This window comes from Pleurodeles waltl, chromosome 1_2, assembly GCF_031143425.1.
Source record: "Pleurodeles waltl isolate 20211129_DDA chromosome 1_2, aPleWal1.hap1.20221129, whole genome shotgun sequence".
NCBI lineage: Eukaryota > Metazoa > Chordata > Amphibia > Caudata > Salamandridae > Pleurodeles > Pleurodeles waltl.
In genome coordinates, this window is record NC_090437.1 from 726,846,628 (window position 1) to 726,990,806 (window position 144,179).

The following is a 144,179-nucleotide window of genomic DNA, read 5'->3' on the forward strand; positions in this document are numbered from 1 at the left end:
ATCCCAGTCTTTACCTGTCTCAGAGATAGATTTCTTTAGTAGAGTCTTTAGGGTACGGTTGTACCTCTCCACCAAACCATCGGTTTGTGGATGATAAACCGACGTCCGCAATTGTTTAATCCCTAATAACTGACATATTTGTGTCATCAAGTTGGACATGAATTGGGTACCTTGGTCCGTTAAGATTTCCCGAGGAAACCCGATTCGGGAGAAGAACCCTATCATGGCGTGGGCAACACTCTTGGTGTTAATACTAGAGAGGGGGATAGCCTCAGGGTATCTCGTGGCGTAATCAACTAATACTAATATATAACGATAGCCTCTAGAAGAGGGCAGAAGGGGCCCAACCAGATCCATCCCTATTCTGGAGAAGGGAACATCAATGATGGCAAGGGGTTGTAAAGGGGCCTTTCTCCGCGAGCCTGGATCAATCAATTGGTATTTAGGACACTGTTGACAGAATCTCCTAATCTGGGAAAAAAACCCTGGCCAATAGAATTTCCTCAACAAATACTCTTCTGTTTTCTCCCTTCCATAGTGGCCACCCCCTGGCTGGCTGTGCGCTAAGTGTAGGACTTGTTGCCTATAAGGTTCGGGAACTATCAATTGTTTCTTTTCTTCTTGGTCTTTGTTAGTGACTCGATATAATAGGTCCTTAACTATGGTGAACGAGGGACCCTTATCCTGGATGGTCCGGGGTCGTGCACTCTTCCAGGCATGAACCAAACTGGGGTCTTCTCTTTGGGAGGTCCGGAAAGGGGGAAGGGTGGTGAGGGCAAGAGCCTTTGTAATTACCCTCGCGGGACTTGAGTTCTCTTGTGTGTAGGCTTTCTTAATTTTTCTTTTCTCATTCCGGGAGGGTTTAGGTCGTACCCTCGCAGGTGACAGAGGTATGTTGGAAAAGGGAGCGTCTTTCCACCAGGTATTCGTCTCTTTGACCTGTCGAACACTATCCAAGAGTTTCGAGAATTCCGAAAAGTCAGTTCCTATTATGGCTTCTTCAACTAGCCGTTCTACTAAACCCACCCTTATGGGGGTTTCTTTTCCTTCCCATGTGAGGGTTGTCCAGATTAGGGGATATTCTCTGGTTTCCCCATGGATACAACAGATTGATACCGTAAGTCCTGAAGTGAAGTGAGGTTTATCGAATAAACCAGCCCTGACTACAGATTGACTGCACCCTGAGTCGATGAGGGCCACTGTGGTTTTCCCATTGATAACCAGTCTCTTTTTATAAGGGGTTTCTCTTCTCCCAGTATAAAAGACTCTCCCCCTGGTAACTCCTATTTCCATGGGTTCTGTTTTTTCTGTTTTCAGGGGGCAACCGCGAGCTATGTGCCCTCATTCTCCGCAGCTAAAACACTGAGGTTGTTGTATGTATGGCCGTTCAAGTCCTCGTGTCTTCCCTATGTCCTCATTGATTCTTCGCCCCACTGACGAGGATGCCCCAGAACCCTGACGCAGGGGACTAGGTGCTGATCGAGGAGGTGGGATCTTGAATTCGAGGGAGCGATGAAAGGCACAGGCTAACTCGATGGTGGTATTGGTATCTGGGTTTGGATGTTGTTTGATCCAGTTGCGCGTATTAGGGGGTAGAGCGTCTAGGTATTGTTCCAAGAGCACGATCTCAATGATGTCTTCCCGGTTAGTCCCTATGGGACCTAACCATTTGAGACCCAGATCTTTAATCCGGAAGTATAGGGCCCGGGGATTTTCGGAGGGCCCCCACTTGGCTTTTCTAAACCGGACACTATAATGTTCAGAATCAAAACCCACCCGTTCTAAGATGCTCTTTTTAATATCCCTATACGGGGTTGTTCCGCCTGGGTTTACCGCTTGATAAGCAGATTGGAGAGTTCCCGTTAATAAGGGGGCGATATATTGGCCCCATCGCTCCAGAGGCCAGGTAGCGGAAGTAGCGACCCGTTCAAAATTGGTGAAAAAGGCATCAGGGTCTTCACCTTCTTGATATCGTTGTAAGACCGAACTGGGCACATTCGGGTGTACTCGGGTGGCAGCGATTGTATCCGTGAGATTTTTGATGGCGGTCTCATGAACCAACTGGTTGTTGGCCATGATGGTGGCCTGACTTTTAAGGGCATTTTGTAGGGCCTCTCTTTCCAACTTAGCCTCTTTCTGTTGCTCTTCCCACACTATTTGCAGGTGCCTCTGTCCTGCGGCCAACTGTTGCATCATATCGGACATTGTTGGCTTTTCTTCCATGGTCTAGAAGTCCCTGTCGCCTGTTCCAATATCCCACTTCTGACACCACTGTGACGGGTTCTTTATCCCGAGTTGAAGAGATATTGGAAGAAGGCGACAGACTCGGCTTTTATGGGGTTAGTGAGTTTATTTCTGTTCGTTTGCGCTAGACAACTATATTACTTTTCAAAGTTGACTTGTGGTCAGACTCCAAAGAAATTAATATGAATCCCTTTATTCTTTTTCAGGGTTCGGTGGTGCTCCGGGAATAGCCTGGTCCGGTTTGGAGAGAGGTCTTGTTCTCCCGACTCTCAGTGACACCGGATTTCCCAAAACAAAGAATGAGAAAGGAACAGGTAAGTGGGGGAAAAAGTAATTAAACACAGTTAATTAAGGTTAGTAGGGCGTGGAGGAGGGGGGTTGTGAGAGTGGAGGTAGGTGGGGGCTACTTTTCCTTCGTGGTTTATTCTTTGTGAACTCTTCGTGCTCCCCTTTTATTCTATCCCACTGCTTCCTGTTTGCGGCACTTTGTGCTATTATAGTCAGTTAGTCTCGGTCTTATTTACACCGTCTCCCCTTCTCTGCAGGATCTCAGCCCTTTCCCCTTAACGCCCCGTAATCCAGCTAGCCACCCGGAACCCCAGTCCAACTGTCGGTACGCGCGTACCTTGGTTGGCCACGCCCCTCCAGGGACGCGGCCGGCTTCCAGGTGATCTCCCGACTTCTCTCGAGCAGGGGCGGGAGGCTCCCTGAGCTTTCCGCTCCTCAGCAATGCCTCTTCCTTCGTGGCGGGGTTTCCCTTCCCGGTCGGCGGCCTGCGGCGTTCCTCCTCTCGGCTCCTCGTCGATCCAGCGTCTCTCTCTCTCCTCCTCGCGTCGTCGTCTCCTCGTCCGTTTTTTCTGTCGGGTATTTCTTCCTGACAGATGGCGTTGGACGTCATCACGTCCGGAGTTTCTCGGGTGCCCCCGGGGTATCCCTCGGCGGTTGTCCTATCTGCATATGAACCGGCGTCAGGAGGCGCCCGGTTACACATGGATAGTACTTTACGGTTCCCATTGGAACCATCAGCTCTACTTGCTACCATATCTGACAGTACGCAAGCCCACACTTTTTTATTTACCCCTGTACACGCTATCTCAGACAGGGAGTGGTGTAGTCCTGATATGGACTTTGGTGCTCCACCAATGAAACTGAGAGAGCGTAGTTTTAATATCATATATTATAGACGTGAAATGCTTACATTTGACTAAAACATTCTTAGAATATATTAAATAAAGGTATAAGTTTTGCTCATGTATGAACGTTAATGCTAAAATAATAATAATCTTCAGTTATATGTAGTATTATGAGTTGAACTGCATTCATTAAAATCGTGTGTCTTAAATTAGCATGAGTCGCGAACTAGCTGTGTAACTCTCATTTAAAATCTATTTTCCTGCTTTTCCTGTATGCGGACTCGCAGAAGAACTCTGAACCAGCTATTGTTCTCTTCTGTATTAAATCGTAACATGAACAGAACTTCTCATCCGCATTCTAGTAGCTTTTAGTATAAAGATATGTGCTTTGAAACAGTAATAGACACTCTCAAGGACGATGAGACAAGGGGAGAAGAACTCCTGACCCGAGACGTGTGCCAAGATGGTGAAGTAACCCCAGACTTACCACCTACGAAAATGCTGATTATAAAGACCAATTGGAAGATGAGAAAATATCTTACAATGACAAATGCATTACTTAATGAATAATTTGATTGGTTACCAATGATGGGGTGTAGTTATTAACCAATAGAATTTTGGGGGAATGGGTTAAGAAAAGGGGATAAAAACTCATGACACGGAGGACGAACTTCAGTTAGGAAGGGATGACATCGATTGCATCCAGAAACTCTGTCACTCTATTTGGTGATTTGAGATTTAGACAAAGTATTACAGTCCATAGACTGCCCTATTACACCGTCCTCCATATGAGGAGAGTGACCCATGATTCTCTTTAGATAGATTGGCGGTGAACCAACTGATGTACTGAAGACGAAGACCGATCCTGTATGCTGACTTAGCTTAAGGAGGGTAAATATTATTGCTAACAGAATCTCTATGCCTTTCCTTTCTAGGTACCAACTGCTGTATGTTTAATTAAGTATCTTAGTTAGATGTTTTTCTAAATTGATGTTCTAAATTGTTTTGCATGAAGCCCAACATGCTAATGCTAATTTGAGGTTAGGAGAGGTATCCGATTGACTGACGAAACTGACGTGACTGACATGAAGCTATGCTGAACTGATATTCTGATGTTCATCATGCACTATGGTTTAATCTCTGCTGTTATATCTATCCTATGATTTTGATTATCGCATTCTTGAAAGTTTATTATAATTGCCACTCTGTGATTATGTTTTCTTGGTTTTGAGATTAATACGTTTAATATTAGATTGTAATCAATAGGGAATAAAATCACAAACTCTTCTTTAAGGTGTGATTATTTGAGTCAGAAGCAATTGAATGCGCCGATAATTCATTAATAATTATTGTCAAGGATATTTGATGTTTGATAATCTCGTCTTACGGAGACCTACCACTGGGTCAAAAGATTCATCGACCTAAAACGAGTCCTGATGTGTATAAATTAGCATAGACGGACGCGTTAACAGTTTTCGTAGCAGAGTTCGGGTTTGGCCCTTGGGGGGCCCTAGGACGGAGTTTTTGTGGTTAATTTTTCTTTTTTTTTATAATGATGAAATTTGGCAAAACGATGAGTGGCTAGGTACACCATAGGCTCTCCTGGGATCTCGGAGCCTGCCTAAGATGAGTTGGGAATGTTCTTGGCGCCATGGTATGTGTGGTTAGGGTTTTGCGCTTGCTCAAAAGCTTATGCAACTTGCAGGAGATTGTGAAGATTGTGTGTTTAGGCCAAAGATAAGTGTCGTTTAGCAGGAGTGGGCGTACTCCACAGTATGAGAGTAGGGAAGTCGGCGTACTTCACGTGAATGCAGCGCTTATTGTTCAAAAATTATCCACGAGGTTGGTCAAGGTACGGACCTGTTGAGGTCTAAGACTCCGGAGTAGGATGAAAAATATGGTTTATGTTGTAATCTGCGTGGTTTAATAGGTCAATCGGGCGTGGTTGACGAGTCAAGTTTGAGTCACAGCGTATGTATGAAACCTTCGATGGAGATTTGACAAGCTCTAAAGTGCACTAGAGGGAGTCATTGACAAGTCGAGAGTAGGATTTGCGGGTCGAATTCTACTTGCGTATGTGGGATCTGAGAAGGAGAGAGTAGCGGCCGAGGCTTCAAGTGAAATCTCTGTAAAGTTCTGAAGCGAATGCGTTATCCTTCCTGTAGTAAATCAGCAGATTTGTATTGTCATTTAAGGTGTCTGCAATAAATTGCATTAGTTTGTGTAGGATATGAGAAGTTAGTGAGGTGTGGATAAGCCGCAAGACTTTGTCAGCTGCAGTGTGTATGAGTGTGACGTCAGGGGTGCCACGCTGGGATAGGTCAGATGTTGAGAGGGGTCGCGCACGGATTGGCTGCCGTCCGTGAGAGGCAATAGGGTGAGCAAAGGGCAGGTGAAGAGTGTCCTAGGAACTAAGCCATTCCTGATTAAATTTAAATTTAAAATGAACTTCGTTAAGGCATTCAAAAGCGCTTTGAGGGGAGATGTATACATCGTTGCAACAGATGGGGAACCTACACCGCCCGAAGGTACTCCAGCTTATACTGTTATGGAGGAAAAGGGTGTTGCACCGTGTTTGTGGTTAAAACAATGGCGCAAGTTGACAGAAAAAGAAGGGTGTCTAGCGTTTCCGGAACATGGGACGTCTAATCAAAGTGTTTAAGAAAACTTGAGGTGGATGCTAAGTACACAAAAACCACCCCCGAGACCAGCCCAATATGAGGCACTAGCGATCTGGGATTTAATGGCTCTTAAACACAGGCAGGAAAGGTTTCACAGGAGATTGACAAGAGCAGAAAAATCCTATGCTGAAGCAAGATGGGACAACGAGAATAAGATGTGGAGATGGGGAATCGTAGATGGGTTAAAGCTGTTTCCAGCGATAACACAGGGAGAAGAGACGCAGGGAAAGAAAGCTACTTGCAAAACTAACAGAGATTCAGACAAAGTTAAGGAACAAAAAAGGTCCTGGGAAGAAGAGGACGATTCAGAGGATGAGGAGTTTATGGATAGATTACTACATGACAGACCACCACCTTATGCGGTGAGTGATAATGTTCCGAGCACTAGCTTGGATCCTGGGAACCAGACACAAGAAAAGGGAGTCACTGATACGGTACAGAGTAGTGATACAGCTTCGATACAGAATGGTGACAGTGTACCTACTGCTCCAGATATACCGAAACAGTTGCAACCTCCACCACAGATAAAAATAATTTATCCTGATGTTCCAGTGCTTGAGACTACTACGAACTTAGTGGTGCCGCCAGACCCGATATATACAAAACCAAGATTGGTTCAGATTGAGTCAACCCCACAGTTAGTGTCACAACCGCCACAACTGATACCGGGGTATAACCCAGTAGCGGGTCCTTTAAAGGAACCTGCACCCGGATTATTAGAGCAGACCTATGGTGTTGAAGCTCCCAGAAGCCTGGGATCAGGTCAGACCCCTGCCGCAATATCACTACCTATCACTGTTGGTCCCCCAGTACCATTATATGCCCAAGAGGGAACAAGGACATGTGAACAGGGAGTTATGGCCAATGAAATTATAAGAGGAGGGTCTATTAGAACTCCACAAATAATGGCCCAGGGAGGATATGTTTCTGAGCAATCAAGACCCTTAATGGACCTCATTCCAATAGGGGCACCTCTTGAGGCAATGCGACAAGCAGGGTTGGGAGTTTTTACTCCCCAAACTATGAGTACAAATACCTCATACACTCCAATGATACATACAGGGAATATTTCACTGCAAGGTTTTACAGTGCAGCAGTTAAACGAGTGGTTAGAGAAAACCTGTACATCACAAAAGACTACAGCAACTACGGTAACCGAAGTCAATCCCGAAAAAGTAAAACAAAATGAATACCTGAATCTGGTACGGCTAAGTGCAGAAGCTGCTGAGTTGGTGGAAGGAACCATGGGGGTAAACAGGTTAGAATCTTACACTGAGGCAGAATTGAGATGCTTGTGCCCTAAGATTACTAAAGAAGTGGGAAAAATACACCAGAGATGAACAAATTTGGCAGACAGATACAATATTGATATTGGGAACACGAAACATCTGAAACGAAGTTACAGATTAGACTTTGACACAAAAGATTTCGAACACATGAGATCCGCAGGTATGAAAACACACCTGAAAGAATTGCTGCAGAGTGCGCAAATCTGGGGAGCATTAGAAAAATGGGAAAACAGATGGGCAAAGAAAAAGGATAAAGGGAAGAGAGATAGGCCAGGATCTATTGAAACGGCGACAGCACCCGATCTGGATTCAGTAAAAATCTTGCCCATGAGAGAAACAGCTGGTGGTGTTTTAGTCCATGTGCCATGGTCCAGGGGAGATATTTTGTCCTTTACAAATGATTACCCGAGGTTGAGAGAGAAACCGATCGAATGGTATCAGCAGACAGATAGATTTGTGAAGCTTGCAAAATGTCTCTGGGAGGACTTGAATACTTTGTTTGAGATTATTGTTCCACCAGATTTATGGCTTGAGTGCAAAAGAGGGGTGGATTGGCCCACAAAGGAACCGGCAAGGGACAAGGTGACAGGAGCACCTTATGAAGAGGTGATGAAATATTATCATAAAGTAATTGAGTTTTTGAAACAAAAGGTGTCACCGAAGGTGACCGATTGGCAGAAAATCGACCGGACTTCGCAAGAAGTTAAGGAATCAATACATGCCTATTATGAGAGATTGTTAAAAGCATTTAAACATTACAGTGGTACTGAAACGATCGAGCCGAAAGACATGAATCATCTTGTGTTCAGATTTGTTGAAGGGCTAAGACCAGAGGTCGGTCAGATGATTAAGAATCAATTAATTTGTTGGCAAGCTAAACCGATTGACGAGGTGTTGCAGTATGCGAAATACTGTAGTGATGAAATTGAGTTAAAGCAGGAAAAGGTGATGGTGATGCAGATAAGAGCTGCACAGGCTGGAATTCAGGGAAATGGTGTTCAACAAATTATAAATCAGCACCCGCAAATGAACGGAGGGTTTCAGGTACAGCCGAGAGGTAGAGGTCGAGGTTTTGTGAATCGAAATTCAGACATGAATAATGTTGTCATACAAAATGATGGGCAAGTAATGAAGAGGATGTCACCATGTCACGCGTGCGGGGGCATGGGACATTGGAAGCGGGATTGTCCAAATATGGTGCATGATGGTACAGTTCAGCAGAGCATGAATGTTGGGGCACAACAGAATCAACGAGGTCCAAGAATGAGACAGCAAAATCAGAATTATCAAAATAATTTGGCACAGATGTCAGGGGTACAACCCATACAGCAAATGCAGACGCCACGTTTCCAAACTATGTCAGTACAACCAATACAACAGCAGATTCCTATGGTACCTAGACAGCAAATGCAGATACCTCTAGCCCCGATGGGTCAGCAGCAGGTGATGCTTCCTCAGCAGGTCTCAGGTCAGGTGTCGAGTCAAAACAATATTGTACAGAAGTTCCCATTACGAGGTGAAAATGAGACGAATGACGATTGGTCAGATGACAGTTCAGACAGTGAAGAGTGTAGGCTCGCAGCCTCACTAGAAGTAGATCAGAGAGGCCCATATGTAGAAGGGAAAGTAATGGGTTATAAGGTTTCATTTTTGGTTGACACCGGAGCTACACGCTCTACAGTTCGTAGTGTGGAAGTACCAAGGTTACCTTTATCAGGACGCACAATACGAGTGGTTGGTGTGGCTAATCAGTATCTGACAAATCCAATTACCGATCCAGTACAGGTTGAAATTGGAAATTTCCAAGGCCTGCATAGGTTTGTTGTATGCGACTCAAGTCCAGTATCCCTACTGGGAAGGGACTTACTATGTAAAACTAAATGTTCAATTACCTGTTCCAACGATGGAATAGAAGTTCAGACAAACAGTGATGACGAAGGTGAAGAGGACCAGCTTATAGAAGGAGGGGAGATGAGCGAAGATTACCCTCTAATTACCTTATTCCCAGTGTTCACATTAATCGACTTACCTGCTGACCTACAAGGGTCCGTAACAGAAAAAGTGTGGGATTTGTCTGGAAAGGAGGTTGGATTGATTAAAGGAATTAAACCAGTCAAGGTGCAGATAAAACCAAATGCAGTATTCCCACAAGTACCACAATATCACATGACTCAAGAAGTGCTCATTGAGGTGACACAGATAATTGCAGATTTTCTCAGGCAAGGAGTTCTAAAGGAAGTTTTGAGCAGTCCATGTAACTCACCTATTATGGGTTTGAAAAAGCCCTGTGGGAAGATTTGGATTGTGCAGGATTTGAGAAAAATAAATGAAATTGTGATAAAATGCTGCCCTGTAGTTCCTAATCCAGCGGTAATAATGTTCCAAGTTCCTTGTGATGCTGAATGGTTTACCGTAGTAGACCTATCACAGGCATTTTTCTCAATACCACTGCATGAAGAAAGCCAATTTTTGTTCAGTTTTAAGTTCCTAGATAAGGTGTACAGTTGGTGCAGAATCCCTCAAGGGTTTTCCGAATCTCCATCTATCTTTAATCAGATCTTAAAGAAGGATTTGGAACCTCTTGTACTGCCTTTTAATTCAACTCTTGTGCAGTACATTGATGACTTATTGATTGCATCCAAGACCAGAGACAGTTGCAAATATGATACCATTGCATTGTTGAACCATTTGGGAAAAAACGGGCATAAGGTGTCACCTAAGAAGCTGCAGTACTGTCAGAAAGAAGTAAAATATTTGGGACATTTAATTGAGAAAGGATCCCGAAGAATATAAAAAGAGAGAATAACAGCTGTCATACAAATGAATCCCCCGACAACAAAAAGAGATGTCAGGATGTTTTTGGGAATGGTGGGTTATTGCCGCCAATGGATACCCAATTTTTCAATCATTGCAAAGCCCTTGATAAAATTGACAGGGAAAGATGTCAAAGATGAACCATATACAATCACTTTGACAAAAGAAGAACTTGAGTCATTTGTGGAGCTGAAGGAATGCATGTGCAGGGCCCCAGTATTAGGGATGCCCGATTATGAAAAAACCTTTTTTGTTGTTTTGTCATGAACGTGATGCTTGTTCTTTGTCTGTTTTAACACAGGTCCACGGAGATGCAATTCGCCCTGTAGCATATTTTTCAGCTACTTTGGACCCTGTCGCAGCAGCCCTACCGGGTTGTTTGCGAGCAGTTGCAGCAGTTGGTCAAAGCCTTTCCCAATGTGAGGGCATAGTCATGGGATATCCTCTAACAGTTTTGGTTCCACATTCTGTTGAAATACTGTTGACAAGAACGAAATCACAGCACATGACAAATGCGCGACTTACCAAATATGAGACGATTATTTTGGGGTCACCAAATGTCACATTGAAAAGATGCACAGTACTGAACCCGACAACTCTGCTTCCCAATGAAAATACAGAATTCAAAGAAGGGGAAGAATTTGAGCATGATTGTCTTGAGGTAACTGACCTCTGTACCAAACCTCGCCCAGACATACAGGACACCCAATTAAAAGAAAACAATTGCATTATGTTCGTAGATGAGTCCTGTTTAAGAGATTCAACTGGAACATTAAGAGCTGGCTATGCAGTATGTACAATGGCTGGCATAGTCGAAGCCTCCTGGCTTGAAAAAGTATTTTCAGGACAAGTGGCAGAATTATTTGCTCTTACAAAGGCCTGCCATGCTGCTGTAAATTTGAAAGTTACAATTTATACGGATAGCAGATATGGATTTGGAATTGTACATGATTTTGGTCAGATCTGGTCACAAAGGGGTTTCATGACCTCTTCTGGATCACCTGTGAAAAATGGAGAACAGATAAGAGATTTGTTACATGCGATTCAGTTACCTCTTGAAATTGCCGTGGTAAAATGCAGTGCTCACACCAGATCACAAGACTTTGTGTCAATGGGAAATGATTATGCAGATCAGGTAGCAAGATTTTGTGCATTAAATTGTATCTCATTCAAAGAGCAATGGGAATTGTTACCTCAGCCTGAAAATGACACAACTCTGAATCTAGCATTGCAAGTGGTTGATACTCTAGATGAGTTAAAAACACTACAGAACCGTGCTAACAAGGAAGAAAAACGCTCCTGGCAGAGAATGCAATGTACACAGAGAGCAGATGATATATGGGTCTCAGATGATGGAAAATTAGTCTTACCTAATAGCCTACTGTCACAATTCGCCCGATTATATCATGGGCAAGCACATTTAGGAAGAGACGCCATGATCAGATCTTTTAAAGTTGATTGGTTTAATCCAAAATTCAGACATGCTGCAGAAATTATTTGTCACAGGTGCATCATCTGTCAACAGATGAATGCTGGAAAAGGAACAGTGGTAAATTTGAGCCACATTGGAAGAGCTGGAGGTCCATTTAATAGAATACAAATGGATTTCATTGAGATGCCTGCTTGTGGAGGATTGAAGTACATGTTGGTGATTGTGTGTGTTTTCAGCCATTGGATCGAGGCATACCCTACACGTAGAAATGACAGTCTCACAGTTGCATAACTATTACTGAGGGAATTAATACCACGATTCGGGTTCCCGGTTTCTATAGAATCAGATAGGGGAAGACACTTCGACAATGAGGTGATCAAGCTTCTGTGTGCAGCACTCAACATCGTGCAGAAGTTACACTGTAGCTATCGCCCTGAAGCATCAGGACTAGTTGAATGGTACCTTAAAATCAAGAATAGCGAAAATGTGTGCAGCAACGAACATGAAGTGGCCAGATGCATTACCGCTAGTACTGATGTCCATGAGAAACACACCAGATAAGAAAACAGGATTGTCACCCCATGAAATCCTCATGGGTAGAGCAATGAGGTTACCAGCGGTACCTGCCAATGCACTAGTGAATATTACAGATGATATGGTGTTGGATTACTGCAAGAATTTAGCTGACATGATACACTCTTTCTCTCACCAGGTAGAAGCTAACACGTTACCACCAATCGGCGAACCAGGACACTCTCTGCAAGCTGGAGATTGGGTGGTTGTCAAGAAACACGTAAGAAAATCGTGTCTTGAGCCGCGTTGGAAAGGGCCATATCAAGTGATATTGACAACCACTAATGCTGTGAAATGTGCCGGGTTCCCAACTGGATACATGCCAGTCACACAAAAAGGGTAACGTGTCCTGTTGAAGAGAAACTTGAAAATTCCGGTACAGCAACTTCAAGAGAAGAAGTCTCAGAGTCAGAGATCAGTCAAGAAAAATCTGAGACTACAGGAGAGCCCGCTGAGAACAGCCGCGTCCCTCACACTATCAGAGAGATCGAGAGAGGTGACGGAGTGCCAATCTCAGTGGAGGCAGCAGGAGAACAAAGACAAGGAGAGGTTCTCCCAGAAGCAGACGAATACAATTCAGAACCTGAATACAGTATTGAACCAGAAGGAGAGCGAGACGGAGTAGCGACAAATACAGATCAGAACGAATCAAGCTATTCTGATCGAATTCCAAGCCTTCCGAGAGAAAACACCATATCACAAGAGGAGGGTGCTGTCCAGAGTCCTGAAGGAGATCACCGACACAAGACTCACAAAGGTGATACATGGCCAGAAAGGTCGCCCTTTAGAATAAGAGAATTAACGAACGAGTCAATAATAGAAGAAAGTGATACTTCACAGGTGGATGATCTGAGTGAAAGAGAACAGCAAGGTGAACGAAGATTAAAAAGAAAGAGAATAGCAAATCGAAGGTACACAGGTCCTGAATGGGCATATGCTACAACCTCTGAATGGCAACAAGAATTCTTAGCATTCTGCTTTGATCGAGAAGTGCCAGGCCAATACTACGGTACCTGAAGGAAAACATCAGGGAAACTTTGTGGAAAATATATTAAAAGGAAAGAGACTTTATAAACCTACCGGAAAGAGACAATCAAATCTGGATTTGACATCAAGAAAACCTGATTACGACAAGCTGCTAACCTGAATTGACAAAAAGGGTCCTGGAGTGAGAGAAGACGCTGTAAATACGCATAGAGAGTTTGCCATCTTAAGTCGATTGTTGATCTACTATTCTGATTCTATACAAACATGGCTGATAGTAACAAGGGAAGTAAAGTGTGTGGTTGGTTAGGACTTATGATAGGTGTTGTATGCGCAATAATGATTGTGGGAGTGATTGTGGGAATGCCATGGAGAGAGAGAGAAACTAGTAATGCAACTTCAAAACCTGAGACTACCACTACAACTAATAAATTATCACCGTGGGAGAAATTCGAACAAGATACTAAACATCTACATGAGGGAACTAATACAAAGGGGGAACTTTCTACTAATGTCTTCTATCGCTTATTGAATGAGTATGTGGAGACTATGGATACGAAAGATTGTTATGTGTGTACTAAAATTCCTTCATCTGTGCAGGAGGGGGTCACTTATCATAGTCTCCCTCTTACTCATGGGATTAGTTGTAGTTTGTTACTAACGAGATTCTATAATCAAGAGCATGTACAATACTTTTATTCGAATCTAGATGTTGTGTTCTCTTTTGTGCCTGTAATTGAATTCCTAAATAAGCTAGCTAAAGAGCATGACATCAAATTAGTTAGAGGATTCTTTGAGCCAACACTAACATTTGGAACCGCTTATGCACACCGCAACAATTTAACATGCTTACTGTCTCCTGTAGAGAAAAGCTTTTTAGATCACACAGATGATAGACGCAAAGCATTAAAGGAGAAACTAGAAAAAGGCTTAGAAAAACATACCTATGCAAATGATTACGCCTTCACTGCTATTAAAACACAAGGCAAGTTAGCTATAGATGCACTACACCTAGGTAGGCTATGTATATACAGACCGAAATCTGATAACGACAATTTGTTTGTGGGTACGAGTGAATGCAGGCATGTGTTTTTGTTTCAGAGTAAATGGACCTTCATGTTAAATGGACAAGACCCAGCGATTCCTGGAATCTATTACATCTGTGGGTTAAATGCATAATATCGTCTCCCAAAGGGATGGTATGGGACATGTTATTTGGGAATAGTTTTCCCAAAAATATACCAGATTGATGACTTAAAACAAATACATAAGTCTTCTGAAATACAACATTCAAGACAAAAACGAGAATCAGTGGCTGCTGTCATTGGTGACATATTTGGAGCAATAATCCCATCAGTTGGGGTTATCCTAAATTCTATGAAAATTCAAAAGTTGTCCACTATTGTGGATAACATGCTGACAAACTTTACAGGAGCAATATTATTAATGGATACTGAAGTTGCTGTAGAAAGAGCTACGACTCTTCAAAATCGGCTTGCTTTAGACATTCTTTTAGCCAAAAATGGCGGTGTGTGCAAAATGCTTAATGAGCGTCACTGTTGTTCCTACATAACTGATAATAGTAAGAAAATTAGAAACATGCTTACTAACCTGACTAGAGATAGTACAGATTTGAAGGAACTGAAAGAACCTGGAGTTTGGGAAAAATTTGGAAAAGGAATTGCCCGGGTAGGAATCTGGTTTACCAATATTTGGAATGGTGTTCTTGCAAAAATTATGATGGGCCTACTAATTGTTTTAATTTGTCTACTAGGATTATGGGGAGCATGTAAAATTAACAACAAAATTAGAAGAAATTTATCAAAAAGAGCCAAACAGAATGAAGAAAGTGAAAGAGAGAAAATGTTCAATGAAATATGGGAAAGTTCACATAAAGGGCAAGATGTTGAAATGCGCATAATGCGCAAGGTGAAAAACTGAAAATGAAGAATTGTGTGATGACGTGCGTCATCAGAGGAGGGACTGAGAGAGCGTAGTTTTAATATCATATATTATAGACGTGAAATGCTTACATTTGACTAAAACATTCTTAGAATATATTAAATAAAGGTATAAGTTTTGCTCATGTATGAACGTTAATGCTAAAATATTAATAATCTTCAGTTATATGTAGTATTATGAGTTGAACTGCATTCATTAAAATCGTGTGTCTTAAGTTAGCATGAGTCGCGAACTAGCTGTGTAACTCTCATTTAAAATCTATTTTCCTGCTTTTCCTGTATGCGGACTCGCAAAAGAACTCTGAACCAGCTATTGTTCTCTTCTGTATTAAATCGTAACATATAACATGAACAGAACTTCTCATCCGCATTCTAGTAGCTTTTAGTATAAAGATATGTGCTTCGAAACAGTAATAGACACTCTCAAGGACGATGAGACGAGGGGAGAAGAACTCCTGACCCGAGACGTGTGCCAAGATGGTGAAGTAACCCCGGACGTACCACCTACGAAAATGCTGATTATAAAGACCAATTGGAAGATGAGAAAATATCTTAGAATGACAAATGCATTACTTAATGAATAATTTGATTGGTTACCAATGATGGGGTGTAGTTATTAACCAATAGAATTTTGGGGGAATGGGTTAAGAAAAGGGGACAAAAACTCATGACACGGAGGACGAAGTTCAGTTAGGAAGGGATGACATCGATTGCATCCAGAAACTCTGTCACTCTATTTGGTGATTTGAGATTTAGACAAAGTATTACAGTCCATAGACTGCCCTATTACACTGTCTTCCATATGAGGAGAGTGACCCATGATTCTCTTTAGATAGATTGGCGGTGAACCAACTGATGTCCTGAAGACAGAGACCGATCCTGTATGCTGACTTAGCTTAAGGAGGGTAAATATTATTGCTAACAGAATCTCTATGCCTTTCCTTTCTAGGTACCAACTGCTGTATGTTTAATTAAGTATCTTAGTTAGATGTTTTTCTAAATTGATGTTCTAAATTGTTTCGCATGAAGCCCAACATGCTAATGCTAATTTGAGGTTAGGAGAGGTATCCGATTGACTGACGAAACTGACGTGACTGACATGAAGCTATGCTGAACTGATATTCTGATGTTTATCATGCACTATGGTTTAATCTCTGCTGTTATATCTATCCTATGATTTTGATTATCGCATTCTAGAAAGTTTATTATAATTGCCACTCTGTGATTATGTTTTCATGCTTCTTGGTTTTGAGATTAATACGTTTAATATTAGATTGTAATCAATAGGGAATAAAATCACAAACTCTTCTTTAAGGTGTGATTATTTGAGTCAGAAGCAATTGAATGCGCCGATAATTCATTAATAATTATTGTCAAGGATATTTGATGTTTGATAATCTCGTCTTATGGAGACCTACCACTGGGTCAAAAGATTAATCGACCTAAAACGAGTCCTGATGTGTATAAATTAGCATAGACGGACGCGTTAACAAAACCGTCTCTCTTTAAAGGGAATACTTTAAAAGCCTTGCCATGCAAGCACAATGAACTCCAAGAAGGACACACATCAAGATCTCAAGTTAATGATTTACGTTCAAATTAGCCAAAGTACAAGGCACAGTTGCATATCATTGAGATGGAAATAAAGTCAAAATGCTAAGCCCGCAACAAAGAGTCCTAAAATTTAGGAGATTTCAGAACCGAAACTTACAAAGATTCGCCCTCTAACAATGGGGAAAGGACTCCTCTTTCTCTCCTATAAGCATGTTATTTTATAATATTTTAGACAAAAGCTTGATGCATTTATAGTGTAAGTACATTTCTCATATTTTCTCCTTAGAAATCAATTAATTAGAAACATTTGTGACAGAATATTTTAAATTATTTTCTCACTATTACATTACCTGGGATTCTGCGTTCACACCCTTTACCACATGAGGACAAAATGGTTATATAATATATCATTCAGTCTGTGACAGCTAAATTTACCCTTGGAAGAAGTTCAGTTCGTTCAGAACGTTTAGTAAAGTCTTTAGCTTGCTCAGTAGAGCCCAGTCAATGTTTATTCTAGGAGAGAAAAACATGACAAATCACGTGGTATAATACAACTTCACGTTAAAGATGGAGGACTGCTGTTAGCCTGATTCGCATAAAGCAATATTTCTGCATTTTTCGGAAATATAATTTTACGTTTCGACTTCCTCATGGGTGTAAGAAATAAAAATGCATAAATGGATATGCTAGCATGAAGCAAGGTGTGAAGAGGCTTTATAACAAATAGAACGGATGGATGACTCAAAGGCAGTTATAATACATATGTAAACTGTCTGCAAATTAAAAGGCATTACAGGTGGAGTATGAGGAAAGGGCTATCTACATAAGTAATAATATATAATTCATAGTTGTAATGTAGAATTGTTTTGCACCGTAAAATGGAGACACTGAGTCAGAGGGGCGTAATGAAAAAAACAGATTCTTGTTATGAGAACCTTGTTTAATGTTTTTGTTAGATAAATATCAACAGTGTAAATCTGCTCATGAGATGCGCCAGGAAAAGGATGTCAGCCAGAAATCACATCTGGGAGGGAATTGTTGCCAACATCAATGCTGTAGGAAGCGTAGCCATGCGTGTAATTGCTGTCAGCTTTGCTACACAACAAACAAGGACAAGGGAAAATGATTCACAAACCAGAAAACTGGCCAGTTAGGTATGGGTTGGTCCCCGTGAGCAACATTGAAACGGCATCACAGAGAGAATAAATGCTTCTAGCCATCCTTTGGAGCAGAATGACATAGGCTCAGAAGCGTATTTATTCTTATCTTTTTTACGTACACTGCTATTCCTGAGCAGTTCAGCATCTGGACAATATGCACTGGCATTTCAAGGGAAACAATGCCCCCCCCCCTCAGTGACATCCTTCAAATGTAGTAATACATACACTACTAAAGGGCTCCAAAATATCCTTTCACTAAACATCACACAGTACAGAATGTCTTTTGACGTTGGGTACTTTAAATCTGAGTGTAAGTGGCACGTTTACAAGCCTGTCGGATATAGTTAACTAAATAGGCCCTTTAGAGGAACTTGTGCTATTCAGCTTTTCATTCCTATTGAACATTCAACAGCCCATATCTGGAACAAGAAGGAGATACAGAAGCCTGACATAAAGAAACCGTGTGATGTCTTTATGCTTGTTAGAAAAATATTTTGGCTTGATTCTGAAAAACACGATTTTTCACATAGATCTAAGAATACATAAATGTCATGGACGTCTGTTTACCAAAATGCCGGAGCTAGTAGAAGTAACATAGTGGATCTTTGACCATGACTCTCTCCAGGAAGTGACATCACATGACCATAACCCTGGTACTATCACAATAAATATTATAACAGTTAGACCTGTGTGGTTTAAGTCTGTCAAAGAAAGACTCGGACACATGTTATTTGGATCTCAATGCTTTGCTTAAATGATATTGTTTACAGTGATTTAATGTCGATAACCATTGTAATGCTTATTATCAATAATTATCGTGTTCCAATATGATTACTCATTTAAGTGATACAATGGTGATTTTTAACATGTGAGTATTGTACTTATAATGTGGTGAAAGCTTGACAGAGGCAATAAGCTTGCCTTATATATTGGTGTGGGGATTACCTGACAAAGTCAATAAACCTTCTTTATTTAAAATGACACCCCTTACATTGTGATGTTCTCTCTGGTATAAGAGGGGTCTGTGTTATTGGTGTAATGCCACATTAAGGGTCACGTAACTTTTCCCATCTGACTGATGTATGTGTTTGTAAACTAATGCACGATATTTGGTAATGTGTAAGAAATGTACTTTTCCATGTTCAAAGAAAAGCACTGGCATGACAATCATTTGTTGAGCGTTGTTACAGTGTGCTAGTGAATTTGGATTACTAGTCCACACCACATCCCTTAGTAGGCCTTGGACTGATCTGCTCTGCTACCCTGAAATACTCAGGTACTGCAATGAGGTGCCTGCTGGTTCCAGTGAGGAGACTATTGTGGACCTATTACCCGCACAGGCCTCTCATCCTGCAGAACTAATAACCCACTTTCTTACAGATTTATTAAAGCAGAAGTTCATCTTGTGCAGTTTTTACCCCTTCTCTAAGGGAGCAGGAATTGAGCATGCGCACCATGCAATCCCAGGGCTGACACTCTGCGGACGGCAAAGGGGTGGGTGGTGCAGGCAAAGCACAAGCACTAGAATCAGCCTCAAATAAGTCAGAATACTGAGACTGTTGGAGGGCAGACTAGCCATGAAAAGAGCTTGTGAAGGAGCACGAGGTACAGTGCCAGAGACCACATGAAAGGGAGTACTGGTGCCATCCCTGACAAGAATGTTCATAGATGGTCAGAGTAGGTAAAGACCTCAAAATGTTAACACAGAATGCTAATACATTAGATTTAATACAGCATCAATGCAAGATGATGGGACAGCCAGCAGGTATGCGGGATATGGGCCTAGAACAGAGTGAAGCACTAAGAAGAGAATGTAAAGAGCAGGAGTGATAATAATTTAGAGCACATTAGGGGTGTGGGGTCTGCTGATGAAAGTTTAATGGTTTGGACGGCATTCCCAAGGAGATGCAATATTGTCAAATGAGGGTGACAAGCTAGGAGCTTTCATGATAAAGTGGCCATCCGAGGATAAGTGTTTGTTGAATGAGAAGGGATGCAAAACAGAGTAAAGAGGTACTGGACATTTGTCAAAAGCCCACAAGGAAGGAACTGAACTCCGGGCCATTAAGAGAGAGTGAGGGTCGGATGGCTGGGAAATATGAATCAGCAATGGACATGTGGATCAAAAGGTCTCAGCAGAGAGTGGTCCTGCTGTGAAATTTAGATGACATATTGTGGACGGTTTTGATTTGGTAAGAACGTCTGGTCATCTCTCAGGGAGAGGTAGTTTGGTATAATATAGCAAAGAGGTCTGACACATTGCTCACACAAGTTAGTCTTTTTGTGTCAGGAGACTGAATGGGGAAGGTCTGTGCAACATGATGAATGTACCATGATGGCCTTTGTGGGTTTGGGGCATTGAGGGTTGTACCACAGAACTGTTAACAAATGGTATTGAGTTGAATGTTGTATTTTGATGTAACATTTAAATAGCATTTCATACCTTTGGGGGGATTATAATCCACACTGATTTTCATTGGGTGCCTAGAGGGTCTTTCAGAAGACATTGTTGAAAAAATGTTTGCTGAAATATGGCCGGCACTAAATGGATATTGGGTGAGGTGGATGATATTTTATAAATTTTTTGCACTGAAAATGGAGAGGTGGCTTTGTGATTCCTGGATGAAAATACCTTTTCCTGTCTCTTTTTATCCTTAACCTACCTCCTTCACGTCCAACCTGCCTTTGTTGATCTTCAGTCTGTCTATTCTCATTGTTAGTCTAGCTTCGCTACAGCTATCCTAACCTATATGTCACCAGCCTGACTTCGGGCCTGTGTCCTCTGATGCTTCCTGTATGCTGTGGACCAAATGATGCACAATTTTCCCTGAGGGAAGTGTTGAGTCTTTCTCTGGTAAAAAACCTTACATTATTCTGTATTATCCTGCATTTTTCCCTCAATAGCTATGGGCCCAATTATGAGGCTAGCAGTCCTAGGAACGTCAACCTCGCAGTGATGTTCAGACTGCCACCGCTATAATGGTCTGACTGCTGCGTTACAAGGTTGGCAGGCAGACCCACCAACCGACCGCAGTCTCCTCCAGGATTCAGGATCCCAACCGGGTGATTGTGGTTTTGGTTGTAATCAGCCAGGTCAGCACTGAACTCAGCATGGCCCTGCTGATTACAACCTTGTTCTCTGCCAGGTTTTTCATGGCAGTGTGACTGATAATTGTGTGTACTATCTAATTCACACGTATCTCTTTGCGATTCCTCACATAATACCTACTTGTCCAAAGGGCAAAATTTAGGGTAGGCCCATCTTTGACCAGACCTGATGAATGGCAATACCCTATATGAGTGGGTGGCAGAAATATGTTGACCAATTAGGACTTTTTAGGGGTAGTGTTTTCCTTGCAAGTCTATTATATTTTTAATGTTACCATGGATAGAGACACTAATGAGTAAACTGCTTTTACCCTGTACTCAGATAATTTTAATACTATCATCCCACCCTTTTGAAGTAACTGTCTAAAAGGTCTCCATTTGTAAAGCCCATTTGTTTTAGCACTCCCATCTCAATGTGGAGTATCATCCGATGTTAAAGCAAGCCACCTTGGTGGATGAGGGTCCTTGCATCCTAAAAAGGAGAATTTTATGATTTAGTGCAGATTTATTTCCCAGAAAGTGTTTCTGGTGAAACACCACACCTTTATGTGTATGTCATTTTGTCAGGGAGGATGTGTGATGGACCATGCTAAAGTAAAAGGCCATCCAAGCAATGCCTAACATGATAAATGCAGGAAAGCCAATGGCGTAAAGAAGCTTACAAAAACTTCCTCTCTGTATTCTTTTTCACTTTTTTTTCAAAGGTCCGGTGACATGAGCTCTTGCATCAAGCAGAGAACACTGCCAGCATTTAGACATGAAAAGTTATTCCAATAAAACAGGAAGACACAAAAATACACAATGGAGTACACCACATTAAAAAAAGCATACACATGTGGAAGAGAGAAAACAGTAAAAATAAATATAATGAATAAGAAAAAGAAGTAAAACATGGCAAGCAAATTAATTTATAGTAAAATCATCTAGTTTATGAGGTACATTTGCTTGCAATAATGAATGTTGACAACAACATGTGTCACATTCCTTTGTTATTTGTTATGTACAGCACACCTGAAAATGCATATGCCACTGTAGTGCTCAATGTGCCACTTCTACACAAAAGAAGTCACTGATCATTCAACTTTAGATGTGTACAAATCTGAATTATGAACTAAACAATGTAATGGAGAATGTGATGGCAAGTGGTGGAATGGGGGTGACAAATCAAAAATTTCAAATATGGTACTGGTAAAACATTCAAATAGAGTTAGGAATAAACAATAATACAGGGCACATGTTGATCAGGGCAGATAGCATAGGAACTGGACAATGAAAATAAATGATCCAAATACCAGGGATAAAAACTCATACCTAAATGATCACTCCACACCTTCCAAAGTTCTTGTCTATGCCACATGCACCTCTTTAGGTGTAGACTGGGGTGTTGTAAGGACCCTTTTCGTCCCGCTTTTGGAACCCCTGTCTTAGCTTGGTTTCATGGCTTATGCATTAGTTTACTTTTATACACATTTTTATTCATGAACCTGCTTTTACCATTAGTTTTTACATATTTTATTAGTTGCTTCTTCCAGGAAGGAAAATTCACGCTGCATGTTTAATCTGTTGCGTATCACGTCTAATCTGTACTCCCTGTCCAAGGCTGGTACATACTCTACATGATGTGCTAGCTCGTGTTTCCAGCCAATGAGCTGTCTTCTATCTCTAAGACACAGCATTACATCAGAACTGTTGTCCAAACAATTTATGGGTAGTTATATAACCTACACTTATGCCCAAGATGGGTAGAGGGATTTCCGGTCATGATCATCTTTGGATGCATACTACACAACAGACACCTTGCTGATGCTGGTGCTGACTTCTCAGCCTCCCAAGAGGATTGCCATCCACACAACAGGCAGACCCCTACTATTCGATTCATGTGTGGGGCCGGGGCTAATCCTTAGGTCAGGCAAGACAGAGCTTTATAACTACTAGGCTGTCAGATTTAGACATAAGGGCCCATATTTATACTTTTTTTGCGCCGCATTTGCGTCGTTTTTTGACGCAAAAACGGCGCAAACTTGCAAAATGCCATTGTATTTTGTAGGTTTGCGCCTTTTTGCGCCAAAAAGTGGCGCAAATGCGGCGCTAAAAAAAGTATAAATACGGGCCAAGGTTTTGGTAGGAACATCTAGACTATCTAGAAACACACAACATGGTTGGGTTGTTCATCCTCTTCACTTTGACTATAATGTTGGCTACCTTGCTCTGTTTCATCTGCCTAATTATCGCAGCACATGCTTTTTATAGCAGAATGTGATTGCTGCAATAAAAGCATTGAAATACACTTTGCATCTTGTGTCTCGCCTTAGCATGCATGAGTAGCAGAGTGAAAAGGGTACAGCCGATTTCCACAACTTCCCTCAGGAGTCAGAGCGTCATGTTGAGGTTAACATAATCACCTTTTACCCCAACATTTTTGGAGGTTCGGGTAAGGCAATGTGAGGTAGCCAGGAGTTAGGCAGACAGCTGCCAAGTGGAGTGGGTTGCACCAACTGTCCCCACGCACTGTGGTGCTTCTGTCCTAAGCACGCAGTCCTGTTATCAAAATGGGAACCGCTTAACATGGCACCCAATGTATCAATGTCAGGTACTTATTAACAGATCTCCTGAGTAGCTCTCACGTACGCCAAAGGTGTCCTATTCACCTTTTATATGAAGACGTCCATGGTGTTTGGCAAAATCCTCCTCAGCTGTATAGGTAGCACCTATATTAGTCTGTAGGTTTTCAAGCATGAACCATAAAAGGATCCCCCATTTTGTGTTTCTGTCTCTGAACACTGTTTTACAGAAATGTAACAACCAGTAGTGACTCCATTAAACTGTGGACATGCTGTCACACAATATTTACTTGCTAATGGGCTACCTAATGGGATGGGGATGCTACATTCATGTTTGAGGCACATGATATGTACAGAACAGAAGCATTTTCTTCATGGTTCAGTTTTCCTGCAGTCCATGCTGATACAAATACATTCCACACATACATGGTGGCTAATGCTCCAGACAATAAAGAGCACATCATTACTTAGAAATACCACTAATATATCAGGAACCTCAAAAGTGGTTCGTAGGCACCCTTCCACATGTTGTCGAAAATGTTAGATTGGGTCCCCTCAGTAATGAACTGGCCTCCTGGCCAGTTCTGGCTGCCTACACACCATATCCAAAAGTACAAACTGTATAGGCAACAGACCTGCTCCCATTATATAATAATTTAGTAAGATTATGCAAATGCTTAACACAGGTCATAATGCACACATTAAATATTGCCTCTCACAGATGTCCAACAATTGGCTACACTGGAGATATTCACAGTAACTATTAATTCAATTATGGGCAAATTCCCACCAGATGTGAAGAAATTCTGTTCTGGACTGCACAAAAAACAAATTAACTGGAAGCAGTGTTTCCCCATATGGGACCCCATGATAAATGTAGAATTCTTCCAAAATACTTGCCATTTGGTATGGTACCCTTTGTTTATGATTGTGCTACATGCAGCACAGTTTTTGCTGCATTATATATCATAACACATGGTACACCATCCTTTACGTGCTTCTGGAGGTGTTGAAACAAAGTAAAAATGAGCACTACAACAATGACACACGCAAGTTAATCAAATACACTAGAAATGCGAGCTCTGAAAAAGCGTGGATCAAGTAGGGGGACACACATGTACTCTTTGGATGAGATAATGTAATTTTGCAGCTTTGAATTACAAGTTAAGCAATAGCTTAGGCTCTCAACCAAGGCATGAGCTACTGGGTTTTTGTTCACACCTCTGAATGTGAACCTTTCAGACAGCTTCTTTAGCTGGTCCTGTAGCTGACACAACAACAGGATAGCTTGGCCCATCATACTGTCCTTGCTTACTTCCCATATGAAAACCCCAAAAGGGAGCAGCATCTGTGTCAGGCATTTTCATAGGCCCTATTTGTCGCACCTATGGTCATAGCTTTCTCAATTGCATCCCCTCCTCTTAGAACAACATAGTCATTAATCTGTCTGTAATGCTCAAACAGACCCTGAGTATTCCTGTGCCATTATGAGGTCACTGAGTTGCTGATTTAGGTGCACTGCAATGTTTTCAAGGTTCTCCGTCTACTGCTTTGCCTGATATTTTTTCATATGGATTTTCTGGCCTCCAGTACCATAATTTGAACCAGGCTTACCTCAATGAACACTTGCATAGCAAATGGAGCATATCGCAATGTTTTCCTCTTGTTTGCTAATTGTAAATAAGTCCCACACTGGGGAGAAGTATTTTTTTACTGGGCCACTGCCAATTCCTAAAGAAGAACTGCAAGTAGGTGGGTGTGTCAATTGCCTCTCTGCAGTGTATTTTTCTACTGAGGTACAGGTTGGTGCAGGTCTCTGCTGGGACCTTACAAGTATGAGATCTGGCAGTGCTGCCTCGGCCACATCCTTCAGAGCAGGCTGAATAGTAATGTCGGACTTCTCTGTGCAAGCTTCCACAATGATTAGCTCTTCATCATCAGCCCCTTCCATGATTCTAAGGCTGTCTGGAACATTTATTTTCCCTTACCTTTCCTGGCATCTCTTGGACTCTGCCGGAGTCCAATCCATGTCCCTATCATCGTCAACAGAAGTGGTTCTTGGAGAAGAAGGCGGAGTAGTACACTTTCTTGTTCTTGCTGGAGATCTGGGAGCCATTGATTCTAAAAGAGGAGGTTCTTGCTAGGCAGGAAGTTCGACCTCCTGTTCCACTCCAACTTTGGGAAGATCTACTATTGCTGACTATGGCTGTTGTCCACTTTGCTCTGTTCCCTGGAACGATTAGGTACTACTTTGTGAAAGTGACAAATCCAATTCAACATCACTGCTCATCGGACCTGCAATGATTACAGTGGCTGCCTCCCTGAAAGACATGATCTTGGGCTTAGGTTGAGGTGGTGCTGTTGATGCAGGAGTGTGGTTCCTCCCCGGAGACTGGTGTGACAGGGACACGACCCCCAAAAAAGGTTGCGGTTGCCATGCCACTAGTGGAAAGCTGCCTCTTCTCATGACCACTTTCTTGGGAGCAACATATCACCACACTTATCACCACACACACCACCCCACACATCACCTACAACACCCCATGGCACGGCAAAGACCCCCTAGGTTCTCGGAGGAGGAGCTCAGGGTCCTGGTGGAAGAAATCATCCGGGTAGAGCCAAAGCTATTTGGAGCACAGGTGCAGCACACCTCAATTGCAAGGAAGATGGAGCTATGGAGAAGAATAGTCGACATGGTAAACGCAGTGGGACAACACCCAAGAAATCAGGACGACATCAGGAAGAGGTGGAACGACCTACGGGGGAAGGTGCATTCCGTGGTCTCAAGACACCACCTGGCGGTTCAGCGGACTGGCGGCGGACCCCCAGCTCCTCCTCCACAACTAACAACATGGGAGGAGCAGGTCTTGGCGATTCTGCATCCTGAGGGCCTCGCAGGAGTCTGTGGAGGAATGGACTCTGGTAAGTCAAACCTTTATCATATATCCCCCACCCTTCCTGCATGCCATCACACACTCCTACCCGTAACCTCACCCTCAGCACTCCACCAACTCACATATACCCCACCATCACAAACCACCCATCCCAACACCAAGCCCTGCATGCAACCCCAACGTATGGACACCCATCACTAAAGCATGCCCACTGCACATACCCATACAACCCCCTAAACCATCATCACACAAGTCCCCCCATAGGAATGCAAGCACTGGGGTACACCGGTCACCCACCCATTGCCCACCATGACACACACAGATGCAATAATTAAGCTTTTACACCCCTGCAGTACAACTGCCCAATGTCACCAGACAGAAGGGTCCAGACATCTCCACCCCAACCACAGAAGAGGCTCACAGTGATGACAGCAGCTCTGTCCAACTGGATCCAGATGACCAGCCCGGACCATCGTGGGCCTCGGGACATTCGGTTTCCCTCGCACAGGCACAGGCCACCACAGACATTCCACCCTCTGGTAACACCAGCACAGCACCCACCCAGCGGGCCCATACCTCCGTACACAGGACACGTCAATCAGCAGTTGTCCACCACTACATGGAACCCAGGATAACCCACCACCCCAACAACAACAGGGACCTGGGGGCAGTGGCAGTGGGCACACGGTCCAGGGGACGAAGGCCCAGGAACACAGGGGAACTGGGAGGGCTGCTGTGCGACAGGGGGCGGACAGGCCAAGGGAACCCACTCTCCACGAGGCCCTCTCCTCCATCATGGGAGCATACCACCACTCCCAGGAGATGATGGCAACGGTCCTGGCCAAGTTTCAGGAGACTCAGCACATGCAGGAGGAACAGTATCTGGGGTTCAGGGAGGAACTCAGAACCATCAGCTCCGCCCTGGGCACCATCGTAGGGGTGCTGAAAGAAATACTACACACCAGGAGGGACACTGTGGCACTCCAAGGGGCCCCTGACACTAGCATGGACGATGAACTGCCCACCACATCTGCCGGCGCTAGTGGACAGGAGGCACCGCCACAGGACCACCACACCAGCACCCCACCCCCTGCAGATGGAGAACCACCCCGCAAGCGGTCCCTGAGATCCAGGAACAAGACAGAGCACGATGCCAAGACCCCCGCCAAGAAATGAGACCACCCTGATTGTCAACCCACTGCCCCACTTTGGCACCCTGTCCATACTTAAACTGCCCTTAAACTGGGCAATGCACCTATGAGACAAATAGACTGGACTCTGCCATGGACACTCCTCCGCCATCACCCCTCACCATTTAACTTCCCCCTCCAATATTTTGCTTTTAAATAAACATACCTAAAGCACCAAGATCTGGAGTCTGTCTGTGATTTTGAAATAGTGTATTTGTAATTACAGTGACAACATTTCCAGGAATTAGTAATGTCAACATACCTATGTCACACAGCTCTAGTCCATGAGGAATCTAAGCAGATGACACACGTTGGGACCCACACCTGTGAGGGAAAATGACAACTCAGTGACCATACACTGAGTGAAATCGACAGACAGGATAGAGGTAGAAGTGTAAAAGTATATGTAGTAGGCAGGAATGTATTCTCACCTGTGTTTCACTGGAAATATTGCTGGATGACTGAGTCCCTGTTGTCAATGTCTTCTTCCTCTGCTTCCTCCTCATCACTGTCCACAGGCTCCACAGCTGCCACAACAGCGCCATCTGGACCATCCTCCTGCAGAAAAGGCACCTGTCGTTGCAAAGCCAAATTATGAAGCATACAGTAGGCCACGATGATCTGACACACCTTCTTTGGTGAGTAGAATAGGGATCCACCTGTCATATGGAGGCACCTGAACCTGGCCTTCAGGAGGCCGAAGGTGCGTTCGATCACCCTCCTAGTCCACCCAGGGGCCTCATTGTAGCGTTCCTCTGCCCTGGTCCTGGGATTCCTCACTGGGGTCAGTAGCCATGACAGGTTGGGGTAACCAGAGTCCCCTAATAGCCACACCCGGTGCCTCTGTAGTAGACCCATCACATAAGGGATGCTGCTATTCCACAGGATGTTGGCGTCATGCACTGAGCCAGGGAACATGGCATTCACATGGGAGATGTACTGTTCTGCCAAACATACCATCTGTACATTCATGGAATGATAACTCTTCCGGTTTCTGTACACCTGTTCACTCCTGTGGGGGGGGGGGGCAAAGCCACATGGGTCCCAGCAATGGCACCTATGATGTTGGGGATATGTCCAAGGGCATAAAAGTCACCTTTCACTGTAGGCAAATCCTCCACCTGAGGGAAAACGATGTAGCTACGCATGTGTTTCAGAAGGGCAGACAACACTAGGGACAACACGTTGGTAAACATAGGCTGGGACATCCCTGATGCTATGGCCACTGTTGTTTGAAAAGACCCACTTGCAAGGAAATGGAGCACTGACAGCACCTGCACTTGAGGGGGGATTCCTGTGGGATGGCGGATTGCTGACATCAGGTCTGGCTCCAACTAGGTACACAGTTCCTGGATTGTGGCACGGTCAAACCTGTAGGTGATGATCAAATGTTTTTCCTCCATTGTCGACAGGTCCACCAGCGGTCGGTACACCGGAGGATTCCGCCATCTCCTCACATGTCCCAGCGGACGGTGCCTATGAAGGACAACAGCAACCACAGAGTCAACCAACTCAGAGGTACGTACCCACAGTCTACACAGAACACCAATCATACACAAAATGTGGCCTGTATGTGTGTTGAGACTAGGCCCAGGTATGTGTGAAGCAGTTAGTAATTAGGCCATGTGGGCCCCTGAAATGGCACCTGCCTGACCTCTAAAGCGGGACAGTGGGATGTGAGGTAACTGCGCTGGTGTTGTACACCGTCGCGGTAGGCGGGCGAAGACCGCGGCGCAATGCTGGATTGGTTAACATTGGACCCTATGGGTCCCATGAGCCAATGGCGATGTACGCCGGCGGTGATGGTACGCACCGCCATGGACGTGACCATCGCGGATGTGGCCGCCATTTTCTAACTGTTTAATCACTTGATACCTGATCTTCGACAGGAGAGGACCTACACTGCAAGTGCTGCTGTGACCTCGGTCTGGAAGAAACAATGGCTCGTGCGTCTGTGGAAAGGGCCCCTGCCTTCACTGCAGAGGAGTTGGTGAAGCTCGTCAAGGGGGTCCTCCCCCAGTACACGCTACTCTACGGTCCTCCAGACCAACAGGTAAGTACACAGGGATCATGTTGTATGGGCTATGCCTGTGTAGAGAGGGCTGGTTGTAAGAAGGAAGGGGGCAGAGTTCTGAGTGCATGAAAGACGGTGAATGCATGTGCCACATGGCAAGGGTAGGGATGGGGGCCATGCACTTTGACGGTGCTGTTGCTAATGACTTCTCTTCTTCCCCTGTACATTTCATGTAGGTCAGCGCCCACCAGAAGAACGATATTTGGCGTGCCATCGCCAAGGACGTCCGGACCCTGGGGGTCCACCACAGATGGAGAACCCACTGCTGGAAGAGATGGGAGGACATTCGCCGTTGGAGCAAGAGGACGGTGGAGGCTCAGCTGGGGATGGCCTCCCAACGTAGGAATGGTGCCCGTCGAACCATGACCCCCCTGATGTTCCGGATCCTGGCGGTGGTCTACCCTGAGTTGGATGGACGTTTGAGGGCAAAACAGCAGACACAAGGGGGTGAGTACATTCTAATTCAGCTAACTTTGCGCGCAGTGAAGGTGTCTGGGTGGGGGAGGGGTGCTCTGGGTTCACCTAGGCCAGGGCGAATTCCGTAGGCTAGGCCCATTCATAAGGCCTGGCCCTGTGGCCCCCCACCCCACCTCTGTAGAGTGCCAAGTACTGCTATTCATGCCCCAGGGTCATCTATGTGTGCAGATGTCGTCCATAGCCTTGTAGGCCATTTCCCAGGAATTGCACTGTAGAGGCCAACAGCGCGACATAGTGCAGGGGGCTGCTGTGTCTGTATTGTCCCCCAACGGTAGCGGTAAGCCATGCACTCAACCTGTCTTTCTACTGTTCCCCCCCTTTTTTTGCGGTCTCCCTGTTCTTGTGTGCATTAGCATCATCAGGCGGAGGTACAGTGGCACCGGAGCACGAGGGAGCTGCATCCCACATGGGCACGGAGGCCCACACTACGGACTCAGAATACACCAGTGGGATGGAGGGCCAGGGGAGCACCACGGCGGTCACAGGATCTGCAACCAGCGACACGGACTCATCCTCCGATGGGAGCTCCCTTGTGGTGGCAGCAACATCTGTGCCCTCCCAGCAGCCCCTCAGCGGATGCCCCGTGCCCGCTCACCTAGGAGGTTGGGCATCACCTTTGCCCCAGGCTCCTCAGCCCCTGCCCCTGTCACCTCTGCTGCCCTCAGTGAGGAGGCCATTGACCGCCTCAGGTCCCTCACTGTTGGGCAGTCTACCATTTTAAATGCCATCCAGGGTGTAGAAAGGCAGTTGCAACACACAAATGCATTCCTGGAGGGCATTAATTCTGGTCAGACTGCCCTTCATCGAACCCTTCAAACTCTGGCCTCAGCACTGATGGCAGCTATTGTCCGTGTGTCTAGCCTCCCCCCTCCAACTTCCTCCACCCAGACCCAATCCCCTGTATCTCTGCCTATCCCAAGCACACCATCAGACCAGCATGCACACACCTCACCACACAAGGGAAGCTCAGGCAAACATAAGCACCACACATCACACAGGCACTCACGCAAGCATCACACACATACAGACACACCAACATCCACTGCCTCCACTGTGTCCCCCTCCTGCTCATCTCCCTCCTCCCTCCCAGTCTCGTTCACACACACACCTGCATGCACTACCACTACAGCCACTATGACCCGCACCAGCACACCCACCACCACTCCCCTCTCATGTGCACTCACCACCCCACTACCATTTACACGTCCCCTGTGTCCTCTCCTAGTGTGTCTGTGACGCCCCCTCCAAAGATACACAAACGCAGGCACACACCCACCCAACAGCCATCCACCTCACGATAGTCTCCAGCGCCTGCACCTGCACCCAAATCCACAAAACTTACAGCTCCTACAACCACAACCTCTTCCTCCACTCCCAAACCCCCTCCAGCTACCCGTCCCAGTGTATCCCAAAAACTTTTCCTGTCCCCCATTAACCTATTTCCCTCCACCCCCCCTCCAACTCATAGGTCCCGTACTAGCACCTCAGCCAAAAAATCTCCGGGACCAGTAATGCCTGTTGTTACAGGTATGTGGAGTGCACCGGCCACCAGGCCAGCCAGTGTGGCACGGAGCCACAGCACAGCCAGTCCCCCCCCTGTGAAGCACCAGAAGTTGGACAGTGCCCGGCGGGAGAGGGGGAAGACTCCAGCCAGCCAAGCCGCTCACAGGGGTCCCGAGAGGAGTGTGGACTCAGCTGTGACTCCTCCCAAGGTGGGGAAGGGGCAGAGGAAACCTGCAAAGTCTAGGAGGAGCAGCACAGCGGAGAAGACTGCCATCATCCCCGCCGGCCAGGAGGCCAGCCCCATCGTCACTGCCCAGGAGGAGGCCACTGCCAGCCCCTTCGTCACTACCCAGGAGGAGACCACCGCCAGCCCCATCGTAACTGCCCAGGAGGGCCCCGCAAGCCACAGCCCAGCTGACCCATGAAGGACCGCCAGCCACAGGCCAGCTGAACGGGGCAAGGACCGCTGAACAGGGCAAGGACCGCTGAACAGGGCAAAGACCGCCATGGCAAGCACCGCTGAACAGGGCAAGCACCGCTGAACAGGGCAAAGACCGCCCTGGCAAGCACCGCTGAACAGGGAAAAGACCGCCATGGCAAGCACCGCTGAACAGGGCAAGCACCGCTGAACAGGGCAAAGATCGCCATGGCAAGCACCGCTGAACAGGGCAAGCACCGCTGAACAGAGCAAAGACAGCCATGGAAAACACCGCTAGCCCATTAGCGGCAGGGGCAGTGCCACAACTGGGACCATCACGGGGTAAGTGCTGCACTCTGGGCACCAGTCCCCTTCCAGAACCAGTGGAGACTTGCATCCACTCCGTCTGTCCTGCACAGGATGAAGCACTCTGGGCACCAGTCCCCCTCCAGAACCAGTGGAGACTTGCATCCACTCCGTCTGTCCTGCACAGGATGAAGCACTCTGAGCACCAGTCCCCCTCTAGAACCAGTGGAGACTTGCATCCACTCCGTCTGTCCTGTACAGGATGAAGCACTCTGGGCACCAGTCCCCCTCCAGAACCAGTGGAGACATGCATCCACTTGAGAGACTGTGCACTCCCCAGGATGGTACAGTGGGCAAACCACCTACTGTAGAGACTTGAGAGACTGTGGCTTTGCACTCCCCAGGATAAAGCAGTGGGCAAACCACCGACTGTATAGACTTGAGAGACTGTGGCTTTGCACTCCCCAGGATGGTACAGTAGGCAAACCACCCACTGTAGAGACCTGTGAGACTGTGGCTTTGCACTCCCCAGGATGGTACAGTGGGCAAACCACCCACCGTAGAGACTTGAGAGACTGTGGCTTTGCACTCCCCATGATAAAGCAGCGGGCAAACCACCCACTGTAGAGACTTGAGAGACTGTGGCTTTGCACTCCCCAGGATGGTACAGTGGGCAAACCACCCACTGTAGAGACTTGAGAGACTGTGGCTTTGCACTCCGCAGGATAAAGCAGTGGGCAAACCACCCACTGTAGAGACTTGTGAGACTGTGGCTTTGCACTCACCAGGATGGTACAGTGGGCAAACCACCCACTGTAGAAATTTGAGAGACTGTGGCTTTGCCCTCCCCAAGATAAAGCAGTGGGCAAACCACCCACTGTAGAGACTCGAGAGACTGTGGCTTTGCACTCCCTAGGATAAAGCAGTGGGCAAACCACCCACTGTATAGACTTGTGAGACTGTGGCTTTTCACTCCCCAGGATGGTACAGTGGCCAACCCACCCACTGTAGAGACTTGTGAGACTGTGGCTTTGCACTCCCCAGGATTGATTAATGGGCATGGAGCCCCCTCGTGGATCTGACGTTGTGCACTCATCCGGCTGAGGTGCCCCCCTTCCCTTCCCACTGAGGTGCCTGTTGTATTTCTATCTGATGCCCCAGCAGTGTTCTCTCCGTCATGTTCAGGTATCTTGTGTGGGCCTCGCCCATGCATTTTGGTCCCAGTCGTCCACGGACTATGAATGATTCAAAACCTGCACTAATAATCGTGGTGTATATTTTGTTTATAGTGTATATATATATATATATATATATATATATAAATGGATAATTTTGCTTACTGATTTTTTATATATTACAATAGTTACACTAATTTCCTTTTGTCTTTGCATTCTTCCGGGGGGGTTGGGGGGTGTTACTGTAATGTATAGATAAGCATTGGTGTGTGTTATAGTGGTTGAGGGTCGGGGTGGGGTTTGGGGTGTTGAGTGTGTGTGTCCCTGTTTTTTGCCTCCCCCCTCCCCTATGTCGTGGGTACAGTACTCACTACACTAAATTGCTAAATTTTTACCGCCGGCCTGTTGGCGGTCTTACCACCACTTTAACACCGTCCGCCTGGGTTGTAATGACCCCCATAGTGTGTGTAGCCATCCTAAGTTAGGTGACCCATTAGCTAATACCAGGTACTCCCCCTAACGCCAACTAAATGCAGTATTTAGTAGGCATCCCTAGACCAACAGATAAGATTCAATAGTCATAAGACCAGGAACAAAGATGACCTGATCCACAAGAACAGAAGTCCTGCTACATGAAGAAAACTGTACCAAACCCTCCCTGCTGCTCATGAGACTTGACCACCAACACTGAAATGTCACCTGGAAACCTAAAGGACTCTAATTGTCCCACCTAGAGCCCTTCCAGCCTTCTGAAAATTGCCAAAAGCCTCCCTCAGAGTGAAGTATCACTCTCCTGCAACCTGCAAGCAAGAAACAGTGAAGTCCAGTTCACTGACATGCCGCTGACCAAAGAACTGAAGCCAGCAGTTGGACCAAAATCCACAAGATTGACCCGTAGGACAAAACCTACCAGTGTGACAAGGTTTGGTGGCACTGCGACTTTCATGACCTGAGAGGTCCCATTGCCCACTGGGTACTCGACCCCCAAGGTTGGAGAGCCAGAAGCAAAGTCCCCTTCGAACGCCCAAAAGTCTGGGACCAATCACCAGTTGAGGGACTTCAGGACACCCAAAAACCACCCCCCCAGAGTGGCCTGATGACTTGTAACCTACACTCCAAGTGACCTGCACCTGGCTCCAAGGACTACCTGACACACTACTCTTGGCTGACCTATCTGCACTGCACCCAGCCTCCCTGCCCCCCTGCATTGGAATACCAGCTGTGCTCTACGGGTCCCTAACCCTTTGCAACCTCTACACTCCAAGGTGACTTACCTGTAAGTCCCTCGGTGCAGTGTGTTTTGATGGGAACCCCTTCTCCACTTTGCACTAGCTCCTAGACTTCCAGCCACTGCTCTTGCTTGAACCGGGAACCACCCGAACTTCTCTGGCTGGCCCAGAGGACATCTCAAAAACCTCGACCGAAAAATAGAAGATGAAACTTGTGAGACCATTGGCTTATTTTATATGCAATTTAATGTTATTCCCATTCATTTCTATGTTGGTAATTATGTACAAAAAGCATATATTTTCTAAACTTTGAAAAATCATAACAAAAGAAGTACCTACCATATATTGATAATCACAGTCTTAAAAATGGGGATACTGGCTGGATGGACAACATATCTGCCAGCCACATGGTCAAACAACAACAACAAGGAGCAAGGTGGCACAGGGAAAGAGGAAGAACCCATTTAGGCCTATGGCAAAGAGACACTTTTTGGCTGCACAAAATGGCTGTCAGCCACATGGTAAAACAACAACAAGGAGGCATGGCAAACAAAGAACACATGCAAGCCTATGGCAAAAAGACACTGGCTGGATGGATAAGATGGCCACTAGCCACATGGTCAAACAAGAAAAAAAGCAACAAGGAGGAATGGCGAACAAAGAAGAACCCATGCAAGCCTATGGCAAAGTCTTACTGGCTGTATGCACAAAATGCCTGCCAGCCACATGGTAAAACAACTACAAGGAGCAAGGAGGCATGACACACAAAGAACACAAGCAAGCCTATGGCAAAGGGATACTGGTTGGATGGACAAAGTGGCTACCAACCGCATGGCCAAACAACAGCAAGGAGCAAAGAGAACAAAGAATAACACATGCAAGCCTATAGCAAAGACACATTGGCAGTATGCACAAAATGGCCACCAGCCACATGGTCAAACAGCAATTGCGTCTAGGAGGCATGGAGAACAAAGAACACATGCAGGCCTATGGGCATAGACTAAACAAAATGTCCCCTGCCCACATGGCATGCAGAACAAAGACAAATGGTAGACGATAACACACACACACACACACACACACACTGACCATATGGAGGTATAGTGGTAACACTGAAGAAAACACTAACATTAATTTAGCAATGCAAAACATGAAAATTAACTGAGATATAACAATCTCACAACAACAGTACACACATCTTTCTCTGCCATCAAATATTACCACACAACATATCCACGTTTTGCAAAGAAAATAAAATGCAAACAATAGCCAAAATATTTTATTTCAATCCAATGCCACCCTCCCCTAAATAAAGTTTTAAAAACATATACCACTGAAATATGTATTTTATGCACTGATGACTATTAGTACTGGGCCTACTGGCTAGATGGCCCTTTGGAAATCTAAGCCACATAGTAAAATAGTATTGCAAATATTGTTAACATGTAGAAAAAGACAGATTCTGAGCTGCCCAACAATTCTTCTTGACAAAAGATGAAAAATCAATGAAATGCAAAATAAAGAACTAGGCCCTTACTTAAACTCAAGGCCACCGACCACTATACACTACCACTATACATTTTATAAATAAAAATAAAGTACAAAGAAATTTTGGTGCATGCCCAATCAAAGAAGCAACACCCTTATTCAACAGTTTTTTAATGTACTTGTGTGATTTCACGAAAGCAAAGTCCTTAAATTTAAAGAAATATCCCAGAGACAAAGAGAGCAATCATTCCAACTTGAAACCCAAGTGAAAAGTGACCAGAAGATTGACAGACTACAGGGACGAACATGCTGGATAGGAACAAGAAGTTCCTTCCTGTTTGAAAACAAAAGGCTTCTCAATCTAAAAAAGATTTGAAGGGTCCATTGGAAAAGAAAATCCACTCAAATAACACTTTTTGATTAGATGTAGATGTATCTGTAGAACAAAATCTACTCCACGTGCATTTGTGCTCACGAGTGGGACTGTTTTGGCCGCCATCACCTGTCAGAAGTAATGTGACTTAACGCAAAGTCTTGCGCACTAAGCCAGAAACAGTGTGAGCAAACCCAAAGACTTGCATGCTCTGGTAAGCAGTTCGGGACTATTGTGGCACTCTCAAGAGTGTGCCAAAACCCAACCTCGCATATGTGAATAAATTTCACTCTGCGCTGGATTGTGGAATTCGGGAACTCAGCATGCATAGCGCGAAGTACCCGAATTACGCAAACTCTGCCAGCAAAGCAGAGTTCTACGCCCGGGTCCAGTATGCACCCTTTCCAAGGAGGGACCACAATCCTAGTCAGGGTAAGTCACAACACAACCTAAATTATCCTGTGCTCTCCCTCTGGTAGTTTGGCACAGAGAAGGCAGGCTTAACTTAGAAGACAGTGTGTAAAGTATTTGTGCAATAACTCATACAGTAACACAATGTTAACACCACAAAAATTACTCCACACCAGTTTAGAAAAATAGATTATATTTATCTGAATAAAACAAGAGAGAAACTTCAAAAATGCAATATACACAGGTCAAGATATCACTTTTTAGAGGTTTAAATAAGTCCTAATACATAGGAAGCAATGTATGTATTATTTTTAGCACAAAGCTCCTGGAATGAGTCAAAAATAATGACATTGCCGGCCGCAAAGGAGGTGAGGGTTTAGAATGGCTGGCGATGCTTTGATTTTTCTAGGGTGATGAACGTGATGCGTTGATTTCCAGGCACACAGCCTTGGCTCCTGACTGAGGTGCAGGGTTTGTTGAAAAGTCTGACACCCAGGGACAAATCGTGGAAAATCTAAATGTGCTGTGATTATGAAACAGGCGCTGCATTGATTCTGCAGGGGCTGCGTCAGTTTTTCAGCCGCAAGACAGACACTTCATCCGTTCTGCCGGCGTGGTGTCGATTATTCTGGCGCAGTCAATTTTCTCTCTTAGGTGAAGTCTTTGTTGGCCCTGAGCTTTCTTAACAGGAGGCAAGCTGACAAGTCCTTTGAGGTCACATCTGGGGGGAAAGGCAAAGTCCTTCCAGCAGACTCAGGGAGCAGCAGGCAGTAGGGCAACAAGCAGGAGAGCAGTCCTCCCAGAAAAGCAGTCCAGTTGAGTCCTTTGGGCAACACTGAAGTCCTTCTGACCGAGTCCAGTTGTAGGTCCAGACCCAATATATATACCCTAAAGTTCCTTTGAAGTGCAGGAGACTTCAATCCCAGTTATGTCTGCTAGGAGATCTGTGGGGGTTATCTGTCCTTTTTGTGAGGTCAGCCAACTAGCTTTTGAAGTGTAAATGAGAGCCTCTTCACCCACCCTGCCCAGGAATGGCAGTATGCAGATGACTGCAGATGACTGCAGATGTAGCTGAGTATCCGGTAGAAATGTGTTTGGCATCCACAGAGAAAATACTGACTACAGTTCAGATGGCTCTTCATTAGGAAGCGACCATTGGCCTAGGGTAAGCATAGAATTGTTGTCATCCCTGTTTCAGACTTAGAGGTTGTTACAACAGCCAGCGTTCGAAACTCAAAAGCATTGCATCCATAATGGTTACAGTGGACCACTTCCTTGACTGCCACTGATGTTGATTATATTTTGACCCAAAACTACAAACCCAAGAATTTCTCCAATACGAACTTGAGTACCCCATTCCCAATAAAGTCATACATCTAAATTGTTACAAATACATAACTTACACTGATGGTTCAGCTCAATTTGCTGTAGGTACCAAACACCAATACTGCATTGCTTGCACAGGCATTTAGGGAGTCAAGAGGGATAATGCATTCCACCCTCAACAAACCTACACACAGTCCCTTGGGGACTGTACAACACAACTAACTGAGTCCAAAACATTGATTTTGGCACTAGAATATATTAATTCAAAATTCCCCACACTTATAGTGTATGATTTTTATTATTGTGTCGAGACTTAAAATGAAATGTATACTATTGGTGCCTTAGCAGTTTCAGAGATTTTAAAGAAAACACCATCAAGCATAAAATGCTCTGGGGAAGGTGGCAGAGCTTAAAGACAAACTGCCACAGGATCATGTAATACATACATTGGGCCATTAACGTGTTGGAATACACATTGTAGGGAATGCATTGGCTGATGAAGTATCCAAGTCTGCAGTTAAGGCAACTGTTGCTATGACAACTCATTCCCATGTAAGAGTGGAGGATCACATTTTGGCTCTGTAGACGCTTCAGCAAACATGCTTCTGGTGGCATGGTCTTTACAAACAGATCAAACAGTATGTCCTTACTTCTGATATCTGCCAACAAATAAAAGGTTGCACCATCAAGTGCCCACCACAGACTCTCCTTTTAGTGTCCAACAAGCCTTTGCATTGTGTTTACCTGGACCATTGCAGTCCTTTAAATTCAGCTGGTGAACACAAATACATTCTACTCGCTATAGATTACTGCTGCAGATTCCTTTGGGTGTAACAACAGTGATTGGCTGATGCTTGCACTATTATTATAGAAGTGTAAGTATTCATCAGGACTATGCAGTTGCTGAATTCCATTCGGACCAGTGCCCTACTTTTTCCTTTAGGGCTTACAGGGGTTCAATGGGAACATTGGGTGTAGTAGTGCATTATTCTTCTCCATCCCATTTGACAGTAGAAAATAAAAAAAGAGACTTAAAGCAATCACCTATAAAGGGTCCAAAGAACCCAAAGAAATAATCACCCTAGAATATCTTTGGGAAGCTGTACACCATATGAACGCCTGTTTGGCATCCATTTGTATGTCCCAGATTTTGACAGTCCTGGTGTAGCGGTGGCAGATACACATTTTGACATAAATGAACGTTTCACTCTCCTACATGAATGGCAACAGGTTTGAGTTGAACATTTCACCACATATGCTGCAACGTTGGGAATGTTGGATTCAACAACTTCCACAGGCTAGATTCTGTAAGATTCCTATGAATAAGGAGGTTTGCCTATCTTACAGAGCACTGGTCCTTGTTCCAGAGATAAAGAGCAGCAAAATAATGATTCTGCCACCACTGCTTGTTCTACAGACAAATGTTTTGCCACCATTGATCAGATAAAACTGCATCAGGTGGCTGATCCTGCACAGTGGACCATGAGAATTCCTGGATAGTTCCCTTTCCCCTCGCCCTACCATACAGGAGATACCGCTTCAAGCATTAAACTAACATCAACATTGTTTCCCCGTGGTTGGGGAGGACAGAGAATGGCCTTTTCTTGATTCCAGTTACAGCTACAAGTACAAGAAATATTCAAAATTTTAACCTGCAACTCACTAGTGAGACACAAATCGACAGGGTTGTATATGATGAACCACAGTTGGATATATCTACCTCTCTTTCACCTGCACTGGCTCAAGTTTTTTCAACTCTCACCACCATTTCTGTTCGTGGTATATGGAAGCTCTTCAACTGGCTTAAACACACTTATTTGATTCATCAATTGTATTACCTGTGGATTGTACTGACATTGCTTGCTTTTTCCTAGGGATTATATTTGTTATTGTCTTCTTTTTGCTTATACACGGGTGTTCTCTTCCTGAAGGCTCTGCTGTGCAACTGGTTGATGAGGTTTTAACGTTGTATTTGCCTTCCCACAAATTGTGAAGAGACTTATCCCTAGTGAACATTTCTGCTGATCCAGTTGTTGATGGGATAGTTTGGGATAAAGTTCCATATGATATTTTTGGTCCTATTGAAATTATTCAAATTCTGTATGTTTTCAAAATTTCCATGAATTTCAATATGTTAAAACAGTTGGTTCTATGCTTTCTGAGGTTGAATATTATACTGTGTTTGAAAGTGAAGACATACATGAATTCTGATAATTATGATGAAATGTTCTGTTACCAACATTATGGCCATTATAACCTACACTGGACCAGCACCCTAGGTACAGTTTTAATTACACACAACAGGAACATTGTCCAACTCCACCAGTGGGGAGTACCGAAACATATGTAGATAAATTTGCTTATTTTTCTGGGTATGATGTTATCAATTCTGAGTCGTACAATTTCAAATTACCAACAGATAAAGCAAGAAAAACCCTGCTTACCAACACCAAATTGATTTGTTCTAACGTATTTGTTTCCCAGTTAGCCACACAAGACTATGAATATTTTAAAAAGGCAACTGATTTAAAAAACTGTTTGGGGGACAAAAGATTGGCAAATGCAAGGCATGGATGACTTGTTCAAACCAGATTTAATTCCATTACAAATTATTTTACTAACCAACACTATTCAGCAAACAACTTGCTGTGGCTTAGCAAACGTTAAGGAAATGAATGTGCTTAGCATTCCCTAAATAGCTAAATTTTTGCAAATGGCAAAATGTTATGAATGTTTTGCAGAAGATCATCTCAATGGCATAGTTAAGAACAGTACATTTAATTCAACACTTTCAGGTCGAAATGGGAGGTTATTGTGGTCAGTGGACACAAATGGTTGTCAAGCACATGTTATTATCTCTTCACAGGGTTTTAAAACAAGCAGACCGGACCCTTGCTACACCATGACAAAAACATACAGGTATAGTCACCACATATAGGGTGTGCAAATTATGTCAGCAATGGTTGAAACACTCTACATTGACGGCTGTTAAAGAACATCTCTTTCTCCTCCTGAGGGCATACATTTGCAAGATTTCTTGCTAGGTACTAGAAAACAATGCTCCTAAAGATTTTTGTATCAAATATATACAACTAAATACGCAAGCTTTAACAAATGATAGCTGCTGCTTGTTTAAGGCAAATAGATTAGGAAAACTTAGAGGCAGAATTGACCATTGATGATAATGGTAGGAACACACTGCACTCTCGCATTTACACATTGAGCAACATTGGGCCTAATTTATTAAAAGTTAACGCCACCTTTGCGTAATTTTTTTGATGCAAAAGCGGCATGATATGCCACTTTTGCATCAGAAAATGACGCTTATATTTTGTAAGTTCACGCCGCTTTTGCATCAAAAAATTACACAAAGGAAGCACTAACTTTCCTTAAATCAGGCCCATTGTGGTGCCTGAAATATATATTATTCAAAATGATATGTTATTATTACAACACGGCCAAAGTCAGCTTAGTTCCATTATGCAGTTGAGTTGGACTTTACAGGTTCTTAAAAAAAAATCTGTGCCTTCGAAGTACTTGAACTTGAAAGAGTTATTTGCACCTTTCAGCCTTACGTGTAAACAACAGATAATGTCAAAGAGAGAAGCTAGTTATAAAATTCTTAACATTGAAAAATTGAATTTCACAGTGGCTGAAACACCCTCATCATTGTGGCTAATACATTGGGTAATATCTCTGTCGATATCAACATTTCAGATTTGGACATCCAGGAGATAGCTGTATTCATGAGATATGGCCTTTCGATTACAAGTGTATGAGTGGGGAAAACAAATGTTTCTTTTTAGCAGAAGCAAGTGTAAGATTTCTCTACGCCAGTCAATGATTTTTAAACAGGAGGCATTACACAGATGTGAGTGAGAGATTTTGGTAATTCATGCAATGATTTATAGACAGGTGACATTGCATGGCACATGGAATGCATCAGTGGCTAACACAGTCTGCTATTTGTAAAGTTTTTCTGTCTCTTTGATTCACACAGTGTTTCATTTACGCTCGGATGGGAGTTGATTGATGCTGAGTGATTAAGGCTGTTGTGGGATGAGAGCAAGTGTCCCACATGTACTTTCTGTTTCTCAAATTGTGACCTGTTGTGTAAATGGACTTTTCGCACCCATGCACCAGATTAAAGTAGCAAATTTGCCTCCTCACATTGCTACTTCTAATGTCAATTTCAACAAGCTGAGCAGACTAAAAATACAACAGTTTTAAAAATTTGTGTCACTGATATCTGCCCTTGAAACCTATAACCTATAAGTGGCAAGGTCAACAACTGAAATACAGTCCCTCTTAAATATTATCTTCCGAAGACATTTTGGTGAATTGGTGGGTCACATTTTGACACATCCAACACCACATGGGTTGTGCACTTTTTAAGGTGGTTTTGTTAGCACATTCCAGACCATTTTTGGGGAAATACTATCAGCCATACACTTACTTTGTTTGAGTGTTTTTGGATGTTTCCCACTGGTCTTAGCACTAATTGGCAGTATTCTGTTTTTGATTTGCAATGGCTGCCTCATCTCTAACAAGAAGAGTGATGGAGCTCCCACCAGCCCAACTCTGTTGTGAATGTATGATGCAGTACTTTGGAGTATCACTGTTGGAGGAACTTGATGATGACTGGTCCCTTTCATTTAAACCAGTGTTCTGCTGTGTGTAGCCTGTTTTTCGTTGCTTGTGGTGCACTTTCTAGAACACAGTGGAGGTGTATCTTATCCAGTAACATGTGCTTTCTACTTACATTAATCTGATAATGTTCCCATTTAGGGTTCATTTGCAGAGTTGTCCTGTAATATTGTTGTTACTTTGTGATGCTTCCTATGAGCCATCTTTCCTGTACCAGGTTGCTTTGGCTCCTAGTGCCTCATCATTTGACACAGCTTGGAATGCTTCCCCTTCAGCTGAAGCAGAGACTACGGATCACATGTGCCTCTTTGATCTTTTGGATGAGGGTCTGGTGCTGATATCATCTGCTGAAGTCGGATCCCTCTTGAATTCCATCTCCACTTATGTTTTAGATGACTTCATGCAATATTCAAGTGACTTTTAATTCAGACTTCCTTGTTTCTAAAACAACAAATTATTTTAATTGGCCATTTTTATTTCAACTGCTTGGTGACAGTCCCTGTCTATTCTGCACATTTAGCAATGAATTCTGTCCACTATTGTCTACTCGAACATATAATGGAGTCACTGGACCTATCGTAATAGGTACAGTAATTGCATCTGGATTCATCAGTTTTCCTGCTCATAATGTTTGTCCTGCTCTCATGGTCTGCGTTTGTGGAATCTGTATATGTACAGGTTCTCGTATTTTTGTCCCTTGAAAACCCTGTGACAATACTATATTTGCTGTTGTCCTCACTGTCTGGATTTCTGGCAGCACCTCAGGAATGTTCATTCCAAACTGTTGTCTATTGCTCAACGAGTAATTAAAACTACTCTGCATCTGAAATCTCTTGTGACTCAGGTCACCCCTCACTGATTCCAAAGTCACTGGTACGGCAGGAATTATGTTATTCATACCACTCCCACTTATGTTCGGCTATCTCATATTGGGTGGAAGATATGTCTCTACAACATGGTTAAGCACCTCATCTTCCTCCGTATCATCATTGTTAAACATAACCCTTTTCGGCTCTTATGCGTTCTGTTCTAATGAACCTTACTTCTTTTTCTCTCCATCTTTTGTTTTCATCTCAGCTTCATCTGTTCTTGCTGGAAATAACCTAACCCCATGTAATGTATCTTCTCTCCACCTTTTCTGTTCCTCATTCCACATTGTTTCAGATAGCGTTTTTTCTACCCTTCTCATTCTCTTTCCATATTTTAAAGCTTGATGTTCTTTCGCTACCAGCTCCCATACAGCTAATGCTTCATACTATGCTGGCCTCAGTGGAGGTTTAAGACTGCACATCTTCGTCCTCAGATTATCCAGAATTCTTAAATTGAACGTACCATGTTCTGGAAAAGCTAAGCAACCCACTTTCTTTGTGATTTTAACCCAATGCTTCAACCAAAGACATCCCGCTGCACCTCTCGCCTCACACACAATGTATGCTGGAGTATTTTCTGGTGCACAAATCTCACCTTCAAGTACCGGAATGTACTCATCACCCCTCAATGCACATTTCAAAGCTTTGAATAACTTCATTTTTTAAACTCAATTTATTCAAAACACAATACCCACATAAAAATTTAACTTCAAAACAACTCAACAAACAGGAAATAAGTTTAAAAAAAAGAATAACCAATCATGTGAAGTAACTGCTATCCCACAACTCCCTTTGACCCCTTTACTGTCCAATCGCGTTACTCCATTATCGGACTGATTAATGAATCCGTGCGCGACTCCTTTTTGTCGATCAACCGATCTCAGCGTAGCACCACTACGTTACACTCAGCACATTCACTTACCTCAGCACCTTCGCTAAAACGCTTACAAAGTCTATCGTACTAACCCATTCACAACCCACACTCACACAACAACCAACGCAATATTAATTTGTGAGCTATCTCAAAAATAATAAAGCAAATTTGATCATTTACTACAGATAAGGTAACACAAATGCTTCAGAACCTTCCAAAGAAACCTTCAGCTTCCGCCTAATCCTTTTCCACAGTTCCCACAACCGCGAGTAAACTTCGACCAGCAAATTTTGCTACTCCACTGTTCCTTGGATTATTGTCTAGTGCACTTAGTACTCACCAAGTCTTTAGTATATTTTCAGTCACACCAATTTCTTATAAACTTGATTCACCAATCCCAACTGATCTATCTACTTAAATTAATGAATTACATAATATACCAAGTATCTCTCTACACTTGTCAATATACTCCGGAGTCCCAGACCTCTCTCTCTCTAGGTCTGTCATCAACAACCACGTGGATAGTTTTTCCTAAATCAAGCGCCACACTCAAATGAAGAACGCCGCTTCCCTACTCTCATATCTATAGTCACTAATTTGAGTATCTCCACTCCTCTAAACTCATATTCACCATAATCATCTGCAAATTAGGTAAAGCTGTGCAAGTGCAAACATTTTACTCACCTCATTCAAATACAATCAAACACCGCCAAGAACATACCCATCAAACTAGGGGGTTTCGAAGAACTGAGGAAAGTCACTTAAGGCAACTAGCTATTCATCATGTTTATCTGCTTAATAATTTTGAGGAAAGAAAGAAAGAAAGAAAGAAAGAAAGAAAGAAAGAAAGAAAGGAAGAAAGAAAGAAAGAAAGACTTTGACCTAATCGAACCTCACAGTCCCATTATGACATCATCATAACAATAACGTAACCGTAATCTGCTACCAAAAACTGCGAGCGCGCCACGAGATCCTAACTATTATCAATACTGAATAATAGATCTTGCGCTAGAGGTCGATGAATTGAAGCGACATAGGTTTGAGGGGATGTCACCAATGGGAAATGTGAGGACCAACAAATTAACAACATTCAATATTGTAAGGCTTCATGCAATAACCACACCAGTTAGGTAACAAGAAGTCATAGATTTATTTCCCTATATTAACAATGCTAAGGTCACGAAAATAACTCTCAAACACAGATGATAAGCATATAAGATCAATAGCAGCTGATTAAAATGACGTATATATCTCAATCTGATTAATACATTTAAATAAATTATCTCTAAAAGAATCACACTTATTGATAATACAAAAACTGGCAATAATGGTAGGGTATGCATTTGTTCAGCATTAAATGATTTCAAACTAGACCATGAGCATATAAAAATTAATTAATTCCCTAACTAACCACTGATTAGCATTACAAGTTGGGTTTCATGTGAAAAGAATTTAGTAACACAAATTTAGAAAACTCCTAACTGGATTATGATTTATAAAAAACCTATTAATGTGCAGCAATATAATCATTAGTTACAGTTGGTACCTGAAAAACAAGAGAGACACAATTCACATTTCATAACATACGTTACCACAAAAGTAGTAACAGCAAATGATTAGCTTCCACTTGAGGACATCATCAGCTATCTTATCAGAAGTTTGGGCCTAACAACAGCTAATCTCGAAAACTCGTCTGCTCTCGAAGAACAACAAACTCCTACTCTTCCCACGCACACTCTCCCTCTAATTAGTCTACACAGGTTGCTATACTAAAATCCAATCACTCCTGATTGGTCAGTCTTTGGGGTGGTTTCATTTCAGCCAATCGACAACTAAATTGATGACCTAAACTTGACAAACCTACGCTAACTATAACATTTTCTTTTGGTGGATATGCAATCCTTCCATCTCGTCTGTAACTCCATTGTCTTATCCGCCTCTCACATATCTTGTTCTCAGGAAGAAACTTTCTCTGATACATTCACTTCCATCCTTGAGGAAAGACCATATATTAGTATCATTCTCAAACAATATGACATTTCAGCTTGTGCAGCGCTTGGTTAATATATGACCTTGTAAGACATTACACAGCAACCCACTAGGGGTAGCTGTGGATACATCTACATCTACACAAGTTTGAAAACACTTCTTATGAAAGCTTTGAATCATGGAAAAATAACTGCAGCATCTGAATATAATTTTGCTTAGCCAAAAACAGAAAAACAGACATTTTAAAGGTTTCCCATTTTTACTGTTGGTTCATTACACATTTTTAATATGAAAACCATTAATAGACATATTAGAAAATTCACACTCTCACAGTGTGATGTCTCTGCTGGCCACAGTCTCTGTATGGGCCTAAAAACCATGATGCAGACCATGGCAAGTAACTGGGTCCAGAAAAAGGCAGATAATTGCACTATCTTCTACAGTTCATGAACCTAAGAGGCATATTTAAATATTTAAGAGCCCCTGGCATCATCCTAGCATCATCCTGCGCCATATTTACAAGGTGGCAATAAACCTTTTTTTGTGGCTTAACACCACCTTGTATATATGGCCCCTTCACAGGCAGCACTTTACGTGGAAGGGGCATGCAATGGGTGTTGCTGTGGGTGTGCCACAGCAACATCATTTGCATTTTGATGCTGCCTGAGATTTACTAGTTTTCATAAACCTGAGGCAGCACCGAAATCGAACACCACACCAGGGTGGCCTTAGAGTGGCACAACAAGGATAAATGCCTTCATTTCTCCTCGTTTTTTGCTATTTCTATGTGTGCTGCATTTTGAGCACACATAGAAGGAGCATATCTCCATTTAAGATTGTTTTTGTGCAGGAAGGTCTTCCTTCATGCACAAAAACAATCTCCCCCTCAACACAACCATCTTTGCACTATGGTGAGATGCTGGTTGTATTGGCACACTGCAGAAAATTTAGTGCCAGAGCAGGGGGAAACAAAGGGGTGTTCCGTATTCTAGTAAATACGGTGCATCCCTGTGTTTTGAAAATGACGGTCCACAACACTGCCAAATCTGGTGCAGTACCACTCACCATCATTTTCTATTACATCTGGCCCTAAGTATCCACCAGTGTCCTCAATCCACATCACACTGGGGAGCGAGGAATGGCAACTGTTTCTATTTCCTTTTTTTACAATATGTAGCAAATATCAGTTGTTACTTCGTCCAGTGGCGTAGCGTGGGGGGTGCAGGGGGGGCCGGCCACACCGGGCGCAACATCTGAGGGGGGACTCGAGTGCTAAAATCCACGGGTTAGGGGGCGCAAATTACTTGCCTTGCCCCGGGTGCTGACAACCCACGCTACGCCACTGACTTCGTCAGAAATAATAGTTTGTAATATAATCTACTCAATATGTTGTTTTAAAAAATGATATTCCTGCTGTTTATTTTTAAGATTTTTAAAAAGCTGCCCTGAATGAGATGTGTTTTTTTTAAACATTCTTTACTACATATGATGATTGGTAAATTAGGAGATGGGTGCTGTTAAAATCTGCTTTCCGGAGGCTGATGTGCTTTCATTTACCGGTTAGTTCTACAGAGAACTGATCAGGTATTTTTTTTATCTTAACCATAACAGAGTATATTGGTGAGGTTTTAATGTTGTTCTGAATTCTATTTTTGCATATCAGGGCTGCAACATCTTCTCTAAGGATCAGAATAAATAGATAACTTTAATTTATGGTATCAGCCAGCTCAATGTGGTGAGCCATAGCAGATCTAACATTGTGCAGTAATTATTCAAGTCTGTTTTCTAGCTTTTTATTTGTGGCTCGAATTTGTATGTGTGTATGTTTATTTGCTAACCTGCAGCATTGGCCTCAGCAATATAATTATGAAAGTAATGCATGGGATTGGAAAGCACCTTGTGAAATTCTTCCACCATCGATGACATTTAGAACAGTAGAGATGTTGAGCCCTACTTTGATAAAGGGATTTTAAAGGGCATTCTTGTCATCATAGCAAATGTACAGACGAGCTAATCGTGTTAACATAGGTTTTGTGAAGGAGCAACATTTTGTTGGGTGGGTAGGGTGTAGTCACAAACATATCAAACCTCCACTTCAACTAGCAGAACTCATAACGGGAATGGGACATCTCCATTAGAAAAGAACGACAAGATGTGGTAACCTTTGTCCACCGAGATTTTACGCCCAGAATAGAGGAATATGGGAATAAGAGGAAAACTGAGCATGCAAAATTGTTTAGAGCATGGCACGTGTAATATTTACAAGCTCCTTTCTAATGTTAAATTTCAAGTGTGTCAGCATAAATGGGCATTATACGAAGTATTCATATGATGCATGTCCTGATTGAAATACCTTTGAATGGGACATACATCTACCACATCCTCAATATCCGGGTGCGTGAAGTCAGAGGAATCAATAAAAAGAGTTAAGATCACCTTGTGGTTTGACTGACTGACGGGGACATTGCCTCCATCTGGTAAGAAATAGGACCCTCAGATCAGGAACTGCATAGTGCAGGTGTTCCATTTTTCACTGTTGTTATCAAGGAGGCTAGTGGTCTATGATGGGTGAAAGCTTTTAATCAAGTGAGGAAGTGATCTAAAAGCAAGGCACTACAGTGCTTTTTCCCATGTGAGGGTCAACGTGACCCAGAAAAAGCTGAATGTTCCATTGCAAATGCTCACTGCAAGCCTCCAAAACAATTGAAACATTTGTGAGCAGAACCCGAGTTTCATGTTTCAATTTATTTGGATGAAATGTTCCCTTTGTACTAAGCAAATAGGCAATATGGCATAAGCAGCAAAGTGGAAAGCATCAACCACAATCTTGAGTTACCTCTGAAGCTGACAATAAAACTGCCTTCTCTGGCAAGAGGGCTAAGAGGCAGATGACAAATAGGAATGGGCATTGAAGTCTGATACTTTGTTCTCTTTTCGCTGCAGGGTGCGTAGTACAACCCTCCCGCACATATAAACGTAACAGTGTAAAACTACGAATAATAAAAAAGGGAACATTCAGTGATTTCAGGCATAAGAACAAAATGGGCTTTCATTAAACACAATATGAATACTTGAGGACATTTCTTGGTAGATCGTTATTTCTCCTTTGCATCTCAGCTAAATTCCCTAGCGATAGCATATTATAGCAAATTCCCTTCTCTAATTCATTCATCTGTATATATCCTTTTCAACATTCACAGGTCAGCAAGTCACAACACCGATGGTCCTATTTTCACTCTCATTGAGGTCAAGACTATTCCTTAATGCCTCGCAAGTTTCTTTTAGATTCGCTTTGGGACTGTCTGTAATTGGAATGCTTTGTTTTTCTTCCTTTAACGCCCGGAGTCTTCCATGTTTACTGATGCCATATCACAGCGTTTCCGGGCTCCTCCATTGCTTCTGTACTTGAGCAGGTGAAACTCTTGAACAGTTGTTCAAGCTGTTCTGTGGCTGAGCACTGTTTGTGAATGTTTTTAGCCAGAAATCTCGGAATATTACAACGTCGGTGTAAGCAGGGCATATCCTCATTGTTCAGTTCGTTCTGCCAATTGGGTATATTGATTGGTAGAGAACCCACACAGGATTATAAGACTGTGGCCATTTTCGACTTTTCAAGGTTAATATTTTGGCATATTTTGCAAATAGGTTGACTTAGCTCTGGATTATTTTTAATAGAACTCTCAAGAAGCATAATCAGGTCGGCCAGTTCTCCTGGAAGCATCCTATTTTCTTTGCTTGATTTTGTACCTCGAATACAAATCGGAATGGATAAAGAGGGCAGCTAAACCCACCAATGACCACTCATCAACATGACATGAGGTATCAAGATCGCAGTACTCTTTTCTCCTACAATGACTGGCCAGTTGATAAACAGGGGGCCCCAGCATTTATTCACAGGTTATCTTGAAAAGACGTTTCCCATTTCTGCTTCTCGGTAATCATGTTGTGTCCTGATCTTTCTCACGCTCCGGTCTAAAATCGACTTCTTCTCATGCTCCTGTCTAAAATCAATGGAACTGGATTAAACTGTACAGAAGAACTAAAGTAGGAGCTAGCTTCCACAGTCATGGAACAAGGGGCCTCATTTACAAGGCCCGTGAAGCAGTGCATCAAGTGCCTTGCTACGCCACCCTGTGCCACCAATAAAGGACAGAAATGTACCATGTCTACAAGATACAGTGCATTTCTACCCTCTCCCCCTGAGCTGGCATACAAATTGCTGCCATGCGCCAATGCAAGCACCCTTGCACCATGGTGCAAAGGTGCCTACATTGTGGGGATGATTGTTTTATGAAGAAAGGAGTTTTCCTCTTTCTATGTGTGCTGCAGAGTTAAGCACAAATAGAAAGCGCAAAAAATGGGGCGCATGAAGATATTTCTTCCCGTTATGTCACTCTTACACCACCCCTGAGGAATCTGATACATTCCCAGACTTGTAAATCTGGGTATGCGTCAGATTACTTTGGGTTTAATAGTTGTTGCATGGGAACACCCCAAGCAACACCCATCGAACGCCCCTTTCATGCAGTGTTATGCGTGAAAAGGGTATCTATTTGCAAGGCCATGAAGAGCCATGCAAGGTGACTTTGCCTGGCCTTGTCAATACAGGCTGCCACACTACGCTATCAGAGAGTCAAAAGAAATGACACTCCGGTGGCGCAGTGTGCAACTAGGGCCTCGTAAATAAGGGCCAAGGTATGTCTCTCTCCGTACTTTCTGCAGCCCATGAACCAGAATGTCTGTCTCTGTGGATGATAACATAATATCAAGGGGTGCACTTGGTGGTATTCTGTGAGCTTTCATAGGAAGACCTTTCTGAGGTTCATCATAATGAAATGAGTTTTTCAACACCTGGAGGATGCTTTTTTTAGGTTCTTTTGCCTGACCCAGGAGTGCGAATAACTTTAGGTAACTGTGACGTTGATCTTCCTGGACATTATGAAGTGGAACATCTTTTTCCATCATAATCTCAAAAATGCTTAACATATAACATGTACACTATAGGTTGGTAGAGGGCAGGGTTCATCTGTAAGAGTCCATAACAACATGTATTAACAGTAGTTGGGGGGCTGGTTAACCACAATAGGTAGTCAAGTAACTTGGAGGCAAGGATGAAGAGAAGAGAGTCAATGATTTACAATTTAACCTTCAAAGCTAAATTGTCATCTTACCACATAGAAATAGTTCCCTTGGGCTCCCAGCTAACCACAGAGTCCAAGTTTATTGTATTGTATCAGTATACAGTCCAGGACACAGACACACATGTGTGCCTCAGAAGGGATCCAGGTCCTGTTTGCATTTTGTCTGACCCTAAAAAACAAACCCCAGTAAGCTCCTGAGTCTGAGGTGTTTCTCCAAACAAGAATACACTTATTTACAAGGAACTGGCGCATTGGCTCCGATGCACCAGTTTCCTTGCTTAGCCCTGTGCTCCCTAACGACACCATGGTAGCGATGTATTTACAATACAGCACACCATTCACACGTTAGCACAATACCGTAAACATTTTTGATGCTATTGTGGTCCTTTGCAAGACTAGCACCAAAAATGTAGATGCTAGTCCAGCAAAGCTTGGGGAGGCCCATAGGAAACAGCCTAGTGTCTCATTAAAGCCTGCCCTGGGCAAGCACTAAAAAATTACACTTCAATAGCAAACTGAAATCATGTCAATTTCACTGCCCCATTTCTTGGGCCTCCCTGTGGGGGAACACCCCTTTGCATACATTATACCTGGCACAGGTATAATGTGGCGCAACGGTTTACAAAATAGCACATTGTGCCACTTTGTATAGAGGGCCTGTTTTGAGTCACCATAACATAAAAACAATGATGCTATGGCAGCCCTGAGGGGTGCAAAAGGCTTGTATACATGCCCTTTACTATTCTTTTCCAAATGTTTTTTGGAGCCCTTAGAGAGAAATGTAACAAATCATTGGAGGGTGCCATTCCCTTTCAAGCAGGCAGCTTTCTCCTAAAAGCAAATACTGATATTGCTGCATACGCATTACACTGTCGTAAATTTCTTTGCCTAGCAATAAGACTGCCAGCAGAGCTAGTGATTTATGTTAGCCATAAAGGAAATGATGTCTGGATGAGAATGTTTATCCTTACTGGTGTACAACTTATTTTAATTGTTTAGCTCTTTAATATGAGTTTATGGTTTTATTCTTAAAACTTTATAAATCCTCGATGATGATGCACATGCGGATAACGGTGATGATACTAGATGAGTGAATCCTGTATAATAGTAGAGCAGACCTGCCGATCTTTTAATATGGTGACTAGAGGGCCATTTAGGCATCTGACAGTCATCTTTCATAATACTAGACTTCCCTCAGTAATTAGTGATGCTTGGAAAGCAAATACATTGTTTGCTGGGCAAGGGGGGCTGTGTGCATTAACCCCTTAGTTGCCCGGCCTTTTCCCCTCAGGTGCCGAGCCTTTGTTTGGCTACTTGGGGCAATTCACGCTCAGGCCCTCATAACTTTTTGTCCACATAAGCTACCCACGTCAAATTTGCTTCATTTTTTCCAAACATCCTAGGGATTCTAGAGGTACACAGAGTTTTTGTGTTTCCCAGGAGGAGACGGATGAAGTAGCCAAAATACAGCTAAAATTATTATTTATTTATTTTTAAATGGGAAAAAGGGCTGCAGAAGAAATCTTGTGTTTTTTCCCCTGAAAATGACATCAGCAAAGGGTGTGTGGTGCTAAAATTACCATCTTCCTAGCCTTCAAGAACGGGGAGGCTTGAATCAGAAAGCCACATTTTTCAACACAATTTTGGCATTTTACTGGGGCATACCCCATTTATACTATTGTTAGTGCTTTTAGCCTTCTTCCAGTTAGTGACAGAAATGGGTGTGAAACCAATGCTGGATCCTGGACAGCTAAACAATTCTGAAAAGTAGACAAAATACTGAATTCAGAAAGGGGTCATTTGTGTAAATACTTCAAGATTTTCCTATGGAAAATAACAGCTAAAATAAAGAAATATTGAAATTGAGGCAAAAAAGAGCCATTTTTGTTCACATTTTCTTCTATAACATTTCCATCTATGGCAGATTCCACAGCAAACCTCAAATTTAGCTAAGAAATCAAATTTTCCCCACATTTCTGTGTGGGATCACCGCACCGGCACAAATTTCTCAACGTTCCCCTCAGTCTCCCGATAAAAATGATACCTCAGTTGTGTAGGTGGGCCAAATGCCTGTGACAGGGAATGGAGGGAACCAAAGCGGGTTCCAAAAAGATTTTTTGGCTGACAAATGGGATAGACTTTTTATCAGTATAGATGCAACAATGCTGGGTGGTAGTAATTTTGTGGATTCCTGCAGATTCCAGCAGGTTCCATCACAAAAATGTGGGAAAATGTGTGATTTCAAGCAATGATGGAGATTTGTAGGGCATTGTAGGTAAGAAAATAGTGCGAGTGCATGTGAATCACACCACCCTGTACTCATCCAGATGTTTGGTTTTCAGATGTGTCTAGGTCTCATAGATTTTTCTACATGGCAGTGTCCAAAAAGTGCAGTCCTCACCATTCCAAGCAGGACGATTTTAAGAGTTAGACAAGCTCTCATGACCCAAATGTAAAACCAAAACGCAAAATAATCAAATGTCCTCTTGCTTTCCGTTGGGATAAGATCTTTTAGTGTGCAGGAAGAGAGCTAAAAGACTGATACCTCCTTCAGTTGGGGTGCGGGAATAAGCATGTCCATACTGGTTGGTAGCCACCACCCCACTATTCATTTTTCTTTTTTTAATTCCCTGGCACCTAGTAGGCTTTCTGTCCGCCCAGGGGATTGGATCGAGGGTAATTGTCCCATCTGCCAACCGGTGGGCAGAACAACTTTGTCCCCATTTATTTGGCGTGGGGTTATGGCTGTAACCCACCCTCTTTTTTTGAAAAAAAATCTTCCCTGGTGTCTGGTGGGCTTTCTGCCCCACTTGGAGGAAGATGGGCCTTACAAAAATAGGCTGATCTGCCAACAAGGGGGGCAGAAATGGCCAACAGTAATGTGCCCCCATGGGGAGTGACCCTTGCCCAAGGGGCTGTCCTCCCAAACACAACACACACACACCAATCCCTGGAGCCTAAGTGGTTTCTGCCCCCCCCAGCCCCGGAGGCAGATCGGCCCAGTAGAAAAAGGCTGATCTGCCTCCAAGGGGGGCAGAAATGGCATAAAATAAATTTGCCCACCAGGGGAGTGACCCTTGCTGTGATCAGACATTACTGGAGGGGGATGAGGGTGGAAGGGAATGGGATTCCCCTTCCATCCCTGCCCAGGGGAGGGGGCTTGGAGGCCCTCAGGGGGAGCACTGCGCTTCCCCTGAGGGACGGTTGCAGAATGTAATGGTTATGTCCTCTGCACCCGAGCGGACGTAGATAATAGAAAATATCCAACAGCACCCTAGGCTTAATATTGACTCGAGTGTAAATCAGAGCTCTGTTGACATAAAGTATAATAGTTACTGCGAGGAACTCCATATTTTCGTAGTGTGCCACCATTTGATTGTTTTTCTAAACTCTGTACATTTTCTTTTTGACTTCTGAAGTAGATATGGCCCGCTGGTTTGAATTCAGCTCAGCAAGGAAAAATTAAGCTGATTTTGGTATAAAATCTGCCATAATTTACACTTTGGTAACAGGGGCGGCTCATCTACAATGGCAAAGGAGCTTTGCCCTACTTGCTAAGAGTCAGCAGTAGAAAAATAAATATTTGTGCAGGGAGGGGGGTGGGATTGGGCCATGGGAGTGGGGGGAAGAGGAGTGGAGTGCACTTAAGTGCGCATGTCAGTTTGGCCGGCCGTCTTAGGCCGACCAAACTGACATGCGCACTGAGATTCTCAAACCTGGCTGTGTTGCAGAGCTGGGTTGGTGAAACAGGACAGACTCCAGTGCACTGGCTGAGGAGCAGACCAAGGCGCTCAACCCAATCCTAGCACTGCTCTCATGCTATGTATAGCATGAGAGCAGCACCAAAACTGCATGGGTAGCCTATGTTGGTGTTCCAGGGACTGCTGGGACATCAACAAGGGGAGCGAGGCAGGCAGTGGCGGCGGGACAGGTAAGTTTTTTTTTTATTTATCTTTTAATTATTTCCTGTATCTCATCATCCCACGCACCTCCCCCTTGAGTTTAGCAGTGGCAGCCACATTTTGGTAAGGCAACTGTAATTGTGGTAAAAGGATACAATGAATTAGATGTATTGAAGGGTTATTTAAAACCATTACAATAACATTTTTATTCGAAAGTTGTGTAAAAATTACAATATTAAATTGTCATTATAGTAAAATATATAATGCACAGACCCTCCAGCTAAAAACACTCTCCAAATTGCTATTGTGGGAGAGGATGTAGCACAGCGGTTAGAGCGACCGCCTCAGGAGCCGGAGATTCGGGTTCGATCGTCAGCACAAAAGGCCTGGGATTCTGGGCAAATCAGTTAATCGTCCCATGCCCTTGGACGGAACCTTGAGACCCTCACGGGTGATAAGCCATGCTATATAAATCTAAATTTCATTTCATTTCATTATGTTTTCCTCTTATCATTCCTATCATTTACTAGTATTTAGCACCCAAAATGTCCTGTGCATAATGCATGAATTTCAGACTCACATATGTAAGTTTGACTTTGAGTCTGAAATAAAGCTTTTTGAACTTTAAGTTGATCTTTGGAATTTAATGTGTGACCATTGAGTTACACTGTGATTAATTTGAATAATTTGATGTGTTGTCTCCTCATCCTTTGAAACAGCGAAAGAAAAGATTCATGGGACCCCGGTTTAGATATAGGGCCTAGAGGTGGATCAGATGGTAGTAACAAGGATAATTCTCTTTCCAAAGTGCAGAGAACTGGAATTAGGCTCTAGAACAGTCAGTCTGAAGTGTTGAATTTTAGATACTCACATGCAGATTGGGAAGTTTAGCGGAATTGTGGGGATTCAGAAGAGAGTTGTACTGGCGGCAGAAGAGTGAGTATCAATAGGGTTACAGATTGCAGCACTCTGCATCTAGTTTGCGGTGATTGTGTGAACTTAAGTGTTGTCCATAAGAGATGTTTTGCATGTTGTGTGAGTGTGGAGATTTATACAGTTGCCTGAAGAGGTTATTGGGCCCGACATGGCCTAAGATCCCAGGATAGTTTAAAAGGTGTAGAAGATACCATGGTATATTGTCTGCTCAGAGGTTGTGTCATTGTGAGACGTCATCAACGCCATAGTATAGACTTACTTTGTGTGAATGTGAGGCAATTGGTATGCGCAGAGTAATGCGCAGAGTGAAGCTATTCTGGTCTCAATGATGCCCTGCAGGTTGAGGTTTCATCAGAAGAGATTGGAAATGTTTTTGTGTGCTTGAAACTATTTACTTTTAGCAGAGCAGACAAAGGTTTTGCATTTTGTGCGTGTGAGTGACATTGCTGAGCAAGCCTGTGTGGAGATTATAGAGGAGGGGGACTGCTGTGGGAAGTAAGTTCTACGTCACAGTGTGCCACACTGGTATAGGTTGGTTGCTGTAGTGCTGTGCTGCTATTGGTGGACAACATCAATGGTGCCATGCTGTGGTTGCTGTAGTGCTGTGCTGCTATTGGTGGACAACATCATACGGTGCCATGCTGCTAATGGTGGATGCGTTGGAGCAAGGAGTTGTGGCTATGACATTGTTTTTATTGAATTAAAGCTGTGTGAAAATTGTTGAAAAATTGAATGTTTTGAAGATTTGAGAGACCTGTTGAAAAGTGATATTCGTTATAGGGTAGTTAATGTAGGGCTTCACACCTTGTTTAGATTGGTCAATGATACAAAGTCAGAGAAAAGGATGGCCCATTGAGATTCCCACAACATGGCACATTTAATTTGGGAATTATGAAAATTGTAAGGTGAACGCTGTATGAAATGAAGCCACCTCCTAGACCAGCACAATATGAAGCACTTAATGCTTGGGAATGTGCTGCCCAAGCAAAAAAGGTGGATATGAATGAGATGCTGAGCAGAAAAGGTGAAGAACAGATATGATGGAAGTGGTTAAGCTATCTCCGGCATTGATCACAGATGTTACTGAGTGGAGAAGTGGAACGGAAGTTGATCAGAAAACAAACATAAAACAGACAAAGAGAGCACAATGACATGAGCATAGACAGTGATTCTAGAGATAGTCTTTTGGATGTGTTGCTATCTGAAAGTTCACCCCCTGTATTTTGAATCTGGAAGTGTGGGTGGGGACCTTGGTACTGGAGGCAGTGGCAAATTACCTTCCCTACTGCCCAAGCTAAGACATCTCTTCGTCCTGTGGGACCTATTCCTACTAGCATGCCATGTGAAATGAGAAGTGGGACTTTGAGAGAGTGTGTCCCAGTTGATTTCACTGTGGGTACAGTTGATGCTTTCGCAGTTCCAGTTACTATTGGTCCAGTAGTTCCTATGTATAGAACAGAAGGCTCTGGGAAACAGACGTAAAATTTGGTGGTACCCAATAGTATTGGGGGACCAACTAATGCTCCAAATAATTCAGATATACATAAAAGCATTCCAAGTGGAGCAAGTGCAGATATAGCTTTGAATATGTCAGGATGTACTTTTATAGGCACAAATCAAAAGATGCCCACTGTACTACACCTGTATGGAAGTGATTCCATACCTAAAGTTCCTTTGCTGATTCGGTTCCTTAGTGCGAAGGAAATAGATGAATGGGTACAATTCTTTAATGAAAATATTTCATTTAGAGAGAGTACGAGTACAGAAGTGAGTCAGGGAAATTCCATGAACACCAAAAGTGAGAACTTTGGATGTAGCAAAGTTGACTTTAGAGTTGGCTGCAATTGTTATTGGTAATCTTGGGCTGGAACAACTAGAGACGTATCAAGACAAAGCGTTTGCATTTATGTGTAGGGACATCACTAAGCGAGTGGGTCAAGTTCATGATAAATTGGCAGAATTGGCTCAGAAATATGAAGTAGAGCTAAATAAAACTAAAACTCTACAATGGAGCTATCAAGTGTGCTTTAGTGAAAAAGAAGTTGTTGAATTCTAAGGTTGAAAACTCAGATTAAATAATGAATTCAGAATATTAGGAAATGGAATGGATTAGATAAATGGGAGACTAAATTGGTGTAAAAGAAAGAGCTAAAGAAACCTTCAGGTGAACTGCCTCTGGTTGGAGCAGAGGGAGGTGTTAGAACCTTCCCTTTAAGAGAAGTGCCTGGTGGAAGTTATGTACATGTGCAATGGAGCAGGAGTGATCTTGCATGATTTCCCAAAGGTACAAGAGAAGCTAGTGGAGTAGTATTAACAGGTTGAAAGATTTATGAAAATATCGCAGGTGTTGTAGATTGATCTGAAAGAGTTTTTTACATTGTCCTGAGTGACTTGTGGACAGAGTGCAAGATAGCTGTCCAATGGCCTGTAACAGACCTATTGGTAACGATTATGCTAGTACCCCTAACCACCACCATGGTGCACTGTATTTTAACTACGGGACACACACAGTGGTATTAGGGAGGCACTAAGGGGCACAAGAAAAGTGGCCCTGCAGTGTCAAGGTTTGTGACAGGACTTAGGCCAGAAATCAGTATGATGATTCAGCAACATTTGATCTGTTGGCAGAGTATGTCTATTGAAATTTTGTGCTATGCAAAATACTGCCATGATGAGATAGAGATGAAGCAGAAAAAGCTTAAATAAAAGCTGATAATCACTCAAATGAAAGCAGCCCAAAGAACTAGCCAGACACCCCTAGCTGTAAATAATAAGGGCACAATGCAAGGTGTATACTAGCAACCACAAAATCCCATCCAAGCTAGAGATCGAGAAGTCCCTATAGATACGGGCACAGGGATGGGTGTAAATAGTCTAAAAAGATCAACTCTGTGTCACATCTGCAATAGGGTGGGACATTGGAAGCAGGAATGTCGCTTAGATCCAGCCTATCAGGTTCAAAATGCCGGATTTCTACCTTCTCAGAATAATAATTCAAATCAGACGCTGGGGGTGCAAACCCAGAAATAGAAAATGTAATGTGCCCCAAACTCCAATGATGCAAGTCCTTCAACCTCTGATGCCACAGCAAAGCGCTGTTGAGAATGAATGCAAATTTGACACAGGATAATAATCCATTTAAATTATTTTCCAAGTTCAATTTGAATGAGGGAAATGGCTCCAATCAGCAATTAGTCAGCCTGATGGTGCCTGAGGGGGAAGGACGACTGCATACTTGGCACAGCCTTAGAGGTGGACCAGAGTGGACCATTTATAGATAGTGAGGTGGATGGCCATCCTGTGTCCTTCCTGGTTGATACAGGGGCTACCTGTTCTACTTTGAGAACAGTAGAAGTCTCAAACCTACCCTTCTCAGGAAACACGGTCCAAGTTGTTGGAGTAGAGAGTAAACAAATGACTCCCCATGCAACTGCCCCGTCACAATGACAATAGGATGTTTTGAGGACAAACACAAGTTTATAATATGTGATCATAGTCCAGTGAATCACTTGGGAAGAGATTTCCTTTCAATATTGAATTTTGCACTCCAGCAGGAATAGATGTGTAAACCCATGATGAGGATGCTTCAAGCTAATGAAAAGCAGACACTTTTCCATTGTTGAACTACCTGTCTGAGAATGGACATAAGGTACCACCAGGAAAGTTAGTTGGAAGTCAGGATGTTTTTGGGAATGGTGGGATACCAAACTTTTCCCTCAATGCCAGGCCTTTACAGAGGCTGACACACAAGGATGTGTTCAATCTTGGACCCTGCGTTAACGACTATCTTTTTGCGTTAATACAGCTGAGAGACTGTCTCAGTCATGCCCAAGCTCTAGGGATGTCGGAATATAGCAAATCTAAAATATGCACATTTCTACAGTGAGAGAAAGGGCTGTGCTCTCTCAGTGCTGAATCAAATGCAGGGAAATGCTAAGAAACCAGTGGAATATTTTTCTGGCAAGTTGGATCCTGTTGCTTCTACATTGCCTGGATATCTAAAATCGATAGCAGCGATCAGCGTTAGTATAGAGAGGTGTAAAAATATTGTTATGGGTTGCCAGTTAACTGTGTATGTACCCTATTCTGTTGTGCTTTTGTTGACTAGAACCAGATTACAGCATCTCACAAGCAGTTGAATTACTAGATATGAACAGGTGATATTGGCTTTGGAGATTGTCAAACGCTGCTGGGTTTTGAATCTTGCCACTCTGTTGCCAGTAGCGAATCAGGAAATTGCTGAAGATTGTGAAGGGGACCACAATTGTCTCGATGTTATTGAACTACGTACCAAGCTGAGACCAAACATATCAGATGAACCATTATCCAAATCTGATTATGGGGGTCATTCCAACTTTGGTGGGCGGCGGAGGCTGCCCGCCAAAGTTCCCCCGTCGAAAGACCGCTCCGCGGTCAAAAGACCGCGGGGGTCATTTCGACATTCCCGCTGGGCCGGCGGACGACCGCCAAAAGGACGCCCGCCGGCCCAGCGGGAAAGGCCCTGCAACAATGAAGCCGGCTCCGAATGGAGCCGGCGGAGTTGCAGGGGTTTGACGGGTGCAGTTGCACCCGTCGCGATTTTCACTGTCTGCAAAGCAGACAGTGAAAATCTTAATGGGGCCCTGTTAGGGGGCCCCTGCACTGCCCATGCCAGTGGCATGGGCAGTGCAGGGGCCCCCAGGGGCCCCAAGACACCCATTCCCGCCATCCTGGTTCTGGCGGTGTAAACCGCCAGAAACAGGCTGGCGGGAAGGGGGTCGGAATCCCCATGGAGGATTCTCTGGGCCAGGGGAAATCCGGCGGTAAACCGCCGGATTCCCTTTTCTGACCGCGGCTTTACCGCCGCGGTCAGAATAGCCCTGGAAGCACCGCCAGCCTGTTGGCTGGGCTTCGTTGCCCTCCGCCCTGGCGGTCAGAGACCGCCAGGGTTGGAATGAGGGCCTATGTCTTTAATATTTATGGTTCATGCTTGAGAGACAATGGAGGAAGTTTGATAGCAGCCTATGCTGTCTGTACCCATTCTGGAGTTGTTGAAGCCTGCTGGCTTCGAGGAAATTTCTACCCAAGTAGCGAAATTGATTGCTCTTACTAGAGCATGTTTTGTTTCCGATCAATTGAAAGTGACAATCTTTACCGATAATCAGTACAGCTTTGGTGTTATTTATGACTTCGGACAACTGTGGTCCCAGCTAGGCCTCAGGGCATCTTCTGGATCTCCGATATGGAATGGCGAATAAGAAAGAATCCTCTTCGATGCACTACAAGTGCCAGGGCCAATCACATCATTCTAGAGATGATTATGTAACTTTGGGCAATAGGTACACCAATGAAGTTGCAAAATAATGTGCACACAATGTCTATACATTTCATGGTGAGCTCACAAATGTGGAATGGTTGATACTAACTTCAAATTGTGGTTGACAACAGTTGATACCTGGGATAAAGAGAAGAAACTTCAGGAGGAAGTATCTGAGGAACTGAGTTGAGTCAGAGCAGATTGTGTCAAGAGAGATGATGACATTTGGGTATCAATGGATGGACGTCTGGTCTTGATAAATAGTCTGCTACCTCATAAAGTTGATATTCAGGCTTTGAAAGACTCTGAACAGGTTCTCCAGAGTAAATTGGAACAATTGGAGAATATCTTAAGGAGAAATAACTTGAGAATCCTACATGTTCCGGAAGGGGCAGAAGGAGATGATTTGAAGGCATTTCTAGTATCACTTTTGAAGTCCATGCACTCACTAGAGGAGAGCGAGGAAGAAATTGCGCTGGACATTCAAAGGATACATAGAGACCCCTTCAGGAAAAATCCAAACATCAGCAAGCCTCCAAAATTCTGATTAATTTTCTAACATATGGTCTGAAGGAAAAAATCTTATTGAAGGCACTTAAATTGAGAACCATATAAATGCAGGATTTTTCATTTGAGATCAAATCAGACCTCTCCAAGATCACCATCAATAGGCAGTGGAGTTGGGGCAACGGTTAGAGGGATTTAGATTGTGGGGGTCTTCTACACAACTTAAGTTCCCCGCTACTCTTAGGGTCATGTTTAATAATAAGATGTACAATGTAAGGGATGGAAAGGCTGTGGATGAGCTGCTGGCAGCCTTCAAGTCGAGGGACAGTGTTATGGGAAAGTAACATCTGCGGTCCTCGCCCGGCAGTCACATGCGCATTAATTGTGGACATTTCTCAGTCCACTATTTGAAGGGGGTTCTCCAAGGGAGAGGTGGTAGGGGGAAGGGGATGGGTCATAGGGAGGGGAGCATGTGGGGAAAAAAAGAAAAAAAAAGGTTCCTCTTTCACCTCAATTAATGTGACACCCAGTGGATAATGGCTAGCTAGAGTAGTGAATTCCGGGATCCCAGGTGTAGTTCTTTCCGGATACTTTCTTGGAATGTTAATGGTTTAAGAACAAAGGGCAGGAGAGATACAATCTTACAATATCTAAAAGACTCCCCAGTTCAAATTTTAACTCTATATGGGGCCCATCTGACCAGAGAAGAGTGGGTTGAACTATTTAAAAAGCGTGGTTATTTTAGTCAAGCATGGGATCAAGGCAGGATTACTGGAGATAAGCTCTGATCCAGTGGGTAGATGCCTTATAGTCAAGTTTCAAATTTATAACAGAAGATTTACAGTGGCGGATTCTACAGCCCAAACTGCGACGATACTGGCCCTTTTGAAAAGTGTTTCTCACAGCCAGTAGACTTTCCGAGTCCAGTTTAATTGCTAGAGACTTTAATGTTGTGCTAGATAACAAACTAGATAGATCTGAGAAGTGCTGGTCATTAGGGACTCCAAAATCTCAACGCTTTTTGAGAGGAATGATGAAAGAGTGGGGGTTCAGAGATTTATGGTGACAGAGAAAGGGAGATCTAAGGGAGTTTTCCTTCTATAATAAAAAATATAAGCATGCCACTTGTATAGATTGTTTTCTTATTGACTTGAGGCTCAAGGGCTTGGTAGGCAATATTACTTATCTGCCTAGTAGATGGAGATTTGACCGTACGCTACTACAAGATTTGGAGGTTCTGGATCAGTTACGAATGGATCAATCAATCAATCACATACATGTATAGAGCGCACTACTTACCCGTTAGGGTTCCAAGGTGCTAAGGGGGGGTGGGGCGGGTGTGACTGCTACTGCTCGAAGAGCCAGGTCTTGAGGAGTCTTCTGAATGCGAGGAGGTCTTGGGTCTGTCGTAGGTAGGTAGGGAGTGTGTTCTAGGTCTTGGCGGCGAGGTAGGAGAAGGATCTGCCGCCGGAGGTGGTTCGTTGGATGCGGGGGACGGTGGTGAGGGCGAGGCTTGCGGAGCATAGCTGGCGGGTCAGAGTGTAGAAGTTGAGTCTGCTGTTCAGGTAGGTAGGGCCGGCGTTGTGGAGTGCCTTGTGTGTGTGGGTGAGGAGCTTGAAGGTGACCCTCTTGTCGACGGGAAGCCAGTGGAGCTCTTTGAGGAGTGGGGTGATGTGGCTGTGGCGGGGGTCGCTGGAGATGAGTTGGGCGGAGGCGTTTTGGATGCGTTGTAGTCGTCGGAGGTGCTTTGCTGGGATTCCTGCATAGAGTGCGTTGCCGTAGTCCAATCTGCCGCTGACGAGGGCGTGGGTCACTGTCTTCCTGGTGTTGGTTGGGATCCACTTGTAGATCCTGCAGAGGGTGCGGAGGGTGTTGTAGCATGAGGAGGTGACGGCGTTGACTTGTCTGTCCATGGAGAGAGAGGAGTAGAGGATGAATCCCAGGTTGCGAGCGTGGTTTGTCGGTGCCGTTCCAAGGGTGGTGGGACACCATGAGTCGTCCCAGGCAGAGGGGGATGTTCCGAGGATGAGGATTTCCGTCTTATCGGTGTTCAGTTTCAGGCAGCTGTTCCTCATCCAGTCGGCGACTGCTTTCATACCTTCGTGGAGGTTGGGTTTGGCGGTGGCGGGGTCGTTGGTGAGGGAGAGGATGAGCTGGGTGTCGTCGGCGTAGGAGATGATGTTGAGGTCGTGACGGCGGGCCACTTGTGCGAGGGGTGCCATGTAGATGTTGAACAGCGTCGGGCTCAGGGAGGAGTCCTGGAGGATGCTGCAGATGATGTTGTTGGCTTCTGAGCGAAAAGGCAGGAGGCGGACGCTCTGGGTTCTACCGGAGAGGAAAGATGCGGTCCAGGCTAGGGCTTTATCCTGGATACCGGCTTCTTGGAGGCGTGTCAGTAGGGTGCGGTGGCAGACCGTGTCAAAGGCCGCTGAGAGGTCCAGGAGGATGAGGGCCGAGGTTTCGCCATGGTCGAGTTGGCGTCTGATGTCGTCCGTGGTGGCGATGAGGGTGGTCTCGGTGCTGTGGTTGCGTCTGAATCCGGTTTGCGATGGGTCGAGGATGTTGTTGTCTTCGATGTGGCGTGTCAGTTGAAGGTTGACGATCTTTTCTGCGACTTTCGCTGGGTAGGGGAGGAGGGAGATGGGGCGAAAGTTCTTAAGGTCCTTGGGGTCGGCTTTGGGTTTTTTGAGGTGGGTGTTGATCTCTGCGTGCTTCCAGCTTTACTGGAAAGTGCCCGTTTCGAAGGAGATTTTGATGATCTTGCGGAGCTGGGGCGTGATGATGGAGTCAGCTTTGTTGAAGATGTGGTGGGGGCAAGGGTCGGTCGGTGATCCAGAGTGGATAGAGTTCATGGTCTTGCGTGTTTCGTCGTCATTGACCTTGGCCCAGGCGGTGATGAGGTTGGTGGTTCTTGGGTTTGGTGTGGTGATGGTGGTGGGCGTGGTTGGGGTGTTGAAACTCCTGTGGATGTCGGAGATCTTGCTGTGGAAGAATGCAGCGAGAGAGTTGCAGAGTTCCTGTGAGGGCAGGATGTCATTGACATTGGCGCTGGGGGTGGACAGTTCCTTAACGATGCGGAAGAGCTCTTTGCTGTTGTGTGCGTTGTTGTCTAGGCGGTCTTTGAAGGAGGTTCTCTTGGTGGTCCTGATGAAGTGGGTGAGAAGCGGCGATCGGGGTCAGGAACAGCGGCAAAAAACGGAGCCTAGGAGAGAGGGAACAGAAAAGTTAAAAAACCTGGCAAAAAAACATACTGAAATAACGGAGTCTAGGAGGGCCTAAGAGAGAGGGAGCAGAACAGTTGAAAACACGGGGAAAAAGCAGACTGAGATAACACAGAGGGGTGAAAGGAGAGGAGAGATACGGAAAGAAAGGCGGCACAGAGAGAGAGGTGTCAAAATACACAGAGCACACAACAGTAAGGAAAATACAGAACAGGGCAACAGCAGACAGAACGATACTCACTGCCCACCACTGGGCCACCAGGGGTGAGGCGCAGGTGGGAGCCTGCGGGTGGAGGAGGGCCTCGAACTCACGGGCAGCAGCAGCGGCAGTCAGGGCACCAGCAGGGTGCGCTGGGGCGGCGGGGGAGCGTCTTGGGCTGTGAACAGGACAAAGATCGCACCCTCGTCGCGCAGCGACCGGCATTAAGAAGGGGTGGAGAGAGGGAGGAGCAGCTGGGAGGCGGGTGGGAGAGCGCGAATTGGGGGAGGGGGCGGGCCGCGGGGAGCCGGGGAGAAGCGGCAATCGGGATCAGGAATGGCAGCAAAAAACAGAGCCTAGGAAAGAGGGACACATTATGAGGTTCAACGCTTCCCATGTAACCATGGCGGTCCAACCACCACATCTCAGCAGACAAAAACAGAGAGTACAAAGGGAGACACTCATCTTCAGGCAGCCTTGCAGGTCCGGTGTCACCATAGAGTCCTCACACAAGTCCTACTGCTGATCATCAAAGGTGCACAAAATCCATGCTGCCGTGGATGCAACCAATTGTAAATACAAACACCTACCTGTGTCATAAATTTCAACAACAGACCGTCGCACCGTCAGCCACATTTTATGGTGGTCACACTACATGGATTAAGTACACTTTTTATTGTGTCCTGGGTCGGAGTCATATACAAAGAAGGACACATTCACAGTCACCAAATGCCCCTTTTGGCAGGTCACTCACACTGCACTGCAATACCCAAAAATACACACATTCTCATCTCAGGGATAGTGAAGTGTTACACAACAACATCACCTCTACAAATGCAACTCATACACTCACATTGCACACATGCCACGGACTACCATCACATTCAAAACAAATATGTATTGATGTGTTGCAAGGAACACAAACTCCACTCCCATTAAACAGCCCTGCAATGGACACACACATCACCCACATTGCAACACAATGGAAGGACAATGGGATGCACAATAGATAGAGAGACAAAAATACAAAGCTCACTATGCAAACAATACCTGCACAGTAGGGATGGAGACATCAGAAACACTTAGGGAAGGAGGCTGCACTGGGACACATATCACTTTGTACATGCCCCTTAAGCAACACTTGCACAAGAGCTGGCCCTTCATGTATCTCTGGGACAAACAATACTAGTGCCAGGTGACATGCCAATCTGCACAATGCGGACGTGCAATTCAACAAAGCAAATACATCTCCAACTGCATGGGACATACATCTACACGAAGTAGCTGCAAGGTACACACATCTAAATTGAGACATGCACAGTCAAATGCAAACAAAGTTAACACCCTCCATGTCTGGGCAAACAAAACCCAAGCTGCCACACATTAGATGAATCCATAATTCATATCAGTGGGACAAATCTATCACCATACATGCTCACATTGGACAACACAAGATGAAATACTAACCTTACCAAACAGAACATAATGCAATAACACCACCATTGCAATCACACCCACATATCCATACAGTTAATATCTACCTTTGTCTTGGGGGACACCAATACTGCCCACAAAGTCAGATACAGCAAGCAACACCAAATGGATTATCAAGCAGACTGAAACACACAAAACTTTAGACAGACAACAGAGGTTACTCAGGAACAAAATAAAGGTAGAAAAGGAATTGCAGGGCAAATGTGTACCCAAAAAAACAACAGCTTGATTTTATTTTGAACAAATTTGGAAAAGTCCAAGTTTATTGACCAGTCCATATAGAATAGTCCAGTAACATCAGGGTGCTGTCACTTGACTCCTTGACAGCCGAGGAACCCCCACAAAAAGGAGCATCAAGTGGGCAGGCAAGCATCTCAGGGATCATCCTTGGAAGTGTTGCATTTGGGAGGGGTGGGTTCAGTTTTGGTTTTGGTGGCCAGCTTCTTAGGAGGAGTGGGCTTCTTCTTGGGGGAAGGAGGATGGTTGATGCAGGGAGGGCAGGTGTGACAGGAGAGGACTTGGAGGTGGAAGGGATGGGCTGGGAGATGGTTGAGGGCCTCTTGGATTTGGGACAGGGTGGAGTGACCAGGGGAAAAGGCAAGGCCAAACAAAATTCTTTTTAGGAAAATGGGGACAACCAGAAGAAGGGGATGGGGATTTGGAGGTCAAGGGAGTGGCTGTCTGCTGTGTCTATGTCTTGGGTGTGTGCATGTGTGAGTTATGCTTATGTATGGGTAGTGTCTGTTGCATGTGTGAATGTGGGTGTTTGCATGTCTTGGGGGCTGGGTGGTAGAGGTGATATGTTATGTGAAGTGGTGGATGTGTGTGTCTGTTGGGGTGGTATATGTGGGTATTCTTGTAGTGGTAGATGTCTGTGTGTCTGTTGGGGTGGTGTCTGTGGGTATAGGGGATGTGGTGGACATCTGTGTGTCTGTTGGGGTGGTGTCTGTGGGTATGGTGGGTGTGGTTGGTGTGGGTATGCTTAATGTTGTGTGTGAGCCGGTGGGGGCGGCAGGGATGCCTGGGTAAGTGGAGGCTTATGTCTGTGTGTGGGTGTCTGTGGAGTGCTTGGGTGCCGGTATTTTTGTGGTGTTTGTGTTTATCTGTGCTGCTTTGTGATTTGAGGTGGGTACGTGCGGATCAGCCTGTTCACTTGGGATAGGTAAGAGAATGGGGCATTTGGATTGGGAAGTGGATTGTGGAGGGGGGACAGAAGGTGTGGGGAGAATGACTGCTGTCAGTGTTGAGGCCAGAGACTGAAAATATCTCTAGGGGCCGAACATTGCACTGTGAATACCTCCCAGGAAAGCATTTGTCTGCTGCAGTTGGGTGGACAACCCTTCAACAGCATTCATAATGGCTTTCTTAACCAGAGAGATACTCCTCAGGAGGTCCTCACTGAGGGCAGCAGGAGTAACAGGGGGCTGGGGCAGAGGTGCCTGCAGCAAAGAAGATGCTCACCCTCTTGGGTGAGCGAGACGGGCCAACTGGGTGGGGAGGTACATGGAGGGTAGCAATGGAAATGGGAGTAGTAGACAAACATGGTACAGGGGTACGTCCTGATGGGTCCGCCAAACCTAGAGAGTAGACCCTGGAGGAAAAATCCAGTGATGATGAGGATGTTGATATGGTCACTCTGAGCGTTGCACTCCTCTCACCCTCCGGGCCACTGGATCCCCCTGTGTGGGTGGTTTCTTCACCCAAGTTCCCGTGGCCAGGTGTTTCCCCACTTGGCACTGTCCTGTCTCCTTCACTTCCCAGGGCTGATGCTGCAAATATAAAGAGAAACAAGGTCATCATATGTTCATGATCACACTTGAACAACAGTTGTGATTCACAAACATTACTATGATGTCAAGTAGACCGCAGCAAAAAACTCCACCTAAGTGGCCTGTACATGTACCATACCATATGCATGCATGCCAGCTGAACTGCCAACCGTTACCCACAGGAAAATCAGGATCCCAGACAACTACAATTGCATGGCTGATGTTGTGCTATCACTGTAAACATTCAACAAGTAGGACACATTATTAGCTTCAGTGTGTTGCCTCATGAAGCATTACCTGTTGTCATACAATAGTAGGCCAATGCCACCTCCATGTCCACAGCTCCCACACAAGGTCATGCACACATCTATTTGTCACATACACAATGGCAGAACAATAATAAATGTTGCTCCCAAAATGTGCCATCTTGCTGGCAACAGTACAATAGCCTGGAAAAGGTGATATGGAAATACTATTTATCAAACTTGAAATGCACACTTCACCAAGTGATATTTGCCCAAATGGAGTCATGGAGGTAGTACTAAAGTTGCTCAGGAATGCAATACATTTGGCATGGAAATATACACTGTAGACAAAAGGTGCAAAATGTCAGGGAGATATGTAATCCACAACAAATGAATAAGCAAATCCCAGGGACATCACCACTTAGTCTGGCACCTCTTACAATGACATATGCTGAGTGCACCAGTAGACACCATTAGTCCCTTGGATGTTGGAGAGGCACAGAGATTAAAAAGTACTTGTAGAAGGCCCTCAACATGTTGCCCAACTGGAAGAAACATCATTGTCTCCATTTTGGTCATGCAATCCCAGAAGTATCTTGAATGGTTGTACCCAAACACATGTACTTCCAACATAACTGCAAGTCCCTACATGATGCATGCCAACATTCAGGTTACAAGCCTTCCCCATTTCACACGTGCAAAACACTTTGCTACATGATTATACATCAATGGCATGGAAATATACATTGTGTGGAAAAACTCTAGGCTTACCCGTCATGTCCCTGATTAATACTGCAGTTGTGCATGCCAAATGACATGCTATGAAGGGTGAGGGTATATGTCAGCCAACAATCAATGGTGGCACACTGCTGTCTGTGGCACACCATAAAATGTACCCCACTGTAAATGTCCTTTTCCACACACAGTTTGGCATGCACATATATGGGATGGGATACAGAAATCATCCCCTCAACACAGGTAGGCCGTGCATGAAACGGCAGCTAACAAATGTTTTTCTAAAGAGAAAGGGGCACATGCTGACAGGTAGGCACAAGGACTGTTGGCATTAATGATGACACATAAATCACATAAATCATGTCAATGGACATTCCCCACTTACCAACAGAATGTATTTATCTAGAGTTGGACCCCCAAATAAATATATGCACTGTTACATGTATGATGGCCATCTCAATATTACAGACAGTATCCAGCACCCATCATACACTGAGGACAAGAAGCCTCTGGGTGGCAGAGGCCAATGCACTAATTTTACCAGAAACATGGCTGAGGGCAGTGATTTATAACTATCTTTCTGTTGACATGTAACACTGAGGGGTAGTGGTCTGTTGCACAGAAACTACACCCACTACAGCAAAAAACACTACTTGATTGATCTCTGTACCCATCCATATGTTGCCTCTGGAAAGCACATTTTTGTGGATTGTACATAGCTCTGTCCTAGGTCCTTGGGCCAATAGGCACGGCACATCAGTATGCAACACTTGACATGTCTACACAATAACTCTTCCAGAGCTGTGAGAACCTAACACATTCTCTTGGCAATGTCCCATGTCCTGTACTCACCCCCTTGTGGCTTCTGTGCTGTCCTCAAACACCCATTAAAGTCAGGGTTGGCCACCGCCAGACTGCTGGCCATTGGGAAGGCATGGTCCAATGGGCACCTCACCCATGTTGGGAGGACATCCCCAGCTGGTCCTCAGTGATCTGCTGAGCCCAGCATCTCAGATCCTTCCACCTTTTCTGACAGTGGTCATTCACTGCAAATGTGATTCCACAAGACTGACAAACAACTTCATTAAATAAAATATCAGTGCTGATGAGATTGAGTGTTATGTCATTGAAACTCACACAGAAAAGACCAGACATGACCCAACTGCTTCTATGTTATGAACAAAGATGGGTATGGAGACTCCAAACAGACAGGAATGGGTTGGGTCTGGCCCTCAATACATAACTAATACCCCTAGGGTATCTAGATTCTACATGTTTTGCTGTAGTTGACTATCCCAGACAATAGTGCCTTGTCTGTTTGTCTTGGGGGTTCGAGTAATTTGGCCAGTGTCTGGTTTTAATGTCAACTATGCTCCCAGACACTAATATCTGTTGTGTCATTTTTGCCCAACATTTTTCTAGCTTGTCTTTGCAGGCATATATGTCTAGACCTTTTACATAAATGGCTATCTGTTTCCTATTATGGACATTTATGACGACTGTTACCCTCCTACGGGGATCCACTGTTTTAAATTATAGCCTAGCAGGTTGACTCAGCAAGGAGAGACTGTTACCACTTCTGCAAATACTGTGGCATTGGTTGCCCATTTTTGAAAACACTTGTAATTATTGCATGTTTGGTTTATGAAAAATAATCTGTTTAGTCACAGAAGCCTAGTCATGCATGGTTGTGGAGGAAGTAAGGAGATTATTATCTCAGCCCTCAATGGGATGCTACAATGCCTATGTTTCCGCGCTCATGTGTCACAGCCATGTGGAAAAAAACTACCTCTCCAATGATCACCAGGGAGCAGCTACATGGTGTGTTATGGGATCGCCGTGAGCACTGTGGGGGCTTTCAAATAGCCCAATGTACCTCCTCCACACTGTACAAGTGACGGGGAGCGGCACCTAGTAGGTGGTCCCTCACCATGATCCTTTTGACGAAGAAAGTGTGGAAGGGATTGGGGTTTATGGTGGGGAGGATCATTCTTCTCTCCCTCCCTTCTCACCAACCTCACATATTAACTGAGGAACATCCTGGGTGGTATTGGGGATCCCTACTCTTTTGTATGTTGCATAATACATACACTATATTTAAGGGGGACCCCTGTGACTTACTATCCATTTAGGAGCCATTTTGAAATTCAAACATCTCTCCCTGACCACATGTTCTTCCACAAAGTCTTGGGGATACGATAAGGGTATATGTACCCTCTTTCTCTGCCTGCACTCTCTCCTACCCATGGAATTACTGGGCCCCATTAAGCCTGGATTACCACTAATGTAGTCAACTGTGGGGGGTACTGTGACCTCCTTGTTGGGCCACATTTTCCAGATGGGCCATTAGGGCTCTTCTGATATTGTTTATGCCTGGAGTTAATGGAACCAACAGCGAACTCGGGGCTGACACATGGGCTCCATTGCGCCCTATGCCAGAACCAGCATTTGGATAATGTCTGTTAGAAATGGGGTCGCTAGTTGGCAGAGGTATACACCCTTGTCCAAGTAGGAACCACAATCCTAGTCAGGATAAGTCACAACACAATCCAAATTATCCTATGTCCACCCTCCTGTAGCTTGGCACTGAGCAGTCAGGCTTAACATAGGAGGTAATGTATTTGTGCAGAACATACAATAACACAGTGAAATGATGAAATCCCAATGAACACAAGCAAAGTTATGAATTTTTAAAGATTAAATCCAACTAAAACACCTAGAAAACACAATAGCTCCTACTGGGGCTATCATGGCGTCATTGACAGAGTCGTTCCCAACAATCCGAAAACAAAGGATGTCTCACGGAGTTAGAAAGAGGTGTCAACTGGAGTCAGGGCAGCGTCAGTCCCTTACGGGTACCGAGGCAAGAGGCGTCAGTTCCAAGCAGAGAAGCAGGTCGAGGTGAGGCATTGGTTGCGTCCGGATGCAGGGAGAGACGATGCAGCATTGTCTGCACTGTGTTGATTCCTTGTGACCTGGCGGGGTCATTTGTCCCAGCCTGTCAGGATGTGGTTTGTCAACTTCACAGTGTTGTGACGACCCTGAGTGCATCAGTGGAATGGCAGCAATGTTGGACTTGCGTTGCAGGACGTGATCGTTGCGTGCAGCGAGGTCCTTGGAGCAGGCTGTGGCATCACTAGCGCCGGAATGTTGTTCTGGAGTTGCTGGAGTCAGGTACCAGCAAAAAGCTAGCAGTTGAAGTCTTTGCTGTCCCTGAGACTTCAGAACAGGAGTCAAGCTCAATCCAAGCCCTTGGAGAGCACTTTTGGGGGGAAGGCAGAGTCCTTCCAGCACTGTCAGAGGCCAGCAGGCAGCAGGGCAACAGCAGTGCAGCAGTCCTTCTCAGCAAAGCATTCCAGAGAGTCCTTTGGGCAGTCAGGCAGGTCTTCAGACAAAGTTCAGGTGCAGGTCCAGAAGTGTCTGAGTTGGTGGGGTCAGAGTCCCAGTTTATATACCAAAAAACCTATCTGCCAGGGTCCCAGGGGGGTGTTATCAGTTATTTGTGTGAGAGCAGGCCACTGGCCTTTGAAATGTAAGTCCCTCCACCTTTCCAGCCCAGGCAGGCCCATTCAGTATGTAGATAAATGCACATGTGACTGAGTGTCCTGTGTTTGTGGTTGTCTGGGTGAAATGCCCAAGGGAGCTGTCACCCAGCAGAGGCAAGATGTTTCATCGATGCCAACAACTCCCTGGACAGCTCCCAGTCCGGCTTCCGCAACAATCACAGCACGGAGACAGCACTCCTGGCAGCCACCGACAACATCCGATTACTCCTAGACTGTGGCCACACCGAAGCACTCATGCTCCTCGACCACTTAGCAGCTTTCGACACAGTCTCCCACAACACTCTGCGCACCACACTCCATGACAGAGGAATCCACGGAAGAGCTCTGGAATGGATCCTCTCCTTCCTCTCTGGGAGGATGCAGAGTGTAAGACTCCCGCCCTACACCTCCAGACCCACAGGTGTCAACTGCAGAGTCCCCCAAGTATCCTCACTGAGTCCCACACTGATCAACGTATAAATGGCACCTCTTACTGCCATCGTTAGAAGCCACAGTATGAAAAACGTGTCATATGCCGATGACACACAACTCATCATTGCTCTTACCAAAGACAAGGCCAAAAGGAACTTTCACTCAGGAATGGAAGCCGTCATCACCTGGATGAGAGAAAGCCACCTCAAGCTCAATTCTGACAAGACGGAGATCATCATCTTCGGAAACGCCTTAAGACGACTCATGGTGCCGAACAAGCACACCTGCGACTTAGGAATCATCCTCGACTCCTCCCTATCCATGACCCGCCAGGTAAACTCTGCTGTCTCCTTCTGCCGGTAAACATTCTGCAAACTCCAGAAGATCTTTAGGTGGATCCCAGCAGACTGTCACAGGACAGTCACCCACGCATTAGTCACGAGCAAGCTTGACTACGGCAATGCCCTCTGTGCTGGTACCTCAAGTAAGAACATCAAAAAACTTCAACTCAGACAGAACTCTGCCGCCAGACTCATTCTGGACCTCCCTCACTGAGAACACATCTCCCAACACCTGAGGACCCTCCATTGGCTACCAGCTGAGAAGCGAATCACCTTCAAGCTTCTCACCCCAACGCCATGCACAACGTAGGACTAGCCTACCTGAACCACTGCATCTAGTTCCACACCCCGCTCTGCCCCTCCGCAGAGATCCCTTCGCTCTGCCCAGATGGCCCTGGCCACTGTCCCTCGCATCTGCAAAACCACCACCAGAGGATGATTTTTTACCTACGCTGCAGCAAAGAGCTGGAACAGCCTCCCCCTGCACCTCAGACAAAGCCTGTTGCTCATCATCTTCAGGAAGAACCTCAAGACGTGGCTCTTCGGAGGAGGCCCCTCCACTCCCCCAGCGCCTTGGGACCCTCATGGATGAGTAGCCACACTTTAAAATACTGATTGATTGATTGATAAGGCACAGATGGTTTCAAGTGCAGAGTAAAGTTCACTTTCTAAAAGTGGTATTTCTAAAATAGTAATATTAAATCCAATCTCACCAATAAGCAGGATTTTCTATTATCGTTCTGGTTATACTAAATATGACCTCAATACCCCTTTCAGATAAGAATCTACCACTCAAAAAGTATATGAGGGCAGCCCTAATGCTAGTCTAAGAAAGAGCAGGCCTCACAATAGTGGAAAACGAATATAGGAGTTTTTCACTACAAGGACATATAAAACACCTATGTACATGTCCTGCCTATTACATATGTAGCACACTGCCCTACAGGTTACCTAGTGCCTACCTTAGGGGTGACATATGTAGAAAATGGGGGGCTTAAGGTCTGGCAAGTACTTTTAAATGCCAAGTCAAACGCCACACAGGCCTTGCAATTGCAGGCCTGAGACATGGTTGAGGAGTTTCTTATATGGGTGGAACAATCTGTGCTGCAGGCCCATTAGTAGAATTTCATTTACAGGCCCTGGGCACATGTAGTGCACTTTACTAGGGACTTATAAGTAAATCAAATATGACAATTGGGGATGAACCAATGTTACCATGTTTAAGAGAGAGATCAAATGCATTTTAGCACTGGGTAACAGTGGCATGGTGCACAGAGTCCTAAAACCAGCAAACACAGTGTCAGTAAAGTGGAGGGAGGCAGGAAAAAACATGGGGGATGACCATTCTAAGGCTGTCAGGTGTAACAATGTCCATAATTCCCTTGCCCATGAGACACAGATTACAAAAGAGTCCAATTTGGGTAGAGAGATGTATATTTGATAACATGCCCTGCCACTACTTGTGTGTTTTTCCCTTTCTCCCTCATAGAGTGTGACAATAAAGGATATCCTCCTATCCTTGACCAGGGGCCTGTACCCCTAAAAGGTAGGGTGAGGTTGCAAGTTACCAATAAGAAGAGAATCATAGGCCGTAATCAGGCAGTGACATGAATATAATGACCTATAGCCATGGTTTGCCTTCTTTTCAATGTATTACAGAACATATGTTTTACGTTTGTGATTAGCACCATATAGGCACTAAGTGGCACTGCATCCAATGAAGCGCTATTTTTCTTGTGCCACTTAGTGCCCCCATACCACCACCATGTGTGCACTGTATTTAATATACAGTGCACCACGGCGCACGGTAGGGGCAATAGCAAAAAATGTTTTGATGCTATTGATGTAGTGTGCAAGATTAGTGCCAAACCTGTGGTGCTAATCCTGCAGAGTACATTGGGGCCCATTGAAAACAATGGTATGCCCCCTTTTAAGGCCTGCTCTGTGCAGATGTTAAAGACAGCAGCTAAAAATGGTGCAGTGGAATCTTCTAGATTCCATGTGCCATTTTTACGGTCTCCCTAATAGGGGAATACCCCCCCTTCCACACATTATGCCTGGCGCAGGCATAATGTGGCATAAGGGGTTAAAAAGTGGCACAATGCATGCATTATGGCATGGCGAATATTGCCTTGTTGGACCACATTAGCGCCATAAAATATTATGCTATTGTGGTGCATGGAAGAGCTAGGCTCTCTTAAATCTGGGCCTAGGTGTTTGCAGTAGTTTGAAGTGTGTACACTCAGCATGTTCATATAGTATGTGTGTCTAGGTTATATGGGGCACATGGGTTACAGGGTATTCACCCTCTTATCTTATGGTCTGTGTTTAAATAGGTGACCAGGCGTACTTTTCCACTCAGGTAGGACTGAGTGTGTTTATGTTCATAGCAGTAAGTAGATGTTAATACACCTTTTATAAGTAGAGATCCTTAGCCTTAAAAAGTGCCCCAGACCAGGATGGACTCAGAGCGAGGGCAGAAAGATGTTGGCTTATTAATGATGGGTTGAGTCCTTACACTCACATTTAGCATCATCATTTTCTTTAACCTTAACAGCAGGTACCACTATTAAAGGCATTGGTTACTGGTGGTCCGTTAGGTATTTTTAACAGATCTGGAGCCCACAATTATCCAGTAGCTTTCATGTGAGAACTCCCTCCAGTGTAGATTTACTGTGAGGTTGAGTTTGCCCTGCTGCACTGTCCTTCCAGGGTGGGGAGAGGTGGTCAGTGATGAAGCATGACACGGTTAAGTGTGTGAGCCCACCTCTTCCATAAAGGGGAATCACCAACCAGATTAATTTAAAGTCCCTGTCCTGTACGTGTGGGCTACAATCAAGTTGGGAAGGGCCAGTTGATCAAAAAAACTCCCTGTGCCACCCCATACCTGTTGTGTTTAGTTTTGCCACTAGAGCATCATGTTGGCCACATGCCAGTATCTGCTGGAGTCCAGGGAGTAGGCAGAGTGAAACAGTTGCATAGCCATAGTGACATTCCTACAGCCTGGACTGGGTACCACACTGGGAGATATATTTGAAAGGCCCTGGTCTCTGCAGGCTGAGCAGACAGAACCTACATGACACTCCATTTCCATAACTTCCATGGATGACAGTACATCTTGTGCCAATCAGCAATTTGGCCGGGTGTGTGTGTGGCAAACTGAAGGGCATAGTGAGTCATGATATGCCTTCCACAAAACAGTTTAGCCAGGCCAGATGTGGTTTGAAAGTTCTGTGGCAATATACAAATTGCTCACATGATTCTCAAACGACTCAAACAAGATGCATACACAGCTCATGCTGTCATGCACATACATGTTGTCCAATATTTTCAACAATTTCACAAAACACAATGTAACTGAACTTAACATATGGTACTGGCCACCAATACCTGCACATTCTACATCCCATTGACGACACACAGACTGGCACACAAGAAGTCTAACTGGCCTAGAGGGGCACATTGCAGCCTGTGAGGATGAAAAAGATGGTGAAGTACAGAGAAAATTGTGCCAATGAGGTACTTACATGCTCCTCTCGGGAGACATAGAGCTGCCCATACAGGGGTAGAATCTGAGTCACAAGTCTCTCCAACTTCTCTGGAGAGAAGGCAGAGGCCCTATCAACTGGTGGACATGGCATGATTGCTCCTAGAGGCAGCACGCAGCAGCTTTGGTTGTGGAGGCGTTGCTGCCAGTAGTGTCAGGAGTCAAGTCAGTGAATCTGCAGAACATGGGGGTCACATCTGCCACATACGTGCTCATCACCAGCAGCGGACACAGCCATTGGGCTGCCACTGGCAACAACGTTAGGCTATCACTGTGTCTGTCACTGTTGCAACTGCATACTGCCATGATGACTTCCGCCGGAGGTCTCGGGCAGTTCCTACTGTACTGCGCAGTAGGTCAGGCATCCCCCATTTTGGCAGTCTAAAATGCTGTATTGTGCTTTAAAAACTGCATCACAGGTACAAAACATGTTTTTTCCCTCACAAACCTCCTTATCATGTCTTGTCTTGTAGGTCCTACTACTCAACCATCATTGTAGTATGTTGCAAGGGACAGATGACATATAACATCGGGGCACAGTCTACAGGACAATGTCTGACAAATCCCTTCCTTCCATGGTCTGGGGCTCTGTACCTTGGAATATGTACTTTGACTCAGTATGAGTCACAGATTCTTGTTTCAAAAAGTCCAGACATATAGACAGCCCTTGTGCTGAACACTGGAATGAAATGTTTGTTGTGACCTGACACTTATACTAATGTGTTTGTGTGTAATGGTTGTAATCCTGAGAAGGACACTCTGTTCCTGTAACATATCCCTTCTTGCACAAGTACCTTGGGCCTGATTACAACTTTGGAGGACGGTGTTAATCCGTCCCAAATGTGACGGATATACCACCTACCGTATTACGAGTCCATTATATCCTACGGAACTCGTAATACGGTAGGTGGTAAATCCGTCACATTTGGGACGGATTAACACCATCCTCCAAAGTTGTAATCAGGCCCCTTGTGTCTTCATCATATGGTTCACATGGTCTCAAATCTCTACAAAGCAAAATGTGGAAATTAAGCAAGCAGACAATGTGTTTGTGATGGGTACATTTATTGCAATGCTGATGCAGAAAATAGAATTTGGACAGAAAGGAAGAATAACAATAAAGTGAAGGTGCCAGTCATGGTGAATGAAATCGATGGATCAGTCAACAGAGTGAATATTGGGCACACGAAGCTGACCCACAGCATCCCTCTCACGCATCCTGCCCACCCGGCCCTGTGCCTTTACCACTGGGTGCCTTCTCCCACTGGGCCCTGGAACCTCATAGTCCAAAGTGTGGTGCTGCAACTCAGGATCCAGGACTGGGGGGCACAAAATAGTAGACATTATGCTTGGTATACAGGTTGCAGGACAAATATTTGCCTGTGAATTTGAGGGAACTGGGCCAGGAGGTGTTGATTTGGCCACAGTGAGACTCACTGTTGGCGTCTAACCAGGTTGCCCAGATGGGCCAGACCCATCCTCCAGGTCCAGATATCCAGGAGTGTCTTCTTCACTGAGTGCTTCAGCCAGGGGTATAGTGGCAGTCTCTTCTGTGGCCTCTGTGTGTCCAGTGGCAGCTTGAACTATTGATGTGAAAGATACAATGTTACTGGCGGCATTGTGACATCTTCCTCCAACAGTTTATTGTTACATTAAACAAAGACATTGTACAAAGTCAAGTTGCAGGTTGTCCTATTGTGGCAATTATCCATGGTATTTGGTGTATTGACATGGCATTTGTGGAGCATGCTGGATCTTTTTGACTAAAGCAGCTGCTGAAATGTGCAGTTCATTAGCCCTTGGGAAGATGGCCTGAGAATGCCATCCTGCCACCAGTGCAGGCAAAACAGTGGCTAGGCAAGATATGTCTTTGGCCATTTTGAGGCTTAATTGATTGCGATGCAGGCAGACTCAGAAATGTGTTTTATATGTGACTGGAATCATCGTGTGGTCAGTGCAGTGTGAATGTGTCTGCTGCCAATATCATTCTGGTTATGTATCTTGAGGTCTATGGGATCATTGTTTTGCACACTGGGTAAGCCGTCCCTCCTGTCCTCAATAGTGTCATCTTGGGTTAGCAGGTTAAGATGGAGCTCGGTACCCAGACACATCTCAGAGTTGACAATAATCTGTATCTTGGTCATTCCCAAGTGAGTAAACTTCAATTGAGAGTTAGTAAGCAAGGGTATTTGGAAAAGTGAACACTGGTCTAGTGTTTAGAGTTATAGTACCAGTAGCTCCAGGGCTTTGCTGTCATGTCACTCTCCATACAACACACACACTTGATAAATGTTATCCTCCCAGGTGAGTAAAGTTAATTTGAGAGTTCCTAAATGGATGGATTTGGGCAAGTGAACACTGGTTTTGTGGTTGGAGTCAAAGAAACAAGGCCTGTGTAGCTTGGCATTCCAGTCACTCCCTCTACTTCCCATCACTGTACAAATGGTATCTCCCCAGGAGGGTAAAAATAATTTGCAAGTTAATAGACAAAGGTATTTGGGCATGTGAACACTGGACTTGTGTTTAGAGTTATAGGAACAGAACCTCCAGGCCGTAGCAATCATTTCACTCCCTCTACTTCATACTCTTGATAAATGTGAGTACACTGCATTTGTGAGTTACCAGACAAGGATATCTTGAGAATAGATGAGTGGACTGGTGGTTGGAGTGATAGTAACAGAGCCTCCTGGGAGTTGCAGTCATGTCAGTCGATAATTGATAATTGTGAAACAGATGCATTGGGGCATGTGACCAATGTGCTGGTGGTTGGAGTTGGGGGAACAGTGCCTCCTGTGAGTTGCAGTCAGGTCACTCTCTCTACTACACACACTTGACCAATGTTATCTCCCCAGGTGAGTAAACGTCATTTGAGAGTTGACACACAAGGGTCTTTATACAAGGGAACATTGGGCTGGTGTTTGGGGATATAGAAACAGTGCCTGCTGGGAGTTGTAGCCCTGTCAATCTCATTACTACACATACTAGACCAATGTTTTTTCCCCAGGTGAGTGCACTGCAATTGATAATTGTGGAACAGTGTATTGGAGCATGTGACCACTGTGCTGGTGGTTGGAGTTAGAGCAACAGTGCCTCCTGTGAATTGGAGTCAGGTCACCCTCTCTACACACACACTTAACCAATGTTCTCCCCCCAGGTGAGTACACTGCAACTGAGAGTTCACTAACACAGGTATTGTAGCATGTGACTACTGTGCTAGTGTTTGTGATTACTGGAATGGTGCCTGATGGGAGTTGTAGTCATGCCAGTGACTGTACTACACACACTTGACTAATGTTATCTCCCCAGGTATGTACCCTTATATTGATAGATATCAAACAGGGGTCTTTGGACAAGAGAACACTGGTCTGGTGTTTGGAGTCATGGGAACAGTGCCTGCTGGGAGTTGGAGTCATGTCAGTCCCTGTACTATACACACTATACAAATAGAGGTCTTTGGAAGATGAACACTGGGCTGGTGAGTGGAGAAACAGTAAATGAGGCAAAAGGTGAGCTATGAGCATATATGACTTTGCAGTTATTGTGTTGTGACTTACCGGACTCCACTCCAACAGGTATTCCTGTCAAGCCCTCAGGATACAGGATGGAGACAACCTACTCCTCCCAGGGAAAGAATTTTAATGGGGCACTGGGCGGGCCACCACCAGTCTTCTTGACCTTCAGCTGGGGCCTGGAGACCAGGGAACGAACTTTGCCCCTGTGGTTGTTCCGCCTCTTCCTGATGTCCTCCCTTATGCGCAGGACAGTGCCTACAGCATTCACTCTGTCAACGATTCTGTCCCACATTTCCATTTTCCTACTGGGAGGAGTATGCTTAGCTTGTGCTCCAAACATTTGTGGCTCTACTTTTATGATTTCATCCACCTTGACTCTTTACTCATCTTCTGAAAAAATTGGGATTTTTTAAACATGACAAGATGGAACAAATAAAAAACGGTGACAGTGACTTTCTAAACAGGGGAAGTGCAATTGGGTGTGGGTGGACAACAGTGGGTGCAGGGTGTTCAATGAGATGGTGAAAAAGGAATGCCCAATCTATGTATTCTAAAAAACAAAGTGCTCAGACTTAATTATCTGTCTGTGCAAATGCAAAGGATTGTGGTGTGTGAAGGGATATGTTTTATAGTGTCCTATGCAGGTATGTCAAGTGTGGCAATGTGTGTCAGCTGTGTTGTTTTCAAATTCAACCAATGTTCAGTTATTACTTTGCTGACCAGGGATTGCCATGCTTCTTGCGCTTGTAATAAGGTGAGTGGTTGGTTGCTGTGCTGTTGGGCCGCCTATTTCCAGGCCGCTGCACCGCTGCCTTTGTCCTTCTGCATCTATCTTTGATAATATCTTTTGCCTCACTACCTTTGACTGGAAATTTCCTCCTAATATGATTCTGCTCCTATTTGAGCTCGAGGAGCTATTAAGATAGCAGGATGATTACGGATCCTAAGGAGTGCCATTCAGTACAAATATATACTAATATTGTGTTGCATATGCATTATTTAGTGTATTTCTAGAGCCTTTTGGTTAGTGACTATCAGTCCTCCTAGAGTATTAAAATAAAAACAAGATAAATAAAAAGAATAACAATAGTTTTAGTTTTGTTTAATCTATTCAGTGACTGAAGTTTATACTATCAAAACACGTAATTCCCTATCACACCACTTACCACCATCAACAATGAATAATGGAACACAAAAAAATGCATTTCCAGTAAAACAGTGTTACAGCCAGAATTACTTAATATGCAGAGTTTACAATCTTGTCAAGATGGAAATTAGAACCATTTTCAGTAGCTGGAAACCTCACTGGGATAGATTGGACTCGAAAGGTCAGTAGCTTTTGATCTGTCAAAAGAATATTAATTTCTACGGTATGTGAGAGAAATGGGCTTACCAGGTTCTCTGACTGATTGGCACTCAGGCATTTAAGACATGCATTTGCATTTATAGTTTTTTCAGTTAGTATAGCAATCTGTAAGGAGCCTCTATACTAAACAGACAAATATTACATCGGAATCAAGGTCAGAAATAAAAACAGAACACACCTCGTAAACTGATGCAGGTGCAGATTACGTAGAAATTACTTTAGCAGTGAAAAATCCATCAAATTTTAACCTGCATCACAATTTAAATGCTTGGGAGTAATCAATTAAAGATGTATTCTGGCATGACAAATATGTCCTATCTCTATGGACACTCTCTATATGATATATAGACCTTTAAACTTAGTGAGTTGGATTAGGTGCAGCCAATGGACACAAAGAATAGGATGGGTGAAATCCTTGACATAACGTCAGCTATTGGCCATTTTTCATCATTAAAAAGTTCTGAGTGTCAAGCAGTCAAAGAAGAATCTATTGTAGGCAGTAGCGCCTTTGACATTGGTGATATGCAATTACTTGCCTCCAACTACTCTTAACTAAACCTAATGAATCCAGCCTCCTGTAAAATGGTTGCTGGTCCTTCTGCCCCACCCCGAAGAACATTTTCAAAAATACAACAAGGGTACAATAACGCATCTTGCAGTAGACACTTCCCATCAGGTGACATTGATGACATTTTCCAGTACTGTTAAGCCCAGCCTTCCAAGGGTATACCCCTGGTATCCTGACATCTGCTGAGGCAAATAGGCCCTCATTATGACATTGGCGTTCAGTTCCGCTCACCGCCATGCTGACTAGTGCCAACATACCGCTGGCGCGGCGGATTACCGCTACCCACCTTATGACACACACATAGCAATATGTCACTATACAGCCACACACACAAGTCTGCCAGCCCAAAGCTCAGTGATAAACTGGTGGTACCAAAACCTAACAGTTACACCAACAGAACTACACCCACAGCATTATAACCCACGAATCACCATGGCAGACATTCAACTCAAAATACACACACTCAAACAAAACAAAACTACATTGGACAATTCAAACTACACACACCTGGCACACATACACACACCACACACACAACACCATAAAACTCACACCCACATTACCCACAGCCCTTTACAACTAAAAACATTGCCAACTGAGAGAGAGGAAAACCAAGAGCACCCACAGAACCAGAGCCACATAACACCATCACCCATATACCATCCATGCACCTTACAGCACATACCTCAACACATCACCCCACATACCCTCACACACACCACTTACACTACACCCATGGCACCACAAAGACACCTCAGGTTCTCAGAGGAGGAGCTAAGGGTCATGGTGGAGGAAATCATCCGGGTAGAGCCACAGCTATTTGGATCACAGGTGCAGCAGACATCCATTGCTAGGTAGATGGAGGTATGGCGGAGAATCGTGGACAGGGTCAACACCATGGGACAGCACCCAAGAACAATGGATGACATCAGGAAGAGGTGGAACGACCTACGGGGAAGGTGCGTTCCACAGCAGTGAGACACCAGATAGCAGTAGAGAGGACTGGGGGTGGACCCCAAACTCCTCCCCCACAACTAACAACATGGAAGGAGCAAGTCTTGACAATGATGCATCCGGAGGGCCTGGCCGGAGTAGCAAGAGGACTGGACTCTGGTAATTCAACTCTTTACTGCTCTCCACGTCCTACCTGCATGCCATCACATACCCCCACCCCTACCCTCACCCCCGTCACTCCACCACCTCACATACACCCCACCATCACAACCCACCCATCTCAATACCATGCCCTGCACATAACACCAATGCACGGACACCCATCACAGACCTGCATGGACACACATCACTAAAGCTTGCACACTAGAGACAATCACCTAGCCCACAAAATGACAACTCACACAAGGCAAAGCTGACAAAGCAATCACATCCATAGAGGGCAACACACCCATGCACAATATGTCACACGTAGAAACAATAACACTGCATTTACATCCCCACAGGTCCCCCACCCAACGTTACCGGAGAGGAGGTGCCAGCAACATCCAGTCCCCACACAGAAGAGGCCCACAGTGATGACAGCAGCTCTGCTCGCCTGGATCTGGATGACCAACTTGGCCCACCAGGGATCTCCGGACAGTCGGTTACCCAGGCACAGTCCCACGACAACACAGAGCCTCCCCCCTCAGGAAACACCACCACAGCACCCACCCAACGGGCCCATACCTCTGTCCCCAGGACATGTCAATCAGCAGTGTGTCCACTACTACAGGGACCCCAGGACACCCCACAAACACAGGACAATCAGAGACCTGAGGTCAGTGGTAGTGGGCACACAGTTCAGGGAACAGAGGCACAGTCATTGGGGATCAGGGAGGACCTGAATGACATTAACACCACCCTGGTCACCATTGCAGGGGTGCTGGCAGACATGGCCAACACCATAAGGGAGGCAGTGGCACACCACTGGGCCCCTGACACTAGCCACACTGATGAACAGGCCTCCACCTCCGCTACCGCTAGTAGATAGGAGGGCCTGCCAGAGGAACAACAGGCCACCAGCACCCCTCCCCCTGCAGAAGGAGAACCACCCCGCAAACGGTCCCTGCAACATTGCCTAACCCCCTGCCAGGAAATAGGACTCCCCTGATTGTCACCCTTGTGTCCCACTCTGTCACCCTGTCCACCTTGAACTGCCATTGCTCCACTTCCTATGCCACCTTGGACAATGCACCTCTGATACAAATAGACTGGACTCTGTCCTGGACTTTCCTCCACCATCACCCCAGCTCGTTGCACATACCTCTCTACTTATTGGCACTTAAATAATCACAATTTTTAAAAAAATACAAGAATGGAGTCTGTCAAATGATTGAACTATGTATTCGTTTGACAAGCTTTCTACATTGCAAAACAACTGTACAGGAATGTATACATAGGAATGGCCTGTAGTAGGCTACAGTCAACACACCAGGTGACAGAGTGGGGCACAGATATCTGAAAATAGAGATGCCAATGGGTACAGTAAGTCACCATAGAATTGGGAGAACCTGCCTGCCAAGTACAATGTCCAACACAAAACTGTCAATGTAAAGAATAGTTACAGTGTCTTACCTGTGTGTCACTGGAAGTACTGTTGTATTATTGCTGTTCAGTTGTCCTCATCCTCTGCCTCCTCATCTTCACTGTCCACAGAGTCCACTGCTGCCACATGCCCATTTCCAGCCTCATCCTCCTGCAGAAAAGGCACCTGGTGTCTCAAGGCAAGGTTATGCAACATGCAGCGTGCCACGATTATCTGGCAGACCTTCGTGGGTGAGTAGTACAGGGATCCACCAATTAGATGGAGGCAACAAAACCTGGCCTTCAGGAGGCCAAAGGTCCTCTCGATAATCCTTCTTGTCTGCCCATGTGCCTCATTGTAACGTAACCAATATCCACTGGGTGGGAACCAGGGCTCACCTATTAGCCACACCCGGTGCCTCTGCAGTTGAGCCATCACATTTGGGATCCTGCTATTCCACAGGATAAAGGCATCATGCACAGTCCTAGGATACTTTGCATTGACATGGGAGATGTACTGGTCCGCCAGACAAACTATCTGCAAATTCATGGAGTGAAAGCTCTTTCGATTTCTGAACACCTGTTCATTTATCCTGGGGGGGGGGGGAATGCAATATGTGTGCCATCAATACCCCCAATAATGTTGGGGATGTGTCCCATTGCATAGAAATCAGCTTTCACTGTGGCCAAATCCTCCACCTGGGGGAAAACGATGTAGCTGCGCATGTGTTTAATCAGGGCAAACAACACTCTGGTCAGCACTATTGAGAACATTTGCTGTGACATTCCTGCTGCCAAGCCCACTGTCACTTGGAAGGAGCCAATTGCCAAGAAATGGAGCACAGATAGGACTTGCACAAGAGGGGGGATCCCGGTGGGGTGACGGATAGCAGATATCAGGTCAGGCTCCAGTTGGGCACACAGCTCTGTAACAGTGGCCCTTTCAAGTCTATAGGTGAGGATAATGAGCCTGTCATCCATTGTTGCCAAGTCCACCAGGGGTCTGTCTGCCTGTCCCATGTGGATCGACATGTGGAAATTAGGTAGTTCTGCTGATGTTGTGCGTCATTGCGGGAGGTGGTCGAATTCTCCCGTGCAACTCCTCATTGGTTGTCATTGGGCCCTGTGGGTTACAGTAGCTGATGGTGATGTATGCCGGCAATGACAGTAAGCACTGCCGGGGCCGTGACCGCCATTTTCTAACTGTTTACTCACTTGCTACCTGACCTTCAAAAGGAGAGGACCTACACTGCAAGTGCTGCTGTGACCTGTGTCTGGAACCGACCATGGCTCATTTCACTTGGGAAAGGGCCCCTGCCTTGTCCGGTGCGGAGTTGAAGAGACTGGTGGATGGAGTCCTACCCCAGTACCGATTGCTGTATGGGCCTTCAGACCAACAGGTGAGTACACTGTGAGCACGATGCATGGGGAATGAATGCATGGAGTGCTGTGTGTTAGGGCTTCATGCAGGGGTGGGGGTTGGTGGAAGGTTCCTGGGCAGCGTTCTGCATGTATCGTGGGCAACGTCTGTATGAAAGGGGATGTGAGGGCTATGGTGGCTCATGAGTGTAACTGGCCAGACGGACTGATGGATACCTTTTTCTATGTGTATTTTTCTGCAAGTCAGTGCCCATTAGAAAAAGGTATATGGCATGCCATTATCAAGTACGTACGGACTCTTGGGGTCTACGGCAGGTGGAGCACCCATTGTCACAAACAGTGGGAGGACCTGAGACGCTGGGCAAGGAGGATGGCAGAGGCCCAGCAGGTGGATGGCCTCCCAACGGGGACGGGGTGCCCGTCGAACCCTGAGACCCCTGATGGTCCGCATACTGGCGGTGACCGATCCCGAGCTGGGTGGGCACTTGAGGGCATCACAGCAGCCACAAGGGGGTGAGTACAGTTCCCTAATATACTACTTGCACGTGGTGCGGTGGTCTCCGGGTCAGGGATGTGGGCCTGTGGGTGCCCCTAGGCCAGGTCGGACATTGCAGGGTAGGTCCCATGTTGGGCAGGGTCTGATGTACACTATCTCCTATCAAGCTAGTAGGCATCCGCTACTGGGCAGGGGTCTGTGGGTCTCAGGTATGCTACGATTGGCGGTAGGTATTCCTGTCCATGGCCTGGTGACTAACAGTGAGTGTGTATGTGTGTTGTGTATCTTTTGTCTCTCCCCCCCATTTTTGTTTTGTAACCCTGTCCTTATGTGCATTAGCATCATCTGGCAGAGGAGCAGAGGCACCGGCGACTGAGGGAGCTGCATCCCACAGGGCCCATGAGGCTGAATCCACCGATGGTGATGGCACCAGTGGTGCAGAGGGCAAGGGGAGCACCACGGCGGAGACAGGAGGGGACAGTTCTGACAGTGATTCCACTCCGATGGAAGCTCCCTGGTGGTGGCTGACACCTCTGTGGCCACCCCAACTACAGGTACAGCCACCACCCCCAGTACCAGCACCGTCCACCCAGCAGCCCTTCAGCGTGTTTCCATGCCCGCTCACCCAGGAGGGTGGGCATCTCCTTCACCCCCAGGCACCTCCGGCCCTGCCCCAGTTAGCCCTGCTGCCCTGAGTGAGGATGCTATTGACCTCCTGAGATCCATCTCTGTTGGGCAGTCAACCATAGTGAATGCCATCCAGGGGCTGGCAGCCCATTTGCAACAAACAAATGCATTCCTGGAGGGCTTTCTCTCTGGCATGGCGGCCCAACAGAGGTCAATCCAGGCTCTGGCCTCCTCCCTGATGGCAGCCATTGTCCCTGTTTCTAGCCTCCCCCCTCCAACCTCCTCTGCCCAATCCCATTCCTCTCAACCAAACCTATCCCAAGCACATAGGCAGACCAGCATGCACACAAGACAACACACAGGAGTGGCTCAGGCAAACACATGCACCACACATCATCCAACAGACACTCACACAAACATCATTCAGATGCAGACATACCAACATCCACTGTCTCCAATGTGTCCCTCTCCGCCTCGCCCTCCATCTCCTTCCTAGTAGTGTCTCCACTCACATCTGCATGCACTACATCCTCATTCACTACCTCCATCACCATCACGCCTATCACTACACGCCCCTCACTGGCTGTCACGACCCCCACATCCATGCACACGTCCCATGTGTCCTCTCCCACTGTGTCTGTGCCCCCTCCTCCCAAAGTACACAAACACAAGCACTCAGACACCCAACACCCATCCACCTCACAACAGCATCCAGCCCATGCACCTGCACCCAAACACAGCAGACAGACACCTCCTACAACCAATTCCCCTTCCTCCACTCCCAAACATTTACCCTCTTCCCACCCCAATGTCCCTAAGAAGCTTTTCCTCTCCACCGTTGACCTCTTCCCTACCCCTACCCCCGTCCTTCACGTCGGGCCAGGGTGGTCAGAACCCAGGCGAGCACCTCAGCCACCCAGTCCACGGCCACAGTAGTGTCAACAGCTACTGCAGGTGGGAGAGGCTCCAGGATATCAGGCAGCAGCACTTGAAGGGTGCCTGCACCAGATGTGTCAAGGAAGGACATGGAGGCACCCCCAGCTGCAAAATGGAAGGGCAAGGAGGCACCACCAGCTGTGAAAGGGGAGGGCAAGGAGGCACCACCAGCTGAGAAAGGGAAGGGCAAGGAGGCAACACCAACTGCGAAAGGGAAGGGCAAGGAGGCACCACCAGCTGCCAAAGGGAAGGGCAAGGAGGCACCACCAACTTCCAAAGGGAAGGGAAAGGGGCTTGCACCAGCAGGCATGAAGGACAGGAGGCCTGGTGCTGAGACTCATTCGGAGCCCCCACCACCAACCATGGCGGTTCAGCCATCTGATGTTGCAGGGGAAGGGTTGGGCCTCCCCCACCACTGCCAGCACCACCACCATGCCAGCAGCAGCAGCCCCAGTGGGCAGCCGTCTGAGGCTGCAGGGGATGGGCTGGAGCCTCCCCCCACCACTGCCATCACTGCCACCAGCACCACTGCCAGCAGCGGCAGCCCCAGTGGGCAGCTGTCCATGGCTGCAGGGGAAGGGCTGTAGCCTCCCCCCACCACTGTCAGCACTGCCATCAGCACCACTGCCAGCAGCAGCAGCCCCAGTGGGCAGTCGTCCGAGGCTGCAGGGGAAGTGCTGGGGCCTCCCCCCACCACAGCCAGCACCACCACCAACAACACTGCCAACAGCAGCAGCCCCAGTGGGCAGCCATCTGAGGCTGCAGGGGATGGGCTGGAGCCTCCCCCCACCGCTGCTGGCAGCACCACCAGCACCACTGCCAGCAGCAGCAGCCCCAGTGGGCAGCTGTCAGAGGCTGCAGGGGATGGGCTGGAGCCTACCCCCACCACTGCCAGCCCCAACACCACCACTGCCACTACTGAGCAGCTGTCACCGCCGGTGGGCAGTGTCTAGTCCTGCCTCGATGGGCTGTAGTGCGTCCTGGCCCATGCAAATCCTGTAGGTGTGACACCCAGGTGAGAGACTGTGACCTTGCACTCCAAAAGATCTGCATCACAGGGCACAAGGCCCCCTCCATAACCAGTGGAAGAAGCCCTTTACTCACCCCATCCTTGCCAGGATGAAGCACACTGGGCACAAGGCCCCCTCCAGAACCAGTGGAAGAAACCCAATCACTCACCCCATCCTTGCCAGAATGAAGCAGACAGGGCACAAGGCCCCCTCCCGAACCAGTGGAAGAAGCCATCCACTCACCCCATCCTTGCCAGGATGAAACACACTGGGCACAAGGCCCCCTCCAGAACCAGTGGAAGAAGCCATCCACTCACCCCATCCTTGCCAGGATGAAACACAGGGGCACAAGGCCCCCTCTAGAACCAGTGGAGAAGCCATCTACTAGAGAGATTGTGGCCTTCCACTCCCCAGGACCAAGCAGTGGGCAAACCACCCACTAGAGAGACCGTGGCTTTGCACTCCCCAGGACCAGGCAGTGGGCAAACCACCCACTTGAGAGACTGGGGCTTTGCACTCCCCAGGACCAAGCAGTGGGCAAACCACCCACTAGAGATACTGTGACCTTGCACTCCCAGGACATCACACAGGGCATCTAGCCCCCTCCAGAACCAGTGGTGTTGTGCCATCTTCCAGCTGAGGTGCCACCCCATTCCCCATCCCCCTGAGATGCCTGTGTATTTTCGACCTGATGCCCCTGCAGTTCTCTCTGTGTTGTTGCAGCAGTGAGGTGGGGCCTTGGCCTATGTGTTGTGGCCCTGTGGCCCAGGGAAATTGAGGACTGGGCAGTGTCCCTTCATTTGTAAATACGTATATACTTTTTGATTTTGAAGCACGTATTTATACAGTTTTATCTTATTACACTCACTTTCTTCCAATCAAGTTGTCCTTGCATTATTCCTGAGGGGTACGGTGTGTATATGTAATGTTAATGCATCTTGATGTGTGTATGGTGTTGGGGGTTAGGTTGTTGTGTGTTGCGTGTGTGTGTCACTCTCTTTTCCCTCCTTCCTCCCTTGTGTGCTAGGCGGCAGTACTCACCGTGGTCGTCTTCGCCGGCGTTGATGTAAGGAAAGGTATACAAGCATGGGGAAGATGTGCAACTCAGGCTCCATGACGTTGTGGTTGTTCCCTGAGTCTCCAAAGGTGAGTTCTTTGACTTCTGTGTTCTGTTTCCGTCGTGCTTTTGATGTCATTGGTACCGCCCCAGAAAAGGTGGCGGATGGGCCTGTCTTAATACAGTGGACGGTACATTGTCTTCTGCCTGGCTGTTAGCGGTTACCGCTGTGATGCTTGTTGCTACCTCTCTGGCGGTCGGTGTGTTAAAGAGGCTGTCTGTGTGAGCGGTTTCCACATGGTCATAATTCCATTTTTGTTACAGCTGTCCTGTTGGTGGTATTACCACCACTTTTTCACTGACCGCCAGGGTTGTAATGAGGGCCATAATGTCGTTCTAAATAATTGCTAGCAGTAAAAATGACCATTACCTTCAGGTATCAAAAATCAAGTGAGAAATAAAAAATATAGGACAATTAAAGACAATTTCCATGGTGGAGGAAATAGTAAGCAATGCAGAATAAGATGGAATGTCCTCTTTCTAGTCAAGTACGGTGAGTGGAAACCGGGTGAGTAACAAAAGCCCTCGCAGCCCTCACGATGCAGTGGGCCCAATCTCCAGGGGGCCCCTTCAGCACTGCACCTTGCCTGAGTGAGTCCGCAGGGGGGCCCTCAATGTTCTGTGCAGGGGGACCCTTTTCAGTTTCATCAGGTTACTGGTGGAAAGAAGACAAAGGGGAGAATCTACTGTCTTCAATTGGTCAGCTGAATGAGGATCTAGTGACAAACCCATTTTGCGAAGAAAATGTGGAATCACTGGTGGATCACTAGCAAAGGGCACACTATAGACAACTTCCGCAACTCAAAACAATGAACTACTCTAGTGGTACACCAAGGACTTAAAACCCTTCGCCAGGCTCTTAACAAACAAAACAAGGATATAAGGGGGAGCCAAAGGGAGAAAACAACCTAAACATAAACCAACTTAGAAGTCATAATAAAACTAAATACTGGGAAGCCAAATCCGCAATCGAGGCAAGTAGGTGGCTTGACATCAACCGGTGGACCCACGTTAGGGATAAAGTTTTGAAGACTAGTTCACCACTTATCCTCCTTGACTTTGAAACAAATAATATTGACAAAACTTCATGGGAGAAGTATTTGTCAAACCTCTACTATGTTAAATCTCTGCCTAAAGGAACAGATTCCGCTTAATAGCCCCTGTGTCTTTTGGAATCACAAACCAGTTGAAGGAGGAATGGAAAACAAATTTTGCATGTCAGTAGACAAACTCACAAAAGTCAATTTTTTACTAGTGATTACAAGTGCTGACATTGTTAGATCAGTAACAGCACTTAGATGCAGAGGTACACCAGTACCGAACCAAATTCCTCTGGAGGTTTTTAAACAAGATTAAAATTCTTGGGAAATCCCATGCTAACACTTGATAACTGGAGCCTGGCAGCAAGTATTACTCTGGATACCTGGCCGGGATCAGTCCTGCATCCCATCCACAAATATGGTTTCACTAACAAACAATAGAACAGTGGCCCATTTGGATGTAGAGGAGAAGATGTTAGACAAAATTCTGCTGGAGGAACTGGAGAACTGGATAGTCAGCTTGAACATTCCTCCTATTTCAGACTGGTTTTCAAAATATGTTGTGAAACCTTGGATGATATCACAGTCAAAAAACTCATAGCATACAAAGCTATAAAACAGAGGTCAGTGTTAGAATGAGGCATCCACTTATGGTTGACCGGACCAAGAACGTGACACCACTTCCGGTCATTGAGGGGCTGGATACATATACTGGGAGGTAGGAAGAGGACACACATTATTGTGCATACACAGAAAAAATAAAGGTCGCCACCAACACCCACTTACCTGGTCTCTATGTGTTCTCTTCTGACTGGGCGTGATGATAATACCGTGTACTATGTTTCATAGACCACAGTATAGCCTTTGCCAGTGTCAAACGGAATGCTTTGTGGAGGAAGTTAAAGAAGTGAAACGCACTGGAACAACTATTTACAGCAATCTGATTCCTACCGACTTACACATGGGTCCATAGAAAGCTGGGCGACAGAACAGCAAAGAAAGTTTCAACAAAAAGAGGCCTCATACAAGACTGTCTGTTGGTGTCAGTATTGTTGAATCTGTATACTGACAGACTTTTATCTACATTGGTCTCTCTGAAAATCTTTCCACCAAAATTAGGGAGAAAGCATGTCTCCCTGTAACAATATGTCGAAGAGTCAGCATTGCTGGAACAAACAGCAATCAGACTGTAAAGGGCATTTGAAGGACACCAACGTTACATTCATAAGAATGAACTAAAATTAAATTTAACAAAAAAAAAACTATGAAATTTGGCAAGACAAAGTATACCAAGTAGATCGATGATCAAACAATAGCAACTATAGAAAGTTATCTTTGTCATGGTGTAAGGTTAAATCCAAAACATTTGTTCACAAACCTACTAAGATTACTATCTGCATGACTAATCTGCAAAATCAACTATGCAAAATCAAAAAAATACACAGTTCTAAAGGATCCCATATATGTGGCTCATACTGAGCCAAAGTACATATTCCAAGGTACAGACCCCCTGACCATGTAAGTAAGGGATTTGTCAGACATTCTCCTGTTGAACAGGCACATATTGAAGTAGAGTATGTCACCAGTTTGAGCCTTATCACATACCACACCTAATTAATCCAACATCACATAATCTAAGATACAGACAGATAACAATACAATAGCCCTGATCACAGGTCCATCTTAATCCAATGACCATGCATCTGGTGGTATGACACAAATATATGTCAGTGTTGTGGCACAGGCACTGTGGCCTGCAATGATGAAACACATCCACAGCTACATACAGCTCACACAAGAATAATGTTTAGCCAGTGTGAATGGAAAACGACCTGGTCGCAATCTATGACTACATATTTCATGCCCACATGATGACACACATGATGCAATCAGCTGCCATGTCTGGAAATGAAATTACATTGCAAGGAAACTGACACAAACAAAGGAACATCATCAAGGTGGAGATATGTCAAAAGATAAATCAGCAAGCAGCCTTTGGCTGAATATGGCAGAGTATCAGTTATCTACTTGTTTCTAAATCACTCAACTCATTCTCACAATTACAGTTCATTGTACAGTCACAGTCATTACATCACATGACATACTTACACTCATGATAGGTGGCTGTTGATGAGATCTTCCCACAAGCCACATGCTTCCTCTTCACCTCTGGGATCTTCACCTGGCATTTCAAGAGTCTCACCCAGTGGCAATGTAGCCTCCCCTGCTCTGGAATGTACGGGCTATTCCTCCACAGAGCGATATTGTGGAGTATGTAGCATGCCACATTGATCTAACACGTTTCCAGGAGAGTAGAGGAGGACTCCAACAGTCCTGTCCAGACACCTAAGTCTGGCTATCAGAAGCCCAAAAACCCGCGCCACTACCCCTAGTGTTCTTCCATGGGCCTCGGATTCCTTAGTGGCATCAACACCCAAGGGCGGTTTGTATATGCAGAGTCTCCTGTTAAGGAATGGGACATATGTGCAACAATGAGTTACTCACCGATTGTAGCCCCTGATATTGCACACACACAATCATGACAGATGTGACTTACCAACCAGCCAGCCCCTCTTTGGGTACAGTTGTGACAACAGCTGGAGTATGGCACTGTTCTGCATAATGAATGAATCATGGGCTGGACCTGGATAACAACATAGACATGTAAAATGTTGAGATCAGCCAAACCGACAACTTGCACGTTCATGGAATGGAGGTTCCTTCTGTTATTACAAACTTGTTCATTGGCCTGCGGTGGCACCAAGCCAACATGTGTGCTGTCAATGGCCCCCACCACATGTGGGAGGTGTGCAAAACCATAAAAGATGACCTTCACATGGGCTAAATCCTCATGTTGAGGAAACCAGATATAGCTGTCAAGGTGTTTCAGCATTGCTGAGAGGACATCCTTCAACATCAGACTGAACATAGGTTGGAACATACCAGAAGATAAGGCCACCACTATATGTTGAAAGGGCCCTGTAGCTAGGAAGTGGAATACTGACATGACTTGTACAATGCTTGGTATTTTGTTTGGATAGCTAATATCTGGTATGAGATCTGACTCCAACTGATGACACAAGTCCACTATTGTTTGCCTATCCAGGTGGTAGTACATGATAATGTGCCTTTGATCTGTGGTCTGAAGGTCTGTATATCCCAACTGCCAAAAAGACCATCGGAGGTGGTGGACTGTACCCAGCTGTTAAACGCCATCTGCCCCCTGCAACACACTGCAATGGTGGCTGAGTAGTAGGACCTACATGACAAGACAGGATAAGGATGTTTGTGAGGTAATAAACAGGTTTTGTAGGTATGACAGTTGTTAAAGCACAATACATCATTTTAGGCCACCAAAATGGCAGATGCCTGACCTGCTCTACTGGACATTAGGAACCTCGTGCGACCAGCAGCAGAAGTCATCATGGCAGTAGGCAGCTGCAACTGCAGTAGACACAGCCATAGGCTAACGTTGTTGCCGGTGGCAGTCGTGGCCCAATGGCTGTGTCTGCCGGCAGTGACGTCTGTGTACGTGGCAGACTGGACTGTCATGTTCTTCAGATTCACTCACTTAACTCCTTACACTGCTGCCAGCAACACTTTCACAACCTGAGCTGCTGTGTGTCACACCTGGGAGCAATCATGCCACGTCTAGCAGGTGACAGGGCACCTGCTTTCTCTGCAGAGAAGCTGGAGAGCCTTGTGACAGAGGTCCTGCCCCTGCATGGATACCTCCATAACTCACCAGAGGAGTAGGTAAGTACCTAATTGGCAAGACTTTCTCCGTATGTCACTATCATTTTCCTCCTCACATGCTACAATTTGCCCCTGTGTTCCAACTAGACTTCTTGTGTGCCCATTGTTGCAGTCTGAGTGGCATCAATGGGATGTAGAATGTGCAGGTATTGTGGGCACTATCATATGTTAAGTTCAGTCGCATTGTGTTTTGTGAAGTTTTTGGGGTCCTAGATCATCCTTGTGTTGGATGCATGTAACTAGGTAAGGAGACATTACTGACATCTTTTTCCTCATGACTGTTATAGATGCATGAGCTATGTATGCATGTTGTATGAGTCATTTGAGAAACATATGAGCAATGTATGTATTGCCACAGATCTCTCAAACCACATCTGGCCTTGATAGACTGTTTTGTGGAAGGCATATCATGACTCACTGTGCCCTTCAGGGTGCTGCACACACCGCATGCCAAATTACAGATGGCCACGTGATGTAATGCCATGCATGTAAGTGATGGGAATGGAGTGTCATGCAGGTTATGTTTGCTCAGCCTGCAGAGACCAGGGCCTTTCAAATGTAGCTCCCAGTACGGGACCTAGTTCAGGCTGTAGGAGTGTCACTATGTGTTGGAAATGTGTTCTCTGGTTGGCAGTCAGTTTGCACTCTGTCCAAACAGGGACCCACACTGTAGTCAGGGCAAAGGAGATACACAGTCAAGGTAACCCCTGCTCACCCCCTTGGTAGCTTGGCACAGGCAGTCAGACTTATCTCAGAGGCAATGTGTAAAGTAATTGAACCAACACAAATAGTAATACAGTGAAAACACCTCATCCTTAATGTTAGCTCTGACCTTGTCAGTCACGCTGTAAATCTTGTGTTTTACAGGCGGACTGTCCCTGGTGTCCACATCATATGTACAAAAATGAGTGACCCCTGGAACCAAGGAAAACAGTGAGGCAAACTGTCTCAATAGCTGGCGACAGTCCCTATATTGCTCTGGGGTCAGGGAAGTGGAGAGGTTCAAACCCTCCACGGACCAATCTTTCTCCTTAGCAGACATGAGGTCTCTCTATTCCTCCTCCCCATCATCTGATGGTAGGAACATTGTTAAATCAGACCACTCAAAGTGAGGCTTGAGGTCGTTCACATGTAGAACCCTCAAAGGGTTCCTAGGAGTCCGCATGCTCACCAGATAGGTGACATCACTCTTGCGCTCCACCACCTCAAAAGGCCCAGTCCACTTGTCCTGGAGAGTCCTAGGCTCCCCTGGGGCCATCAACCACACTCTCTGGCCAGGCTGAAACTCAACCAGAGTAGAATTCTGGTCATACCATTGTTTCATGTCTTCCTGGTGTGCTTCTAGGTTCTCCTGAGCGAGCTTCCTGAAGCAGGCTCTCTGAATCCTAAAAACCAGCATGTAGTTAAATAAATCCTGGGGGAGCTTACTGGAGGCCTTCTCCCAGCTTTCCTAACCAGAATCAGAGGTCCTCTCACAGGGAGTCCATACAACAATTCAAGGGGACTAAAGCCAAGCCCCTTTTCTGGCACCTCCCTGTAAGCAAGCAGAAGGCATAGCAAGAGGATGCTTATGCTTCAAGGTCTCTGACAGGCTCATAATCATGCCTTTTAAGGTGCGGTTGAATCACGCAACCAACCCATTTCCCAGGGTGTACTAAGGAGCGGTGAACTTGTAGGTCACCCCACACTCCTTCCACGAAGACTTCATATACGTGGATATGAAGTTGGTACCCCTGTCAGATACCACCTCCTTGGGAAACCCCATGTCGGTAAAAAAAACCATCAATGCCCGTCTGTAGGAAAGTACCATCTTGCCTGGCATGTTACCCCCATTTTTTAATTGAGTGTCTGTTTGTTTTTGCCTGTCTCACTGGGAACCTGCTAGCCAGGACCCCAGTGTTCATAGTTGTGGACTGAATGTGTTCCCTGTGTGGTGCCTAACTGTGTCACTGAGGCTCTGCTAATCAGAACCTCAATGCTTATGCTCTCTCTACCTTTAAAATTGTCACTGCAGGCTAGTGACCATTTTTACCAATTCTAATTGGCACACTGGAATACCCTTATAATTCCTTAGTATATGGTACCTAGCTACCCAGGGTATTGGGGTTCCAGGATATCCCTATGGGCTGCAACATTTCTTTTGCCATCCATAGGAAGCTCAGACAATTCTTACACAGGACTGCTGCTGCAGCCTGAGTGAAATAACATCCACGTTATTTCACAGCCTTTTTACACTGCACTTAAGTAACTTATAAATCACCTATATGTCTAACCCTTACTTGGTGAAGGTTAGGTGCAAAGTTACTAAGTGTGAGGGCACCCTGGCACTAGCCAAGGTGCCCCCACATAGTTCAGGGCAATTTCCCCAGACTTTGTGAGTGCGGGGACACCATTACATGCGTGCACTACATAAAGGTCAATACCTATATGTAGCATAGACCCTGGGTACTGCCAAACCAGCTCTCTGGGGTTTCACTGCCGCTTCCGCTGCTGCCAATCCACAGACAGACTTCTGCCCTCCTGGGGTCTGGGCAGCCCATTCCCAGGAAGGCACAACAAAGGATTTCCTCTGAGAGAGGGCCTCTGGAAATGCTTTGAAGGGCACAGATGGTGCCCTCTTGACATAAGCCAGTTTGCATCGGTTCAGGGATCCCCCAGCCCCTGATCTGGCGCGAAACTGGACAAAGGAAAGGAGAGTGACCACTCCCCTGTCCATCACCACCCCAGGGGTAGTTCCCAGAGCTCCTCCAGTGTGTCCCAGACCTCTGCCATCTTGAATGCAGAGGTGTGAAGGCACAATGGAGGCCTCTGAGTGGCCAGTGGTAGCAGCTGACGTCAGAGACCCCTCCTGATAGGTGCTTACCTGACTAGGTGGCCAATCCTCCTCTGAAGGCTATTGAGGGTCTCTCCGGTGAGCTTCTCTTCAGATAACGAATGCAAGAGCTCACCAGAGTTCATCTGCATCTCCCTCTTTGACTTCTGCCAAGGATGACTGCTGACTGCTCCAGGACACCTGCAAAACTGCAACAAAGTAGCAAGAAGACTACCAGCAACATTTTAGCACCTAATCCTGCTGGCTTTCTCTATTGCTTCCTGGTGGTGCAGGCTCTGAGGGCTGTCTGGCTTCACCCTGCACTGGAAGCCAAGAAGAAATCTCCAGTGGGTCGACGGAATCTTTCCCCTGCTAACGCAGGCACCAAACTTCTGCTTCACTGGTCCTCTGGGTCCCCTCTCATTGTGACGAGTGTGGTCCCTGGAACACAGGAGCTGGATCCAAGTGACCCTGACAGTCCAGTGGTCCATCTGTCCAAATTTGGTGGAGGTAAGTCCTTGCCTTCCCACGCCAGACAGTAATCTTGTGTTCTCAATGAACTGCAGCTGCTAGGGCTTCTGTGCACTTTTGCAAGGAATCCTTTGTGCACAGCACATCCCAGATCCCCAGCAACCCTCTTTTGTAGTGTTGAGATGACCGCCATGCTCAGTTTTTTTTAACCCATGATCAAGTACGTGTGTGGGTGCTGCCTGCTTCTGTGTGGGCTCTGTGTGTTGCTGAGCGCCCCCTCTGTCTCCTCCTCCAAGGGGCGACCTCCTGGTCCCTCCTGGGCCCAGGCAGCACCTATTTTCTTTAACTATGACCTTTGCAGCTAGCAAGGTTTGTTTGTGGTCTTTCTGCGTGAAAACGACTCTCCGCCCTCTAGCACATGTTGGGACATCTTCTGTGTAAAGGAGAAGTTCCTGGCATCTTCCATTGTTGCAGAATCTTCAGCTTCTTCCACCCAGAGGTAGCCATTTTGCACCTTCATCCGGGGTTTAGTGAGCTCCTGCCCCCCTGGACACTTTTGTGACTCTCGGACTTGGTACTCTTCCTTTGCAGGTCCTCAGGTCCAGGAATCCATCTTCAGTGCTTTGCAGTCTGTTGTGGTCTTTGCAGAATCTCCTATCACAACTTTAGTGTGTTTCTGGGGAAGTAGGGTAACTCTACTCCTACTTTTCAGGGTCTTGGAGTGGGGTATCTTGGACACCTATGCGTTTTCTTACACTCCCAGCGACCCTCTACACACTACACTAGGCCAGGGGTCCCTAAGTGGTTCGCATTCCACTTACCTAGTATATGGTTTGTGTTTCCCCTAGGCTAATTGCATCCTATTGTATTCTACAGTGTTTACTGTGTTGATCATGATCTACTGGGTTGAGGGGATAATTTCTGTATTCCCTCACATATATGTGCATGCCAACCTGAGAGTGGAATAGGACATTTACAATGGGGGTGCATTTCATGTTGGGCCACAGACAGCAGTGTGTCACCATTGATAATTGGCTGACTGTTGGAGGCTGGCCCTCTATGCAGCGTACAAAATCGAGTACACTATGCAGAGGGTTCAGGCAACAACACGTTGGTTTCCAGAGGTAAAAATCAGACCACCTAATGCCCTAATTTTTAAGGTAACTGGTCAAGCAGTTAGGCTAATCCAGGAGATGTGCTAGGTATTTGCTGTCCTCACAAATCCAATCATGCACCACACACACTCAATGAATAACTCGAGAGCAGAATTTATTAAAAGACTTTTATATAAATTTTAAGTCCAAGATATGTAGAATACGTTAAGTATTTTTCTTGTAATGACTTTTTAAAGTTTTGGCAAAGTTAGTCTTTCTGTGTGTAATTACGCACCATTGGAATCAACGCAGTCACCATTAAAAATGCAGTAAAAATCTCACGTTTGAGTTAACAGTCTCTTCTCTTGCAGAATGGCTGGAGTGGTCAGTGGGCACACTGTGCCAGCTGGAGAGTCTTGGGCAGCTCCGAGTTCCTGCATGAGCAGCACTGGATAGGTTCCTGGCACAGGGCCACATGGAGGGACTCCTTGGAAAAGGAGTTGGTTTGCAGAGTTGAAGATGGTGCATTGGAGTCCCCTTGGGCTGTTAGGTTTGCAAGGGGTTGAGGACCCAAGAAACACAGCAGATCCTGTGATGCAAGGCCCAGGATGGCAAGGTGCAGGGCGTTTTGAAGGTCTTGGATGCTGTGGGCAATAGAGTCCTCTGGAGCTGGAGGCAAGTCTATTTGAGGGTGGCTTACAGGACAATAAGGGCACTCTGGTCAGAGGTCCAGGGTGTTCCTGAAGTCCCTTGACTGGGGCTTCCTCCTGATCATTTTTCAGCTCTGTGGGAGCTGGTTTTGTACTGATCCACTGTCAGCTGATCAGTACCCAGGGTAGTGCTGTAACTCAGCCACTGGAGGGCTCAGTGCCACCAAACGTGGCACAGATGCTGGTCATATATGGGTGGTTGTTGGTGTGCCATCAGGTCCAGCTTTGACTTCTGGTCACAGAGATATCGACAATTCAGTGAAGTGACCGTCAGTGGTTTTTTGGTCCTCTGCAGGTTTCTTTATTTTCTTGAATGGTACCTCCACTCAGGAGGGAAATTTAGGCTATTTGTAAAGCCTGGAGGTCCTCTGGGGCTTTTGAGGTTGGTCCAGTGGCCAGCTCCTCTGCAGTGGAGATTGTTGGACTCTGGTGCAGAAAGGATGGGTCTTGGAGCCTTTTCTGGTGTTGCAGGTCCTCGGTTCTCGTCCTGGTGGGTTATTTGGTGCTGACTTCTTTCTTCCTGTTCAATCTAAATTCTTGGTCTAAGTTAGCCCACTAAATACAAAATTTAGTGGGCGTTTTAGGGGGATTCTTTGTAGTGTCCAATGGGACACTTACCCTTGTGTGGCTACACCCTCTACAGTGACCACTTTCTGTGGGAAGAGTCACTTCTAAACCTGATTGGCTATTTTCCTCCATTCCAAGATGAAGAAAAATGAGATAGAGGGTCCACTTTGCATGCAAGCCCTTGGGGGTGGTGCATGCTCAGTGAGGCCACTCCTCCTCTCCTTTGTCTGGTTTCCCGTCTTTGCTTCCGCCCAAAGTTGGGGTTTGCAAGGGGGGAAGCCCTTTGCTGCTAGCAGCAGGCCTGGGAACTCGAGTTTCAGGGGCTGTAGCCCTTTGAAGCTCACCGCCAGGGTGTTGAACCTTCTTGAAGGAGGGGGTGTTAGCTCCTTCACCCAGGAAGGGCATTGTCTTACAAACCAGAGAACCATGGCTCTCCCCCAGGTTTGTATATTGGCGTATGGAGTGGTAGGCTGGGTGGAACCAGTCAGCAACAATGCAAGTTAGGGTTAGCTTTTGCAGGGGGCACCTCTAAGGTGACCCCTAGGTACATTTAGAGTAGCCATCATGTAGCTGGGGAACTCATGTTTGACCAGGGTCCAGTACATGTTTTTAAAATGGCTCCTCTATTTACTCACTATGTATTTGGTTTGTCAAGGACACTGTGGGGCATAATGCTAGGGCAGCTATGCCCTCACACATAATATGGTGCACCCTGCCTTAGGGTGGAAGGATGCAATGTAGGGTGGACAGGGTACACAGAGAGGGTGCCATGTCAAGTTTGTCTTTTTAGGTTTCCCCCAGTATACTCAGCCTGCAATGGAAGTGCTGGGTGCATCTGGGTGCAGGGCCTTTGATGGTGGCACAACCAGTGCTGCTGCCCCAGGGGTCAACTCTTAATATCTCTTGCCTGGGCACTGGGGTACCCATTTACTAGGGACTTATGGGGGTATTTAAGGGTGTATCCAATTGTGCCAAGCACCACAACAGATTTAGGGAAAGAGCTCTGGCCCAGGGAACCTGATTAGCAGGGGCCCTGGGCATTGCCAACTTCTAGAACACATCAACATCAGGCAAAAAGTTGGGGCTAAGCATTCAAAAAGAGGCCTCCTATCACACTGACACATACCCTCACCTGTCATAGCAAGTCATTTTGCACGTACACTGCAGTAGCAATGAGGGACATAAAGGGTAGGCCTAGAGTTTTTACACACAATTTGCATTTCCATGCCATTGATGTAAAATTATGAAGCAAAGTGCTTTGCATATGTGAAATTGGGAAGTTTTGTAACCTGACTCTTGCCATCAATCAAGGAGTGACTTGCAGTTATTTTAGAAACATATGTGTTTGGGACAGACATCTGGGTTTTGTTGAGGGCCTTCTACAAGTGCTTGCATATTTTTGTGCCTCTCCAACATAAAAGAGACTTATGACATCTACTGATGCACTCAGAGTATGTCATTGTAAGGGGTGCCAGACATTAGTGGTGATTTGCCTGCGACTTGCTGATTCACTGTGTTGTGGATTTTAGAGACATATCTCCCTTACACTTTGCACATTTTGTCTACAGTCTACATTTTCATGGCATATGTGTGGCATATCTGAGCAACATTAGTACTACCTCCATGACTCCATTTGGACAAATCTCACTTGGTGAAGCGTGCATTGTGACATGAGTATTTTCATGTCACCTTCTCCAGTCGATTGTACTGCTGTCAGCAAGATGACATGTTCTGGGAGCATCATTTATTATTGTTGTGTCATTGTGTATGTGACAGATAGATGTGTGCATGACCTTGTGTGGGATATGCGGGAATGCAGTTGGCATTGGTCTACTATTTTATAACAACAGGTAAGTGATGTATGTTCCATGAGGCAAAATATTGAAGATAACGAGGTCTCCTACTTGTTGAATGGTTACAGTGATTGCACACCTTCAGCGATGCAATGATTGTTGTCTGAGATCCTGATCTTCCTGTAGGCAACTGTTCAGTTCAGATGGCATGCATGCATGTGATATGGTACATACTTGACATCATAGTGATGTTTGTGAATCACAACTGTTGTTCAAGTGTGATCATGGACATGTGATGAGCCTGTTTCTATTTTTATTTGCAGCACCAACCCAGGGAAGCAAAGGAGAAGGCACAGCCAATTGGGGCAGCATCTGGCCATGGGACCTTGGGTCAAGACACCACGGACACAGAGGGACACAGTGGGCCGGAGGGTGAGGGGAGTGCCACGGGGGAGACCGGATCAACATACTCGTCATCATCAGATTCTTCCTCCAGTGGCCACTCTCTAGTGGTGGTGGACCTATCAGGACTTACCCCTGCACCATCTTTGTCTGCCACCCCCAATTCAATTGCCAACCTCCCTGTTGTTTCCCATCCAGTTGGCTGTGCCAACTCACCTAAGAGGGTGGGTGTCCCCTTTGCCGCACTCACCTCTGTCCATGCCCCTGTTACCCCTGCTGCCCTCAATGAAGAGACTATTGACCTCCTGGGGAGTATCTCTGTGGGTCAGACAGTCATTGTGAATGCCATCCAGGGGTTGGCCACCCAACTTCAGCAGACAAATGTATTCCTGGAAGGCATTCATATTACAATGCCTGGCCTACTTGCACCTTTTCAGGCTCTGACCTCCACAGTGACGGCAGCCAACTCCATTTCCCTCTTTGCAATCCAATACCCAGTTCCCCTACCTATTCCAAGCACACAGACCTAAACCCACACACCCATCTCAACACAAAGGAGCAGCACACATAAACACAAACACCACAAACACCACAAAGCACATCGGCACCCAAGCACTCAAAAGACACCCACACAACATCAGCCACCACTTCCCCAGGAAGCCCCACCACTCTCACCGGCCTATACACCACATCAAACACACCCACAAGCACCACCACAACAGTCAGTGACATACCCACCACATCCACCATACCCACAGACACCACCCCAACAGACACACACATATCCACCACTACAAGCATACCTGCAGACACCACCCCAACAGACACACATACGTCAATCGCTTCCACAACACCCTGCTCCTCCACCTCCCAGCCCCTCAAGACATGCAAACACCTGCACTCACACATGCACCAGACAGCCCCCAGACAGAAGCACACCTCACTGATGCACACACCCAAAACATCCAGACAGGCACAGCAGACAACCACTACCTTGACCTCCAAATCCCCACCCCCTTCTGCTGACTGTCCCTAAGAAAGTTTTTCTGTTTGACCTTGCCTTTTCCCCTGTTCCCTCCACTCCATCCCAAACCCAAGAGGCCCCCACCCACCTCCCAACCCATCCCTTCCACCTCCATTCCCTCCCTGTCACACCTGCCTCCACTGCAAGCACCCAGACCCCTCCCCCAAGAAGAAGTCCACCTCTCCTAAGAATCAGACCACCCCTCTCAAACCGAAACCCACCCATCCCAAATCCAAACCCGCCTCCCCCATGATGATTCCTGAGGTGCCTGCCCACTTAGTGGCCCTTCCTGTGGATGTTGTCTGGCAGTCGGGGAGTCAAATGACAGCACAGTGATGTGCCTGGACAATTCTATATGGACTGGCCAATGGCCTTGGACTTTCCCAATTTAGTTCAAAATAGACCCACTTTTTGTTTTGGGTACACCTTTGTCCTTGAATTACTTGTCTACCTTTATGCTGTTGCTGAGTAACTTGTGTTGCCTGCCTTCAGTTGTGTGTGTTTCAGCTTGGTTGCTGATCCATTTGCTGTTGTTTGTAGTATCTGGCTTTGTGGGCAGTGCAGGTGTCCCCCAAAACAAAGGTACATGTTGACTATGTAGATATGTGGCTGCTAATGCAATTAGGGTGCCACTGCATTGTGTTCCGTTTGGTATGATAAGTATGTCAGCATATGTTGTCTAATGTGAGCATGTATGGTGTTAGACTTGTGCCACTGATATGGATTATGGATTAATCTAATGAGTAGCAGCTTGAGCTATGTTTGTTCAGATATGGAGGGTGTTCAATTGTGCTACCTTTATTTGCATTTGACTGTGCATGTGCCAATTTGGCTGTGTGTACCTTGGAATGTAGAAATATGTCCCATGCAGTTGGAGCTGTATTTGCTTTGTTGACTTGCACTTCTACATTGTGCAGATTGGCATGTCACTTGACTCTAGTATTATTTGTCCCAGAGATACCTAAAGGTCCAGTTCCTGTGCAAAATTTGTTTAAGGGGCATGTACAAAGTGATATGTGTCCCAGTGCAGCCTCCTTCCCTAAATGCTACTTATGCCCCCATCCCTATTGTGCAGGTATTGTTTACATAGTGAGCTTTGTATATTTGTCTCTCTCTCCATTGTGTATCCCATTGTCCTTCCATTGTGTTGCAATGTGAGTGATGTGTGTGTCCATTACAGGGCTGTTTAATGGGAGTGGTGTTTGTGTTCCATGCCACATCCATACATATATGTTTTGAATGTGAAGACATTCCATGGCATGTGTGCAATGTGAGTGTGTGGGTTGTATTTCTAGAGGTGATGTTACTGTGTTGTTGGTTTTGTGTGACACACTGTTGTGTGCAATTCACTGTCCCTGTGCCTGAGATGGGCAGATGTGTGTTTTGTGTAGTCTTGCAGTGCAGTGTGAGTGCCCTGCCCAAAGTGGGCATTTGGTGACTGTGAATCTGTCCTTTGTGTATGATTTCGACTCAGGACACAATGACAAGTGTCCTTGGTCCAAGTAGCGTGACCTGCATATAATGTGGCTGACAGTACATCAATCTGTTGTTGAAATTTATGACACAGGTACGTGTGTGTACTTACAGTCAGTTGTGTCCAGGGAGATGTGGATTTTGTGCACCTTCGATGATCAGTGGCAGCACGTGTGTGATGGGCTCCATGGAGGCTCCAGGCACGTAAGGCTGTCTGGAGGTGAGTGTTTCCCTTTATACTCTCTGTTTCCGTCTGATGAGACGTGGTGGTTGGAAAGCCATGGTCACATTGGCGGTGAGCAACCTCATTATGTGTCTGGTGGAAACAGTGTCTCCGCTGGCCTGTTTGTGCTGCCTCATGACTGCGGCAGTCTGTCCTCCATAGGCCTGTAGGACTCATAATACAGCGGTCTGATCACCAACTCATCCGTGGTTGGACCACCAATGCTGCCATGGCTGTCCACAGACTACCAAAATCATAATGAGACTTTTTGTCTGTGAGAATATGTGATTTACTTTTGTGGTGTTCCTGGCTTACTTTTAAATTCCAGGTTATAGCTAGAAGTAATGCAAGAGTACACCTGCATTACTGGTTACTGTAGGAGTATTGCACACTGGCTCACAGTGAAAATTATGTCACACTGACTCACAGCCATATTTTGGAGAATAGTGCCCTTAATGTTTAAGGTTTCCCATCCCATCACAAAATTATTTTTGACAGGTCTGCCTCCATGTTCAAATTCTGTATCAATCAAGCTGTGTATGTAGGCAAGTAGCCACATTGCTGTGGCCAGACTAGTAGATGGGATAATATGTGCTTCTGTCCACAGGTGGCATCTACATGAACACTGTATGGTAGACCTTGGAGGAAAGTTAAATGTGATAATTGGGGAATGGCAAGTCTATCAAACTTTGTATAGGATCAGCGAACATGCACTGGGGACTCAACAATAATGCCTTAGTGAACGCAGTTTAAAAATCAGCAGCACAAGGCTATACAAAATGGGGGTGACTATGCAAAAAAGTCATTTTGTAAAGTGATGAAATTGTTTTATGCAAAGTATACATGCCTTTATTTGTCATACATTACATATCAAACAGTAAACCTAACCTAGTCTTCTGTTCTATCACAAATAGCAGCGTTAAGCCTACATTCCTGTGTAAATCTTGAGGGCATGTCATATGTTTGCAACTTGTAAAAATCTTAAAATAAAGTATATGAGGGGAGCACCAGATTGTACCACAGCTGCAAGTCTGTTGGTTATAGTCACCCACTAGACACTAGTGAATTTCAGAAACCTTTCTCTGAATGTTACAGGGGGATATTGAAGGTGTCTATCGAAGTCTACCTTTCAGTACCATCAATAAAGTGGATGTTGACACTGATGTGTCCAAATGGGTGCATGAACCATCCTCTTTCCTTCTTTGCAGCAGGTACCCAAAAAGCAAGCAGAGGTTAGACATACAGAGGACAAAAATGTGGGAGGACCGCAGCTACACGGCAGGCACTGGAGTTAACAATAACAGCGGGGTGAAAAAGAGTGTAAATACCCCACTAATGGGCAGTGTGCCCTCCCAGCAATAGACATGCTCACAAGCCAAACAAGTCTTTCTCTAGTGAGAAAATGGATAGCTTCACACCACATGCCAGAAGGAGTGTGGTGACAGGTCTCACCCTGGCCAGGTTGAACAAGCAGTGATTGAATATCACACACCTTCAATACTGTGTTTGAGGCTGCCACTCCGATCCCTCTTCTTCCTTCCGAGAAAGCCCACCTATCGGTTCAGCAGTACTTGAGGAAGTGTTTTGTTCCTGACATCCCTTATCCATCTCATGCTTCCTCTTACCCATCTCCTGTTTGTGTGCCCGTGGAGGTTTCCAGAAATACATCAAGCAAATGGAAGCAGGCAGCAGGCCCTCATGTGGGTTCCTAAGCTGAGGTCTGACAAAGTAGCAAATCCACTTAAGGATCTGCATGGTGTCCACCCTGTCTACCACCAACAGCTGCTCTCTTGCTATCTTCCTGTCCTCTCCTGCTCTATGTCTTTTTTTCTTCCAATTGTTTCTTTGTTTATCAACATTCATTGTCTACTACCAATATACCTCTCCTTATATGCAACAGTACATAAGAGGTATCTGTGCTGTGTGTCTGCAAACAAGCATGCCCGAGTCTGTGGAGGTGATGGAGGTCACCCTGACATTGAAGTACATGTGACTAAGGAGCTCAGGAGCTCAGGAGCTTGTGCTCCAACCTAGAACATCTGTCTAGTTAACTCCTTTCTGCCCCAATGTGAACACCACAAGCTACTTTACCCACAGATGCTCTAGTTGAGGAGAGACTCCTGCTTAGGAGTACAGATATGTGCATTGAGCACAGGTGAATTTGCATGCAACTGCAGGGGGGAGCTCGCGGGAGGGAAAAGGGGTGCGGCGCCGGGAGGGAAGGGTGGGAGAAAAACATGTATATTATTTTTAGTTAAATGTACCTCTTTCGCCACAACACACCACCCCATTCCTCCACTGCATGCACAGACTCCCAGTCTGCCCTGCATGCAATCCTAACACTGCTTTCATGATGCTGGAAGCATGAAACCAGCATTTGAATTGGACAGAGCACCCAGCCAGGGTGCTCCAAGGCAGAGTGAGAGGGTCTGCCTGCTGTTTCCAACCCAGCAACACAGTGCCTGGTTGGAGATCGCCCAGTGCACATGTGTGTATGGCAGACCTGAGACGGCCAGCCAAACACACATCCGCATGGAGGGGAGTATTCATCGCAGCCCCATGGCCTGTCCCTTTTACTTTGAAATGATAATAAACGTAGGGGCATATTTATACTCTGTTTGCACCGAATGTGCGTCAAAATTATTGACGCACAATCGGCGCAAACCCTGCCCCATATTTATACTTGGAAGGGGGAACCAGCCTTGTGTTAATTATATGCAAGGTGGGCGTTCCCTTACAAAAAATGACTTTAAGGCCTGTGCCCCTTATTTATACTCTGGCGTAATTTTGACGCACAGGAGGGGGTGGGCCTTAAAAAACGGTGCACAGCCTGATGGGCGCCATTTTTTAACGCCTGGGTCAGGGCAGGCGTTAAGGGACATGTGGGCTCGGAAGGAGCCCAGAGGTGCCCTCCCCTACCCCCAGGGACACCCCCTGCCACCCTTGCCCACCCCAGGAGGACACCCAAGGATGGAGGGACCCATCCCAGGGAAGGAAAGGTAAGTTCGGGTAAGTATTTTTTCCCGATTTTTTTTGTGGCATAGGGGGGCCTGATTTGGGCCCCCCTACATGCCACTATGCCCAATGACCATGCCCAGGGGACTTAAGTCCCCTGGGCATGGCGATTGGGCAAGGGGGCATGACTCCTGTCTTTGCTAAGACAGGAGTCATGTCAATGGAGGCTGGGCGTCAAAACAAAATGGTGCAAATCCGGTTTGAGGCCTGAATTTTGCCTCAGACCTGACTTGCACCGTTTTTTGATGCACAACCCCCATTTTCCCATACGCCGGCGCTGCCTGGTGTGAGTCATTTTTTTTTACGCACACCAGTCCGCAGCGCCGGCTAACGCCATTCCATTAATAAGGCGCCCGCATGGTGCATTGGAATGGTGTTAGCCGGCGGTAACATTTTTGACGCACAACTAATAAATTATTAATTTATAATAAAAATGCTGCTGCTGCTGGTGGGGGTGATGCTCCTCCACCATTGGGAAGAAGCCACCCCTGTGCAACTGTGTGGACAGATGTAATAATAGGTCAATGGGTGGATATAATTGAAGGGGGCACTGCAGTATGGAAAGAAGTTGTGCATGAGGCACAAATTGTAAACTATTGTGTATTTTCTCATCCTACCAAAACATTACATACAATTGTATGAATTTGTTCAAGAAAAGTATAAGGGCCAGCAAACTGGCAATATCTGGGTATATTTATATTATTATAATTATCATGTTTTTTCCTTTTTGGTAACCCTCTTGTTTATATATGTTGATTATGAGATATAAATGTTGAAATATAAAATACACATTTATTTATGGTAATATTCATTGCAATATGATAATTATGTCTACTTGATTTATTCATGTTATTTTATATGAATCAAATCCTCTATTGTCGATATTTTGAATAATGAACAAGGCTTCACTGAAGATGATAATTTCACTTGTCACTTACTGTTTTCAAAGAACAGCACAAGTATACAAGGATATAATGAGATTTATATTTCAGCTGGGAGGATATCCGTCACTGTTGTGACAGGGTGACTCGTTTGCCAAGATCTCAATCAATCAGTGAATGGGAGTGGAGAGGTATCTACAAAGTCTACCCCAGGGTTGTGTGCTGGAGAATAATCCAGAAGTCACATAAATTGAACCCTATGTGGTGGTCCCATCCCCATCTGAGAAGTCTCCCTATAGTAAAAACAAATGTAGCTTGAAACTAAATATTAAAAATATTAATAATATTAAATGTAATGTAAATTTTACATATGTTCTTTTTTTTATTTATTAAGCTGTGCATCATACCACAACAGACATAAGGAAACATGATCAAGTCCATCAAAATTCCAGTATGTCACTTCAGAGAAATTACATATCAAAGTTGTCACATTAAGAAGTGGACCTATATCAGTTGACGGTTTATATAGTGGTGTCAGGCTCTATATAGCTTGAAAGTCAATCGGATTTTGGGCCAGATCACAACAAGGGGAGAGGGGAGTGTACACCCCTGCCTGTCACATACACCCCAAACATCTATGGCAAGTGGTTGTGGTCTTCATCCCACTACACTCTGCATATATCACTTATAGCAATATTACTTCAACCTATGATCTGTGTTGGTATCATTGTTGCTTGTGCTTTCAAGAAATTTAGCCGTGGAAGCCATATGTTGAGGGGGCGCGTGTTAGCCTGCATCAATTCCCACAGTAAATGTAGCTATTCTTGACAGTAGGCCACATCTTTTAACCAGTCGGCCACCTGTGGGACTCGCATTTGTCCCCATCAAATCAATATCCTATGTTTAGCTAGTATTAGCAACATGCTCACCAACTTCCTGACTTCTGCCCTCACATCCTCAACATAACATGGCAATAAGGGAGTCACAGGGGATAACTTGGCTTGTCACTGCCTCCATTACACCAAATACTTCTCGCCAGTACTCCTTAACATCTGGACAGCTCCAGGCAGAATGTAAGAAGTCCGCCCCACCAGCATGACATTGTGGGCAGTCTGAGTCCACACAGAGCCTCATACAATGAAGACACACCGAGGTATTGTAAATCCGGTGCAGGAATTTAAAATGAATCAGGTTCAAGTGGTAGTTGAGGGAGAGGGCAGGAATGTGAGTGCAGCAATATTTCTATTTTTCAACTGAAAGAGGCATAGTCAAATCTTGTTCCCAGTTCACTCCAGCAGTAAGGGAGCCAGACGGGTCCGCGTGCTGTGTAGTAAGATATAAACGCAAAGTAAGCCGATGCGGTATTGAGTGAAGTATAGCCATTCTAAATCTTGAACCACTGGTGGGACAGTAGGAAAGTCAACATTCTGGGGTTGCGCTGCAGTCAGGACCTGAAGGTAAGTGAGTCTGTACCCTGGGGTATCATAGGGTGTCTGTAGTGCCTGCTCAGGTGTACTAAATTGGCATCAGAGTATAGGGAGACCATCTTAGTAACTGCATATTTTGCAGCCTGATGTGCCCTTCAGTTGTACATGTTAAAGGCATGGTTGGCTGGTCAAGTAGTGGCAGCAATGGGGCATAAAGGGTTGGTGTACGAGTTTGTCTGTGTAATGCATGCCACGCCAGATTTGTGCAAGCCACCATGTCTATGCCCTAGCGCAGGTGCCGAGAGGCATGATAAAGTGCTCTGTACAACACATCAGGCCACATCAAATCGTGTTTGGGGGTTGCATGAGGGTAATATTGGAGAAGGCGGATCCAAAATTGGGCAAAATGCATATGGGCAAAGTTATAATATAAATCCATATCATGCCCCCCACTCAAAGGGCTGTGTGAGTAAATCCTATGATACACAAGACTGTTTGCCCACCCAGACCAGAGAAATCATCAAAGAGTGCAGTTTATTCTTAAAATAACATGTGAGTGGTATAGGGAGGTTAATGAATAAATAGAGGAACTTAGGTAGGACAACTAGCTTACAACTGCAATTCTGCCTGTGAGTGACAAACGGAAGCGAGGCTACATTGTCCTCCAACCAGAACATTGCTCGGCCATAGCTCGCAACCCATAACTCATCTAGATTCCGGCTGAGCCAGATCCCCAAATACTTAACTAATTCAGTGGCGGAGCTCAAAGGGAATTCAGATTTGTGTGGGTTGTAACATCCGTGAGTGGGCATATAAACGACTTGGCCCAGTTGATATTAATGCCAGATAGTTCTGCAAACTGGGTAAATTCTCGTACAATAGGGTCTAAATTAGTGTCTGGGTTTTGAATGTACAGCCCTGGGCCACCAGGTGATGAGGCCACAAGTCGAGCAGTCCAGTATCAATGATGGCCAGTGGGGGGCAAGACACATGCCCTCAATGGGGGTCCATGTTCTGAGTCTCTGAGATCTAACACCCACTGCCCTGTCCACTGGGGTCTCACACATGTCCAAACCTGGGGTTGGTACCACCAGTCCTCAATCACCATCTTACTATGCTGTCCGTCCACCCCGTGCACCATCCAAAAGGGCAGACATCCAAGGAGCGCTGCTTGGGGGGAGAGCCTCCACCAGGTAAGTCCTCCAGGCACACCTAGGCCTTCAGCCATTTTGAGATGTACTGCCATGCCACCAAACTGCACCCAAGTGGCTCCCTGCACAGATCAGAGGACACAGCTAGATCACACTGTCAATGAGGTGGAGCGCAAGGGCCACACCGACACACCCGATCGCTGTTGGAGACAGGAGGTGGCATGAGGCTCCCCACTGTCTGAACCAACAGTGAAGCAATTAACTGGGTCCTGCAATCTTCTGAAGCCTCAAACCCAGGTTCCTATATCCTCTGAAGCAATCACACGTGCCACAACTCCCCTGTTTTAGCACAGGGTTGCCTGGTGCCAGGCCAGCATGGTACAGTCGGCAGCTCTGCCTTCTCTCCCCAGTATTCACCCCCAGCCAGGGGGCCCAGTCCAGCTCCTCACCTTTGCAGGCAAGCCACTGCACTGGCTAGTAGCAGACCGGCCTGTCTCGCAGCAGCACACCTCCAGGTCACACCAAGGCACCACCATGCCAGGCCCAGCTGTCCTCCACCTTGTTCTCTGCTCCAAAGCCTCTTCTCTTCCCAGCCGTAGGAAAGCGGCAGGTGTCCCCCGCCTCCCTGATCAACCGGCCACTGAGTAGGGCCTCTCTGAGGCTCAGAAGCAGCAAGCGGCCGGGAGCAGGGGACAGATGCCTTCTCGTAAATCCACTCCACAGTCCGCGCCACTCCTCACTCCCAGCCCACAGCGAGGACCACACCACCAGCGGCTGGAACTAGCTTTCTGGGCTCAACTCGCCCCGGGCAATGTCAGTCTCACGAAGACACATCGGGTCGCACCCTCCAGTGGCAATGGCCCCAGTCTGAAATGGGATATAAAGGATTAATTCCCCTGACCGGCAGAACTTCACCGAAAGGTGGCCATATTGCAGACAGGCCAAGTCACACACCAAATTTTACCTATTTTCACTTTAAGTGTAGAACAAAATTAAGAAAATGCTACAGCACTATTATTTTTTTTTAAATAAATCTTTAAATAATGGAATCATATAAAATTAAATTACGTTTCTGAAATTTAAATTAAAAAAGACAATCCCACTTAGACATAAAATAAAATCTTTTATTAAGCATGTCAAATTATTGAAAGTGATGTGCGGGATTAAATAAAATGAATTTATTTTATTTTGATTAAAAATATTGTTACATTAATTTTAAAATCAAAATAGGGAATTGGAATATTTTATAACTGAATACTAAATATGTACTATGTTTATGCATTTTTAACATTAAATTGTATTTATTCATATTTAAATTATTTTATTTAATATTTCCTATGGGGTTCCATTTTAGTTCTCTAGCTACATTACTTTCCATGGGTTACAGTACCAGTGATTAGCCATGCTTGCTTTGATACCAGCCTTTCTATTTTGTTAGGAATTTTTTTAGCTTAATCTCGAATTTTGTCACTTTTCAAATGTAGTAAACTTACACTAATAGTGTAACTCACTCAAAAGTGTAAGTTACCTTTACTGATCATGCTTCATAGCCTGATGTAACAAATCTGACAGTTGACACTGTCAGTATGACACTGACTAAACCAGATATTGGCCATCTATAAACAACTTTGACACTATAAGCCTGATTACTACCTTGGCAGATGGGATACTCGGTCACAAATGTGGTGGATATCCCGCCTGCCATTTTACAAATTCCATAGGCTATAATGGAACTTGTAATACAGCGGATGGGATATCCGTCACGTTTGTGACAGAATATCCCATCTGCCCAGGTCGTAATCGGGCCCTATGTTCTACAGATGACTGCTATGGAAGCATTCTTTTATAGTCCCACACATCACATGCATCCTGTGGTGCAGGCAATTCATCCACAAACTATAAATGTCATTATGGGCAAAACACCCACAAAACAAGACAAGATTCTGTTTTAGATTGCTTGCTGAACTAATCGGCTAGAAGTGGTTTATTCTACAAAACACCCTAGTATGACATAGAATGTTAACAATGTGAGTACATCTCGGCATGGTGGCACATGTAAGAAAGTTTATCACTTAGAGAACAGTATTTTCAAGTATTTACAGTACTATGCAAGTCTCACCCTCATCAGCGGTGTTATCATAAGTACTGAAACAAATACAAAATGAGCATGGAGCTGCATCTGCCGTTTGTTTAGGAATGAAATTAATTGGCAATTTTTAGACAGTTTCCTCAAATGTTCTGAGTAACATTCATAGAGCAGCCACAGTTCTGGCAGTGCCCCAAAGGTTGACAGTGGTTCTCATTCCAAATCATGAACAAGAGCAACCAAAGATTATTTCAAAAGTTTACATATCTGTCAGCTGTGGTACCTTAGGTTCTTGAGCTACAAGACAACAACTCCATGTAAAAATTAGAATGGGATTGATTTCAGAAAACATTGACACAATACTTAATACCAGGGTTTCACTTGCTCAGCACAATAGTGAAAGTAAGAACTTCTAAAGTTAAGAAACCCCCAACAAGGCGTATAGCATAAGCACACACATATTAAAGTTGTGGGATATTCCACTGCAGTTACAGTTACAATATATGTCATGCTACTTGCCCTTCAGAAGGCTGATCCGCAGTCAGCCACAGTAATTGTGCCAGATTCTGCGTTCTGAGGTGAAGCTTACAACGTAGATTTGCTATACTGGTTCTTGAATGGATTCAGAATTTAAAGAGGATTGGGAAAAATTTATACCTGTTCTATAGGACAAGCTTCCTCAGGTCCAAGTACAGCACAGCATGGTTCATTAACGTGAAGGAACTCATTCTAAAGGAAATAGTGTGAAGCATCCGGCTGAAAAAACATCAGTTTGGACCTTTATTGTTGCTGCTGTAACACAACATCAAACTGAGATTTACCAAGGTTTTTTAATGGCAATACTGACAATGTTGAAATTCAAAAAGCCTCTGAACAGTTCTCTTCTAAATATTCTTGCACCCTTACTAGAGATAATGATCCTAGGGTTTGTCCCTGGGTAAGTTACAGGCATATTCCTCATGAGCAAGCTGGAACAGACCTAATTATGGCAACTCATGAAGGCAAAGCCTTGGCTCATGCTGGCATTAGTACAACTGCAGCAATGCTAAAGCAAAAAAATTGGTGGTCATGTTAATCGAAGCTTAAATAGAAATATGTGCATCAATTCAATGATGACAACAAATAAAATATTCTACTGTAGCCGGACCAGCACAGACTCTCCTTAATATCTCTGACACTCCTGAATGTTAATCAACATAAATATATAATGGTTGAGCTCAATTCTTGTTCTTGATTCATTTGGGATTGGACCCAGAAGAATGCCACTTCATGAGCTGTCAATATAGATGTACAGTGCCTAATAGGAATTAGAGTAGTTCATACCTTTCATTCAGGCATTGGTACAGCATACCCCGGTAAAACATTTGTGGATGCTGTGTATGATCTGGGAGTATGACTGCTAAACTTGCTCCCCTTCCCTCTGGAATCAAACAGGGTTGTAGAGTGTGCCAACAGTATGTTTAAAAATCCTTTATAGCTAGGGTATTGGCTGCAGAATTAACCTGTATATGTAGCTTTCTGGGGCTCAGAGAGCACCTAATTTGCTGAAAGGAGTGAATATTAGATGGTCAACCCCATCCAAATTACTTTTCAGACTACACATTTATGTGCCGGATCTTGATGAAAGAAGAAAAATAATCACGCATCCTGAAGTCAATCAATGCTTCACATGGCTTCTTGCTTGCTTTTGGTTCTGTGACAGATACCTTTTGCCACTGTCGTCATACATGTGGATTGACACTGGAGCCTTCTCCATTATAAGGTGGGATCAGACGTTTGGTCATAATTTGGCTTTTGGTACATAGGAATTATATTTCTAATACAACAGTATAATGTCTTGTGGTTCAGGAATAGTAGCAGCATGATGGGATTATTATACTGGAAACATTATTGCCTATAGTGTGCTCGCGGTATTCTTTAGGAAAGAGTTCCATATCAAATAATGGATCTAACCGAAGTTTTTCAAATTTCGTATGTTTCAAAAATTCCTCTTGATGACAATGTACTACCTGGCCATTTAAAAACTTCAGTGGATAGTGGAGATCCCTGTTTAAATGTGGAAAATCAATGAGAGCAGTTTCTTTTGTTTCTATGATTATGGACACCAATATATTCACAGATCAAATAGCCCCCGATATATGTTTAAGTATACACAGTGGAAGCATTGTCAGGCCCCATCCGTAAATAGCCCTAGACATTTTCAAAAACATTTTCTTATTTCAATAGTGAAGACAGGTTTGACTCATCTGCCTTTTATCTTTCCCAAGAACCCGAAAAATGTTAAAAAATCCTGATCACTAATCATTCATCTATTTATTCCACATATCATACAAATTCACTTACAGAAAAACACTTTTGCATACTGGAACAAAAATATAAATGTTAGAGGTACTAGATTATGAGTAGGTAAGTGAATTGCTACTCTTTGTAGAGAATGCATGATCCCCTGAGGAGCTGTAGTTTTCAACAAAAGCATCCAGCAAACAACATGCATTGTTTTGGTTGGGAAGCTTAGTCGCCAAGTCTGTGTGTGGTAGTGGCAACCATTTCCTGAAGCCACCATGTCACCATACACTGGAATCTGTGGCAGATAAATGTTCTCGAGAAGCTGCCACCTTCTCAGGATGTTAAAACCAAAAGAGTAAAAAAAAAACTCCTTCTTTGATGAAGACTTCAAGTGACCATAGAAAACCAGGAATTAAGAACAATGGAATTCTTCTGAAGGGTCAGGATCAGCAAATAGAGACAGCAAGGAAACAAGAGAATTGTTGTGATGCACTCTTCATCCAAAATGAAGCCTTGCACAGCAAAAGAAAAGAAACAGGAAATTACATTAAACATCATTGACAGGAAAAAGTATGGATAGGAAAATCGGGCAGTCACAAAGGAAAAGACAGCCATGATGGAAAGTTAATGACATTTTGGAGCTGAAGTAGTGAGGAAAAGAAACTAGGAGATCAGGAGCATAAGACAAGGCAGACCAAGGTGGATGAGACACCCACATCCTGTAGCTGCAGGCCTCTTGTGGAATTTGATGATGCCTGAGAACCACAGAACCACACAAGGTCCACTCACTATGGGCACCCAGATGGATGAGATGCCACAGTCACAACATGCATGAGCTTTGCACCTGTTATAGATTTAAAAACAGCATCTTTTGCAAACATATTATGATAGTTTTTTCAGAGTGGAAATGGAAAGAAAACGTTCCTGATAGGGAGCTGACTGAAACAATATAGAATAGAACACATAGCGGGTCATCACAAGTTTGGTGGTCTTTTGGGAAGACCAGCACACTGATGGCCACCAAAAGACTGCCATGTTGGTGTGGATCTGACTGCAGTATAAAGAGTCACAATGTCAAGTCCACCAAAAACACCCAATTTTCTGAAACCACCAGGAAACTGTAGGAAAGAAAAGAGGCTGTCCCACCACAAGCACTGCCAGGCTGAAAAAAATCCTTCCATCGTATTATGATGCACAAATCACGGTGGTGGAAAATCATTGGTGGTGCGAACAGCGGCAGTCTCAATTAACATCTCACTGAACACAACACCACATTGGATAGGTTGAATGCCCCACACCTGACACATATTCACACACACAACACACCTACACACTGCACTATAAAACACACCCCTACACAACCCACAACCCTTTGCAAACAGAATGCCACATACAGCCACAGACAACCAAACTTTTAGAGAGATACAAAAAAGCAAGAATAGGCACAACTTTACATTTCTCTACACACAAATCACACACCTGCACACATACACAACACACATTTTACTACCACACACAATCCACAGCAACTGTCACCACTCACTTCACAGCACCTACACCTCACCATTTACCTTTTTCTGTATCCTTTTTCTTTGAACACTACCCATTCGTCTTCACCACTACCACCATGTCCCCATAAAAACACCAATGTTTCACGTATGATGAGTTGAGGGTCATAGTGGACAAAATTGTCAGGATAGAGCCACACCTGTTCGGAGCACAGGATCAGCAAACCTTAATTGTCAGGAAAATGGAGTTGTGGCAAAGAATAGTCAACAGGGTCAATTCTGTAGGCAGCTATCCAGTCACAAGGGAGGATATCTGGAGGAGGTGGAACGACCTCAGTGGGAAGGTATGCTCCATGGCATCCAGGCACTAGCTGGCGGTAATGAAGACTGGAGGTAGGCTCCCACCTCCTCCGCCTACTTTCACATATTGGGAGGAGAAGGTCTTGGACATGGGGGAGTGGAGTCAAGTAAGCCCCAAAATATCCATGTCATCCAATTGTCATGCTCTGCATGCTCCCTCACCACTTTAACCCACTCCAATTAACATACCACCCACTTCACCTCTGTCCACATGTTCCAGTACCCCTCTCTGGCATGCCACATGTACACTAAACTCACCTGGCTCCACAGCCCTTGGAAATGGCACATGAAGTACAGGCAACTCACAGCACTGCCACACCCATTTGCAATATCCCACCATTTAGAAAACCTGAAGACTGCTCCAAATGTGAGATGTCATGCATGTGAAACTAACTACCAGTCTAACCCATCTTATATGTGCAAGTGTGAAACTGTTAATGTCAATGACAGCAATGCAATGGCCCACTCCCAATACCATCACAAGCAAAAAACAGCTATAGTTGAGTGTCCAATCCTAATGCCCTTAGATTAAAGATCTCTAAGATTGAAATGTACTCACCTGGCGTGGAAATCTAAATGCCAAAGTGAATGCACAAGGAGCACATCTAGATACAGGTCAATGTATATTGCTTAGTCCCATACTGTGTCCCTACTCTGACCCTATTATGCATTGTACAGCTTTTTTGTGCCATGTATCATGTCAGACACTTCACTAGGCAACAAAGATGAACACCCATGTCAATAATCAAACAACATAAGATGGTATCAGCAGTCCAATCACTACCAACATCGTGTAACAGCTTCAAGCATGTTGTATGGTGTTGAAATTACAGTCTCATGTTGTACAAAGTAAGATTATGTAGCAGGAGTCGTCGTCATTTCTGGGGATCATTTTAAGGCACTGTCTGCATCTCATACAACATCAATAATACCCAAATGTAGCATCAACTGTGTGGTCCAGTACTCCTATAGGTAACCTTCCCACTGTCGCCATGGACGGGATACCTGAGGCTGTCACTACCCCTCTGGATGAAGTCCCCTATGAGTGTGGACACTGAAGACGAAGCTGGCCAATCAGGGATACCTGGTCAGTCAACTGTCAGCCTCACCCTGCTCACATTGTCTCCTCCCAGTCCTTTTGCTTCAACATCACAGGCAATCCTTCCCCCCTAAACCTGTGTCCTAAGGACTGTAATCCATTGTGCGCTCCAAAATACAGGTACCTGAGTCTCCTCTTGTCACCAATGACAATGATGGTCATGCCACCACTGGGAGTGGGCCCACTGTGCCAGGTGCACAGGCACATGGGGGAACAGTGTGTGGGAGGGATGCAGTGGGCCAGAGGATGGGGGCTCAAAAGGACAATACCGACCAGGAAACCATCTCCCAAGTCTTGGGAGCCTACCAAAATTCCCAAGGCATGATGGGTCAGGTAATCACCATGATAAGGGGAAAACCAAAAGCTGCAGACGGACAACCACCAGGAAGTCATGAAGCAGTGGCAGACATAACATGCCATCCTGGCTTCCATAGCTGGGGTGCAGAGGGACATCAACACTGCCCTGAGTAGGTCTGCCACACAAGATCAGGCCTCTTCCATTAGTAATGAGTCACCAGGGCCTTCAACATCTGTGACTGCTAGTAGAATTGAGGCCCTGCCAGGGGAAGGACATGCCTCAGACACTCCACCTTCTGTAGTAGAGAAACCCCTCCGCAAATGTGCACGTCCACCCAGACATCCAGGAGGAGCAGATGCCAAGATCAAACCCAGTGCCAGGAAGTAAACCTCTCCTGAATGGTGTGCCATAGATACACTCTGTTGACTGTTCTGAAACCTACCTCCACTTTCCTATGGTGCAAGGACAATAGACGTGTGTTTCCTAATGGTGTAGCAGCTACCCTGATGATTTCAGCCACCATGACTGTACCCTTCACTGTTTACTCTGTGTTTTGTGTTACTAATCACAGATATTGTTTTACTGTCCACAATAAATCACACTTAAACACAGGTCCTGTTTAAGTGTATCAACCATGTACAACTGTATTAATGCCAACTTTAGTATCAATATGTCCCTCTACAATATACAACCTTTGTTATGGACAACACACATGGACTCTAGCAGCAGGAGACTCATTATATTGGGATTGTAACACAGACAGATTCTAAAACAGCTGTATACTACATATACACACATTTAGTGCTAAATGTAAACAGCACATAGAGTATAAATGACAGTAACATCAGGATGTATGTTAAGGTCACATACACTACTAAGCCTCAGGAAACAGACGTTAGAGACATGTCAGTCTTTTAGGAAGCATACAGATTGGTCCTTTGTATCACCTGGTAAAGCCTTATAACATACCCATACCTTAGCTTCCTAATAGTCATACCCCATGGTACAGACAGAGATCTTTACTATCATTCACTTACACTGGCCACATACCTATAGGCTTGTCACGCACCTATGTCAGTCCACAGAGACATGCATATTGGTCTGCAAAGTAGGAACACACTGACAGTTATGTACAAAGTAGATCATATCTAAAAGAAACCATTGTGATGGTAGGGGCTATAGTTCTACATTTTCACATCTGTCAGACGCATATAGACACAAAATGATACCATGTGACCACCTCCAGAAACCTACAGGTCATCTTGATGGGAAAAAAACATTTCCACTCCAGTGTCCTGACAGTCTGGACATGTTAGTTACACTCCACAGACTCAGTACCTGGTTTCAGCCATGTCCACTTCTCATGTGTGCCTGCAATTCCCATCTGCTCTGACACTGTCTCTTGCCATGGATGAAGAGCCACACTGGAACTCAGCAAATCTGTGATTGACAGAGATAAGGAATAGGACATAGCAGAAAACATACATCAATTCAGACAAGTTCTGTTCACAAGTGTGACTTTGCATGTGCATTAAAAATCATGATGCTACAGACCACTCTGTTGTGTACACAGTGCCAAATTACAATCTGCATGCACAACTCACTCATTGGCATTACAGCTAACTAAAACCTCATAGATGATGGTAAAAGAGAAGGTGACATGCTACCCATCAACTATAGGTTACAAACTGAAGTCTCAGCATCAAGAATAAATCACATACCTTGAAGTACTGATTGATGCGATCTGCCCTGAAGTCTCCAGCTTCATCTTTATCATCTGGCTCATCATCACTTGGCAAATCTGTATTTCTACCCACAGGTTCTGCTGCCTCCCTCTTATCTGGTATGAATAATATCTGATGTTTCAGGGCAAGGTTGTGGAGCATGGAGCAGGCAACAATTATTTGACATACTGTGTAGGATGAGTAGAGAAAGGCTCATCCTGATCTATCCAGGTAGCAAAATCTTGCCTTCAGGAGCCCAAACGTCTGCTCCACGACACACCTTCTCCCTCCGTGGGCCTCATTGTAGCAGACTTCCCCTGGGGTTGTTGGGTACCTCACTGGTGTCAACAACCAAGGACTGTTAAGATAGCCAGAGTCCCCTGTAAGGACATAGGTAGAACAACACATACATATATCGAGTACATGCACAACTGTGATAGCACGAGATAAACTTTGCAAACACACATGTCAAATCTGACTTACCAACCAACCAGGCCCTCTGTGTGTAGAGTTGTGTCATCAGCAGTGGGATATTGCTGTTCCACATGATGAAGGAATCATGGACTGAACCTGGATACTGACTGGTGAAACGTACTGATCTGCCAAACACACCACTGAATGTTGATGGAGTGGTAGTTTTTCCTGTTCCTATGTACCTGTTAATTGGGACTGGGGAGAACCAAGGCAACATGGGTGCCATCTTTGGCTCCAACCACATGTGGAATGTGTCCCATAGCATAAAACTCTGCCTTCACATAGGCGAAGCATGTTGGGGAAACCTGATGTAGCTGTTCAGATGTTTCCACAATGCACACAGTACATCCTTCAAAACCAGACTGAACATAGCCTGAGACATCCCTGAAGTTAGTACCATTGCTTTCGGGAAGGACCCAGTGACCAGGAAGTGTAACACTTGACATGATTTAAATGATGGGAGGTATGATATAGAGATTGTGAATGTCAGGCATCAGATCTTTCTCCAACTGATCACAAAGATCCATGACTGTATGCCTGTTCAGGATGTATGTCTGTGTGGTGTGTCTCTCCCCCATGGCGTGCAGGTCTACTAGTGGGTGAAACACTGGAGGATGTCTTCCTATCCTCATGCCAGTCTACCTATGTGGAAACATGAGAATATTGTATGTGATATGTACAATGCACATATAATGAGTATGTCCATATACTAGTCACACATATCTGCTCTGGAGGTCAGTTACAACATCTTCCACCTACAGTGCAGCATATTGTTAAGCATCCTATCACACTCTCATTGGTGCACATTCCCTGAATTATCTAATGGACTATACATGCATATTTAACTTTGCCTGATAGTGTTTGATAGTCTAAACTGAGTTTACATGTGAAGCGCATTGAGTAGCACCCATTCTACAATCACGATGCACATATGATGTTGAGAACATGTGTACACTTCTTTCACCACAAATCCCTCTGTTACATAGCTTTGACTACTCACATGTACAAATAGACTACTAAACCTGTAAGCAGTACTAACTGATCTTTATCACAATATAGGAAATCGAACATGACACAGATTCCAAAACATTTCCATACATGAAATGTGCTCAAAATGGCAGATCTACTGTACTGGAAGTGACCCAACTCCACCGGCGGATATTGTCATGTAAATTGCCATTGGAACACATTGCTGCTTTTGGTGGACTTGCACCAATGGCGATGTCTGCTGGCGGTGACGGTCCTGTGCGTGGCAGACATGACCGCCATCTTCTGCAGTATTGCTCACTTGACTCCTAACACTGCTGCCAGCAAGACCTCCACTACCTGAGCTACTGTGTACCACCTCCGGGAGCTATCATGCCATGTCCTGCAGGTGATAGGTCCCCAGTCTTCATCTCAGAAGAGCTGGACAAGCTTGTGGAGGAAGTCCTACCCCTGTATGAACAGCAATATGGTACACCAAAGGAGCAGGTGTGCCTAATGATATACCAATGTGTGGGTGAATGATGATGTACCTGAAACGTTGAGTAGTGAAGGTTTTGTTGCCTGCAGATGTTAAATTGTTCATGAGCATGTACTGAGAGGATGGGAATGTTTGACTTGCTATAAATGAAGTGTTCTGCCTACTTGTGTTGGCAAGGTGCCTGTGGACGTAGCTTTTTCCTTTTGTTTGTGTTATCCATGCAGGACAACACCCATCAAAAGAAAGGAATCTAGCGTCTCATCACCAAGCAAGTGCAGACCCTGGGGGTCCACAGTGAGTGGCTCACCCACTGTAAGAAGCGGTGGAAGGACCTGAGATGCTGGGTCTAGAAGACTGCAGAGGCCCAGCTGGGGATGTCCTCCAAGGGAGAAGGGGTGCCAGTCAGACCTTGATCCCCCCCCCCAGTGGCTCACATTTTGGTGATGGCCTACCCTGAGGTGGATGGGCAAAGCAGAAACAAGGGGGTAAGTACTGACTACACACATGTACATGCCTCTGCCAGTTAAGTGTATTATGGCTAAGTATCTCAGCTATGACAATGTGGTAAGTGCTACAGGTATAGGGTCTCTTAGGAGGACAGAGTACTACAGCTGCCAACATTGATACACTGATGTGGACATTGTATTGTGTATAGTGACATATTACTCACCTATGTTGACCAAATTGTATGACAGCATGTGGTGGTGCACATGTGACTGTGTCATATGTGTACCTCTACACTGTTATACATATGTGTAACCTGCTGTGTCATCCTTCCCAAATACTGATCCACAGTCCGTATACTCAATTGGTAAGTTGTCCAGCTCATTGGTCTCTGACCATTCCTATTCCACTGGATCTACCTTTATATGCAACAAAGGGTTTGACAGATGAGTAAAAGGGCAAAATATTCCTGTGTTTTGAAATAGATGGAAACTTCATGTGAGGGTGTCATCCCAATCAGGAATTTGATATGTCATACTCACCACTCTCCCTCTGAGATTTGAGGAGGTGTCTCTATTGTTATGTCTAAACTATACATTGGCAAATGTGATGCTTCATTAGAGTGAACATCCTACATGATGGAAAGCATGATGGTAATGATACACTAACAATACAGAACATATCATTGACATGTGTGTTCAGACAATTTGTACCATGTACGTGCTATTGAGAAGGTAAGTGGCTAGCCTTCTGATCCCTAAGACCATGTGTTTTGTGCATGCTGCATAATGCAGGACTGCACCTATATGGGTGCAACATACAGTTTTTTGCCTACGACGTGTCAATTTGTACTTGGTGCCTTTTTCCTTATGTTCAGGGCTCTACCTTGCCATACTTACCTTCACTAATCTCAGTCTGTTGTAACACAGTTTGCAATGGATCAGCTGATTTCAGCCTATCTTCATAGTGTAGCAGGTGCTCTAGTTAACATTCAGATGTTGGTGGAATGGGAAATGCTGTCAATCAATTTGATGGACTCTTGGTGTGTGTATCAAACATGGTTACATTAGAAGTAGCTTATGTTAGTGTTACTTTAGTCCTAAGAGGTTAGGTTACACATGACGGGACAGTTGGTAGTGATCGTTTTTTTTTTTATGTTGTCATGTAGGGGTTTCTACTCAGCATGAATAGTGGAATAGTATGTGGCCTTCATACACATGATTGGTGTCCATTGTATTGAAGGTGTTATTATACTCCCTGTGGTTGTCTGTGGGTGTATCCTATGTGCTAAGTAGCCCCCTATTGCTGGACATAGCTTTGTTGTCTATGTGTTAATGAGTAAGATAAGTAGGTCTAGAAACTCTATCTAAAAGTTGTTTAAATGCTTTTGATGGATGTTTTTCTGACATGGTAAGTAATTTATGAGCCTCACTATTTGGGTATCTTATCTGAGGTATTTGAGATTGGGAATGTTATAGACAACGTCACATGTTAGTTATGTGATTGCAATGCAACATGCTGTGTTATAGTTGATGTGAGATGAGTTTACTTCCATAAAGCATGACTACTGGTGATGGACTGGGTTAGTGTGGATTAGGGATAGGCATGATGTTGTGATGTCAGTTAACAGCATTTGCTAAGGATGAGTTGTTGATACACAGTGATGATCTGTATAGGGAGAGACTTGTGATGTTGCCAAATCATCTTGTGCATGAATAGTTTGTGTTACAGCTGAATTGATGGGATGGTGATATAGTGATCAGATGGTTGGCTTATGTTGTTGGTGAGACTGTTGTCACATATGATTATTGGAAGTATTTAGTTGTGAAATAATGTAGGCTCTAAATGGTTCCCACCTGGGGGTTTCTTACACATAGGTGTAATGTTACTGTTGTGAATGGTGTAATGTATGTGTATGTTAAGAATTTAATGACCCTCTCTCTCTCTTTCTGTTTCTCTGCATCAGCATCGGCAGGCAAAGGAGACGGGGCACAGCTGAGTGGGGAAGCTGCTGGCCAGGGGACTCTGAGTGCTGATACCACCGACACCAAGGGATCCAGTAGCCCAGAGTGCAAGGAGAGTGCCATGGGGAGACAGGATCCAATTCATCATCTTTAGATTCCTCCTCCTGGGACACTCCCTGGTGGTGGCGGACCCATCTGGGACCACCCCAGCACCATCTCCGTCCATCATCCCCTTCCTATCACCACCCTCCCTGTAACTCCTCACCCAGTTGGCCATGTCCACTCACCCAATAAGGTGGGCATCTCCTTTACTGCAGGCACCTCTGCCCCAGCCCCTGTCAGCCATGCTGCCCTCAGTGCAGAGGCTACTGACCTCCTGAGGTCCAGCACTATGAGTCAGTCGACCATCGTGAATGTCTTCCAGGGACTTAAAACTCAGATACAAAAGAGTAATGCATTCCTGTAGGGCATTCACTGTGCACTGTCTGGCCTACAGAGATCCATTCAGGCTCTGGTCTCCACGCTGATGGCAGCCATTCATCCTTGGTCTCCCATCCCCCTTCCACCTTCCTCTTCCCAATCCCAAACCCCTCTTCCCCGACCCAGCCAAAGCACAAAGACAGACAAGCACTCATCCACCTCAACATCCAAGCATAGCTTAGACAAACATTAGCACCACAAAACACACCACTGGCATGCACACAAGTGCAACATGCAACTACACACACAGCAACAGTCACAATCTGCCCTGACACCCAAACCACCATAGCGTCACTGACAGCACACCTCCAAACACCACACCAACATTCACAGATCCAGCCACTACACCTATCCTACCCACAAACAGCACTACAGCAGACACCTAGACATCCACCCCAGTCACCACACCTGCAGACACCACAACCATAGACACACCTACATGCTGCATATCCACCATACCTGCAATCTCCACCCAAAGCAGTCACTCACCCACCACAACATTTCCCAGCACCTCTACCCCCCTCCTCCCAAGACACATAAAAGCTCTTATTCACCCACCCAGCAGACACCCACAACCCACAAACATACCGCACACAAACATGCACCCAAGACATCCACATCAACACCGCAGATGACCACTCCCACTCCCTCCGCACCCAAACCCTTTTGCTATGACCATCCCTGTGTGTATAAAAAAGCTTTCAGAGTTTGCCCTTTTCCCTACTCCTCTCCCACCCGTGATACCCCTAAACATGCTGTGTCCTTCCCATGTCCGACCCTTCCAATTCCAAGACCTCCCCTTCCCACCCTGCAAGTACACATGCTCCTCCCCCTGCCAAGAAGTCAACTCATCCACAAAAAGCCATCCCTCCCCAAACCTAGAACCAAGCCCAACCACCACTCCCAAAGGCCCCCCTTCAAGATCTAAACCCAATTATTAGGGTTCGAACTATTAGTTCGAGGCACACATCTGTGCACTGTGTGCATGCGGACTATATACAAAATGGACTGGCCTATGGCCTTTGTTTTTTGCAGCGATTTTGATCTTAATAATTATTTAAAGCAACAAGTATTTGGCTTCCTAGTTACATCTTTGTCATACATTTCTTTCCTTAGTATAGAGTTGTTCCTGGCTGACATTAGTTATGTGTCTGTATGTGTGTGTGTTCTGCTTGGGCTATGTGTGCTGTTTAAACAGTATGTGAAACTTGTGTGCAGTGCTTTTGTCTGAAACTGGTAGGGTGTGTGTTGTGTGTTGGACATTTGTGTGTTCAAGAGTTTTTGTTATGTTGGTATTGTGTGTTGTTTGTTTTGAGAGGTGTTTGTTGCTGTGGAGTGTGGATTTGTGTGCTATGACTGTGTGTGTGTACATGAAATGTAAGTCGATTGGTAAGTAGTATGAATGTGTATTTGTATGTTTTGTTTCCTTGTTGGTGTTACGTTGTGATGTATGTGTTATGTGTACCTGGGTTGTGAGCCCTGTAGGGCCATGCCAAGAGATTAGAGATGATGGGGTTGTGTTGTTGTTGTGACGTGTTGTGTTCCTGTGTGGGCCTGTGTGAGTGTGGGCCTATGCAGTGTTTCCGTGCGATGCTGTGTGTGTTTGTGACATGTATGTGTGTGTGTGTGGGGGTGTGTGTCTGTGTGTCTGTGTGTGTGTGGAGGCCGTGGCATGTTTGCTGTGTATATGGGAGTGTTTGTGTGGTTGTATGTGAGTGTGCATGTCAGAGTGCTGTCACGTGTAAGTGTTGCCCTCACTCATCCTTCCCGAATGTATGTTGTGTGAGTATACAAAATATGACAATATACAACAGTAACAGATGAGAGTGAGTACTTACGGTTTCTTTCATCATCGTCGTCATGGATTCCGAAGACTTTGGGCAAGCAGGAGAAGCGGGAAGTTGTCTAGTTCAGGTTCCATGGTGGCTCCAGACGAGTATGGCTTCCTGAAGGTGAGTGTCTCCTTTTATGCAGCTGGTTTTTACCTGAGTTTCTGTGGTGGTGCGACTGCGGCAAAAACCTTGGAGGTGTGCAACCTCTTAATCTGTCCAGCATAAACATGGTCTCTGCTGGCTGCAGGTGGCTACCGTCGTCCATGGCAGCCAGACAGCTGTGGCGGTATCAGCACTGCTTTGGCAGTATTCTGTTGGGAATACCATCATGGTCAAAATTTGGTATTTTTCTCCACCAGCCTGTTGGTGGTACAACCGCCAACATGGTGGTCCTGAGACCGCCAAACTCAGGATGAGGACCATAATTTAATTGCACTTAACTCATCTGAAATATCCCTATGGCCAATAAGTACTGATGTGTCTATAAAAATATTTTTTTCCAAACCTAGTGGTTCATTAGCTAACAGATTCAACCCTGGATATAACATTATTTTCCCCTTTGAGAGTAACCAACCATAGTGCTGGCAAATTGTGCCAATGATGGATAACTCATTTGAAACTAAGCGTTGTGAAAGAACATCTGTTAAACCTTACTGAGAACAGGGATTTCAGTGACTTTCACTTAGGTCCCCAACCTTGAAAATTAAACGATTTATATCCACCATGGTACATGCTATTATTAAAGTACATTTCACTATACTTTACCATAGGAGAACTCCGCCATCAAGACATAAATCTACCTATAGTAAAATATAGCGAACAGTAAAAACATTTATTAAACCTGAAAAAATAGTAAAATTATTTTATGTTAATTATTAGTTTGATTAATGACATGTTTTTCTTTCCAGTGTAGAACAAATTAAAAAAATTATACTGCACCGTTAGCCTAAACTTGAATAAAAAATGTAATTAATTAAATATATTAAATTAGCATTATTTGTTTAAAATGCATTAAAAAAATTCCTCCTAAAGTAAAATTGTTATATTTGTTTATTACATATAAAAAAATAATTAAGATACAGATAATATCCAACTATCCTCGAAATGCATACAATACAAAAACAAACTGACATATTGCCAGGTCTGAAGGATGCCTGCAGAGAAGATCCTTCATGTCAGTTAGTACTCATTCCTGCCATTTTAACCAGCAGCATGTCCATTCCGAAAATTTTCATTTCACTATTCACATTGTATGTATGCCCTAAAAATAATAGGCGCTGATTTACAAACTGCATTTTATAATATATAAAGTAGCACTACACTTAGTATTATTTATGTGTCAAGACCTCCGTGACTTCTGTCTTTACTGTTCTGAGATCTCCGCTGCACATACATATATGTTTTTTTGGTTTTGTAGTAAATGTGGGAAGGACACCTGAAAAATGGGTAATACTAACTCCTAAATGGGTGGGGTTTATGGAGGGATTAGTGGGTGTTTAAGGAGGGACATGCAGATACAAACACCCGCCTACAAAATAGTAATCCCATTCCTATTCACAAGCTACACTTCTAAAGTTATTGCAGCCAAATGTACCACATTAGTACACAGTGTACTCCAGCTCAGAGGAAGAGAAAGTCTAGTACCACAAAGGACCACTCATAGGTACTGCAACTCAATCCTATAGAAAATTATTGTTAGACTTATCATCCTTGGAGTGGTCTCCCCTAACATTTTGCCTCTGTTTTCCAGGTTGTTGATGTGTGCTGAGCTCTGTTTTTGTTACTCTGGGCACTTTACCACTGCTATCCAGTGCTAACGTGCAAGTGCTCCTATTCAAAATGTTTATATAATTGGTTCATGCATGATTGGCATATTTGATTTACTGGTAAGTCCCTAGTACAGTGCACTAGAGGTGCCCAGGGCCTGCAACTAGTGGGATTGCAGCACTGGTTGTGCCATCCACAATAGTAGCTCTGTAAACATGGCTCAGACCTGCCATTGAAATGTCTCTGTGTATGCAGTTTTAAACTGCCAATTCGACTTGCCTTTTCTTACATGTAAGGCACCCCTAAGGTAGGCCCTAGGTAGCCCCGTGGGCAGGATGCAGTCTATGTTTAAGCTAGGACATATACTACTGTGTTTTATATGCCTTGAGAGTGAAATACTACCAAATTCGGTTTTCACTGTTGCAAGGCCTATCTCTCATAGGTATCTCTCATAGGTTAACATGGGGGATACCTTTAAAAATGATTCAAGCGTAGATTCCCTTTGGGAGCAGATACACATGTGGAATTTTGGGTCTCTGAGCTTACAATTAAAAAAAACATCTGTTAGTAAAGTTGGTTTTAAGATTGTGTATTTTTAGAAAGTGGGCATTTTCTTACTTAAACCATTCTGTGTCTCTGCCTGTTTGTGGATTCCAATGGCTACTGTCCTGGAGGGTGGCTACACCCTCTTAGCGCCCCTCCCTGAGTTGAGGGGGGCACATCCCTATTCCTATTGGGGGAATTGTCCAAACTCAAGATGGAGGATTTCTGAAGGCAGGGGTCACCTCAGCTCAGGACACTTTAGGGGCTGTCCTGAATGGTGGGTGGCACCTCCTTGTTTTCCTCATTATCTCCTCCTGCCTTGCCGCCACAAGTGGGGGCAGTGGCCAGAGGGGCGGGCATCTCCACTAGCTGGGAGGCCCTGGGGTGCTGTAACAAAAGGTATGAGCCATTGAGGCTCACCGCCAGCTGTCATAGTTCCTACAGGGGGAGGTGAGAAGCACCTCTACCGTTCCTACAGGGGGAGGTGAGAAGCACCTCTACCCAGTGCAGGCTTTGTTTCTGTCCTCAGAGAGAACAAAGGCTCTCACTCCAGGGGGGCAGAAACTCGTCTCAGTGGCAGGCTGGCACTGACCAGTCAGTGCTGCACTAAAGGATTGGGTAAATTACAGGGGGCATCCTAGATGCCCTCTGTGTGCATTTTGTAATAAATACAACACTGGCATCAGTGTGGGTTTATTATTCTGAGACGTTTGATATCAAACTTCCCAGTAGTCAGTGTAGCCATTATGGAACTGTGGAGTTTGTTTTTGACAAACTCCCAGACCATATACTTAATAGGGCCAGACTGTACTTACAGTGTCTAAGAATAGACTTAGACACTGTAGAGGCATATTGCTCATGTAGCTATGCCCTCACCTGAGGTGTAGTGCACCCTGCCTTGGGGCTGTAAGGCCTGCTACAGGGATGACTTACCTATGCTACAAGCAGTATTTTGTGGGCATGGCATCCTGAGGGGTATGCTATGTCGACTTTGCCTTTTTCTCCCTACCAACACACACAATCTGCAATGGCAGTGTGCCTGTGTTAGATGAGGGGTCCATTAGGGTAGCACAACACATGCTGCAGCCCGTAGGGACCTTCCTTGGTCACTGGGCCCTTGGTACCACTGGTACCTTTTACAAGGGACTTACCTGGGTGCCAGAGTTGTGCCAATTGTGGAAACAATGGTACATTTTTAGTGAAAGAACACTGGTGCTGGGGCCTGGTTAGCAGGGTCCCAGCACACTTCTCAGTCAAGTCAGCATCAATATCAGGCAAACAGTGGGGGGTAACTGCAACAGGGAGCCATTTTCCTACAGGGACCCACCAGGGAAGCATTCTGTGAGGCACAGAAGTCATGCCCTACTCTGGAGGGTTTGAGGCAGCAGGCTGCAGACCAGGCGTCTGGCAAGGAGCCTGGATCACATTTGATTTACTGGGAAGATGGCCTCCTACATAGCGAGCCTAAGGTTCCTGAACCTTGGTCAGACCGTGTGCTGGTGGTACCCCAGTGCTCCAGAGCCTTCCTACTGAGTCTGGCTCATGATGTGCCTTTAGCTGGTCATTTGGGTCAGGACAAGACCTTTGAGTGGTTTGTCACCCACAAGAAGAGATGAAGAGCTGTGGAGAAGTGCTGCCCCGGCTGTGACTGTGCATTGTGGAGCTATCTGCAGTTGCTGCTTCTGTCTGTGCAAGGGGACAAAGACTGGACTTTGTTGTGCATTCCTGCTTGTGAGGAAATCTCCAAGGGCTTGTCCTGAGCTTGCATCCTGTTGTTGAAGTCTCAGGGCCATCAAAGACTTCTCCTGCCAGCACCAGTACTCTCTGCTGAGACTCCTGCCCTGCCAAATGGTGCCCTATCCAGTTCCTCAGGCTTTGGCAGATGCTGCTGGCAGACCAAGATTGAAAATCCATGCACGGACAGCCATGCAGGGAAAACATTGACGCACCTTCCGAGACATGGCTGAATACGACATGCTGCTGGCTTTGTGTCAGAAAATCAATGCTCCACCGGCATCGCGGCTGGAAGATCGATGTACGCAGCTGGAGAAACGACATGCAACACCAACTGACAGAGGCTGATAATGTTGCAACCTACATAGCGGGGTTTTGATGATACCGTGCGGCAGGATTTTTGACGCAAACCTCACTGGGCATGGAAAAACTACGCAAAGCCTGCCCGGACCTGAGTGCTTGCCCAGATCGATGCATCCGTCTCCTGTGGAGAGGAAAAATGACACACGCCGACCTAACCGGAGTAAGAGAAATACCTTTTTCGACACACACTCGCCTGTACATGTTATTTTGATGCTACCCAGGTACTTCTCAACGTTAACAGTGTTTTACCTGTTTTCTCAAGAATTTAAGATTCTTTTTGCTTTTTAATTAATAACTTGACTTCTGTATGTTGGATTTTTGTAATTTTGGTCTTGTTTTGTTTAGATAAATATTTTGTAGTATTTTCCTTAAGTTATTGTGTTATTGTGTGTGATGGTACAAATACTTTAACCCTAGCACTCTGAAGTTAAGCCTACCTGCTTGTGAAAAGCTAGCAAGGCGCTGAGGGGGGGTTAGCTGAGGGTGATTAACCTTTACCCTGAATAGAGAGAGGGTCCTTGCTTGGACAGGGAGTAACCTGACTGCCAACCTAACATTTTGAAGGAGGGACTTAGTGTATTACCATATAGGAAATAATATGAAATAGATTAAAACGTTTTGACTTGTAAATTAAATATTTAAAATTGTTTTTCATTTTATGGTTACAATAAATAAAAAATTAAATACTGTATAATTTTAAAGCATACCATATTTAAAATGAATACAAAACAACACAACTATGAATTGCATTTAATAAATACTGATTAAAATTTAAAAATGTGACTTTTTTAATGAATTAAATTTATATATTTGAAATATTTAATTATTAATACATATTTTATTTGATTTGTTAATGTGCAGTAACATTTTATTGAATTACTTCTAGGTTAGCACTAATCATTTCAAAATAATTTACATTTGTTAAAACTATTTTTTTAAGAATTAATAAATATTCTCATTTTCCTTATACTTTTTTTAGAGTAGTAGTAGTAACTTTATATTTGTATGTCTTAAAAGTGTCCATCTCCTGTACTAAGTAGGTGGAGCCATGTAAATTTAACATTGATGTAAATCAACACTTAGAAATAGTGAATAGTGAAAAAGTGTAGACTTAATTCGAAGTGCAAATTTATCTCTGTGGATAAGGCCAGTGGCCAAAGTACTAATTAGTAACAAACAAAAAAAGAAAGGCCAAACCTGGCTGAAGATATCACAAACTGAATGTGTCCACTTGGCAGGTATGATTGTGCCCTTAAAAGCTGTTTTGAGCCTGAATGTGTTTTGAAACATATAAACAGATACTGAACACAAATCAAAGAAGGTCAGATCCTTAAAACAGAAGTATCTCTCACATATACTTTGTAATTTGGAACACCCAAGAAGGAAGTTTATAGAATATGATGAGAGGAAGTGTGATTTTATTTCCTCATTAATTAGCATTGGAGTAGAGGAAGGTTTGAGAGGGAGAATGCTAAAATAACATAACTGGGGGGACTCATTGAATAGCCCTAGCCAAATTACAAAAAGGTTTTTACAATAGGGGCTTAGCTGTTCGCGACTTGTGGAAATACCATTGGACATCACAGCTCCAAATAATTAATGAGTGGGTGTTTGCTGACAGACAGGACCCAGCATATAGAGTGGACTGAGACGTAAATGGTAGAGGTGGTCACGAGGCCTTGATATATAAAACACAGAGGACAGGGGACCTACGACAACATACTCAGGTGGTAGTCAAGACCTGGAAAGATGTAAACAACTTCATGGGTTGGAAAGGGAGACTCATGGGCATGACCCCGATATGACATAGTGATCTACCAAAAGGGGTGGGAGAGCTGCAGGACTTTCAGAGAGGGGAACTAATAGGAATCGAGCACCTGATTGACGTTTAGAGGTGGAAAACATTTATAAGACTAAGGGGCTGATTCTAACCGCGAGGGTCGGCGGGAGCACCGCCGACAGGCCGGCGGTGCCCCGCAGGGCATTCTGACCGCGGCGCTTTGGCCGCGGTCAGAAAGGGTAAACCGGCGGTCTCCCGCCGGTTTACCGCTGCCCTCAGAATCCCCCATGGCGGCGCAGCTTGCTGCGCCGCCATGGGGGATTCTGACCCCCCCTACCGCCATCCTGTTCATGGCGGGAAAGCCGCCATGAACAGGATGGCGGTAGGGGGGGTCGCGGGGCCCCTGGGGGCCCCTGCCGTGCCCATGCCAATGGCATGGGCACGGCAGGGGCCCCCGTAAGAGGGCCCCGCAAGGTATTTCAGTGTCTGCCTTGCAGACACTGAAATACGCGACGGGTGCTACTGCACCCGTCGCACCTTCCCACTCCGCCGGCTCGATTACGAGCCGGCATCCTCGTGGGAAGGGAGTTTTTCCCTGGGCTGGCGGGCGGTCTTTTGGAGACCGCCCGCCAGCCCAGGGAAAAACTCATAATACCCTCCGCGGTCTTCTGACCGCGGAGCGGTATTATGGGGGCGGAATTCTGGCGGGCGGCCTCCGCCGCCCGCCAGAATCAGAATCACCCCCTAAGTGATTTACAGCAAGACTATGACCTAGCTGAAACAGAATGCTACTGGCACATCCAATTGGGCCAGGCACTCCGAGAACATATAAAACAGGGGGGGGGGAGATACCTGAAGCTTCCCCACTAGAAGATTGGACCCTAACAAAACCTGCACCAGAAAAATGGAATCATTGATCTATAAGAAATTGGTGAATAATTCACCTGTTCTGCAGGGCCAACTTAGGGAGGAATGAGAGGAAGACGTGGGCAGCCTGTAGGACAAAGAGTGGGATGAGGCCCACAGGAGCCCTCAAGAGACCATACGGGGTTGGTTCTTATTAATACAACTCAAAATACTTCACAGAACATACTACACGTGCCACTCATAATTGGCAAAACACCTAAACCACTGTGTCTGAGAGGCTACATGAAAGGAGGTGCATTCTTTCATACACTTTGAGGAAGCCCAAAGATCCATGAATACTGGACTGGGATCGCTCTGGTGATGTCCCGGTTCTTGGAGACAGAGGTCCCATTGGAGGCTGAGTGGTTCCTGCTAGTGATGTTGGTGGAATCCATATGGTGTAAACACAAATAGATTTGGCTATAACTGGCTGCCGGAGTGGCAAAATGCGACATAGCTAGGGCGTGGGCCCAAACACTGGCACCAACTGCAATAGAATTGGAGTTGGATCTTGACTGGTGCTAGAGGGCAGGGGCAGTCACAAAAAAGGGAAGAAGATAGGGGGAGATATGTACTCTAGCACTCCCAGAAGGTCTTCAACAATATCCCAAACATGTCCCAGAGTTGTTTTGTCTGCCTTTAGACACACTTAGTCTGATCAAATATCACTTGCCTACATACAGACACTATGGACCAGATCTAAGAGATTCTCAGTATGATTTGAAAGACCTTATGGCACAGCCGGATTTCGAACACCTCCATTTGAACTAATACCTCATCCAGCTGTCAATTAACATTTGAGGACCCTTAGCTAACTAATAGACACCACCAGATGCCCCCTGGAAATTTTCTCTATAACGTTAGGCACTGATAGTAGGTCTTTGGAGACCCTCATTTGTTATTCTGACAACCAATTGATCAATACATACCATCGTTCAGCCATCCATCCACATTTAACTCTGTGTTCTTTAGGCAATACCAGAGACCCTCTGCCTTCTTGCATATGCCATCAACTAGTCTTTTCCTTTAGACACCCCCAGCACACCCTTAAAGAGTCTCTGCGGAATGATTGGCAACTGTTGCCAGCATTTATATACTCCCAGGTTTCTTCTAACCAAGCTTAGTAGGTGCTCAAAGTCTCTCAGTGCATCATCAGTCATCCTCAACTTGCCCTAAGTAATCATCCTGGTCTGCCCTCAGATACTGCTATGCCCCCAGGAACCTCTTGCTGCCCACGAGACACTCAGTCTACCCCTGATCACCTCCAACTGGTGCTTACAATACTCCAGCTGGCCTTTGAGATCCTTACTTTGCCATAGTCACTTTTAGCAGCCCCTACCCTTCAAACAATCAATCAATCATATAAATTTCTTAAGCACACTACTCACCCGGTAGGCTCTCAAGGGGGGGGGGGCGGTCCGGTTACTGCTCGAAAAACTATGTTTTGAGGTGCTTCCTGAAGGTTAGGAGGTCCTGGGTCTTGTGTGGGTTGGTGGGGAGGGAGTTCCAGGTTTTGGCAGCGAGGTGGGAGAAGGATCTGCCGCAAGAGGTGGTGCGTTGGATGCAGGGGACTGTAGTGAGGGCGAGGTCGGCGGAGCGGAGCTATCGAGTTGGTATGTGAAAGTTGACTCATTCGTTGAGGTAGACTGGTCCAGTGTCGTGGAGGGCTTTGTGAGCGCGGACAAGGATTTTGAAAATTATCCTTTTGTTGATGGGCAGCCAGTGTAGAGATCTGTGGTGGGTGGATATGTGTTCGTGGCGAGGGAGGTTGAGGATGAGACGTGCAGCTGCGTTCTGGATTCGCAGGAGTTTTCTTTGAAGCTTGGCTGTGGGCCCTGTTTAGAGGGCGTTTCTGTAGTCCAGTCTGCTGTTTATGACGGCGTGGGTGACTGTTCTTCTTGTTTCTAAGGAAATCCATTTGAAAGTCTTGCGTAGCATGCAAAGGGTGTTGAAGCAGGAGAATGATATGGCGTTGATTTGCTGGGTCATGGAGAGAGACGAGTCCAATATGATGCCAAGGTTGCGTGCGTGGGTGGTTGGTGTTGGGGGTGGTCCGAGAGTGGTGGGCCACCAAGAGTCGTTCAGAATGACACTGAGAGATTAGATTGGCCTTTTTGCAAACCTGGGGATCAGGGATATAAAGTCAACCTCAGACTGACACAACTGGCCCATAGATATTCTTAGCCTGCTCTGAGAGTACCATCTCACCAACTATAGCCAAGCCAACTATAGCCAATAGTGTTCTATCTAACACCTGCTATTGTTCTTTGAACCCTCTCAAATGTCTCCTAGAGAGCCTTGCTATGCCCTTAGACAATAACAGTAGGATCAATGAGACCATCGGTCAGGCCATAGAACTCGCTGGCCTGCCTTCACACATTCTCTGTAGGCCTATGGAAATCCCCATATGGCCACTTGACACTCAATCTCTTAAGGACATCTTTAGGGCACTCTCAGAAACCCATGACCAACCCTCAGAGACCTGTAGTTGGCAGGTCCTTTGCCCCTACATATAAGCACTCTCAGCTGCACTTCAACACCCATTTAGACCCCTGTATCTAATATTTAAAGAATCCAGGTGATCTTTCTTCTTGGTGTCACTGCCATCAACCGCCCCTTAAGCACTCCCAATTGGCCCCAGAGATCATTGATAGGCATTTAGAGGCATCATGTTTGCAGTTACAAGAACATTAGCCTGTCCTCTATCACCCCAGCTGGCTGTAACACTCCTCCAGAGAGCCCTTAGAGACTCTCATTGGGCCCACAGACACTTCCAACAGGCCTCAGAGGCTTTGTTCACCTAGTAGACCCTGAGCCTTACGACAGAGTTCACCTCCAGAACCAGCCGGACCTCAAACAGCGTCATTGAGTCCTCTGACTTGATCATAAAATACCAGTTCAGTTGGCCTTCATACGCACTCAGAGATACAGCTTTCACTGGTCAAAAATGTTCTGGTCTTCCGCACCTTTGGAACAGGTTTCCCACCCCCCATGTAGTTGTTTAATCTGTAGCACACATTTACATACTCTAATATGCCTGCACGAATTGGCCCCTAAATGTCTAAAATCGAAACGAAATAGGAATATTCTTATTCAATTAGTACGAAAAGAAAGGACTGTGCCCTCGTTGTACTTTTACTAACAAAGAGTCAGACATTTCACAAATAAATAAGTTTTCTCCTGCAGTATAATGTCCCCATACTAATGATGCTTTAACGTTTTGATCCCTGTGTTACTCATACATATTTCCTTATTTACTGCTCCGGTAAAGAGGTTAGCAAAACCAAGGAAGGGTAAGAGTAAAATATGGCACATTTTGACCACCGATGAGTTCAGAGCAACCCGAGGGGAGTACAGCACAAGACGCTGCAGCACTGCTGTGAGGTACAAGAATCATAAAGGGAATTACAACTTGCGGCCGGGAAAGAGAAGCCAAAATCGAGTTTGGTGTTCTGGCCCGGCAATTCAGGTACAACTGTTCCTACTGAGCAGGGCCAGGATTGATTTGAATATGAGGTGACACAGTAGGCAGAAACACAAAGGACTGAAATGTGGCCCCATGTACTTATTACCAGTATCACAAAAAGACTCCTCCTGGTAGCTCATGGGGATGCGGAAAATGAGGTTACACGGGATAGTGAGATAAGGTCTAAGTAGCCCAGCAGGCCAAGATGAAACAGAGACGAGTTTCAGGCAGGTAAATGACAGGTGCTATCCAGCTAGGTAAACTATATGTGATTGGCATGTGTGATGATCGATGATTATGAGCAGAGAGGATGTCTTAAGTACCCTTCAGTAGATGGAAGCTATAGTTTCCTTGTTTGAAAGCTAGCATTCATTCTGGGAACTTGTGGTGCCAGAGGTCTTGTAACAGAGGTCTTGTTTGCAGGTGTCATGTGGATGGCTACAGTTCAGCACATGGCATATGCATGAGACTGAAACAGTGAAGGAGCGAGTACGCTGAGCCCAGCATAACGCATTTAATTGATTAGATTCAAGTATAGAAAATGGTGGGCGATTTACACCATGCGTCTTCAATCTGTGAAGTGGGATAATGTCAAATACTAGAATAAAACCAGAACTTTGTGTAGAGAAAATTAGTTATATTTAATAATTCCTGGTTAAGTGCTAAAGAACGATAAATGGCCCGTCATACTCGATTGCATGCCAGATTACTGGTAGACATTTAATCATCACTGTATTGGTATTCTATTGCAATTTAGTACTCCTATTCCAGTTTAAACATAATGTGAAAATGAGCTTTTGCATAAATTTCTTCAGCTAAAAGACATTCAATCACTGAAGTAAGTTTTTGTCCCAGCATATTTAAATTGCCTTTGTTAAAAGAAAAGAAGGCTATGAACCAATTGCAAGGTTACCTTGTTGCTACCAACTACTGGATGCCCGTCATTCTGGACTTTGCCTCAGGCATTGAGTGGAGCCCACTCTGGGGACATAACCAATGACTTAATTATGGTTCTCCATGATTGGGGAGTGTACCTTTTAGTCCTCCAGGACCCATCCACTGCTTGTGGTACAGTGCAATAGAAACTCTCTTACTCTCTTGTCTTAGGTCTGCAGTATAGACATCCCAGTCGGTTAGTTCCTTCTTGTAGGAGAGGAGGTAGGCAGTAAAAATGTGAGCATTTACATCATCCAGTCAGAAAGCAGCTGCATATAACTATTTTTCATTGCAAAGGAGCAAGTGTGCTCATTTGTTTAAATCAGGAGTCTTGCAGCGATTGATTAGAATGCATTTTGTCCATCCTCAGAATTCTGCTGACAATATACCACTCAGTGCTACGGGAAGTACAATAAGGACTGCTTCCCTACTTTTGAGGCAGAGTCACTGAGAAGGAAGCCATAGTAAGATTTCCCATATACACACAAAGGCTTCAAAGGCCCATCTGGTCAGCCCCAGGTCACCCCGTTCCTGCCACCTTTTGGTGCAGACAGGAAGCCAGAGATTTTAAAGAGGGTGCCACCGTGATTTCTGAAATTAAACTGCCTTCCTGTGCTCCTTCTGATGTGTGTGGTAGAGGCAGTGGTGGACCACTGCTCTCTCTTTGGTTCCTTACTGTCAGAAACCCCTGCTTGCTACCATAAATAAAAAACTGATGGATGTCTGGAGAATCCAGCTGTTAGAGCAGCGGAGGCCACTGCAAATCTCAAGGGGAGGGACAGGAGGAGGGACTGGGGATAAATAAAAAAATATATAATAATAAAAAAAAGTACCTCTCTCCCCTTGTCGCTGCGGCCTCCTGCCGTGTTGCTCCTCTGGCCTCAGCACAGGCTCCTGAGGAATCTTGGCACTGCTTACATGCTAAACATAGCATGTAAGCAGCATCAGTATTGGTTTGAGTGGCTTGGAGTGCCACTCAGACACTAGCCTGGGGTATGTGCTGTTTCTTCAGCCCGGCTGTGTATACAGCCAAGTTGGAGAAATCTAGGTGCGCATGTGTGTTTGGCCGGCCTGAGATGGCTGGTGAAACATACATGCACACTTAGCGCACTCTCTCCTCCTCCCCCTCCCACCTCCCACAGCCCAGCCCCGCCCAACCCTGAACACACTGCTGGCTAAACCACCAGATGAAAGATAAAACATTAATTAAATATTGCTTTATCTTTCATCTCCTGACTTAGCCAGGGCGACGATATTCCTTCGCCAACACGAAGGAGCCGCACCTGTGTTTTAGTGTGGTCACATAGATGACTGGGCCATTTTCGCCAGATTGAAATATTCCTTGCCAGAAAATACCCAAACTATAGAGTGGATCTGCATCAGAAATCTAATTTACGTAGGAAGATTGTCATTTAATTCCAGTGCACACTTCCCCATTACCACCAACAAACTGCTTTATTAAAATAATAATTTTTAATTGTACGACTTAAGGGGCCTGTGAGCCTAAAAGTCCCTCCACCAGCTACCCAGGACTGGTATTCTGTTGTTATTGTAAATGTATTTATATAATGCTTATGAACTCTGATGAGCCAATGACGTGCTATTTCAGTGAGCAGCACGCAACTCCAGAACCCAAGATTAGTAGTTAGTAGGTTAGTACAATTTATTTTTTTCTTTTCTTATTAGTTGTGTTAGATTTGTGCACTTTATTTATTGTGTGTTTAGTAGGGATAGAATGAAAGGAATGGATTTGAAAAGGAAAGTTTGGAGTAGTGATAGAATGATAAGAATGGATTTGAAAAGGGGAAGTGTTAAGTTGGTTTAATGAATAGTGGTCGCGTGTGCATGTTATTTGGGTGGCAGGGCTAAAAAGGCGGGGCGAAAGCTTGAGAAGGATATTTGGGTGTTCATAGTAGTTAGAAAGGTTTGAGATGAGTCACAGGAAGGAGGGATGGGAAGGAAGGATGGGATTTGTTTTGTAGCAAAATTTAATAGTTTATACATACTAACACATACAAATGATGCTTGGTAAAATTCTGATAGCTTGAAAAATCCCAGTGCCACCTGAAATATGCAATTGTTTGCTGCATTTTTTGCATAGTTATAGATTTGCAGCATTTGCCACATAATCAACTCCAGCATTATCTGCAAATTGTACCAACAAATGTTTCTAGCAAAAACAGTTCAAAAGTTAATACAAATACAGTGACACATTACCACACAATGGCAAACCCTTTGCAAAGGCTGACTGGTCATTCTGTCTGTTGCTTATTGTTATATTGAGGTGTTAAACTGGCACTAAAGAAGTGCAACCAATGCCCAAACAGTTTATTAGTGCCAAATTAATGGAGTAATACTATAGCAAACTGTGCAGTATTCCACCACATAATTTGCCTTTTCTTGCTCCATAATTTACTCAACCAGATTTGTCCCTCGCCGTTTGCATTATTCCAGTGGCCCTGATTAAATCCCATTTATACATTGAAGAAGCAATATTTACATGGCCTGCTGTCCACATTTGTATTGTGGTACATTTGTATGGTTTCAAATAATGTCATTAACATAGGTATACAGAAAGATACATATCCCACTTATTGTAGTTATTAGTAGCAGACATGACCCTCTAACTATCACTTATATGTTTTTTACAAGCAGCAATGTTGACATGGACTGATGTACACATGTATCCTGTGGCATAATATATAATGTATCCCTTGAATAAATGTATCTGCTAATAGCAGGAGGCATAGTTCAAAGTATACTGTTGTGGTGCATTCTTCAGAACCGAGTATCGTTGTCATGTGGGGAAGAGTCACCTCTTGACTAATCTTCTGATGTGGAGATAGTTGTCTGTGGACCTTATGTTTGTGGGTAGGAAGTTCCATACTTTGGCTTCTTGAACAGGGAAATATATCCCACTCATTTGTTTTCCAAGCATGTAGGAATTATGAGGCAGGGAACTATTATTGAGCTTAGGTTCCTTTGTTGTATGTTTTTGATGATGTTCTTACTGAAGAAGATTAGTCCTTGCCATGTATTGCTTTGTTTGTGATATAAAGCAGCTTGAAGGAGGATTGTCTAGCAACTGGTAACCAGTTCAGTGCCCTCAAGGCAGTGGAGATATGTGTTTGTGGCTTTATGTGTACATGTAAGAGAAGTCTAGCAGCAATGTTCTGAATTGTTTAAAGTAATCTCATAGTTGACAAAGTTGAGCCATGTTAAAGACTGTTGGCCTGATCCAGTTTTCAT